At 49.5% G+C, this 144179-nt stretch overlaps 2 protein-coding genes across 3 annotated transcripts; one reads left to right on the top strand and one right to left on the bottom strand.

Moving 5' to 3' along the window:
• Positions 1-37762: 37762 nt before the first annotated feature.
• On the bottom strand, positions 37763-115689 carry LOC135057011 (oocyte zinc finger protein XlCOF6.1-like). The gene is made up of 4 exons (XM_063962871.1): positions 115599-115689; positions 112738-112864; positions 112060-112327; positions 37763-44016 (listed from the first exon to the last, which is right to left on the bottom strand). The coding sequence occupies exons 2-4, from the start codon at positions 112813-112815 to the stop codon at positions 43124-43126; spliced, it is 1239 nt and encodes a 412-aa protein (XP_063818941.1). The 5' UTR covers positions 112816-112864; positions 115599-115689; the 3' UTR covers positions 37763-43123.
• Positions 115690-116055: 366 nt separating this feature from the next.
• Positions 116056-140200, top strand: LOC135056983 (zinc finger protein ZFP2-like). 2 transcript variants are annotated; one of them, XM_063962808.1, is made up of 7 exons: positions 116056-116190; positions 117318-117466; positions 117887-118078; positions 119454-119532; positions 119651-119748; positions 119872-120364; positions 136844-140200. In XM_063962808.1, exons 2-7 carry the CDS (start codon positions 117353-117355, stop codon positions 137920-137922), a joined length of 2055 nt encoding a protein of 684 aa, XP_063818878.1. In that variant the 5' UTR covers positions 116056-116190; positions 117318-117352; the 3' UTR covers positions 137923-140200. The 2 variants fall into 2 exon arrangements, with proteins under 2 accessions (XP_063818878.1, XP_063818877.1); XM_063962807.1 differs by having other exon boundaries at positions 136841-140200.
• Positions 140201-144179: the final 3979 nt, after the last annotated feature.

Genomic DNA, 144179 nt, shown 5'->3' with positions numbered 1-144179 from the left:
GCTGAAACGCAAGCTGATTATGTCGTTCATCTTTCTCATCACCGGAAGTGCCTATTCTCCGTGATCTCTTTTCCGGTCATTGAGCCGCATTGCGGAAGTGCTGTTGTCGTCCCAATGAGACGCACAAACATTTTTATTTTCCATGGGTATAAAATGTTACCGGAAAATACAAAAAGAAACTATCAGTGGTGATGTTAATAATTATACCTTTTAAATAGACGCAAACCATAAACCAATTATCAAATTGTATTTGGACTCATAATTCCAGCGTTTTCTTCACAGGTTAAGATTTTATATAAAGTGCAAGGTGAGTTTGTGAAAAAAACGCAAGTCCTACTATATTGTTATACATTACAAATATACACTACTGATACTTGGTTGAGGGATATATAGTAGGACTTGCGTTTTTTTCACAAACTCACCTTGCACTTTATATAAAATCTTAACCTGTGAAGAAAACGCTGGAATTATGAGTCCAAATACAATTTGATAATTGGTTTATGGTTTGCGTCTATTTAAAAGGTATAATTATTAACATCACCACTGATAGTTTCTTTTTGTATTTTCCGGTAACATTTTATACCCATGGAAAAGAAAATGTTTGTGCGTCTCATTGGGACGACAACAGCACTTCCGCAATGCGGCTCAATGACCGGAAAAGAGATCACGGAGAATAGGCACTTCCGGTGATGAGAAAGATGAACGACATAATCAGCTTGCGTTTCAGCAGGACGGCAGTGGACTTCCACATTGCGGCCCAAACACCGGAAGAGGGACTGAACAGATGACAACTCCTTCCGGTTATCATGTATCGTGAACAGCAGGGATTGAATACGTGCCGTAACCATGGAAATAAATGTACACAACATTGCCGATGTCTTGTGGGCGGAAGTCTGTACAACATGTGACTAAAGTAATGTGAGCAATTTGTGGACACGAACACCCGGGATTAGAGTGTTCTCTTCCTATACAGGACTATTCCGGGGATCCGGTCCAGGCTTTACTATTTACCAATTAGTTATTTTGGGACTTTATATGGTCTTATATGGAGTTCTTTTTTATATTGACAGCAAAATATGGTGATTTTTATTGGTGTATACGTTTTAAGATATGTGTATAGACTATATTGTGAGATTATATGTATGTTTTACAATACTGTATTCCGATTGGCCAATGTGAACATGTGACTTGGACAGTTAGGTATAAATGTGACCAGGGGGTCACTTCTATTGCATACCCTGAGGAAGGATTTTATCCGAAACGCGTTGGTGTTTCACAGGAGGACCCTGGGCTTTACTTCTCTACGGTGGTTGGCATTATTCAGTGGGTAATTTATTGCTCTCTTTTATAAATCCCTTGGAATTGGGAGTATATACCCTGTCCTTCCTACCGGTACCATTAGAAGTGGCCCCTACTTTATTTAGGGTACCTTTTGTGATATTTTACATTGTTTTTGATTTTTGTTTTTTAATTGTCTTTGATTTTAAATCCCACACTGTTGGTGGGCCTGTTGGAATAAAGACATTTTTTCACCATTTGCTGTCCTTTTGGAAACAACTTGATTGAAGATAACCACATTCCCAGTACGAATAAGATCTGGAAAAGAAACCTTTGAGTGCATATAGGGCTTATCATAAAGGTAAGCCTGGTGTAGATAAGCCGTGGGCTGTCGTGTATATGAAATATGAAAGAAACCTTTATGTGAATGCATCATATTTAATACAGGTCAGTCACTGAGAATAGTGACGTCAGAAACTCTGTGGAAACTTTCATTACCAGCTAACGAATATTATGTTCTGTGTTTGAAGACTAGGAACATTTACGGATCTGGAGTCTGTATATAGCATCGCTGGGAGATCACCTCTTTCTGTTTCTGTTGTATTTAAAGAGGAGTGGTGCTCCTTTTGGAGATCTGCCGAGCTGAAGCTAGGGCGCAAGTTACTTTTTTAAATCTTTGTTTTAATTTAATCTTGGATATTGATTGAAGTCTTGTCCGGATGGGTGTATCTTTGCTGAAAGTGTTAATCAAAGTCTTTTCTGGATGGATGTATTGTTCATCAAAAGTCTTTTCCGAATGGATGTATTGTTCATCAAAGTCTTTTCCGAATGGATGTATTGTTCATCAAATTCTTTTCCGAATGGATGTATTGTTCATCAAAGTCTTTTCCGAATGGATGTATTGTTCATCAAAGTCTTTTTCCGAATGGATGTATTTTTGCTTGAGGGAAAACAAAGGAGAAACGGGTGAAAGAAACGGACCGTGGAATCACGTCTTATCACAACATTGTCTCTATTGATGGGTCATAACTTAAAATGTTGTAACAATGCCCCCGCTCCTCAAACTCATCACTTTGGTACTGCGCTTGCGCCGCGTTAAAACTCGAACACACCTAAATATCAAGCTAATCATTATGACAACTCCCAGGATACAAAGGAGAAACTTTCCTACACTCACGATAACATTTTGAGCCCATTCTCCTAAACCTGAGAACCAATTACGTGGGTTCAACCAAGAGACCCAGTCAGTCAGTTCATTACTCACAGCAGTAAGGGTAAGGTAGTGTCTCCTTCGGAACTCCCATTTTAATTGCAAGATATCATCCATCTTTTGATCTATGACCTCGGTTGGGTCATCAGTGCTATTTGTGATGTACGTGCAGCACTTCACACCATACTGCGTTGCCAAGGTGACACAGTACCCGCCTGTCACCGCTGTGATATAATTTAGAACCATCCTGTGCTGGATCAGTTCCGTTTTGTAAGCTTGCAACTCCCTCCCTGTATACATGAAGGTGTCATCATACATCTCGGTGATACTATCTATTAGATTCGCTAGCGCGTGGATATACCTATAATTTATAATTCCTCTGGCGGTACGGGTGATATCTAACGCGAGTAGGAATTGAATCCCAGTGCATTTGTGGATCAAATCAGAGGCTGCGTGCTCTGTCCTATCTATAAGGTGTCTCTTAACGATGTGTTCATAGTGAGTATGAGTGTAAGGAGCTTGAGCATTGCGGTGAACGTCTTTCATCTTATTATGGGTTATGGTCATAACTTCTGGCAACACTCTTCCAATGTAACACAATCCCTCTGAGTTTGGGGCAAGCCACTTATACGCCTTCCTCCCCCATATGAAATATGCATCATCGGGGAGAACATGTGGGACAGAATATGACATCACCATATTACAAACCTTCCAGGTGAAAAATCCTATCCCTAACTCTCTCATTTGTTCAGTACACGTATCAGGCTGTATGATATGCGCACAGTACCCTGGTGATACTTCTCCAACCCGCATGGTCCTACTTCCTAGAGTATACCTGTACCGAAAATACCTTCCACCATTGGCTATTTGGCGTATAAGTTCAGTGTCTATGGGTATTCTGTCAGCTCTGTGTGAAAATGCCATGGTTTGGTTATTCCATGTCACTTCCCAATTTCCCGGCTTTCGGGAATTGGAAATGTTGAAACATACTAAGGATCTATCCACATGATATTGGTGGAGCTTCAAACTAGGGGGCCTAGAAATATTACATTTCTTGTCCACCGGTCTCCCACCCCGTAATTCAAGTACCTCATCTATTGTTAACGAATACGGTACTAGTCCTGACTTGCTCTGACCTTGAGGTACTTGTGAGCACACCCAGCATTCTGTTTGGTTTAAAACCTTACCCGCTAATGAGTGATAGTCACTCAATGGATGACGGTTCATGTTGATATTAAGGCTGGACTGACATCTTTGGATGCACCTGTCATCAACTATGTTTTCACAATTTCTACAGATATAATTTTCCTCCGCCAATAACCCTTCACAGTGCCTCCTAGTTTCGTGACTACCAGATAGTTTTCTGATACTTTCCTTTGCTCGGTGGATGTGTTGCTCTTGGAATTCTACAAATCCGTCCTTGCCATCAGAACCCATTCCAGATCCTTTCTCGACCTCTCTGGTACTCTCACCGAAACAGACTGCTCTGGTCAACAACAGGGTCACAGGAAAACCCGGAATGCAGTCTCTTGGGGTAAGTCCATCTTGTTAAGGGGAGAGAAAAAGGAGCAAGGAAGGTGGGGAAAGGAGGGTAATGGGAGATGGAGAAAATAATAAAAAGAAAAAAGAAATTTGGTGCAACAACCACCTCTGGTCTTGTAGTTCTCTGTGCTCAGGTGCCGTGACAACAGTCCTGCCTCTCAACCTTCCCGGAACAGGCACTCCAGTGATACGATTTCCTCTACACTCTGCTCTTTGTCACGGGCTCTCTCTGGGTCAGCGACCTTCTTACAGTGGGACGAGTGGACCCAAGTCTCTCTCTTGGCAACCTTTAATTCTGTCGTGCTGGTCAGTAAGACTTGGTACGGTCCTTCCCACCGGTCAATAAGGCAACCTGAGCGTAGAAAATTTTGAATCATTACATAATCCCCAGGTTCAATGTCATGACAATTACTGTTTGGCAGATCAGGAATCACCAGCTTTAGATTTTTGTTTTGATTCACTGTTGGCTCATCTTAACAAAATATTTTACAGTCACTTCGTTATTGCATTTCAAATCATCCTGGGGGTCAATCATTACATGGGGTTGTTGATCAAAAAGAATCTCAAAGGGTGACAGGTTAAGTGGGGACCTGGGGTTCTGATGCTGTACAATACAAGTGGCAAAGCTTCTGGCCACAACAATCCAGTTTCAGCCATCACTTTCCTCAGCTTATTCTTAATAGTGCTGTTCACTCTCTCCACCTTCGCACTCGCCTGTGGGCGGTACGGAGTGTGCCGCTTGCTAATAATTCCCATCAGTTTGCACATAACCTGAAAGACTTCACCTGTAAAATGGGTACCCCTATCGCTTTCAATTATCCTAGCAATACCATATCTGCACACAAATTCCTGCACAATTTTCTTTGCAGTGAACGTAGCAGTATTTGTGGCAGCCAGGAATGCTTCTACACAATTTGAAAACACGTCAATACAAACTAACACATATTTTACATTTCTGCAGGGTGGTAACTGTATGAAATCAATTTATATTACCTGAAAAGGGCCGTTTGTCGGCGGGATATGGGATGGTTCCGTTGGTATTGACTTTCCAATATTCTTCCTCAAGCAGATAAGACACGTCATTGCTCTCTTACCCGCATGAGAAGAGAATCCTGGCACACACCAGTAGGCTCTCACCAGCTTACACATACCCTCTTTGCCCAGATGAGTCAGACCATGTGCCGCCTCAGCTAAACTTGGAAGATATGCTCTGGGGGCTACTGGCTTACCTTGTCCATCTGTCCAGAGTCCTGAGGACTCCTGGCCATATCCTTTTGACCTCCACACTGCCTTTTCCTGTGGAGAACACAAATTTTGCATTTCACTTAATTTTTATGTGTTGACGGTATTGAATACCATCAGTTGTGTGATATCTGTCTGTATGGGAGTGCTGGATGCTGATTTAGCAGCTTCGTCTGCCCGGCTGTTACCAAGTGACACTGGGTCTTGGCTGTACGTGTGGGCTTTACACTTGATAACAGCCACTCTGTCAGGTTCCTGTATCACTGTTAGAAGCCTTTTTATATGGGATGCATGCGCTACGTGTCACGATCCGGGTATCTGGACGCCATTTCTTACCCATCAGATGCCTCCTAAGGCTGGCTCAGCGCTCCAGGACCGGATCCCATCTGTTATCCTGATGTGTACATTCCTGTATCCTCTCCTGTCACTCTGGGACGCTGTCACAGTAAACGCCATATTACACCTGGCATGGCGTCTCCCGCGGCCTCCGCCGCCGTCCCTGAACTTCTGCATGCAGAGTGTCTGAGTGGCGATTACGTCAGCCGCGGCCTCCGCTGTGTCTGCGTGGTTGGATGTGCATCTGTCAGGCTGGCGCCTCCTGTCTCCGGTGGCCGGCGCCGCCATTACTGTTTTCATTACCACATGGATTACAAACCAAACTTCCCTCCAAGTGTCTGCATGGGCGCAGCCATCTTGGATTCTGTCAGCTGATCATTTCCACCAATCTGTTCTCAGTATTGATAATCTGCATAATTGCCTAGCCAATCCCTTCCTTGCTGCAGGTATAAATACACTGTGCCTGAGCAAGGAAGGCGTCAGTGCTTTGGTTGTCAAACCTAGTTCCTGTTTGTCTCTCTCCTGTGATTGTCTTCCAGGTTCCAGCTCCTGTCTCAAGACTTCCACCATAGAGACCCGCACCAGCATTCCACCTGCGGTGTAGCCTGACTCTCCAATCCATTGTGGATTCATCTGTTTCCAGCTACAACATTACCTGCTTCCAGCTCAGCTTCCAGCAGAGTACAGCTTCTCTTAAAGGGCCGGTGTCCTTTCTACACTTTACCACTCTCCACCGGTATTATTATTTCTCCGCTCTCAAGTTCTACATTTCAGTTCATATTTCATCGCTCCCAAGTTCATTTATTATTTAACTGGTTCCAGCCAGTATCCACTCCGTGCTAACAACAGTCTGGTTCCAGCCAGTATCCACAGCAGCCGTTTTATCTTCAGCAACCCAGCTTTTCCTGGAACACCAGCTGGCACAATCCTGGGTTATCTCCATTGCTACAGTCGGGCCTGGTAAGGACTTTCCATCTAGAAGATTATAAGAACTATCTCACACTACCAGTGCCCTGTGGCTCCTGCCATCCTGTAGTACCCAGGAACTGTATTTATTCTTTGCTGACTTTTACGTTTTCTTTTACTGCTGCTGTGTTGCGGAGTTGTCATAATAAACATCATTGACTTTTATCCAAGTTGTCGTGGTCACGCCTTCGGGCAGTTATTATTCATGTTACTTACATGTCCAGGGGTCTGATACAACCTCCCAGGTTCCGGTACATCTCGGCCCCTACAACTGAGGCTGCCTCCCGTCAGCTCAGGCCCTCAGTTGTGACAGTAAGCACTGACCTAATGAATCCAGCCGGAGACCAGGATCAAGCGGCCAGGCCGATGCAAGAACTGGCAGCCCGACTAGAACATCAGGAGGCTGCACAGGGCCACATCATCCGCTGTCTCCAGGATCTCTCTACTCGGCTGGATGGGATTCAGACAACTCTCCGTGGATCAGGCGCGTCTGGTGCGTCAACCACAGTGACTCCAGCTATAACCCCACCCACCTTACCCATTTCTGCTCCACGTCTTCATCTTCCAACGCCAGCAAAATTTGACGGATCTCCAAGATTCTGCAGGGGATTTCTCAACCAGTGTGAGATTCAGTTTGAGCTACAACCTGGCAATTTTCCCAGTGACCGTACAAAAATTGCCTACATTATTTCTCTTCTCAGTGGCTCAGCCCTTGATTGGGCATCACCGTTATGGGAGAGGTCCGACACCCTGCTATCTTCCTACACTGCCTTCGTGTCAACATTCAGGCGCATCTTCGACGAGCCAGGCCGGGTAACCTCAGCTTCATCCGAGATTCTCCGTTTACGCCAGGGGTCACGTACTGTAGGACAATATCTGATACAGTTCCAGATCCTGGCATCCGAACTGGCATGGAACGACGAGGCCCTGTATGCTGCATTCTGGCATGGCTTATCTGAGCGTATTAAAGATGAGTTAGCTACCAGAGACTTACCTTCTAAGTTAGATGAGCTAATCTCACTCTGCACGAAAGTTGATTTACGTTTCAGAGAGAGAGCAACTGAGCGTGGAAGATCATCTGCTCCAAAATCTTCTGCTCCTCCTCCTTTGCAACTGTCACCATCTAAAGATGAGCCCATGCAACTTGGCCGTTCCCGTTTAACTCCTGCTGAGCGCCGAAGACGTCTCTCCGAGTCTCTCTGTCTCTATTGTGCAGCTCCGTCTCACACCATTAATGCCTGTCCCAAACGTCCGGGAAACTCCAAATCCTAGCTCGCCAAGGAGAGGGCCGGCTAGGAGTAATGATCTCCTCTCCATCTCCTCAAGATTGTAATCTCCCAGTCTCGCTTCAAGTTGCTCAACGTTATCGGAACGTCATTGCCCTCCTTGATTCCGGAGCAGCTGGGAACTTTATTACCGAAGCCTATGTTAAACGGTGGTCCCTACCCACCGAGAGACTTCCTTCGTCCATTTCTTTAACTGCCGTGGATGGCAGCAAAATTTTTGATGCAGTTATTTCTTTAAGGACTCTACCAGTTCGTCTGAGAGTGGGAGTTCTTCATTCCGAACTTATTTCTTTTTTAGTGATTCCAAGAGCCACACATCCTGTGGTCCTGGGCCTTCCATGGCTCCGTCTTCACAATCCTACAATTGATTGGACGACTACGCAAATCCTGGCATGGGGTTCCTCCTGTGCTGAGACATGTTTGTTTAAAGTATTGCCTGACTGTTCTTCCTCCCCCAGGTCGTCTGATGTTCCACCTCCTCCATATCAAGATTTCACGGATGTGTTCAGTAAAGCTCTGCTGATATCCTTCCTCCTCATAGAGAATGGGACTGCCCGATTGATCTCGTTCCAGGGAAGGTTCCACCTCGAGGCCGAACTTATCCGTTGTCTCTGCCTGAGACGCATTCTATGGAGGAATATATTAAAGAGAACCTAGCAAAGGGGTTCATTCGACCTTCTTCTTCTCCAGCCGGCGCAGGCTTCTTTTTTGTAAAAAAGAAAGATGGTGGTCTGCGGCCGTGCATCGACTACAGAGGTTTGAACGACATTACCATCAAGAACCGTTATCCTTTACCCCTGATTACTGAGCTCTTTGACAGAGTTAGCGGAGCTACCATCTTTACAAAACTGGACTTGAGAGGTGCATACAATCTCATCCGGATCCGTGAGGGTGACGAGTGGAAGACCGCCTTTAACACCCGTGACGGACATTATGAGTACCTCGTCATGCCCTTCGGATTGAGCAATGCTCCAGCTGTCTTCCAGCATTTTGTCAATGAGATCTTCAGAGATATTCTATACCGTCATGTCGTGGTCTATCTAGACGATATCCTCATTTTTGCCAACGATTTAGAGGAACATCGTTTTTGGGTTAAAGAGGTTCTGTCCCGTCTCCGTGTCAATCATCTCTATTGCAAATTAGAAAAATGCGTCTTTGAAGTCAAGTCCATTCCGTTTCTAGGGTACATTGTGTCCGGTTCCGGACTAGAGATGGATCCTGAGAAACTACAAGCAATCCAAAATTGGCCGGTACCCTTAACCCTCAAAGGGGTCCAGAGGTTCTTAGGGTTCGCCAACTATTACCGAAAGTTTATACGAGACTTTTCCACCATTGTGGCGCCTATTACTGCTTTCACTAAGAAGGGTGCTAACCCGTCCAAGTGGTCTGAAGAAGCCATGCAAGCATTTCATCTTTTAAAACAAAGGTTCATCTGTGCGCCTGTTCTGAAACAGCCTGACATCGACTCTCCTTTCATCTTAGAGGTGGATGCCTCCTCCGTTGGAGTAGGAGCGGTGTTATCTCAGAGGGCTAAAGATGGCCATTTACACCCTTGCAGTTTCTTCTCCCGGAAGTTCTCCCCAGCTGAGCGCAACTATGCCATTGGCGACCAGGAGTTGCTAGCCATCAAGCTCGCTCTAGAAGAGTGGAGGTATCTGTTGGAGGGAGCTTCTCATTCAATCACCATACTTACAGACCACAAGAACCTTTTATATCTGAAAGGCGCACAATGTCTCAACCCTCGTCAGGCCAGATGGGCACTTTTCTTTTCCAGGTTCGACTTTAAACTCCAGTTCTGTCCGGGCTCTCAGAATCGCAAGGCCGATGCCCTTTCCCGCTCATGGGAGCAAGAAAATGAGTCAGAGTCTTCAGACAAGCATCCTATTATAAATCCGTTGGCATTCTCCACGGTAGGGATGGACTCTACGCCCCCATCAGGGAAAAGTTTTGTGAAACCGATGCTAAGGAAGAAGCTCATGCATTGGGCCCATGCTTCCCGTTTTGCCGGACATACAGGTATCCAAAAAACCCTGAAGTTTATCTCTAGGTCCTATTGGTGGCCAACTCTGAAAAAGGACGTCTTGGAGTTTATTGCATCTTGCCCAAAGTGTGCTCAACATAAGGTATCCCGCCAGTCGCCTGCGGGGCAACTGGTTCCACTATTTGTTCCCCGTCGACCTTGGACCCATTTGTCGATGGATTTTATTACAGATTTACCCATGTGCAACAAGTTCAATACCATCTGGGTGGTAGTTGACCGGTTCACCAAGATGGCACACTTCATTCCTCTCACCGGTCTTCCATCAGCTTCCAAGTTGGCTCAAGTATTCATACAAGAGATCTTCCGACTCCACGGTCTTCCTGAAGAAATTATCTCAGATCGAGGAGTTCAATTCACAGCCAAATTCTGGCGAAGTTTATGTCAAGTCCTCCAAGTCAAGCTAAAGTTTTCCACGGCTTACCATCCTCAGACCAATGGTCAAACCGAGAGGGTGAATCAGGACTTGGAGGCCTTCCTCCGCATCTATGTGTCCTCCTCTCAAGATGACTGGGTTCAATTACTTCCCTGGGCCGAGTTCTGTCATAACAACCAGTATCATTCTTCATCTGCTTCAACACCATTCTTCACTAACTTTGGATTCCACCCTAAAGTCCCTGAGTTCCAACCGCTTCCAGCAACTTCTGTTCCCGCAGTGGATATCACCTTGCATCAGTTTGCCAATATCTGGAAGAGCGTACGATCAGCTCTGCTCAAGGCATCGTTCAGGTACAAGAAGTTTGCGGATAAGAAGCGTCGAGCAGTTCCTGCTCTCAAGGTGGGTGATCGGGTATGGTTATCCACGATGAATTTGAGGTTAAGAGTTCCCAGTATGAAGTTTGCACCTCGCTATATCGGTCCTTTCAAGATTGAACAAGTCATCAATCCTGTTGCTTACAGACTCCAGTTGCCTCCCTTCTTAAAAATACCCAGGACATTCCATGTTTCCCTGTTGAAACCGCTGATCTTGAATCGGTTTCATTCCTCACTTCCTCCAACTCCGAAAGTCCAAACTCAACGAGGCGTTGAGTATGAAGTGGCCAAGATCCTGGACTCACGTCACCGTTACGGTCAACTACAATATCTTATTGACTGGAAGGGTTATGGTCCTGAGGAACGTTCATGGACCAATGCTTCTGATGTCCATGCTCCTGCCTTGGTCCGGAGATTCCATTCCAAGTTTCCTCAAAAGCCAAAGAAGTGTCCTGGGGCCACTCCTAAAGGGGGGGGTGCTGTCACGATCCGGGTATCTGGACGCCATTTCTTACCCATCAGATGCCTCCTAAGGCTGGCTCAGCGCTCCAGGACCGGATCCCATCTGTTATCCTGATGTGTACATTCCTGTATCCTCTCCTGTCACTCTGGGACGCTGTCACAGTAAACGCCATATTACACCTGGCATGGCGTCTCCCGCGGCCTCCGCCGCCGTCCCTGAACTTCAGCATGCAGAGTGTCTGAGTGGCGATTACGTCAGCCGCGGCCTCCGCTGTGTCCGCGTGGTTGGATGTGCATCTGTCAGCCTGGCGCCTCCTGTCTCCGGTGGCCGGCGCCGCCATTACTGTTTTCATTACCACATGGATTACAAACCAAACTTCCCTCCAAGTGTCTGCATGGGCGCAGCCATCTTGGATTCTGTCAGCTGATCATTTCCACCAATCTGTTCTCAGTATTGATAATCTGCATAATTGCCTAGCCAATCCCTTCCTTGCTGCAGGTATAAATACACTGTGCCTGAGCAAGGAAGGCGTCAGTGCTTTGGTTGTCAAACCTAGTTCCTGTTTGTCTCTCTCCTGTGATTGTCTTCCAGGTTCCAGCTCCTGTCTCAAGACTTCCACCATAGAGACCCGCACCAGCATTCCACCTGCGGTGTAGCCTGACTCTCCAATCCATTGTGGATTCATCTGTTTCCAGCTACAACATTACCTGCTTCCAGCTCAGCTTCCAGCAGAGTACAGCTTCTCTTAAAGGGCCGGTGTCCTTTCTACACTTTACCACTCTCCACCGGTATTATTATTTCTCCGCTCTCAAGTTCTACATTTCAGTTCATATTTCATCGCTCCCAAGTTCATTTATTATTTAACTGGTTCCAGCCAGTATCCACTCCGTGCTAACAACAGTCTGGTTCCAGCCAGTATCCACAGCAGCCGTTTTATCTTCAGCAACCCAGCTTTTCCTGGAACACCAGCTGGCACAATCCTGGGTTATCTCCATTGCTACAGTCGGGCCTGGTAAGGACTTTCCATCTAGAAGATTATAAGAACTATCTCACACTACCAGTGCCCTGTGGCTCCTGCCATCCTGTAGTACCCAGGAACTGTATTTATTCTTTGCTGACTTTTACGTTTTCTTTTACTGCTGCTGTGTTGCGGAGTTGTCATAATAAACATCATTGACTTTTATCCAAGTTGTCGTGGTCACGCCTTCGGGCAGTTATTATTCATGTTACTTACATGTCCAGGGGTCTGATACAACCTCCCAGGTTCCGGTACATCTCAGCCCCTACAACTGAGGCTGCCTCCCGTCAGCTCAGGCCCTCAGTTGTGACACTACGGGTGTGCCAGCTGCCGTCATGAAACTTCTGAGGCGCCATAGGACCTCGAAATCATGCACTACTCCAAAGGCATACCTAGAATCTGTATATATATTGGCTGACTTACCCTTAGCCAATTAACACGCTCTGGTTAGGGCGACCAGCTCAGCAACTTGTGCTGAGTGCGGTGGGCCCAGGGGTTCAGCTTCTATGATACCTCTGTCATGTACGACTGCGTATCCAGTACACAAGTCTCCCGAGTCCGTCTGTCTGTGGCAACTACCATCAGTGTAAATAGTAAAATCTACACCTTCCAGTGGGTTGTCACTAATGTCGGGTCTTGCAGTGAAAGTTTGGTTCAGATATTCCATACAATCATGTGTGTCAGTGTCTGTACTAAATCCTCCTTCACCATCATTCTCATCCTCCACCCTTTGTGCCTGTCCAGGCACACCTGGGAGATAAGTTGCAGGATTTAGTGCGCTGCATCTCTTTACGGTGATGTTTACAGGGGCCATTAGTGCTAATTCCCACCTTGTAAACCGTGCTGATGAGACATGTCTGGTTTGGGCAGAGTTCAGTAAGGCTGATACTGCATGAGGTGTATGGATGGTCAGGTTGTGTCCCAACACTACATCTTCACTTTTACTCACTAGCAAGGCTATCGCTGCAACACTTCGCAAGCATGTGGGGAGAGACCGTGCTACGGTGTCCAACTGTGCACTGTAGTAGGCTACCGGCCTGCTGGCATCGCCATGTCTCTGGGTTAGGACACCTGCCACACACCCAGCACTTTCCGTACCGTACAACTCAAAAGGTTTCCCATAATCTGGCATGCCTAATGCAGGTGCCTGTGATAGGCATTGTTTAAGTCTCTCAAATGCCAGTTCGGACTCATCTGTGTGAGAGATCCGATCTGGTTTGGTCTCATTCAGACCCCTCGGGACCAGTGTAACAAGACGGAAAATCCAATGGACTTCCAGTTGTAATAAACTTCTGTGTCTATCACCTCTCCGCAACGATAGAGGCACATGGTCAATAATCTTATATCGTACGGTGGCAACACCATGTTCCAAATGGCGTGCCACCGGTTGTTCACTGTGCCCAGATAGAAGTGCGGCTCTAATGGCCGCCCTATGTTGTGCCATCCTCTCTTTGAACCGATATACCGTCTTGCCTACATACTGAAGCCCGCAAGGGCAAAACAGCACATAGATAACAAATTTTGAAGAGCAAGTAAGAGGCCATCTAATTTTAAATCTTTTCCCAGACTGGGCGTGAGCAATGGTGTCACCGGTCTGGAGGTACCCACACGTGGTGCACCCCAGATATCGGTAGCAACCATTCTTTCTGGTAAAAAAAAATAGATTTTTTGGTTTGTCCAAACCCTGTAATATCCGTCCGGACAATGATGTCCTTAATGTTCCTACTCCTAGAGTCAGATGCCACTAAAGGCCACCATGATTTAACATATTTCTTTCTTTCTTCACTCTGCGTGTTGTATTCAGTGATCCACAGAACAGTATTCTGTAGTGATTTCCTATTTTGCTTTATACTAGTCTCAGATAAAAGTGTTTGTCGTGTATGGCCTAAAGCTTTAACCTTAGCTCTTTCTAACTCTCGAATAGGATAACCCTTATACAAAAATTTTTTTGTCATAAGCTCCAACTGTCTTACTGTATCCTCTGGATCACTGGTGGTCCTACACACCCTCAAATATTGAGAGTATGGAAGGCCCCTGACAGTGGAACGTGGATGAAAACTGTTGTGTCTGAGGAGGCTGTTTCTATCAGTGGGCTTCATATACAATGTTGTCTGTATTTGTTGTTGGACAATCAGAATTTTGATGTCTAAATAGCTGATTTCGGTAGAACTAACAGTATATGAAAGTTTGATCGGACTAGGTGACACATTATGATTATCAACATGTGTCAACAGCACTTGCAAATAACCATCCCAGAATACTAGGAGATCATCTATGTACCTATAATACACAAACATCCCCTCCACTATACTGGCATTCTCAAAGAATAATTCACGTTCCACCTCCCACATGTATGAGTTGGCTAGTGACGGAGCCACTGCCGACCCCATAGCACATCCAGTTTTCTGGCGGTAAAAACGTCCGTCAAACAAAAAATAATCCATATATGTTATATATAATCCCTCCATATCCCAGAGTACCTCAGTGTTTTTTACTGAACCAAACAGGAGTTATAGAGAGGTTGACAATGGAGAATTACATATAACATAACGGACAACAATAAAGTTGACAGATAACGTTACTGACAACTAAACAGTTGACACCATAACCAATAGAACTTGGTAATTTGAACCAGTTGGTGAGTGTGTGTTACCATAAGATCCCCTGAACTTACCACAAACCAGGAAAACTGCTCTGGGTGGACGTCCAGTGCCCCCTATGGATTCAAAGAAAAGGATTTACCTGGTAAGTACCAAAATCCTATTTTCTTTCATCCACTAGGGGTCACTGGAGTACTCGGGACGTACCAAAGCTTCCCCCGTTGGCGGGAGAGCTGTTTGGCACCTGTAACACTAGCCGGCCAAAGCTAGATGCTGATGCCGCAAACGTATCAAACTAGTAAAAGCGCACAAACGTGTGCACTGAAGACCATGTAGCCGCACGGCAAAGCTGCATCATAGAAGCTCCACGATCAGCTGCCCATGAAGTTCCCACAGAATGTGTGGAATGAGATGTTACTGATGTAGGCGGCTGTAACCTAGCATGAAGGTAAGCCCTACGTATGGTCAGTTTATCCATCTGGATAAAGTCTGCTTAGAAACTTGCCAACCCATCTTGGCAGCATCATAGAGAAGAAACAACGAACTGTAGACGTTCGGAATACATAAACGCATAGTGCGCGTACCACATCTAAAGTTCCAGAATCTCCTGTTAACACAGGAACTACTATTGGTTGATTGATGTGAAAAGATGACACTACCTTTGGTAAGAAAGCGGGATTCGTCCGAAGTTCCACTCTGTCATCATGAAACACCAAATACGGTGGCTTGCATGACAAGGCACCCAAATCTGAAACACACCTTGCCGAAGCTAAGGCTAGGAGAAAAATTGTTTTCCAAGTGAGAAACTTAATATCCACTTGTTGTAAGGGTTCAAAATATGAGGACTGTAAGAAATCTAAAACCAGATTCAAGTCCCATGGCGCTGTAGGTGGAATGAATCGAGGTTGTACTCTGAGGACACCCTGCAGAAAAGTGTGTACCGACGGCAATAGAGCCAATCGTCTTTGAAAGTAAATTGACAACGCAGATACCTGCACCTTTAGTGTAGATAAACGCAGTCCTCCATCTAACCCCGTCTGTAGAAATAACAAAAGATGGGATACCTTGAAAGATGATATCAGAAACTTCCGAGCTTCACACCAACCTATATAGGCACACCAAATTCTGTAATAATGAGCTGCCGTAACCAGCTTCCTAGCTCGTAACATGGTTGGTATAACCGATTCTGGAATGCCCTCTCTTCTTAAGAGGGCGGTCTCAACAGCCACCCCGTCAAACACAGCCGCGCTAAATCGGGGTAAAGGAACGGACCCTGTTGTAACAGGTCCGGACGCAGTGGGAGTTGCCAAGGATCGTCTGTGAGTAGTCAGCGGAGATCCGAGAACCAAGCTCTCCGAGGCCAATGAGACGCCACTAGTATGACTGTGACGGACTCTCTTTTGATCCGTTTTAGCAACAGAGGGAGCAGCGGAAACGGTGGAAACAGATACACGAGGCTGTACGGCCACGCGATTGTGAGAGCATCCACCACAACTGCCTTTGGATATCTCGTTCTGGACACATACTGGAGCGTTTGGTGATTGTGGCCAGATGCCATCAGGTCCACTTGAGGGTAACCCCACCTCTGGACCAACACGTGAAACACTTCTGGATTTAATGCCCATTCTCCTGGATGAAAATCCCGACGGCTGAGATAATCCGCCTCCCAGTTGTCCACTCCCAGAATGAACACTGCCGACAATATCACTTGGTGATGTTCGGCCCAATTGAGGATTCAAACTAATTCCCGCATTGCCATGCGGCTTTTTGTTCCTCCTTGTTTGTTGATGTACGCGACTGCCGTCGCGTTGTCTGACTGCACATGTACAGTCTGAGACCGAAGCATGTGTACTGCTTGTCGTAATGCATTGTAAATTGCCCGGAGTTCCAGGACATTTATAGACAGCAATCTGTCGTGATCCGCCCAGAGACCCTGGAGCTGACAATTTTGAACTACAGCTCCCCAACCTCTGAGACTCGCATCCATTGTTAGAATTATCCAATTCCAGGAGCCGAACCGTTTCCCTGCGGTTAGATTGTGTACTTTGAGCCACCAGAGTAGAGATACCCTTGCCCGTGGCGACAACCTCACCCTGTGGTGAATCTGCAGATGCGAGCCCGACCACTGTGCGAGCACATCCAGTTGAAATGGACGTGAGTGAAATCTTCCGAACTAAAGCGCTTCGAAAGCCGCCACCATTGTGCCTAAGAGGCGAATGCACAAATGTACCGAGACTGTGCGTGGCTTGAGCACTAATTGTACCAGATGACGAATAATCTGTACTTTCTGTTCTGGTAGGTAAATTCTTTGATTTACCGTATCGAGAATCATACCTAGGAATTGAAGTCGTTGAGACGGAATTAGATGTGATTTCTTGAAGTTGACAATCCAATAGAGATGAGCGCCTGAAATTTTTCGGGTTTTGTGTTTTGGTTTTGGGTTCGGTTCCGCGGCCGTGTTTTGGGTTCGAACGCGTTTTGGCAAAACCTCACCGAATTTTTTTTGTCGGATTCGGGTGTGTTTTGGATTCGGGTGTTTTTTTCAAAAAACACTAAAAAACAGCTTAAATCATAGAATTTGGGGGTCATTTTGATCCCAAAGTATTATTAACCTCAAAAACCATAATTTACACTCATTTTCAGTCTATTCTGAATACCTCACACCTCACAATATTATTTTTAGTCCTAAAATTTGCACCGAGGTCGCTGTGTGAGTAAGATAAGCGACCCTAGTGGCCGACACAAACACCGGGCCCATCTAGGAGTGGCACTGCAGTGTCACGCAGGATGTCCCTTCCAAAAAACCCTCCCCAAACAGCACATGATGCAAAGAAAAAAAGAGGCGCAATGAGGTAGCTGTGTGAGTAAGATTAGCGACCCTAGTGGCCGACACAAACACCGGGCCCATCTAGGAGTGGCACTGCAGTGTCACGCAGGATGTCCCTTCCAAAAAACCCTCCCCAAACAGCACATGACGCAAAGAAAAAAAGAGGCGCAATGAGGTAGCTGTGTGAGTAAGATTAGCGACCCTAGTGGCCGACACAAACACCGGGCCCATCTAGGAGTGGCACTGCAGTGTCACGCAGGATGTCCCTTCCAAAAAACCCTCCCCAATCAGCACATGATGCAAAGAAAAAGAAAAGAAAAAAGAGGTGCAAGATGGAATTGTCCTTGGGCCCTCCCACCCACCCTTATGTTGTATAAACAAAACAGGACATGCACACTTTAACCAACCCATCATTTCAGTGACAGGGTCTGCCACACGACTGTGACTGATATGACGGGTTGGTTTGGACCCCCCCCAAAAAAGAAGCAATTAATCTCCCCTTGCACAAACTGGCTCTACAGAGGCAAGATGTCCACCTCATCATCACCCTCCGATATATCACCGTGTACATCCCCCTCCTCACAGATTATCAATTCGTCCCCACTGGAATCCACCATCTCAGCTCCCTGTGTACTTTGTGGAGGCAATTGCTGCTGGTCAATGTCTCCGCGGAGGAATTGATTATAATTCATTTTAATGAACATCATCTTCTCCACATTTTCTGGATGTAACCTCGTACGCCGATTGCTGACAAGGTGAGCGGCGGCACTAAACACTCTTTCGGAGTACACACTTGTGGGAGGGCAACTTAGGTAGAATAAAGCCAGTTTGTGCAAGGGCCTCCAAATTGCCTCTTTTTCCTGCCAGTATAAGTACGGACTGTGTGACGTGCCTACTTGGATGCGGTCACTCATATAATCCTCCACCATTCTATCAATGTTGAGAGAATCATATGCAGTGACAGTAGACGACATGTACGTAATCGTTGTCAGGTCCTTCAGTCCGGACCAGATGTCAGCATCAGCAGTCGCTCCAGACTGCCCTGCATCACCGCCAGCGGGTGGGCTCGGAATTCTGAGCCTTTTCCTCGCACCCCCAGTTGCGGGAGAATGTGAAGGAGGAGATGTTGACAGGTCGCGTTCCGCTTGACTTGACAATTTTGTCACCAGCAGGTCTTTCAACCCCAGCAGACTTGTGTCTGCCGGAAAGAGAGATCCAAGGTAGGCTTTAAATCTAGGATCGAGCACGGTGGCCAAAATGTAGTGCTCTGATTTCAACAGATTGACCACCCGTGAATCCTTGTTAAGCGAATTAAGGGCTCCATCCACAAGTCCCACATGCCTAGCGGAATCGCTCCGTGTTAGCTCCTCCTTCAATGTCTCCAGCTTCTTCTGCAAAAGCCTGATGAGGGGAATGACCTGACTCAGGCTGGCAGTGTCTGAACTGACTTCACGTGTGGCAAGTTCAAAGGGCATCAGAACCTTGCACAACGTTGAAATCATTCTCCACTGCGCTTGAGACAGGTGCATTCCACCTACTATATCGTGCTCAATTGTATAGGCTTGAATGGCCTTTTGCTGCTCCTCCAACCTCTGAAGCATATAGAGGGTTGAATTCCACCTCGTTACCACTTCTTGCTTCAGATGATGGCAGGGCAGGTTCAGTAGTTTTTGGTGGTGCTCCAGTCTTCTGTACGTGGTGCCTGTACGCCGAAAGTGTCCCGCAATTCTTCTGGCCACCGACAGCATCTCTTGCACGCCCCTGTCGTTTTTTAAAAAATTCTGCACCACCAAATTCAAGGTATGTGCAAAACATGGGACGTGCTGGAATTTGCCCATATTTAATGCACACACAATATTGCTGGCGTTGTCCGATGCCACAAATCCACAGGAGAGTCCAATTGGGGTAAGCCATTCCGCGATGATCTTCCTCAGTTGCCGTAAGAGGTTTTCAGCTGTGTGCGTATTCTGGAAAGCGGTGATACAAAGCGTAGCCTGCCTAGGAAAGAGTTGGCGTTTGCGAGATGCTGCTACTGGTGCCGCCGCTGCTGTTCTTGCGGCGGGAGTCCATACATCTACCCAGTGGGCTGTCACAGTCATATAGTCCTGACCCTGCCCTGCTCCACATGTCCGTGGTTAAGTGGACATTGGGTACAACTGCATTTTTTAGGACACTGGTGAGTCTTTTTCTGACGTCCGTGTACATTCTCGGTATCGCCTGCCTAGAGAAGTGGAACCTAGATGGTATTTGGTAACGGGGGCACACTGCCTCAATAAATTGTCTAGTTCCCTGTGAACTAACGGCGGATACCGGACGCACGTCTAACACCAACATAGTTGTCAAGGCCTCAGTTATCCGCTTTGCAGCAGGATGACTGCTGTGATATTTCATCTTCCTCGCAAAGGACTGTTGGACAGTCAGTTGCTTACTGGAAGTAGTACAAGTGGGCTTACGACTTCCCCTCTGGGATGACCATCGACTCCCAGCAGCAACAACAGCAGCGCCAGCAGCAGTAGGCGTTACACGCAAGGATGCATCGGAGGAATCCCAGGCAGGAGAGGACTCGTCAGAATTGCCAGTGACATGGCCTGCAGGACTATTGGCATTCCTGGGGAAGGAGGAAATTGACACTGAGGGAGTTGGTGGGGTGGTTTGCGTGAGCTTGGTTACAAGAGGAAGGGATTTACTGGTCAGTGGACTGCTTCCACTGTCGCCCAAAGTTTTTGAACTTGTCACTGACTAATTATGAATGCGCTGCAGGTGACGTATAAGGGAGGATGTTCCGAGGTGGTTAACGTCCTTACCCCTACTTATTACAGCTTGACAAAGGCAACACACGGCTTGACACCTGTTGTCCGCTTTTCTGTTGAAATACCTCCACACTGAAGAGCTGATTTTTTTGGTATTTTCACCAGGCATGTCAACGGCCATATTCCTCCCACGGACAACAGGTGTCTCCCCGGGTGCCTGACTTAAACAAACCACCTCACCATCAGAATCCTCCTGGTCAATTTCCTCCCCAGCGCCAGCAACACCCATATCCTCCTCATCCTGGTGTACTTCAACATCTTCATCTTCAATCTGACTATCAGGAACTGGACTGCGGGTGCTCCTTCCAGCACTTGCAGAGGGCGTGCAAATGGTGGAAGGCGCATGCTCTTCACGTCCAGTGTTGGGAAGGTCAGGCATCGCAACCGACACAATTGGACTCTCCTTGTGGATTTGGGATTTCGAAGAACGCACAGTTCTTTGCGGTGCTTTTGCCAGCTTGAGTCTTTTCAGTTTTCTAGCGAGAGGCTGAGTGCTTCCATCCTCATGTGAAGCTGAACCACTAGCCATGAACATAGGCCAGGGCCTCAGCCGTTCCTTGCCACTCCGTGTGGTAAATGGCATATTGGCAAGTTTACGCTTCTCCTCCGACAATTTTATTTTAGGTTTTGGAGTCCTTTTTTTACTGATATTTGGTGTTTTGGATTTGACATGCTCTGTACTATGACATTGGGCATCGGCCTTGGCAGACGACGTTGCTGGCATTTCATCGTCTCGGCCATGACTAGTGGCAGCAGCTTCAGCACGAGGTGGAAGTGGATCTTGATCTTTCCCTAATTTTGGAACCTCAACATTTTTGTTCTCCATATTTTAATAGGCACAACTAAAAGGCACCTCAGGTAAACAATGGAGATGGATACTAGTATACAATTATGGACTGCCTGCCGAGTGCAGACACAGAGGTAGCCACAGCCGTGAACTACCGTACTGTACTGTGTCTGCTGCTAATATAGACTGGTTGATAAAGAGATGTCTATGTAACTATGTATGTATAAAGAAGAAAGAAAAAAAAACCACGGTTAGGTGGTATACAATTATGGACGGACTGCCTGCCGAGTGCAGACACAGAGGTAGCCACAGCCGTGAACTACCGTACTGTACTGTGTCTGCTGCTAATAATATAGACTGGTTGATAAAGAGATGTCGTAGTAGTATGTATGTATAAAGAAGAAAGAAAAAAAAACCACGGTTAGGTGGTATACAATTATGGACGGACTGCCTGCCGAGTGCAGACACAGAGGTAGCCACAGCCGTGAACTACCGTACTGTACTGTGTCTGCTGCTAATATAGACTGGTTGATAAAGAGATGTCTATGTAACTATGTATGTATAAAGAAGAAAGAAAAAAAAACCACGGTTAGGTGGTATACAATTATGGACGGACTGCCTGCCGAGTGCAGACACAGAGGTAGCCACAGCCGTGAACTACCGTACTGCACTGTGTCTGCTGCTAATATAGACTGGTTGATAAAGAGATGTCTATGTAACTATGTATGTATAAAGAAGAAAGAAAAAAAAAACCACGGTTAGGTGGTATACAATTATGGACGGACTGCCTGCCGAGTGCAGACACAGAGGTAGCCACAGCCGTGAACTACCGTACTGTACTGTGTCTGCTGCTAATATAGACTGGTTGATAAAGAGATGTCTATGTAACTATGTATGTATAAAGAAGAAAGAAAAAAAAACCACGGTTAGGTGGTATACAATTATGGACGGACTGCCTGCCGAGTGCAGACACAGAGGTAGCCACAGCCGTGAACTACCGTACTGTACTGTGTCTGCTGCTAATATAGACTGGTTGATAAAGAGATGTCGTAGTAGTATGTATGTATAAAGAAGAAAAAAAACCACGGTTAGGTGGTATACAATTATGGACGGACTGCCTGCCGAGTGCAGACACAGAGGTAGCCACAGCCGTGAACTACCGTACTGTGTCTGCTGCGACTGGATGATAAATGATATAAAAAATATATATATATCACTACTGCAGCCGGACAGGTATATATTATATATTATATAATGACGGACCTGCTGGACACTGTCTGTCAGCAGAATGAGTTTTATTTTTATAGAATAAAAAAAACAACAACACACAAGTGAAGTCACACGACGAGTGTTTAACTTTTTCAGGCAATCACAATATAAGTATACTACTAACTATACTGGTGGTCAGTGTGGTCAGGTCACTGGTCAGTCACACTGGCAGTGGCACTCCTGCAGCAAAAGTGTGCACTGTTTAATTTTAATATAATATTATGTACTCCTGGCTCCTGCTATAACCTATAACTGGCACTGCAGTGCTCCCCAGTCTCCCCCACAATTATAAGCTGTGTGAGCTGAGCAGTCAGACAGATATATAATATATATAGATGATGCAGCACACTGGGCTGAGCCTGAGCAGTGCACACAGATATGGTATGTGACTGAGTCACTGTGTGTATCGCTTTTTTCAGGCAGAGAACGGATATATTAAATAAACTGCACTGTCTGGTGGTCACTCACTATATAATATTATGTACTCCTGGCTCCTGCTATAACCTATAACTGGCACTGCAGTGCTCCCCAGTCTCCCCCACAATTATAAGCTGTGTGAGCTGAGCAGTCAGACAGATATATAATATATATAGATGATGCAGCACACTGGGCTGAGCCTGAGCAGTGCACACAGATATGGTATGTGACTGAGTCACTGTGTGTATCGCTTTTTTCAGGCAGAGAACGGATATATTAAATAAACTGCACTGTCTGGTGGTCACTCACTAGTAAACTCTCTGCACTCTCTACACTTCTACAGTACTCCTCCTAGTCCTAAGCTCCAGTAAATCTCTCTCTCTTATAATCTAAATGGAGAGGACGCCAGCCACGTCCTCTCCCTATCAATCTCAATGCACGTGTGAAAATGGCGGCGACGCGCGGCTCCTTATATAGAATCCGAGTCTCGCGAGAATCCGACAGCGTCATGATGACGTTCGGGCGCGCTCGGGTTAACCGAGCAAGGCGGGAGGATCCGAGTCTGCTCGGACCCGTGAAAAAAACCATGAAGTTCGGGCGGGTTCGGATTCAGAGAAACCGAACCCGCTCATCTCTACAATCCAACCGTGGTGAACCAGTACATTGTACGTTAGCAACACATGTTGGAGGAGCATCTGTTGAGACGAAGCTTTGATGAGCAGATCGTCTAAGTACGGAACTATTGTCACTCCCAGGGATCTGAGATGAGCTATCATCACAGACATCACTTTGGTGAATACCCGAGGCGCTGACGAGAGGCCAAACGGTAGAGCCTGAAACTGGTAATGGTTCTGCCGTATTGCAAAACACAAGAACCTCTGATGAGGTGGCCAAATCGGAATGTGTAAGCACGCATCCTTGAGATCTAGCGCAATCATGAATTTGTATGGCTCTAAACCTGCAATTACTGACCGCAGAGATTCCATCTTTAATCTGTAGTAAGTGACATACTGATATTAAGTTCAATATTGGCCTGACGGAGCCATCCGGCTTCGGTACCACAAACAGACTGGAATAATAACCCTGACCTTGTTGTACCGGGACCTGTATCAAAACTGCTGAATCCAGCAGGGACTGAATGGCAATTTGCAGAACCGCCCTCTTGTCGTCCGAGAGAGGCAGTCCTGTCTTGAAAAACCGCAGTGGCGGAAGACAGTCAAACTCTATTTTGTAACCTTTTAACACTAAATTGCGGATCCACCCATCTGTGGATCTCTGGAACCACGTCAAATGGAACGTCTCAAGGCGTGCTCCCACAATTGGAGATCCGAGATGGTCTGGGAGCCCGTCATGCCACTGGCTTGTCGGTGGCCTTAGCGTCCTGACGACTGGTGTTAGTTTGTTGGAAACCACGTCCTCGACCTCGTCTACCAGGCGTGGCTGTTCCTCTGCCACGCCTGCAAAGGGCTGAGGTCTGAAGGATATGAACGCAGGTCCAGAGTATCTCTGTCTTGGTACCGTTGGAGGCAATGGTAAGAAAAATAAGATTTTACTCACCGGTAAATCTATTTCTCGTAGTCTGTAGTGGATGCTGGGGACTCCGTAAGGACCATGCTGGGGACTCCGTAAGGACCATGGGGAATAGACGGGCTCCGCAGGAGATAGGGCACTCTAGAAAAGAATTAGGTCTACTGGTGTGCACTGGCTCCTCCCTCTATGACCCTCCTCCAGACCTCAGTTAAGGAAACTGTGCCCGGACGAGCTAACATTACAAGGAAAGGATTTTGGAATCCAGGGTTAGACTCATACCAGCCACACCAATCACACCGTATAACTTGTGATAACCAAACCCAGTTAACAGTATGAACAATTACAAAACATCAGACAACCTGATGTAACATAACATAACCCTTTGTTAAGCAATAACTATATACAAGTATTGCAGAAGAAGTCCGCACTTGGGACGGGCGCCCAGCATCCACTACGGACTACGAGAAATAGATTTACCGGTGAGTAAAATCTTATTTTCTCTAACGTCCTAAGTGGATGCTGGGGACTCCGTAAGGACCATGGGGATTATACCAAAGCACCCCAACGGGCGGGAGAGTGCGGATGACTCTGCAGCACCAAATGATCTAACTCAAGGTCCTCCTCAGCTAGGGTATCAAACCTGTATAACTTTGCAAATTTGTTTGAACCCGACCAAGTAGCTGCTCGGCAAAGTTGCAATGCCGAGACCCTTTGGGCAGCTGCCCAAGAAGAGCCCACCTTCCTTGTGGAATGAGTCTTTACTTATTTTGGATACGGCAACCCAGCCGCAGAATGAGCCTGCTGAATCGTGTCACAGATCCAGCGAGCAATAGTTTGCTTTGAAGCAGGAGCACCCTGCTTGTTGGATGCATACAGGATAAACAGCTACTCCGTTTCCTGACCTTAGCCGTTCTGGCCACATAACTCTTCAAAGCCCGCACTACATCTAGTAACTCGGAATTCTCCCAGCCACTGGTAGCTACAGTCACCACAATAGGTTGTTTCATATGAAAAGATGACACTACCTTCGGCAGAAATTGCTGACGAATCCGCAATTCTGCCCTGTCCATATGAAAAACCAGATAGGGGCTTTATATGTGACAAAGCCGCCCATTCCGACACACGCCTAGCTAAAGCTAAGGCTAAAAGCATGACCACCTTCTACGTGAGATATTTTAACTCTACTGATTTTAGTGGTTCAAACCAATGTGATTTCAAGAAAATCAACACCACGTTCAGATCCCAAGGTGCCACTAGAGGCACAACTGGGGCTGTATATGCAGCACTCCCTTACAAAGGTCTGAACTGCAGGAAAAGAAGTCAGTTCTTTTTTAAATAAATTACTAAGCCTGATATCTGGACCTTAATGGATCCTATTCTTAGGCCCAAAGACACTCCTGATTGTAGGAAATGAAAGAAAACGGCCCAGCTGGAATTCCTCAGTAGGAACAATCCTGGCCTCACACCGAGCAACATTTTTCTTTTTTTTTTTTGCCATATACGGTGATAATGTTCAACCGTCACATTGAACACTGTACATTATAGTAGTCTACACTGGAGTCAAACGCCGTGTCTATCTCAGCGTCCCTTATTTTGGATAGTGAACCTTGAGAGACTCTAACGATCTCTGCGACATAAGCACAGACATGGGTAGATTTCCTGTCCGTTCTCCAAACTCAGGTGCAATAAATTTACCTTAGCACATATCCAAACAGGTGTCGGCGTCGTCGACACCCACTAACACACATATTTGCTCCATCTTCTTGGAACATACAGGGCCCCTGTTGCAACCAAGCCTGTCTTAGAGGCCGAGGCCATGGGTCCTCTGTGAGCATCTCTTGCAGATCTGGATACCAAGTTCTTCTTGGCCAATCCGGAACAATGAGTATTGTTCTCACCCCACTCTTCCTTATGATTCTCAGTACCTTGGGTATGAGATGACGAGGGGAAAATACATACACCGACTGTAACACCCACGGTGTCATTTGCGTATCCACAGTTATCGCCTGAGGGTCTCTTGACCTGGCGCCATACCGCCGTAGCTTATTGTTGAGGCGAGATGCCATCATGTCTACTTGTGGCAGTTCCCACCGACTCGCCATCAGCGTGAAAACTTCTTGATGAAGTCCCTACTCTCCCGGGTGTAGGCCGTGCCTGCTAAGGAAGTCTGCTTCCCAGTTGCCCGGAATGACAGTGCGCTTACGTGATTCTCCGCCCAGCGAAGAAATTTGGTGGCTTCCATCCTCGCCACCCTGCTCCTTGTACCGCCTTGGCGGTTTACATGAGCCACTGCGGTGATGTTGTCTGAGTGAATCAGAACCGGTTGGTCGCGAAGCAGGGTCTCCGCTTGACTTAGGGCATTGTATATGGCCCTTAGTTCCAGGATGTTAATGTGAAGGCAAGTCTCCTGACTTGACCACAGACCTTGGAAATTTCTTCTATGTGTTACTGCTTCCCCACCCTCGGAGGCTTGCATCCGTGGCCACCAGGACCCAGTCCCGAATGCTGAATCAGCGGCCCTCGCGAAGGTGAGAACTCTGCAGCCACCACATGAGAGACACCCTGGCCCTGGGGGATAGGGTGATTAACCGATGCTTCTGAAGCTGTGATCTGGACCACTTGTACAGTAAGTCCCACTGAAAATTCCTCGCATGGAACCTGCCGACGGGAATGGCCTCTTATGATGCCACCATCTTTCCCAGGACTCGAGTGCAGTGATGCACTAACACCTTCTTTATGTATATAGATTTCTGACCAGTGTCACGAGCTCCTGAGCTCTCTCTATTGGGAGATAGATCCCTTTCTGGCCTGTGTCTAGGATCATGCCTAGGATGGGTAGATGAGCTGTCGGAACCAACTGCGACTTTGGAATATATAGAATTCAGTCGCGTTACCGTTACACTTCCTGAGAAAGTGATACGCTGTTCAGCAACTGCTCTTTTGATCTCGCTTCTATGTAGAGATCTTCTAAATACGTGACAATAGTGACACCTTGCTTCCACAGGATCACCCTCACTTCCGCCATTACCCTGGTCTAAACTGGTAATGACAATCCCATACCGCAATACTGAGGTACGCCTGATGAGGTGGGTAAATGGGGACCTTACGGTATTCATCCTTATGTCCCGAACCCCCTTTCAGGCTTACAATGACAGCTTTAAGCGATGCCATCTAGAACTTGCCCCTTTTCAGGTATATGTTCAGGGATTTTAATTCAATATGGGTCTGACCAAACCTTTTGGTTTTGGGACCACAACATGGTCAAATAAAAATAATCCCCTTCTTGTTGAATGAGGGGAACCTTGACCACCACCTATTGAATATACAATTTGTGAAATGCAGTTCACACTGTTTCCCTCTTGTGAGGGGAAGCCGTCAGGGCCGTCGGTGAGGGGGCATTTTTTCTTGTATCCCTGAGACACAATATCTAACAGGTAGTGAACCCACTTGCGGCTGCACTTCCGAAAGCGTGCCCCCACCGGGCCTAGCTCCGCCTATGGAGCCCCAGCGCCATACGGTGGATTATGTAGAGGCCGGGGAGGACTTTTCTCTGCCCCCGGCTCTGGCAAGAAAGGACGCATCTCGGACTTTCTTGTTTCTTTATTCGAAAAGCTAAATTTGATAATGTCATGCTTTCCTAGGCCGTGCAGGGATATAAGGCCAAATATCAGAATTACCAGATATAGCCGTGGAGACCCGATCCGATAAACAATCTCCACCCAATCCTTATCCTTCCATATGCCTCTTAAGGCTGCATCGTCTGTCCATTGTACAGGACACGTCAAGCAGAAATCGACATAGCTTTGTCACTAGGACCCAGTATACTCATGTCTCTATGGGCATGTTTATATATATATATATATATATATATACACACACACACACATCTCTTAAGAAAGCATCATTAATATAAATATATATATATATATCCCTACACAAATATATATATATATACATACCAGGGTCTATATCTGTGCTGATAAGGTACCTGTCCACGCTGCCACAGCGCTATAAACCCATGCCGACCCAATCGCCGGTCTGAGTAGTGTACCATAATGTGCACCCTATCTGCAGGATCCCTGAGACTAGCTGTAGCATCAGGGCTGCCTTTTGTGACACCCTAGGGGAAGATTTCCATATTATCCTGGCCCTAGTGGGTAAAGGATACTGTCTGAGAAATCTTTGTGGGAAGCTGCAGTCTTGTCTGGAGTTTCCCGCTCTTTTTCCTCATGAGAGGAGGGAAAGTTACCTCAGCTTTCTTTCCCTTACACCTGTGTACCCTCATGTCAGGGACAGATGAGTCATCAGTGATATATACATTTTATTACAATAAACATATAATGAATACTGTACTGCCAAACTGACTGTAATTCTGCATTATCATAGTCGACACTGGAGTCAAACTCTGTGTCGATATCAGTGTCTATTATCTTGGATAGTGAACATTGAGAGACTCTGACGGACTCTGCGACATAGGGACAGACCTGGGTAGATATCCTGTATGTTTCCCAACCTTCTTTGTGCAATAACTTTATCTCAGCACTAATTTACACATATCCACACAAGTGTCGGCGTTGTCGACGGCGACACCTTCTTACACACATATTATCTCCATCTCCTCCTTATGGGAGCCTTCTACATCAGACATGTCGACACACGCGTACCGACACACCATACACACAGGGGAAGCTCTTTTTGAAGACAGCTCCCCCACAAGGCCCTTTGGAGAGACAGAGAGAGAGTTTGCCAGCACACACCCCAGCGCTATATGACCCAGGAAAAAACACAGTAACTCAGTGTTTACCCAGTAGCTGCTGTATTATATGATTTGCGCCTAAATGTATGTGCCCCCCCCCTCTCTTTTTTTCACCTCTCAATCGTGATTCTGCAGTGGAGAGTCTGGGGAGCTTCCTCCCAGCGGAGCTGTGAAGAGAAAATGGCGCTGGTGAGTGCTGAGGAAGAAGCCCCGCCCCCTACATGGCGGCTTTCTGTCCCGCGATTTTGTGTGAATAATGGCGGGGGCTCATGCAGACATACAGTGCCTACCTGTATGTCTGCTTACTTTTGCCAAAAGGTACCTTATTGCTGCCCAGGGCATTCCCCCCTGCGCCCTGCACCCTACAGTGACCGGAGTGTGTGGTGTGCTGTGGGAGCAATGGCGCACAGCTGCAGTGCTGTGCGCTACCTTATATGAAGACAGAAGTCTTCTGCCGCCGATTTCACTTCACGCCATGCTTCTTGCTTCTGGCTCTGCGAGGGGGACGGCGGCGAGGCTCTGGGATCGGACCGCCAATGGTTAGTACCTGTGTTCGATCGCTCTGGAGCTAATGGTGTCCAGTAACCTAAGGAGCGCAACCTATCCCGCAGTTGGTAAGGTTTGCTCCTCTCCCCTCAGTCCCACGTAGCAGAGAGTCTGTTGCCAGCAGAAGCTCTCTGAAAATAAAAAACCTAATCAAAATACTTTTCTCTCAGCAAGCTCTGTAGAGCTCACTAAGGTGCACCCTTCTCGTTCGGGCACAGATTCTTAACTGAGATCTGGAGGAGGGGCATAGAGGGAGGAGCCAGTGCACACCAGTAGACCTAATTCTTTTCTAGAGTGCCCTATCTCCTGCGGAGCCCGTCTATTCCCCATGGTCCTTACGGAGTCCCCAGCATGGTCCTTACGGAGTCCCCATCATCCACTTAGGACGTTAGAGAAACAGACTTTCCTCCCATGGCCTCAGAAATCCATTTCTCCAATTCAGGACCAAACAACTTCTCGCTACCGAAAGGTAACGCCTCTATACCTCTTTTGACCTCTGCCTCCACTTGCCAAGAACGCAGCCAGAGTGCTCGTCGTACTGGAACCAGTGACGATGAAATGCGAGAAGTGAGCTGACAGACATCAGTAGAACCTGTACATAGATACTCCGCAGCCTCACAGATTTGATCAGCAAGAAGTATAAGGTGATCGTCTTGTAGGGTAGACTTGAGTTCTGTTATCCATACTATGAGCGCCTTAGTGACCCAAATGCTAACCAACCCAGGTCTCAGCAGCACTCCTGCTGCTATATACATGGACTTTAGCATAGTTTCTATTTTGCGGTCTGAAGGGTCTTTAAGCGTAGTAGCAGTTGGCACTGGTATGGTTAATTTATTTGTAAATTTTGACACAGACGAATCAACCATTGGTGGATTCTCCCATGTACATGTCACAGAGTCTGGAAACGGGTAACTAGACTTAAATCTGCGAGGTATAGAAAACCGTTTATCTGGATTCTTTCGTGTTTCTACTAACATCTTATTAAGAGACTCCGAAACAGGAAAACACATTGGAGATCTCCTTCGTTTAGTAAATACGACCTCAACATTTGTCAGAGGCTCCTCAGTTTCTGTAAACTTCAGAGACTGACACACCGCTCTGATGAGATTATCAATGCCTGGGCTGTTAAAATCATCACTATCTGACTGCTGGTCTACTTCGCCCTCCTCACCCTCCTCCGCAGTGAGGTCTGGCATGGAATCGTCAGAATGCAACATAGCAGAAACTGGTAAATCATAAGACATATGAAATTTATCCCGTCTACCCAAAATGGATTTGGACTTTTGGCAAGGCTATGACGCCTCCGGTAGTTCTGGCGGTCTCACCCTAGACTAAGATCTTGCCGCTTCCCGCTCTTGTCGAGAGGCGGACAATTCTGATTGCAACATACATCTCCCATGGAGGGTCCGGGGAAGAAACTGGCTTTAAAACCGGAGCAGCAATTGCATTCATAGCTGAATTCACAAAACATACTGTACATGTGGTAGATCCATGCGGTAACACACTGTTACAGACATTGCAGTGAAACTGCTTTTTCCTTTTTGCTGGTGCCTTACTAATTATGCAGACAGACAATACTATATACAAAAACAGACAACTTGCACAACTCCGTAAAATAGCACTAAGGTGTGTGTGAGATATATGTCTGGTCAAGTGCAGTACACGTGGCCTATGAAATGTGATCCCAAATTCCCAATAACACCTCTGCTCCTCCGGTGGAGTAAAGATGTAGGACAGGAATGTTCTGGAATCACAACAGGAAGAACAGGAAGCATGGTTAAAATGGCCCCCAAGCCATGCTTACAGTATAATCACAGTACAGGTTATAATCTTTTGAAACAGATATATAACCTGGGATAGTGGTAACAAAAGACTAATAGCCTATGCTTTTCCTATATCTATGCAGCCTAGCATACTGCTGCTGCTTCCCCCCCCCCCCCCCCCGTGCAGATGCGTGTGCTAAGGTACTCTGGGATATGGAGGGGTGGAGTGTTCTAAATTTAAATATTCAGTGGCCTGTTCCTGCGGAAGCCGTCCATATCCCCAAGAGTACTCCAGTGACCCCTAGTGGATGAAAAAGAAATAAGTATAATTAAACAGAAAAGTCTCCCTATAATTTTACCACTTTGATTTTAATACCTCCCATCTGTCCAGAGGCTCAGTTTGGACCATGCCTAGGTAAAAATACAGGCTCTCTGGACCCTGCCTTCGGATAGAGATCAAAGGGAGAGAAAGGTTTTTAAATATTGTTGTTTGGAATACAGAAGGTAGTGGTCCTTCTAGATCAATCCTGACGTATTCCTGGTATATACATACCATTACAATATACACAGAGATATAGATCATATAAATATAGATAAATAACTAAATACACAGGAGATATGTAGAAATCTATGTATTAATAAAGTACACAGGTAGGCTGAAAAAGATAATTTTTTGCCTATTTAGGGGCCCCATTTAAATTAAAGTTTACCCCTAAGATGTTATTATTCTGGTATAGATACACTGTTGATATCTTTCTTATCAATCGAATGTCTATACACATTATTTTGCTAAGTATATAATTATATATCACCCTAATCACCAATATACACAAAAACCATGATATGTTAATTGAGCTCTTATAATAATTTCCCCAGTAGAAATATATTTTCTCTCAGCTGGACCCCCAAAAGATATCTATAAGGACCCACATAAGGATTCTCCTGGCACTAATATTTGACATGGACAATAGTGTAATATATGGATGACCTGCCGCCATGTATTGCCCCTCCCCCTTGCTTCTCTCACCGCCCCGATGACCCCCCCCTGATGTTTCCCTTGATTGTTTCTTCCTCAGTAACTGGGTTGCCATGGGTGACGTCCCTGGATTATCTGGAGGAAACCAGAAAGCTTTGATGTTACTGATGAATGAAGTGTTGGTAGATTGTCCCAAATGGACACCCAACAGTGACATTTTCTTCAATCATCTAGGGACGTGTAGAGTGCCTCATTCAATACATTTGGTACAAGTGTCTCTAGTTTGAACATCCAGGATGACTCACCAATACATAATTGCCTAAATCTATTTCCACCTCTCTTGGTATTGGTGAATCTTTCTACTGCTACAATGGACAGGCCTTTGGGATCACCTCCATGATGTTTTGCGAAATGACGAGAGACACTATGTGTTACTTTTCTATTCAAGATGTTGCATCTATGTTCCCTAAATCTACTTTTGATACTTCTTGTAGTTCTGCCTACATATTGTAGGGAACAAGGACATATACACAATAGCTGGACTCACAATTCATGAATTACTTGATGTCAAAGGTATCCCCATTGAAGCTAGATGTTATGCTGATAGTTTTATTCAGTATAAATTTGCAAGTCAAACAGATGGATTTATTGCATCTGTATCAACCAACAGTTTTAGTGTTTAACCAATTGGTGGATTCTTCCTTTTCTGTTTCTTTTAGAGTTTTTAACATGCTTGGAACTAACATGTTACCCAAATTGGTATTCTTCTTAAATACTACTGCTGGGTTTTTTCCTATTGCGTTTTTTAAAATTGGATCCTGTTTCAATATTGCAAAGTTATCACATATAATCTTCTTTATTTCCCTTGATTTATTAAATTTAGATAAAAAGATTATATGTTTGGGCTCCTCATTCTTTTGACTCATAGAGCTGCTGCCCTCCATACTTGTTATTAATGTTTCCTGTCTTGAGTTGAATGATACTCCTATTTTTGTTTTAGTTGCATTATCTTTAGTTAATAAATCTTTCCTACATAATTTCTTTGCATACTCTCTCGCATTATTCAAAAGTCTAGCTGGGTTTCCCCTTCTCTCAAAGTGCACCAACATAATTTCCATTTGGGAATGAAAATCCTCATCCCCCTGCACAATTTCTCCTGTTTTTTTGGGATGTTCCTAATCCACGGTGTATGATGATTGCTCATATAATGCAGACAGTCAGATGCGCCCACAGGTTTCATGTAGCTAGATGGGATGATAATATTGTCCCTAGCAGAGAGCGCGATATCTAGAAAGACTAGTGTCAAAACTAAAAGTGTGAGTAAAGATTAAATTAAATTCATTAGTGGTTAAATACTTAAACTCAAGTGCTCGGTGGTGACCCCCTTTCCAAATAATACATAAATCATCAATAAAACAGACATAGAGGACCAGATAATCTCTATATGGGCCATCACAGATGTAACGCTCCTTGAGGCGGCCTATATAGAGATTCGCAAAACTAGGTGCAAATCTGGTCCCCATGGCCGTTCCCAGTGTCTGTAAATAATACGTGTTATTAAACAAAAAATAGTTATGTGTTAATATGAATAATTTAGATTCAGCCACAAAGTCACATCTCCCTTGTGTTTTATTCACATCTCCATTTAAATAATATTTTGTTGTTTCTATTCCCGCCTTATGCGGAATGTTGGTTTATAATGCTTGGACATCAAGTGTTATGAATGCCCACCCTTCTGTCCAGCAAATCTCAGAAACTTTCTGTAGAAAGTGTTTTGTGTCCTTAATATGAGAGTTCAATTTATTGACGCGACTCTGTAAGTGAGCATCTACAAATTGTGATAAATTAGAAGTGAGGGATTTGTGAATTTTGGGTAAATGATAAAAAATAGGAGTGATAGGATAGGGACACACCAAAAATGTATATTCGTCTTCTGTAATCACGCCCTTTGTTCGAGCTTTAACCAACATGTCTCCATATTCCATCTGATAAAGGGGGATGGGGTCCCCAGATAAACATTTATAATGTTCCTCGTTGCATAACGGTCTGTTTCTGAAATATAATCTGAGCGATGTTGTATAATAATCCCAACCCCCTTATCATCTGGTTTTAGAACCAAGGAGTTAATATCTTTCAGCTCCTTAAGTGCCTTCCTCTCTGGTCTAGTTAAACTATTTTTAAACGACATAGGACAATGCTTCTTTTTGTTCTTATTCCTGCTCTTCTCCCCATCTTACACACCGATTTAAAATCCGTTAGTGTTTTATTGTAAAATAATGTGATTGCTGTGCTCTTCTGATTAATAAGAAAGAATTGTGACTTCTTAAATTTGGGTGTTTTTTTTCTGTAGACTGATTGATAGTTTGGTCAAATATAAGAACTTCATCTGTATTTTCTCTTAGTAATTGTTTGAGTGTTTGTAGTCCTTCCTGGTCAGTTTCATCTAGGATAATGGGAACACCCTCTTAATTTTGCCTTTCCAGACATTTGTAGACAAAATATCTCTTTCTGCATAAATCTCGTTATTTTATTGAGAGTCAAAAATAGTTCAAATTTGGTTCTATGCTAGGGGCAAAATTAAGGCCCTTTTGAAGGAGTTTAATCTGATCATTAGTGAACGTGTGCGAAAATAAATTGTGTATGCCTGTGTTTACTTGTGCCTGGTCCACCTTGGTATTTTTGCCTCTCCCTCTTCTACCTCTCCTTCTCTTGGTCTCTTTGGGGTGTGATTGGTTAGTGTTTCGCATGGATTCTGGTGAAAATATTTCTCCCTCTGAGGAAAATCCCTCAGGTGCAAGTTGATCCCCCTTGGGCTATGTTTGCACAAACATTATCCAGTATAGCTGACCGGATAATTCCTGTAGCAGTGATCAGTTACACGATTAACACTTACATGCAGCTTCAAACCTGCAGTTTATCACTTCCAGCAGCAGTCTCTCAAAAGAAACAGGTTGATAAGTCAGTGGTAAGTAAATCTTCATCCTCACAGGCTACACGTTTCAGATGAGGATTCATCGTAGGATGAAAACTGAGGATATAGCCGAGGTAATTAAGGCAATGAAAGGAATCTGCAGAGCCTGTGTTAAAAACCATGGGACCAGTGTTTAAATGTCCCAAAACAGTTAAGACTGAGTCTCCTGGGTCAGATCAGCTGTCGAAAATCATGGAAGAGACTTCGGCTACACCCAGTAAGTTCAGAATTCCATTTATCCTTTTCCAGCTGGGGATTGTTTAAAAAGGGAGGTGGCTCCCAAAGCAGATACGCATGTGTGATTCGATTAGTGTGAAAATCTACATTACCTCTTCCTTCAACTTCATTAAATGATGTCACTGGTAGGAGAGTGGATGGTTTTCTAAAAAACATTTTTTTTCCCTGTCTGGGGCAGTCATAAGACCAGCCATGGCTTCAGCTTGAATGGCAAAGGCAGTAGCTGCCTGGGCGGATACACTGGAAGGGGATCTTTCACTGGCATCTAGAGAGCAAAAATCCCATATAGCACATATAAAACAGGCTGCGAGGTTCTTGGAAGAAGCAGCATTGGATATGGGTACAATTGCCTCCAGGGCATAAGCTACAATAGCTGCTCGCAGAGCAGTTTGGCTACTTACATGGAAAGCCAATTCAGAATCACTCCAACCTGTTTCTAGTTCAGAAGCCAAATGGGTCATTCCGCCCCATTCTTAAGGTACTGAACAAATACATTTGGGTACCTCAGTTTCATATGGAGACTTTACGTTCCATCATTTTGGCCATGGAGCCATCCAGGATGCTTACGTACATGTTCCTATAGCTCGGTCCAATCAATGCTATCTCAGGTTCATTATCCCCCAACACCATTTTTAGTTCCAGGCCCTACATTTTGGGTTAGCCACAGCCTCCAGAGTATTTACTGGTGGTAATGGCAATTTATCTTCGCCAGCCGGGTATAAGAATTTTGCCATACCTCGACGATCATTTAATCCTGGCAGTCTCAGGAAATGCTCCTGTATCATCTGCAACAGACAATAACTTGTCTGCAGAAGCATGGGTGGCTTATAAATTGGGCAAAATCGTATCTGGTTCCGTCACAGCAGATGACTCACTTGAGGGCTGTACTGGATTCAAGCCTTTAGGGCAGGGGTGGGGAACCTTTTTTCTACCAAGGGCCATTTGGATACTTATAAAATCCTTCAGGGGCCATAAAAAAATTAGCCTGCCCCAGTCAGTAGTTATGCCCCCAGTCACTTGTTATGCCCGATTAGATTTGCACCCAGTCAGTTGTTATGCCCCATTAGATATGCCCACTGTCAGTTGTTTTGGCCCATTAGATATGCCCCCATCAGTTATGCCCCCTGTAGTTATGCCCCATTAGATATGCCCCCTGTACTTATGCCCCATTAAAATATGTCCCCTAGTAGCGCCGCTTACACATACACACATTAAAAGAAAAAAAACCACACCACAATGCTCACCAGCCCTGCTCCTGCTTCCGGACCACTGCCCTCCCTCTCCTCGTAACTATGGGAGAGATGTCATGACGTCTCTCCCATAGCACAGCACAGCCACACATGTACACTGCCTGAGCCAGAAGCTGGAGCTCAGAAGTAAGCTTCTGCGTCCGGCTGCTGCTGAGGAGCGGGCGCCCGCTGGTGGTAAAATCTCAGCGGGCACACGGCATCTCCTCTCGTTTAGGTGAGCCTGGCCGGGCCAGATCAAGTGGCTTCTAGGGCCTTATACGGCCCTCGGGCCTGAGGTTCTCCACCCCTGCTTTAGAGAGTAATTTTACCTCTGAACAAGATATCCAAAGTTCAGTCAAGGATTCAGGAGCTGCTACACAGTGAAAAGGAATCCATTCACGCAGCAATGCGTGTGATGGGATTGATGGTGTCAACATCCGACATGGTGGAGTATGCACAGTTCCACTCGAGGCCTCTGCAGCATCTGATCCTTGCCAAATGGAATGGGTTGCATCAAATGATTAAAATGCATACTATGGTTCTTACAATGGAAGTAAGGAGGTAATTAGCCTGGTGGTTACAGACATCTTATCTGGACAAGGGGAGAGCCTTTTGGATATCATATTGGGAAATTCTGTCAACGGATGCCAGTCTCCAGGGCTGGGGAGCAGTGTCAGGAAGGTCCCCCCCCACCCCCCCACGGGCAATGGACCTAGGAAGAAGGTTGCCTGCCAATAAATATATTGAAACTTTGGGCCATATACATGGCACTGATTCAGGTAAAGGACATCTTTCAGGGGGAAACCAGTTCAGATCCACTCGGATAATGCAATGGCAGTAACTGTTATGACTACTAAGCTTCTGTGTGTACACATGCAGGAGGAACCTGAAATGAGGTCAGGTGAAGCCAGGTGAAAATTAAACAAGGTTTATTGCAGTGAAAGAACCAGAAAGATATCAGCATACAGAGAATGGATCCTTGATAAACATGGAACAGAATGCAATATTCCCAGATAATAGTAATGGCTTGATATTTAACAGGGAGTATGATTATGCTTGAATTTAGATACAGTCCAGATTAATTGTAGAGGTGAAAATGAACATGAAGAAATCCAGGTTTAAACAAAGCAGAGGGAAAATAACATACCAAAATAAAGTAACCAGGCTGGGGTGGAAACAGACTGCAAATAATAATTCAGGAATGCAGATATTGCTCCAGCAGGGCAAGAAGTTTCATAACAAGGCATAGGTGAAACCAGGCTCCAGGAAATGTCTGAGATGCAGGTATGGCAGAAGCAGGACAGGATAACTGGAGAGAGCCTAGTCACAATCCACATGGAACCACAATGATCTGCACTTGAATGCTGGCGAGCTGGAGCTAAATAGCAGCACAAGGTGTTGGCCACAGCTGCTCACAATCAGGTAATCAACCTGCAGGGACAGAGTGTGCAACTGCCATTCAGACCTAAGGCAGCAAGTGAGAGCCCTAGAGTCAGGAATGAGATAATGCAAGGCAACACAAACACACAGACATTCCTAACAGTAACGTGCCTCAACCATCAAGGAGGAACTCGCAGCCAAAAATCTATGAAGGAGGTAAGTCACACACTAAGGTGGGCAGAACTTCATCATCCAACCTTGTCCGCAGTGTTCATTCTGGGAGTCCTAAATTGGGAAGTGGATTTTCTCAGTTGACATGCTATTCAGGCAAGCAAATGGGCTCTACACCCAGAGGTCTTCCAGACCTTAGTCAATAGGTGGGGGATGCCAGAGATAGATCTCATGGAATCCCGTCAGAACAAAGTTCTCACGAACGGGTCAACAACAAAGGATCCCAGAGCGAACTTTGTGGATGCCCTGTTGGTGAGATGGGACTTTCAGCTGGCCTATGTGTTTCATCCAATCACCTTATTACCCACGATGGTGAGAAAGATAAAGCAAGGAAGGGGCACCGTGATACTAATAGCTCCGGCTTGGCCCAGAAGACATTGGTACACAGATCTGCAGGGGATGTCGATGGATGCTCCATTCGTACTTCCTCAATGTCCAGATCTAATGATGCAGGGTCCTTGTTATATCACAGACATCTTTATCGACTGTCTTTGACGGCGTGGCTCTTGAGACCTTTATACTGAAGTCAAGAGGATTCTCACAACAGGTAATTCAAACGATGCTCAGAGCAGGAAAACCCTCCTCAGCTCGAATTTATCACCGAAATATGGCAAGCCTATATTCAATGGTGCAGTGAACGGAAAGTTGACCCTAGGTCTTTCAGAGTTGCCAGGGTCTTAACATTCCTTCAGGCAGGAATGGATAAAGGTTTAAATGTGGCTTCCTTGAGAGTGCAAGTGTCAGCATTGACTGTATGGTTCCAAAAGAAAATTGCCAACATACAGGATGTGTGCACTTTTTTCCAGGGAATGCTGCGCATTCAACCTCCTTGTGTTCCTTCTACAGTGCCTTGGGACTTAAGTTTAGTCCTAAAGTCCCTTCAAGTTGTCCCATTTGAACCACTTAATAGAGTGGATCTTAAATGGTTGACAGCTAAAGTTCTCTTTCTACTGACTATGGCATCAGCTAGAAGACTGTCAGATTTAGGAACATTGTTATGTCGTCCCCCATTTCTGATTTTTTTATCCAGATAGAGCGGTTCTCAGAACTAAATCTGGGTATCTTTCTAAGGTGGTATCTAAATTCCACCTTAATAAAGAAATTGTAGTCCCAACTTTCCTGCAACTGGGCCTTTCTGCGGGAGATGCATCACTGGATGTGGCCCATGCCTTAAGGATCTATGTTGCTTGTACCAGAGCCACCAGAAAGACAGATTCTCTCTTCGTTCTCTACGGATTTCACGAGAGGATGGCCTGCTGATAAGCACACACTGGCAAGGTGGCTTCGGATGACTATTTCAGAAGCATACTCTCGTGCTCATCTCCCTGTTCCGGCTAATGTCTCTGCTCACTCTACACGTAAGGTAGGTTCTTCATGGGGAGCACAACATCGTGCTTCAGCAGAACAGATATGTAAGGCAGCCACATGGTCTTCCATTAACACATTCATTAGACATTATGCCATGGATACCTTTGCCTCTCCAGACGCTGAATTCGGGTGAAGGATTCTCCTGTTCAATCAGGAGCATCCCCACCACTAAATTGCTTTGGGAAATCCCAATGTTATCTTGTGAATAACCTATGGACCCTGCCGGAGAAATATACGTTATGGTATGAACTTATCGTTGATGACGGTATTTCTCCTAAGTCCACAGGGATCCCACCCTGATTTGAGGATCCTTTTACTCACTAACCTCTTCCTTCTTGTACGGAAGGGTGTGCATGTGTGTTCTTCTCACCTGATTAGGGCTATGATGCTCCTGCCTTGAGCTTTGGTAAAACAACTTATTTGCCCGAGCAAGGAAGCGGGGATATATGGACGGGCCCGTTGCATGCTGGGAGGCTGAAAAGCTTTGACCGATTGGTGCAAATCCGCTGTTGCTTCATCATATCCCATTGTATCCTGTGGAACCTATGGACTTAGGAGAAATACTGCTATCAAGGGTAAGTTCTTACCATAACGTTGTCACGATCCGGGTATCTGGATGCCATTACTTGCCTTTTAGATGTCTCCTGAGGCTGGCTCAGCGTTCCAGGGCCGGATCTCATCTGTGTTACTGATGTCCACACTCTGCATCTCCCTCCTGTCACTCTGAGACGCTGTCACAGCGGAACCATGTTTGATCTCTGAATGGCGTCTTTCACCCTCCGCGGACTCCGCCGCCGTTCTTGTGTTTCCATATACAGGTTTGTCATCCTGCCTCAGCCTCCGCTGTCATCCATATGTTCCAGTGTACAAGTTCAGTCTGGTGTTTCCTGTCCTCCGCGGCCGGCGCCGCCATTACTGCTGAATCTCCACATGGTTTTCCAAACTAACTTTCCCTCCAAGTGCTAACATGGGTGTAGCCATGTTGGTTTCAGTCACATGCCTCAGTCTCCACCAATCCGCTGCGCTGTTGAATCTGCATAATTGTTTAGCCAATGCCTGCCTTGCTGCAGGTATAAGTATCCTGTGTCTGAACCAGGAAATCGTCAGTGCTTTGGTTGTCACACCTAGTTCCAGTCTCTCTCTCCTGTGGTTGTTTCTCCAGGTTTGTAGCTCCTGTCTCCAGCCTCCACTAAGAGACCCGCACCTGCTTCCCATCTTGCGGTGCAGCCTGACTCTGCAGTCCTCCGTGATTGTTCCAGTTTCCAGCTACAAAACCATCTGCTTCCAGCGGTCAGCTTTCAGCAGTATCCAGTCTTCTTAAAGTGCCGGTGTTGTTCCAGCGGATTCCTACCTACCAGCGGTATCCACAAACCATCGGTATCCACCTTTCATCTCTTCTTATATCCACGCTCCCTAGCATCATTCCACTACCTGGCTGATTCCATTCAGCATCCACTCCGTGTTTCCACCATCTGGCTGGTTCCATCCAGCATCCACAGCAGTCTGCTCAAACTACAGTGTTACCAGCTCCACCTGTTACACCTGCTGGCGTGTTCCTCGGCTACCCTCACTACTACAGACAGGCCTGGTAAGGACATTTCATCACTGGGACTTTAACACCTGTTCCTCATCCTACCAGTGCTCTGTGGCTCCTGCCAAGTTCTTAGTGATCCAGGAACTGTACCATTTCTTCACTGCTTATTCTCATCATTTACTGCTGTGTTAATACGGAGTTTTGTTAATAAACTTTTATTTGACTTTTTAACCTTGGTTGTCATGGTCACACCTTCGGGTAATCCTTCTACACAACAACACTTACATGTCCAGGGGTCTGATTAAACCTCCCAGGGTCAACTTTATCTCAGCCCCTACAACTGAGGCTTCCTCCTGTCAGCCTAGACCCTCAGTCGTGACAAACGTATATTTCTTCTGGCAATTGCTTCAGCTATAAGAGTATCCAATTTAGGGGCACTGTCGTGTCATCACCCATTTCTGGTATTCCATCCAGATCGGTTCTCCGAACCAAGTCTGGATATCTTCCTATGGTGGTCTCAAAGTTCCACCTTATTGAAGAAATAGTAGTTCCTGCCTTTCAATCACCGGATATCTCTGTGGATGATGCATCATTAGACGTAGTTCGTGCACAAGGGATCAACGTGGATCAGTGCTATCAGAAGAACAGACTCTCTCTTTGTTCTATACGGTTTTCACAATAGGGGATGGCCTGCCAATAAGCAAACATTGGCTAGATGGCTTCAGATGACTATCTCAGAAGCATAGTTTCAAGCTGATCTCCCTATCCCGCTTGTCTCTGCCCAATTGGTACATTCAGGAAGTCCTTCATGGGCAGCCCACCATGGTGCCTCAGCTGAGCATCTCTGTAAGGCAGCCACATGGTCTTCCATAAACACATTTATTAGGCATTATGCCTTTGATACCTTTGCCTCTCAGGAAGCTGCGTTTGGATGTCAGAATAGCGTGAACAAACAGAAAGATACACAGCGCTTAAACATATATATGAATTGTCACATAATTCGAAATTTAATATCACAAAAACACACAATTTTAAAATTCATAAATGAATACAGAAGCAGTCTCTATAAAATAGACCAGTTGTGCAGGCCAGTATATAGAGTCTCGAAAGTATCACCATGAGATGAATTACCAACTGGACCGTTAATATGCACTTGAATCAAGCAATTTGTCTAAAAAGTAATCCAGCAGTTCCGTGTTCCAATATTCGGAATCCAGATGGGTATCCGCTCGTATGGCAACGGCAACTGATGTTAATGGAATCCTGGTCCATAGATAGTGAGCTGGAGTGTATGACATTAAAGTTGTCCTTCAGGTGTTGGGTGGAATAAATCTGGCCCAAGTCAGTTCTATACACTGGCAGGATCTTAAGGCTGACGCATTTCGCTGTTCCTGGCAGGTATATCAAGCTTTGGTCCCTCTGCTTCCTGGTTCCCTTCACCCCCAATGCCTGCTGTGCTGCCGATCAATGCTTATTGGTAAGCCCGGTAGTACTCTCCACCAAGGCTGATGACATTAGTAGAAATGTGCAAAAAGAGCCTCTGCCTTCTCTGTGGACCCCTAGATGCTGCAGAAAGTAGGCACCAAAAACTGAAGTTGAGATGGTCGCGATGTTCCGACCATTGATGTTAATACAGATGTTCCATATTTTTTTTTTTTTTTATAAAATCGTATTGGATCTATCGTAAGTAGGTGTTCTTAAGCTAATTTAGTCATAAAAACAACAATTTGAATGTTTTTTTGGAAAAAAATATTTGTCAGTTAAGGGGTTAATGGCTTCTCACCTGTGTGAATTCTCCTATGTCTTACAAGATTTGATTTCTGTGTAAAACATTTCCCACACTCAGTACACAGAAATGGTTTTTCCCCGGTATGACTTCTCTGATGTGTAACAAGATCTAATTTCTGTGTAAAACATTTCCCACACTCAGAACATAGAAATGGTTTCTCACCTGTGTGAATTCTCTGATGTCTAAAAAGATCTGATTTCTGTGTAAAACATTTCCCACACTCAGAACATGGCAATGATCTCTCACCTGTGTGACTTCTCTGATGTGTAACAAGATGTGATTTGTCTGTAAAACATTTCCCACACTCAGAGCATGCAAATGGTTTCTCACCTGTGTGATGTTTCTTATGTCTAACAAGATGTGAGTTATATGTAAACATTTTTCCACACTCAGAGCATGGATATGGCCTCTCACCTGTGTGAAGTTGCTTGTGTCTAAAAAGATGTGATATGCGTATAAAACACTTTCCGCATTCAGAACATGGAAATGGTTTCTCACCTGTGTGAGTTCTCTGATGTCTAACAAGATGTGATTTACGTGTAAAACATTTCCCACACTCAGAGCATGAAAATGGCTTCTCATCTGTCACAGCTGTGGTCTGTGTAAAACATTTGGAATCTACAGAATCTGGAAATATTTTATCTACTGTAAGAGCTATAATAGATGGGCCAATATCAGCATTATCAGGAGAACATTGGTCATGGTTAGAGGAATCAGGTGACGTATCCACACTGTGATCTACTGGATAAAGAATTGAGGTGAACGGGTTTTCTCCTGGAGAATCTTGTGTGATGTCATTATCTTCTATTTCACAGTCTGGAGATAAAATAAGATGATCCTCTGCGACATTCCTGTTACATCCATCTGATGGGAATAAATAGGATTTTAATAAGCTACCGGTAAATCCTTTTCTCATAGTCCGTAGAGGATGCTGGGGTCCAATTTAGTACCATGGGGTATAGACGTATCCACTAGGAGCCATGGGCACTTTAAGAGTTTAAGAGTGTGGGCTGGCTCCTCCCTCTATGCCCCACCTACCAGACTCAGTCTAGAAACTGTGCCCGAGGAGACAGACATACTTCGAGAGAAGGAAATACACAGATCGTGATAAAGGAAGGCCAAGCTAACCAACTTGGAACGATTCAGCAATGGCTGAACCAACAAACTGAACCAAGTAACAATGCAAGAATACGAAGCACTGGGCGGGCGCCCAGTATCCTCTACGGACTGTTGCCAGCAGCCTTCCTGTAGCCCAATTATTCTATTCAAACAAAAAAAAAACGAAGGAGACTCCTCAGGAGCTCCCCTAGCTGTGACCGGCTCCTTCGGCACATTTTCTAAACCGAGACTGGTAGGAGGGGCATAGAGGGAGGAGCCAGCCCACACTATCAAACTCTTAAAGTGCCAATGGCTCCTAGTGGACTCATCTATACCTCATGGTATTAAGTGGATCCCAGCATCCTCTAGCACGTAAGAGAAATATAAATATGGAAATATGAATACTTGCATTTTTTAATAGACACAACAGTGGGCAGGTCTGCAAAGTAAGAGCACGGCATTGTATACACAGGGCAGGATATCACACAGGTTTAATGAGGCATAACTATAAGGAAGGACGAGGCTGAGGCGTCTATACATCGTATAAATGAAAGTCTGTCTGTTTGTCTGATTGAGGTAAACTCAGAAATCACTGAACAAATTGTGATGCGGTTTTCAGCACTGTGCAGGTACTTTCCCCAGACTGGTGTTCGGCTATGTATTATCAAGATCAGTCATAAATGGGCTGTGGGCGGAAACTACATATAAAGGTGTGTTATAATAACAGAAACCCTCTAACATGATTGGACACAAAAGATCACGAGGACACAGGCATCAGTAACGTGACATCAGCGTGCAGGACAGGACAGGGCTGAGGGGTACAATATATACTGCACACAGGTACCCGGGTACAGGCATCAGTAACGTGACATCAGCGTGCAGGACAGGACAGGGCTGAGGGGTACAATATATACTGCACACAGGTACCCGGGTACAGGCATCAGTAACGTGACATCAGCGTGCAGAACAGGACAGGGCTGAGGGTACTATATATACTGCACACAGATACCCGGGTACAGGCATCAGTAACGTGACATCAGCGTGCAGGACAGGGCTGAGGTGTACTATATATACTGCACACAGGTACCCGGGTACAGACATCAGTAACGCGACATCAGCGTGCAGAACAGGACAGGGCTAAGGGTACTATATATACTGCACACAGGTACCCGGGTACAGGCATCAGTAACGTGACATCAGCGTGCAGGACAGGACAGGGCTGAGGGGTACAATATATACTGCACACAGGTACCCGGGTACAGGCATCAGTAACGTGACATCAGCGTGCAGAACAGGACAGGGCTGAGGGTACTATATATACTGCACACAGATACCCTGGTACAGGCATCAGTAACGTGACATCAGCGTGCAGGACAGGGCTGAGGTGTACTATATATACTGCACACAGGTACCCGGGTACAGACATCAGTAACGCGACATCAGCGTGCAGAACAGGACAGGGCTAAGGGTACTATATATACTGCACACAGGTACCCGGGTACAGGCATCAGTAACGTGACATCAGCGTGCAGGACAGGGCTGAGGTGTACTATATATACTGCACACAGGTACCCGGGTACAGACATCAGTAACGTGACATCAGCGTGCAGGACAGGACAGGGCTGAGGGGTACTATATATACTGCACACAGGTACCCGGGTACAGGCATCAGTAACGCGACATCAGCGTGCAGGACAGGACAGGACTGAGGGGTACTATATATACTGCACACAGGTACCCGGGTACAGGCATCAGTAACGTGACATCAGCGTGCAGGACAGGACAGGGCTGAGGGGTACTATATATACTGCACACAGGTACCCGGGTACAGGCATCAGTAACGTGACATCAGCGTGCAGGACAGGACAGGGCTGAGGGGTACTATATATACTACACACAGGTACCCGGGTACAGGCATCAGTAACGTGACATCAGCGTGCAGGACAGGACAGGGCTGAGGGGTACTATATATACTGCACACAGGTACCCGGGTACAGACATCAGTAACGTGACATCAGCGTGCAGGACAGGACAGGGCTGAGGGGTACTATATATACTGCACACAGGTACCCGGGTACAGGCATCAGTAACGTGACATCAGCGTGCAGGGCAGGACAGGGCTGAGGGGTACTATATATACTGCACACAGGTACCCGGGTACAGGCATCAGTAACGTGACATCAGCATGCAGGACAGGACAGGGCTGAGGGGTACTATATATACTGCACACACGTACCCGGGTACAGGCATCAGTAACGTGATATCAGCGTGCAGGACAGGGCTGAGGGGTACTATATATACTGCACACAGGTACCCGGGTACAGGCATCAGCAACGTGACATCAGCGTGCAGGACAGGACAGGACTGAGGGTACTATATATACTGCACACAGGTACCCGGGTACAGGCATCAGTAACGTGACATCAGCGTGCAGGACAGGACAGGGCTGAGGGGTACTATATATACTACACACAGGTACCCGGGTACAGGCATCAGCAACGTGATATCAGCGTGCAGGACAGGGATGAGGGTACTATATATACTGCACACAGGTACCCGGATACAGGCAGCAGTAACGTGACATCAGCGTGCAGGACAGGACTGAGGGGTACTAGATATACTGCACACAGGTACCCGGGTACAGACATCAGTAATGTGACATCAGCGTGCAGGACAGGGCTGAGGGGTACTATATATACTGCACACAGGTACCCGGGTACAGGCATCAGCAACGTGACATCAGCGTGCAGGACAGGACAGGACTGAGGGTACTATATATACTGCACACAGGTACCCGGGTACAGGCATCAGCAACGTGACATCAGCGTGCAGGACAGGACAGGGCTGAGGGGTACTATATATACTACACACAGGTACCCGGGTACAGGCATCAGTAACGTGACATCAGCGTGCAGGACAGGACAGGGCTGAGGGGTATTATATATACTGCACACAGGTACCCGGGTACAGGTATCAGTAACGTGACATCAGCGTGCAGGACAGGACAGGGCTGAGGGGTACTATATATACTGCACACAGGTACCCGGGTACAGGCATCAGTAACGTGACATCAGCGTGCAGGACAGGACAGGGCTGAGGGGTACTATATATACTACACACAGGTACCCGGGTACAGGCATCAGTAACGTGACATCAGCGTGCAGGACAGGACAGGACTGAGGGGTACTATATATACTACACACAGGTACCCGGGTACAGGCATCAGTAACGTGACATCAGCGTGCAGGACAGGACAGGACTGAGGGGTACTATATATACTGCACACAGGTACCCGGGTACAGGCATCAGTAACGTGACATCAGCGTGCAGGACAGGACAGGACTGAGGGGTACTATATATACTACACACAGGTACCCGGGTACAGGCATCAGTAACGTGACATCAGCGTGCAGGACAGGGCTGAGGGGTACTATATATACTGCACACAGGTACCCGGGTACAGGCATCAGTAACGTGACATCAGCGTGCAGGACAGGGCTGAGGGGTACTATATATACTGCACACAGGTACCCGGGAACAGGCATCAGTAACGTGACATCAGCGTGCAGGACAGGACAGGGCTGAGGGGTACTATATATACTGCACACAGGTACCCGGGTACAGGCATCAGTAACGTGACATCAGCGTGCAGGACAGGGCTGAGGGGTACTATATATACTGCACACAGGTACCCGGGTACAGACATCAGTAACGTGACATCAGCGTGCAGGACAGGGCGGGGATGAGGGGTACTATATATACTGCACACAGGTACCCGGGTACAGGCATCAGTAACGTGACATCAGCGTGCAGGACAGGGCTGAGGGGTACTATATATACTGCACACAGGTACAGGCATCAGTAACGTGACATCAGCGTGCAGGACAGGACAGGGCTGAGGGGTACTATATATACTGCACACAGGTACCCGGGTACAGACATCAGTAACGTGACATCAGCGTGCAGGACAGGGCGGGGATGGGGGGTACTATATATACTGCACAAAGGTACCCAGGTACAGGTATCAGTAACGTGACATCAGCGTGCAGGACAGGGCTGAGGGGTACTATATATACTGCCCACAGATACCCGGGTACAGGTATCAGTAATGTGACATCAGCGTGCAGGACAGGGCTGAGGGGTACTATATATACTGCACACAGGTACCCGGGTACAGGCATCAGCAACGTGACATCAGCGTGCAGGACAGGACAGGACTGAGGGGTACTATATATACTGCACACAGGTACCCAGGTACAGGCATCAGTAACGTGACATCAGCGTGCAGGACAGGGCGGGGATGAGGGGTACTATATATACTGCACACAGGTACCCGGGTACAGGCATCAGTAACGTGACATCAGCGTGCAGGACAGGGCTGAGGGGTACTATATATACTGCACACAGGTACCCGGGTACAGGCATCAGTAACGTGACATCGGCGTGCAGGACAGGACAGGGCTGAGGGGTACTATATATACTGCACACAGGTACCCGGGTACAGGCATCAGTAACGTGACATCAGCGTGCAGGACAGGACAGGACTGAGGGGTACTATATATACTGCACACAGGTACCCGGGTACAGGCATCAGTAACGTGACATCAGCGTGCAGGACAGGGCGGGGATGAGGGGTACTATATATACTGCACACAGGTACCCGGGTACAGGCATCAGTAACGTGACATCAGCGTGCAGGACAGGGCTGGGGGGTACTATATATACTGCACACAGGTACCCGGGTACAGGCATCAGTAACGTGACATCAGCGTGCAGGACAGGACAGGGCTGAGGGGTACTATATATACTGCACACAGGTACCCGGGTACAGACATCAGTAACGTGACATCAGCGTGCAGGACAGGGCTGAGGGGTACTATATATACTGCACACAGGTACCCGGGTACAGGCATCAGCAACGTGACATCAGCGTGCAGGACAGGACAGGACTGAGGGGTACTATATATACTGCACACAGGTACCCGGGTACAGGCATCAGTAACGTGACATCAGCGTGCAGGACAGGGCTGAGGGGTACTATATATACTGCACACAGGTACCCGGGTACAGGCATCAGCAACGTGACATCAGCGTACAGGACAGGACAGGGCTGAGGGGTACTATATATACTGCACACAGGTACCCGGGTACAGGCATCAGCAACGTGACATCAGCGTGCAGGACAGGACAGGGCTGAGGGGTACTATATATATACTGCACACAGGTACCCGGGTACAGACATCAGTAACGTGACATCAGCGTGCAGGATAGGGCGGGGATGAGGGGTACTACATATACTGCACACAGGTACCCGGGTACAGGCATCAGTAACGTGACATCAGCGTGCAGGACAGGGCTGAGGGGTACTATATATACTGCACACAGGTACCTGGGTACAGGCATCAGTAACGTGACATCAGCGTGCAGGACAGGACAGGGCTGAGGGGTACTATATATACTGCACACAGGTACCCGGGTACAGGCATCAGCAACGTGACATCAGCGTGCAGGACAGGGCTGAGGGGTACTATATATACTGCACACAGGTACCCGGGTACAGGCATCAGCAACGTGACATCAGCATGCAGGACAGGGCTGAGGGGTACTATATATACTGCACACAGGTACCCGGGTACAGGCATCAGTAACGTGACATCAGCGTGCAGGACAGGACAGGGCTGAGGGGTACTATATATACTGCACACAGGTACCCGGGTACAGGCATCAGCAACGTGACATCAGCGTGCAGGACAGGGCTGAGGGGTACTATATATACTACACACAGGTACCCGGGTACAGGCATCAGCAACGTGACATCAGCGTACAGGACAGGACAGGGCTGAGGGGTACTATATATACTGCACACAGGTACCCGGGTACAGACATCAGTAACGTGACATCAGCGTGCAGGACAGGACAGGGATGAGGGGTACTATATATACTGTACACAGGCACCCGGGTACAGGCATCAGTAACGTGACATCAGCGTGCAGGACAGGACAGGGCTGAGGGGTACTATATATACTGCACACAGGTACCCGGGTACAGGCATCAGTAACGTGACATCAGCGTGCAGGACAGGACAGGGCTGAGGGGTACTATATATACTTCACACAGGTACCCGGGTACAGGCATCAGCAACGTGACATCAGCGTGCAGGACAGGGCTGAGGGGTACTATATATACTACACACAGGTACCCGGGTACAGGCATCAGCAGCGTGACATCAGCGTGCAGGACAGGACAGGGCTGAGGGGCACTATATATACTGCACACAGGTACCCGGGTACAGGCATCAGTAACGTGACATCAGCGTGCAGGACAGGGCTGAGGGGTACTAAGGCATCAGCAACGTGACATCAGCATGCAGGACAGGGCTGAGGGGTACTATATATACTGCACACAGGTACCCGGGTACAGGTATCAGTAACGTGACATCAGCGTGCAGGACAGGACAGAGCTGAGGGGTACTATATATACCGCACACAGGCACCCGGGTACAGACATCAGTAACGTGACATCAGCGTGCAGGACAGGACAGGGCTGAGGGGTACTATATATACTGCACACAGGTACCCGGGTACAGGCATCAGTAACGTGATATCAGTGTGCAGGATAGGGCTGAGGGGTACTAAATATACTGCACACTGGTACCCGGGTACAGACATCAGTAACGTGACATCAGCGTGCAGGACAGGGCTGAGGGATACTATATATACTGCACACAGGTACCCGGGTACAGGCATCAGTAACGTGATATCAGCGTGCAGGATAGGGCTGAGGGGTACTATATATACTGCACACAGGTACCCGGGTACAGGCATCAGCAACGTGACATCAGCATGCAGGACAGGGCTGAGGGGTACTATATATACTGTACACAGGCACCCGGGTACAGGCATCAGTAACGTGACATCAGCGTGCAGGACAGGACAGGGCTGAAGGGTACTATATATACTGCACACAGGTACCCGGGTACAGACATCAGTAAAGTGACATCAGCGTGCAGGACAGGACAGGGCTGAGGGGTACTATATATACTGCACACAGGTACCCGGGTACAGGCATCAGTAACGTGACATCAGCGTGCAGGACAGGACAGGGCTGAGGGGTACTATATATACTGCACACAGGTACCCGGGTACAGGCATCAGTAACGTGACATCAGCGTGCAGGACAGGGCTGAGGGGTACTATATATACTGCACACAGGTACCCGGGTACAGGTATCAGTAACGTGACATCAGCGTGCAGGACAAGACAGGGCTGAGGGATACTATATATACTGCACACAGGTACCTGGGTACAGGCATCAGTAACGTGACATCAGCGTGCAGGACAGGACAGGGCTGAGGGGTACTATATATACTGCACACAGGTACCCGGGTACAGGCATCAGCAACGTGACATCAACGTGCAGGACAGGGCTGAGGGGTACTATATATACTACACACAGGTACCCGGGTACAGGCATCAGCAGCGTGACATCAGCGTGCAGGACAGGACAGGGCTGAGGGGCACTATATATACTGCACACATGTACCCGGGTACAGGCATCAGTAACGTGACATCAGCGTGCAGGACAGGGCTGAGGGGTACTATATATACTGCACACAGGTACCCGGGTACAGGCATCAGTAACGTGACATCAGCGTGCAGGACAGGACAGGGCTGAGGGGTACTATATATACTTCACACAGGTACCCGGGTACAGGCATCAGCAACGTGACATCAGCGTGCAGGACAGGGCTGAGGGGTACTATATATACTACACACAGGTACCCGGGTACAGGCATCAGCAGCGTGACATCAGCGTGCAGGACAGGACAGGGCTGAGGGGTACTATATATACTGCACACAGGTACCCGGGTACAGGCATCAGTAACGTGACATCAGCGTGCAGGACAGGACAGGGCTGAGGGGTACTATATATACTGCACACAGGTACCCGGGTACAGGCATCAGTAACGTGACATCAGCGTGCAGGACAGGACAGGGCTGAGGGGTACTATATATACTGCACACAGGTACCCGGGTACAGGCATCAGCAACGTGACATCAGCGTGCAGGACAGGGCTGAGGGGTACTATATATACTACACACAGGTACCCGGGTACAGGCATCAGCAACGTGACATCAGCGTACAGGACAGGACAGGGCTGAGGGGTACTATATATACTGCACACAGGTACCCGGGTACAGACATCAGTAACGTGACATCAGCGTGCAGGACAGGACAGGGATGAGGGGTACTATATATACTGTACACAGGCACCCGGGTACAGGCATCAGTAACGTGACATCAGCGTGCAGGACAGGACAGGGCTGAGGGGTACTATATATACTGCACACAGGTACCCGGGTACAGGCATCAGTAACGTGACATCAGCGTGCAGGACAGGACAGGGCTGAGGGGTACTATATATACTTCACACAGGTACCCGGGTACAGGCATCAGCAACGTGACATCAGCGTGCAGGACAGGGCTGAGGGGTACTATATATACTACACACAGGTACCCGGGTACAGGCATCAGCAGCGTGACATCAGCGTGCAGGACAGGACAGGGCTGAGGGGCACTATATATACTGCACACAGGTACCCGGGTACAGGCATCAGTAACGTGACATCAGCGTGCAGGACAGGGCTGAGGGGTACTAAGGCATCAGCAACGTGACATCAGCATGCAGGACAGGGCTGAGGGGTACTATATATACTGCACACAGGTACCCGGGTACAGGTATCAGTAACGTGACATCAGCGTGCAGGACAGGACAGAGCTGAGGGGTACTATATATACCGCACACAGGCACCCGGGTACAGACATCAGTAACGTGACATCAGCGTGCAGGACAGGACAGGGCTGAGGGGTACTATATATACTGCACACAGGTACCCGGGTACAGGCATCAGTAACGTGATATCAGCGTGCAGGATAGGGCTGAGGGGTACTATATATACTGCACACAGGTACCCGGGTACAGGCATCAGCAACGTGACATCAGCATGCAGGACAGGGCTGAGGGGTACTATATATACTGTACACAGGCACCCGGGTACAGGCATCAGTAACGTGACATCAGCGTGCAGGACAGGACAGGGCTGAAGGGTACTATATATACTGCACACAGGTACCCGGGTACAGACATCAGTAACGTGACATCAGCGTGCAGGACAGGACAGGGCTGAGGGGTACTATATATACTGCACACAGGTACCCGGGTACAGGCATCAGTAACGTGACATCAGCGTGCAGGACAGGACAGGGCTGAGGGGTACTATATATACTGCACACAGGTACCCGGGTACAGGCATCAGTAACGTGACATCAGCGTGCAGGACAGGGCTGAGGGGTACTATATATACTGCACACAGGTACCCGGGTACAGGTATCAGTAACGTGACATCAGCGTGCAGGACAAGACAGGGCTGAGGGATACTATATATACTGCACACAGGTACCTGGGTACAGGCATCAGTAACGTGACATCAGCGTGCAGGACAGGACAGGGCTGAGGGGTACTATATATACTGCACACAGGTACCCGGGTACAGGCATCAGCAACGTGACATCAACGTGCAGGACAGGGCTGAGGGGTACTATATATACTACACACAGGTACCCGGGTACAGGCATCAGCAGCGTGACATCAGCGTGCAGGACAGGACAGGGCTGAGGGGCACTATATATACTGCACACAGGTACCCGGGTACAGGCATCAGTAACGTGACATCAGCGTGCAGGACAGGGCTGAGGGGTACTATATATACTGCACACAGGTACCCGGGTACAGGCATCAGTAACGTGACATCAGCGTGCAGGACAGGACAGGGCTGAGGGGTACTATATATACTGCACACAGGTACCCGGGTACAGGCATCAGTAACCTGACATCAGCGTGCAGGACAGGACAGGGCTGAGGGGTACTATATATACTGCACACAGGTACCCGGGTACAGGCATCAGTAACGTGACATCAGCGTGCAGGACAGGACAGGGCTGAGGGGTACTATATATACTGCACACAGGTACCCGGGTACAGACATCAGTAACGTGACATCAGCGTGCAGGACAGGGCGGGGATGAGGGGTACTATATATACTGCACACAGGTACCCGGGTACAGGTATCAGTAACGTGACATCAGCGTGCAGGTCAGGGCTGAGGGGTACTATATATACTGCACACAGGTACCTGGGTACAGGCATCAGCAACGTGACATCAGCATGCAGGACAGGGCTGAGGGGTACTATATATACTGCACACAGGTACCCGGGTACAGGTATCAGTAACGTGACATCAGCGTGCAGGACAGGACAGAGCTGAGGGGTACTATATATACCGCACACAGGCACCCGGGTACAGGCATCAGTAACGTGACATCAGCGTGCAGGACAGGACAGGGCTGAGGGGTACTATATATACTGCATACAGGTACCCGGGTACAGACATCAGTAACGTGACATCAGCGTGCAGGACAGGGCGGGGATGAGGGGTACTATATATACTGCACACAGGTACCCGGGCACAGGCATCAGTAACGTGACATCAGCGTGCAGGACAGGGCTGAGGGGTACTATATATACTGCACACAGGTACCCGGGTACAGGCATCAGTAACGTGACATCAGCGTGCAGGACAGGGCTGAGCGGTACTATATATACTGCACACAGGTACCCGGGTACAGGCATCAGCAACGTGACATCAGCGTGCAGGACAGGACAGGACTGAGGGGTACTATATATACTGCACACAGGTACCCGGGTACAGGCATCAGTAACGTGACATCAGCGTGCAGGACAGGGCTGATGGGTACTATATATACTGCACACAGGTACCCGGGAACAGACATCAGTAACGTGACATCAGCGTGCAGGACAGGACAGGGCTGAGGGGTACTATATATACTGCACACAGGTACCCGGGTACAGGCATCAGCAACGTGACATCAGCGTACAGGACAGGGCTGAGGGGTACTATATATACTGCACACAGGTACCCGGGTACAGACATCAGTAACGTGACATCAGCGTGCAGGACAGGGCGGGGATGAGGGGTACTATATATACTGCACACAGGTACCCGGGTACAGGCATCAGTAACGTGACATCAGCGTGCAGGACAGGGCTGAGGGGTACTATATATACTGCACACAGGTACCCGGGTACAGGCATCAGTAACGTGACATCAGCGTGCAGGACAGGACAGGGCTGAGGGGTACTATATATACTGCACACAGGTACCCGGGTACAGGCATCAGTAACATGACATCAGCGTGCAGGACAGGACAGGGATGAGGGTACTATATATACTGCACACAGGTACCCGGGTACAGGTATCAGTAACGTGACATCAGCGTGCAGGACAGGACAGGGCTGAGGGGTACTATATATACTGCACACAGGTACCCGGGTACAGGCATCAGCAACGTGACATCAGCATGCAGGACAGGGCTGAGGGGTACTATATATACTACACACAGGTACCCGGGTACAGGCATCAGCAGCGTGACATCAGCGTGCAGGACAGGACAGGGCTGAGGGGCACTATATATACTGCACACAGGTACCCGGGTACAGGCATCAGTAACGTGACATCAGCGTGCAGGACAGGACAGGGCTGAGGGGTACTATATATACTGCACACAGGTACCCGGGTACAGGCATCAGTAACGTGACATCAGCGTGCAGGACAGGGCTGAGGGGTACTATATATACTGCACACAGGTACCCGGGTACAGGCATCAGTAACGTGACATCAGCGTGCAGGACAGGACAGGGCTGAGGGGTACTATATATACTGCACACAGGTACCCGGGTACAGGCATCAGTAACCTGACATCAGCGTGCAGGACAGGGCTGAGGGGTACTATATATACTGCACACAGGTACCCGGGTACAGGCATCAGTAACGTGACATCAGCGTGCAGGACAGGACAGGGCTGAGGGGTACTATATATACTGCACACAGGTACCCGGGTACAGGTATCAGTAACGTGACATCAGCGTGCAGGACAGGACAGGGCTGAGGGGTACTATATATACTGCACACAGGTACCCGGGTACAGACATCAGTAACGTGACATCAGCGTGCAGGACAGGACTGAGGGGTACTATATATACTGCACACAGGTACCCGTACAGGCATTAGTAACGTGACATCAGCGTGCAGGACAGGGCTGAGGGGTACTATATATACTGCACACAGGTACCCGGGTACAGGCATCAGCAATGTGACATCAGCGTGCAGGACAGGGCTGAGGGGTACTATATATACTGCACACAGGTACCCGGGTACAGACATCAGTAACGTGACATCAGCGTGCAGGACAGGGATGAGGGGTACTATATATACTGCACACAGGTACCCGGGTACAGGCATCAGTAACGTGACATCAGCGCGCAGGACAGGACAGGGCTGAGGGGTACTATATATACTGCACACAGGTACCCGGGTACAGGCATCAGTAACGTGACATCAGCGTGCAGGACAGGACAGGGCTGAGGGGTACTATATATACTGCACACAGGTACCCGGGTACAGGCATCAGTAACGTGACATCAGCGTGCAGGACAGGACAGAGGGGTACTATATATACTGCACACAGGTACCCGGGTACAGGCATCAGCAATGTGACATCAGCGTGCAGGACAGGGCTGAGGGGTACTATATATACTGCACACAGGTACCCGGGTACAGGCATCAGCAACGTGACATCAGCGTGCAGGACAGGACAGGGCTGAGGGGTACTATATATACTGCACACAGGTACCCGGGTACAGGCATCAGTAACGTGACATCAGCGTGCAGGACAGGACAGGGCTGAGGGGTACTATATATACTACACACAGGTACCCGGGTACAGGCATCAGTAATGTGATATCAGCGTGCAGGACAGGGCTGAGGGGTACTATATATACTACACACAGGTACCCGGGTACAGGCATCAGTAACGTGACATCAGCGTGCAGGACAGGACAGGGCTGAGGGGTACTATATATACTGCACACAGGTACCCGGGTACAGGCATCAGCAACGTGACATCAGCGTGCAGGACAGGACAGGGCTGAGGGGTACTATATATACTGCACACAGGTACCCGGGTACAGGCATCAGTAACGTGACATCAGCGTGCAGGACAGGACAGGGCTGAGGGGTACTATATATACTACACACAGGTACCCGGGTACAGGCATCAGTAACGTGACATCAGCGTGCAGTACAGGGCTGAGGGGTACTATATATACTGCACACAGGTACCCGGGTACAGGCATCAGCAACGTGACATCAGCGTGCAGGACAGGACAGGGCTTAGGGGTACTATATATACTGCACACAGGTACCCGGGTACAGGCATCAGTAACGTGACATCAGCGTGCAGGACAGGACAGGGCTGAGGGGTACTATATATACTACACACAGGTACCCGGGTACAGACATCAGTAACGTGACATCAGCGTGCAGGACAGGACAGGACTGAGGGGTACTATATATACTGCACACAGGTACCCGGGTACAGGCATCAGTAACCTGACATCAGCGTGCAGGACAGGGCTGAGGGGTACTATATATACTGCACACAGGTACCCGGGTACAGGCATCAGTAACGTGACATCAGCGTGCAGGACAGGACAGGGCTGAGGGGTACTATATATACTGCACACAGGTACCCGGGTACAGGTATCAGTAACGTGACATCAGCGTGCAGGACAGGACAGGGCAGAGGGGTACTATATATACTGCACACAGGTACCCGGGTACAGACATCAGTAACGTGACATCAGCGTGCAGGACAGGACTGAGGGGTACTATATATACTGCACACAGGTACCCGTACAGGCATCAGTAACGTGACATCAGCGTGCAGGACAGGACAGGGCTGAGGGGTACTATATATACTGCACACAGGTACCCGGGTAGACATCAGTAACGTGACATCAGCGTGCAGGACAGGGATGAGGGGTACTATATATACTGCACACAGGTACCCGGGTACAGGCATCAGTAACATGACATCAGCGCGCAGGACAGGACAGGGCTGAGGGGTACTATATATACTGCACACAGGTACCCGGGTACAGGCATCAGTAACGTGACATCAGCGTGCAGGACAGGACAGGGCTGAGGGGTACTATATATACTACACACAGGTACCCGGGTAAAGGCATCAGTAATGTGATATCAGCGTGCAGGACAGGTCTGAGGGGTACTATATATACTACACACAGGTACCCGGGTACAGGCATCAGTAACGTGACATCAGCATGCAGGACAGGGCTGAGGGGTACTATATATACTGTACACAGGCACCCGGGTACAGGCATCAGTAACGTGACATCAGCGTGCAGGACAGGACAGGGCTGAAGGGTACTATATATACTGCACACAGGTACCCGGGTACAGACATCAGTAACGTGACATCAGCGTGCAGGACAGGACAGGGCTGAGGGGTACTATATATACTGCACACAGGTACCCGGGTACAGGCATCAGCAACGTGACATCAACGTGCAGGACAGGGCTGAGGGGTACTATATATACTACACACAGGTACCCGGGTACAGGCATCAGCAGCGTGACATCAGCGTGCAGGACAGGACAGGGCTGAGGGGCACTATATATACTGCACACATGTACCCGGGTACAGGCATCAGTAACGTGACATCAGCGTGCAGGACAGGGCTGAGGGGTACTATATATACTGCACACAGGTACCCGGGTACAGGCATCAGTAACGTGACATCAGCGTGCAGGACAGGACAGGGCTGAGGGGTACTATATATACTGCACACAGGTACCCGGGTACAGGCATCAGTAACGTGACATCAGCGTGCAGGACAGGACAGGGCTGAGGGGTACTATATATACTGCACACAGGTACCCGGGTACAGGCATCAGTAACGTGACATCAGCGTGCAGGACAGGACAGGGCTGAGGGGTACTATATATACTGCACACAGGTACCCGGGTACAGGCATCAGCAACGTGACATCAGCGTGCAGGACAGGGCTGAGGGGTACTATATATACTACACACAGGTACCCGGGTACAGGCATCAGCAACGTGACATCAGCGTACAGGACAGGACAGGGCTGAGGGGTACTATATATACTGCACACAGGTACCCGGGTACAGACATCAGTAACGTGACATCAGCGTGCAGGACAGGACAGGGATGAGGGGTACTATATATACTGTACACAGGCACCCGGGTACAGGCATCAGTAACGTGACATCAGCGTGCAGGACAGGACAGGGCTGAGGGGTACTATATATACTGCACACAGGTACCCGGGTACAGGCATCAGTAACGTGACATCAGCGTGCAGGACAGGACAGGGCTGAGGGGTACTATATATACTTCACACAGGTACCCGGGTACAGGCATCAGCAACGTGACATCAGCGTGCAGGACAGGGCTGAGGGGTACTATATATACTACACACAGGTACCCGGGTACAGGCATCAGCAGCGTGACATCAGCGTGCAGGACAGGACAGGGCTGAGGGGCACTATATATACTGCACACAGGTACCCGGGTACAGGCATCAGTAACGTGACATCAGCGTGCAGGACAGGGCTGAGGGGTACTAAGGCATCAGCAACGTGACATCAGCATGCAGGACAGGGCTGAGGGGTACTATATATACTGCACACAGGTACCCGGGTACAGGTATCAGTAACGTGACATCAGCGTGCAGGACAGGACAGAGCTGAGGGGTACTATATATACCGCACACAGGCACCCGGGTACAGACATCAGTAACGTGACATCAGCGTGCAGGACAGGACAGGGCTGAGGGGTACTATATATACTGCACACAGGTACCCGGGTACAGGCATCAGTAACGTGATATCAGCGTGCAGGATAGGGCTGAGGGGTACTATATATACTGCACACAGGTACCCGGGTACAGGCATCAGCAACGTGACATCAGCATGCAGGACAGGGCTGAGGGGTACTATATATACTGTACACAGGCACCCGGGTACAGGCATCAGTAACGTGACATCAGCGTGCAGGACAGGACAGGGCTGAAGGGTACTATATATACTGCACACAGGTACCCGGGTACAGACATCAGTAACGTGACATCAGCGTGCAGGACAGGACAGGGCTGAGGGGTACTATATATACTGCACACAGGTACCCGGGTACAGGCATCAGTAACGTGACATCAGCGTGCAGGACAGGGCTGAGGGGTACTATATATACTGCACACAGGTACCCGGGTACAGGTATCAGTAACGTGACATCAGCGTGCAGGACAAGACAGGGCTGAGGGATACTATATATACTGCACACAGGTACCTGGGTACAGGCATCAGTAACGTGACATCAGCGTGCAGGACAGGACAGGGCTGAGGGGTACTATATATACTGCACACAGGTACCCGGGTACAGGCATCAGCAACGTGACATCAACGTGCAGGACAGGGCTGAGGGGTACTATATATACTACACACAGGTACCCGGGTACAGGCATCAGCAGCGTGACATCAGCGTGCAGGACAGGACAGGGCTGAGGGGCACTATATATACTGCACACAGGTACCCGGGTACAGGCATCAGTAACGTGACATCAGCGTGCAGGACAGGGCTGAGGGGTACTATATATACTGCACACAGGTACCCGGGTACAGGCATCAGTAACGTGACATCAGCGTGCAGGACAGGACAGGGCTGAGGGGTACTATATATACTGCACACAGGTACCCGGGTACAGGCATCAGTAACCTGACATCAGCGTGCAGGACAGGACAGGGCTGAGGGGTACTATATATACTGCACACAGGTACCCGGGTACAGGCATCAGTAACGTGACATCAGCGTGCAGGACAGGACAGGGCTGAGGGGTACTATATATACTGCACACAGGTACCCGGGTACAGACATCAGTAACGTGACATCAGCGTGCAGGACAGGGCGGGGATGAGGGGTACTATATATACTGCACACAGGTACCCGGGTACAGGTATCAGTAACGTGACATCAGCGTGCAGGTCAGGGCTGAGGGGTACTATATATACTGCACACAGGTACCTGGGTACAGGCATCAGCAACGTGACATCAGCATGCAGGACAGGGCTGAGGGGTACTATATATACTGCACACAGGTACCCGGGTACAGGTATCAGTAACGTGACATCAGCGTGCAGGACAGGACAGAGCTGAGGGGTACTATATATACCGCACACAGGCACCCGGGTACAGGCATCAGTAACGTGACATCAGCGTGCAGGACAGGACAGGGCTGAGGGGTACTATATATACTGCATACAGGTACCCGGGTACAGACATCAGTAACGTGACATCAGCGTGCAGGACAGGGCGGGGATGAGGGGTACTATATATACTGCACACAGGTACCCGGGTACAGGCATCAGTAACGTGACATCAGCGTGCAGGACAGGGCTGAGGGGTACTATATATACTGCACACAGGTACCCGGGTACAGGCATCAGTAACGTGACATCAGCGTGCAGGACAGGACAGGGCTGAGGGGTACTATATATACTGCACACAGGTACCCGGGTACAGACATCAGTAACGTGACATCAGCGTGCAGGACAGGGCTGAGCGGTACTATATATACTGCACACAGGTACCCGGGTACAGGCATCAGCAACGTGACATCAGCGTGCAGGACAGGACAGGACTGAGGGGTACTATATATACTGCACACAGGTACCCGGGTACAGGCATCAGTAACGTGACATCAGCGTGCAGGACAGGGCTGATGGGTACTATATATACTGCACACAGGTACCCGGGAACAGACATCAGTAACGTGACATCAGCGTGCAGGACAGGACAGGGCTGAGGGGTACTATATATACTGCACACAGGTACCCGGGTACAGGCATCAGCAACGTGACATCAGCGTACAGGACAGGGCTGAGGGGTACTATATATACTGCACACAGGTACCCGGGTACAGACATCAGTAACGTGACATCAGCGTGCAGGACAGGGCGGGGATGAGGGGTACTATATATACTGCACACAGGTACCCGGGTACAGGCATCAGTAACGTGACATCAGCGTGCAGGACAGGGCTGAGGGGTACTATATATACTGCACACAGGTACCCGGGTACAGGCATCAGTAACGTGACATCAGCGTGCAGGACAGGACAGGGCTGAGGGGTACTATATATACTGCACACAGGTACCCGGGTACAGGCATCAGTAACATGACATCAGCGTGCAGGACAGGACAGGGATGAGGGTACTATATATACTGCACACAGGTACCCGGGTACAGGTATCAGTAACGTGACATCAGCGTGCAGGACAGGACAGGGCTGAGGGGTACTATATATACTGCACACAGGTACCCGGGTACAGGCATCAGCAACGTGACATCAGCATGCAGGACAGGGCTGAGGGGTACTATATATACTACACACAGGTACCCGGGTACAGGCATCAGCAGCGTGACATCAGCGTGCAGGACAGGACAGGGCTGAGGGGCACTATATATACTGCACACAGGTACCCGGGTACAGGCATCAGTAACGTGACATCAGCGTGCAGGACAGGACAGGGCTGAGGGGTACTATATATACTGCACACAGGTACCCGGGTACAGGCATCAGTAACGTGACATCAGCGTGCAGGACAGGGCTGAGGGGTACTATATATACTGCACACAGGTACCCGGGTACAGGCATCAGTAACGTGACATCAGCGTGCAGGACAGGACAGGGCTGAGGGGTACTATATATACTGCACACAGGTACCCGGGTACAGGCATCAGTAACGTGACATCAGCGTGCAGGACAGGACAGGGCTGAGGGGTACTATATATACTGCACACAGGTACCCGGGTACAGGTATCAGTAACGTGACATCAGCGTGCAGGACAGGACAGGGCTGAGGGGTACTATATATACTGCACACAGGTACCCGGGTACAGACATCAGTAACGTGACATCAGCGTGCAGGACAGGACTGAGGGGTACTATATATACTGCACACAGGTACCCGTACAGGCATTAGTAACGTGACATCAGCGTGCAGGACAGGGCTGAGGGGTACTATATATACTGCACACAGGTACCCGGGTACAGGCATCAGCAATGTGACATCAGCGTGCAGGACAGGGCTGAGGGGTACTATATATACTGCACACAGGTACCCGGGTACAGGTATCAGTAACGTGACATCAGCGTGCAGGTCAGGGCTGAGGGGTACTATATATACTGCACACAGGTACCTGGGTACAGGCATCAGCAACGTGACATCAGCATGCAGGACAGGGCTGAGGGGTACTATATATACTGCACACAGGTACCCGGGTACAGGTATCAGTAACGTGACATCAGCGTGCAGGACAGGACAGAGCTGAGGGGTACTATATATACCGCACACAGGCACCCGGGTACAGGCATCAGTAACGTGACATCAGCGTGCAGGACAGGACAGGGCTGAGGGGTACTATATATACTGCATACAGGTACCCGGGTACAGACATCAGTAACGTGACATCAGCGTGCAGGACAGGGCGGGGATGAGGGGTACTATATATACTGCACACAGGTACCCGGGTACAGGCATCAGTAACGTGACATCAGCGTGCAGGACAGGGCTGAGGGGTACTATATATACTGCACACAGGTACCCGGGTACAGGCATCAGTAACGTGACATCAGCGTGCAGGACAGGACAGGGCTGAGGGGTACTATATATACTGCACACAGGTACCCGGGTACAGACATCAGTAACGTGACATCAGCGTGCAGGACAGGGCTGAGCGGTACTATATATACTGCACACAGGTACCCGGGTACAGGCATCAGCAACGTGACATCAGCGTGCAGGACAGGACAGGACTGAGGGGTACTATATATACTGCACACAGGTACCCGGGTACAGGCATCAGTAACGTGACATCAGCGTGCAGGACAGGGCTGATGGGTACTATATATACTGCACACAGGTACCCGGGAACAGACATCAGTAACGTGACATCAGCGTGCAGGACAGGACAGGGCTGAGGGGTACTATATATACTGCACACAGGTACCCGGGTACAGGCATCAGCAACGTGACATCAGCGTACAGGACAGGGCTGAGGGGTACTATATATACTGCACACAGGTACCCGGGTACAGACATCAGTAACGTGACATCAGCGTGCAGGACAGGGCGGGGATGAGGGGTACTATATATACTGCACACAGGTACCCGGGTACAGGCATCAGTAACGTGACATCAGCGTGCAGGACAGGGCTGAGGGGTACTATATATACTGCACACAGGTACCCGGGTACAGGCATCAGTAACGTGACATCAGCGTGCAGGACAGGACAGGGCTGAGGGGTACTATATATACTGCACACAGGTACCCGGGTACAGGCATCAGTAACATGACATCAGCGTGCAGGACAGGACAGGGATGAGGGTACTATATATACTGCACACAGGTACCCGGGTACAGGTATCAGTAACGTGACATCAGCATGCAGGACAGGGCTGAGGGGTACTATATATACTACACACAGGTACCCGGGTACAGGCATCAGCAGCGTGACATCAGCGTGCAGGACAGGACAGGGCTGAGGGGCACTATATATACTGCACACAGGTACCCGGGTACAGGCATCAGTAACGTGACATCAGCGTGCAGGACAGGACAGGGCTGAGGGGTACTATATATACTGCACACAGGTACCCGGGTACAGGCATCAGTAACGTGACATCAGCGTGCAGGACAGGGCTGAGGGGTACTATATATACTGCACACAGGTACCCGGGTACAGGCATCAGTAACGTGACATCAGCGTGCAGGACAGGACAGGGCTGAGGGGTACTATATATACTGCACACAGGTACCCGGGTACAGGCATCAGTAACCTGACATCAGCGTGCAGGACAGGGCTGAGGGGTACTATATATACTGCACACAGGTACCCGGGTACAGGCATCAGTAACGTGACATCAGCGTGCAGGACAGGACAGGGCTGAGGGGTACTATATATACTGCACACAGGTACCCGGGTAGGTATCAGTAACGTGACATCAGCGTGCAGGACAGGACAGGGCTGAGGGGTACTATATATACTGCACACAGGTACCCGGGTACAGACATCAGTAACGTGACATCAGCGTGCAGGACAGGACTGAGGGGTACTATATATACTGCACACAGGTACCCGTACAGGCATTAGTAACGTGACATCAGCGTGCAGGACAGGGCTGAGGGGTACTATATATACTGCACACAGGTACCCGGGTACAGGCATCAGCAATGTGACATCAGCGTGCAGGACAGGGATGAGGGGTACTATATATACTGCACACAGGTACCCGGGTACAGGCATCAGTAACGTGACATCAGCGCGCAGGACAGGGCTGAGGGGTACTATATATACTGCACACAGGTACCCGGGTACAGGCATCAGTAACGTGACATCAGCGTGCAGGACAGGACAGGGCTGAGGGGTACTATATATACTGCACACAGGTACCCGGGTACAGGCATCAGTAACGTGACATCAGCGTGCAGGACAGGACAGAGGGGTACTATATATACTGCACACAGGTACCCGGGTACAGGCATCAGCAATGTGACATCAGCGTGCAGGACAGGGCTGAGGGGTACTATATATACTGCACACAGGTACCCGGGTACAGGCATCAGCAACGTGACATCAGCGTGCAGGACAGGACAGGGCTGAGGGGTACTATATATACTGCACACAGGTACCCGGGTACAGGCATCAGTAACGTGACATCAGCGTGCAGGACAGGACAGGGCTGAGGGGTACTATATATACTACACACAGGTACCCGGGTACAGGCATCAGTAATGTGATATCAGCGTGCAGGACAGGGCTGAGGGGTACTATATATACTACACACAGGTACCCGGGTACAGGCATCAGTAACGTGACATCAGCGTGCAGGACAGGACAGGGCTGAGGGGTACTATATATACTGCACACAGGTACCCGGGTACAGGCATCAGCAACGTGACATCAGCGTGCAGGACAGGACAGGGCTGAGGGGTACTATATATACTGCACACAGGTACCCGGGTACAGGCATCAGTAACGTGACATCAGCGTGCAGGACAGGACAGGGCTGAGGGGTACTATATATACTACACACAGGTACCCGGGTACAGGCATCAGTAACGTGACATCAGCGTGCAGTACAGGGCTGAGGGGTACTATATATACTGCACACAGGTACCCGGGTACAGGCATCAGCAACGTGACATCAGCGTGCAGGACAGGACAGGGCTTAGGGGTACTATATATACTGCACACAGGTACCCGGGTACAGGCATCAGTAACGTGACATCAGCGTGCAGGACAGGACAGGGCTGAGGGGTACTATATATACTACACACAGGTACCCGGGTACAGACATCAGTAACGTGACATCAGCGTGCAGGACAGGACAGGACTGAGGGGTACTATATATACTGCACACAGGTACCCGGGTACAGGCATCAGTAACCTGACATCAGCGTGCAGGACAGGGCTGAGGGGTACTATATATACTGCACACAGGTACCCGGGTACAGGCATCAGTAACGTGACATCAGCGTGCAGGACAGGACAGGGCTGAGGGGTACTATATATACTGCACACAGGTACCCGGGTACAGGTATCAGTAACGTGACATCAGCGTGCAGGACAGGACAGGGCAGAGGGGTACTATATATACTGCACACAGGTACCCGGGTACAGACATCAGTAACGTGACATCAGCGTGCAGGACAGGACTGAGGGGTACTATATATACTGCACACAGGTACCCGTACAGGCATCAGTAACGTGACATCAGCGTGCAGGACAGGACAGGGCTGAGGGGTACTATATATACTGCACACAGGTACCCGGGTAGACATCAGTAACGTGACATCAGCGTGCAGGACAGGGATGAGGGGTACTATATATACTGCACACAGGTACCCGGGTACAGGCATCAGTAACGTGACATCAGCGCGCAGGACAGGACAGGGCTGAGGGGTACTATATATACTGCACACAGGTACCCGGGTACAGGCATCAGTAACGTGACATCAGCGTGCAGGACAGGACAGGGCTGAGGGGTACTATATATACTACACACAGGTACCCGGGTAAAGGCATCAGTAATGTGATATCAGCGTGCAGGACAGGTCTGAGGGGTACTATATATACTACACACAGGTACCCGGGTACAGGCATCAGTAACGTGACATCAGCGTGCAGGACAGGACAGGGCTGAGGGGTACTATATATACTGCACACAGGTACCCGGGTACAGGCATCAGCAACGTGACATCAGCGTGCAGGACAGGACAGGGCTGAGGGGTACTATATATACTGCACACAGGTACCCGGGTACAGGCATCAGCAACGTGACATCAGCGTGCAGGACAGGACAGGGCTGAGGGGTACTATATATACTGCACACAGGTACCCGGGTACAGACATCAGTAACGTGACATCAGCGTGCAGGACAGGACAGGGCTGAGGGGTACTATATATACTGCACACAGGTACCCGGGTACAGGCATCAGCAACGTGACATCAGCGTACAGGACAGGACAGGGCTGAGGGGTACTATATATACTGCACACAGGTACCCGGGTACAGGCATCAGTAACGTGACATCAGCGTGCAGGACAGGACAGGGCTGAGGGGTACTATATATACTGCACACAGGTACCCGGGTACAGGCATCAGCAACGTGACATCAGCGTGCAGGACAGGACAGGGCTGAGGGGTACTATATATACTGCACACAGGTACCCGGGTACAGGCATCAGCAACGTGACATCAGCGTGCAGGACAGGGCTGAGGGGTACTATATATACTGCACACAGGTACCCGGGTACAGGCATCAGCAACGTGACATCAGCATGCAGGACAGGGCTGAGGGGTACTATATATACTGCACACAGGTACCCGGGTACAGGCATCAGTAACGTGACATCAGCGTGCAGGACAGGACAGGGCTGAGGGGTACTATATATACTGCACACAGGTACCCGGGTACAGGCATCAGCAACGTGACATCAGCGTGCAGGACAGGGCTGAGGGGTACAATATATACTACACACAGGTACCCGGGTACAGGCATCAGCAACGTGACATCAGCGTACAGGACAGGACAGGGCTGAGGGGTACTATATATACTGCACACAGGTACCCGGGTACAGACATCAGTAACGTGACATCAGCGTGCAGGACAGGACAGGGATGAGGGGTACTATATATACTGTACACAGGCACCCGGGTACAGGCATCAGTAACGTGACATCAGCGTGCAGGACAGGACAGGGCTGAGGGGTACTATATATACTGCACACAGGTACCCGGGTACAGGCATCAGTAACGTGACATCAGCGTGCAGGACAGGACAGGGCTGAGGGGTACTATATATACTTCACACAGGTACCCGGGTAGAGGCATCAGCAACGTGACATCAGCGTGCAGGACAGGGCTGAGGGGTACTATATATACTACACACAGGTACCCGGGTACAGGCATCAGCAGCGTGACATCAGCGTGCAGGACAGGACAGGGCTGAGGGGCACTATATATACTGCACACAGGTACCCGGGTACAGGCATCAGTAACGTGACATCAGCGTGCAGGACAGGGCTGAGGGGTACTAAGGCATCAGCAACGTGACATCAGCATGCAGGACAGGGCTGAGGGGTACTATATATACTGCACACAGGTACCCGGGTACAGGTATCAGTAACGTGACATCAGCGTGCAGGACAGGACAGAGCTGAGGGGTACTATATATACCGCACACAGGCACCCGGGTACAGACATCAGTAACGTGACATCAGCGTGCAGGACAGGACAGGGCTGAGGGATACTATATATACTGCACACAGGTACCCGGGTACAGGCATCAGTAACGTGATATCAGCGTGCAGGATAGGGCTGAGGGGTACTATATATACTGCACACAGGTTCCCGGGTACAGGCATCAGCAACGTGACATCAGCATGCAGGACAGGGCTGAGGGGTACTATATATACTGCACACAGGTACCCGGGTACAGGCATCAGTAACGTGACATCAGCGTGCAGGACAGGACAGGGCTGAGGGGTACTATATATACTGCACACAGGTACCCGGTTACAGGCATCAGCAACGTGACATCAGCGTGCAGGACAGGGCTGAGGGGTACTATATATACTGCACACAGGTACCCGGGTACAGGCATCAGCAACGTGACATCAGCATGCAGGACAGGGCTGAGGGGTACTATATATACTGTACACAGGCACCCGGGTACAGGCATCAGTAACGTGACATCAGCGTGCAGGACAGGACAGGGCTGAAGGGTACTATATATACTGCACACAGGTACCCGGGTACAGACATCAGTAACGTGACAACAGCGTGCAGGACAGGACAGGGCTGAGGGGTACTATATATACTGCACACAGGTACCCGGGTACAGGCATCAGTAACGTGACATCAGCGTGCAGGACAGGAGAGGGCTGAGGGGTACTATATATACTGCACACAGGTACCCGGGTACAGGCATCAGTAACGTGACATCAGCGTGCAGGACAGGGCTGAGGGGTACTATATATACTGCACACAGGTACCCGGGTACAGGTATCAGTAACGTGACATCAGCGTGCAGGACAGGACAGGGCTGAGGGATACTATATATACTGCACACAGGTACCTGGGTACAGGCATCAGTAACGTGACATCAGCGTGCAGGACAGGACAGGGCTGAGGGGTACTATATATACTGCACACAGGTACCCGGGTACAGGCATCAGCAACGTGACATCAGCATGCAGGACAGGGCTGAGGGGTACTATATATACTACACACAGGTACCCGGGTACAGGCATCAGTAACGTGACATCAGCGTGCAGGACAGGACAGGGCTGAGGGGTACTATATATACTGCACACAGGTACCCGGGTACAGGCATCAGTAACCTGACATCAGCGTGCAGGACAGGACAGGGCTGAGGGGTACTATATATACTGCACACAGGTACCCGGGTACAGGCATCAGTAACGTGACATCAGCGTGCAGGACAGGACAGGGCTGAGGGGTACTATATATACTGCACACAGGTACCCGGGTACAGACATCAGTAACGTGACATCAGCGTGCAGGACAGGGCGGGGATGAGGGGTACTATATATACTGCACACAGGTACCCGGGTACAGGTATCAGTAACGTGACATCAGCGTGCAGGTCAGGGCTGAGGGGTACTATATATACTGCACACAGGTACCTGGGTACAGGCATCAGCAACGTGACATCAGCATGCAGGACAGGGCTGAGGGGTACTATATATACTGCACACAGGTACCCGGGTACAGGTATCAGTAACGTGACATCAGCGTGCAGGACAGGACAGAGCTGAGGGGTACTATATATACCGCACACAGGCACCCGGGTACAGGCATCAGTAACGTGACATCAGCGTGCAGGACAGGACAGGGCTGAGGGGTACTATATATACTGCACGCAGGTACCCGGGTACAGACATCAGTAACGTGACATCAGCGTGCAGGACAGGACAGGGCTGAGGGGTACTATATATACTGCACACAGGTACCCGGGTACAGGCATCAGTAACGTGACATCAGCGTGCAGGACAGGACAGGGCTGAGGGGTACTATATATACTGCACACAGGTACCCGGGTACAGACATCAGTAACGTGACATCAGCGTGCAGGACAGGGCTGAGGGGTACTATATATACTGCACACAGGTACCCGGGTACAGGCATCAGCAACGTGACATCAGCGTGCAGGACAGGACAGGACTGAGGGGTACTATATATACTGCACACAGGTACCCGGGTACAGGCATCAGTAACGTGACATCAGCGTGCAGGACAGGGCTGATGGGTACTATATATACTGCACACAGGTACCCGGGTACAGGCATCAGTAACGTGACATCAGCGTGCAGGACAGGACAGGGCTGAGGGGTACTATATATACTGCACACAGGTACCCGGGTACAGGCATCAGCAACGTGACATCAGCGTACAGGACAGGGTTGAGGGGTACTATACATACTGCACACAGGTACCCGGGTACAGGCATCAGTAACGTGACATCAGCGTGCAGGACAGGACAGGGCTGAGGGGTACTATATATACTGCACACAGGTACCCGGGTACAGACATCAGTAACGTGACATCAGCGTGCAGGACAGGGCGGGGCTGAGGGGTACTATATATACTGCACACAGGTACCCGGGTACAGGCATCAGTAACGTGACATCAGCGTGCAGGACAGGGCAGAGGGGTACTATATATACTGCACACAGGTACCTGGGTACAGGCATCAGTAACGTGACATCAGCGTGCAGGACAGGACAGGGCTGAGGGGTACTATATATACTGCACACAGGTACCCGGGTACAGGCATCAGCAACGTGACATCAGCGTGCAGGACAGGGCTGAGGGGTACTATATATACTACACACAGGTACCCGGGTACAGGCATCAGTAACGTGACATCAGCGTGCAGGACAGGACAGGGCTGAGGGGTACTATATATACTGCACACAGGTACCCGGGTACAGGCATCAGTAACCTGACATCAGCGTGCAGGACAGGACAGGGCTGAGGGGTACTATATATACTGCACACAGGTACCCGGGTACAGGCATCAGTAACGTGACATCAGCGTGCAGGACAGGACAGGGCTGAGGGGTACTATATATACTGCACACAGGTACCCGGGTACAGACATCAGTAACGTGACATCAGCGTGCAGGACAGGGCGGGGATGAGGGGTACTATATATACTGCACACAGGTACCCGGGTACAGGTATCAGTAACGTGACATCAGCGTGCAGGTCAGGGCTGAGGGGTACTATATATACTGCACACAGGTACCTGGGTACAGGCATCAGCAACGTGACATCAGCATGCAGGACAGGGCTGAGGGGTACTATATATACTACACACAGGTACCCGGGTACAGGCATCAGTAACGTGACATCAGCGTGCAGGACAGGGCGGGGATGAGGGGTACTATATATACTGCACACAGGTACCCGGGTACAGGTATCAGTAACGTGACATCAGCGTGCAGGTCAGGGCTGAGGGGTACTATATATACTGCACACAGGTACCTGGGTACAGGCATCAGCAACGTGACATCAGCATGCAGGACAGGGCTGAGGGGTACTATATATACTGCACACAGGTACCCGGGTACAGGTATCAGTAACGTGACATCAGCGTGCAGGTCAGGGCTGAGGGGTACTATATATACTGCACACAGGTACCTGGGTACAGGCATCAGCAACGTGACATCAGCATGCAGGACAGGGATGAGGGGTACTATATATACTGCACACAGGTACCCGGGTACAGGCATCAGTAACGTGACATCAGCGCGCAGGACAGGACAGGGCTGAGGGGTACTATATATACTGCACACAGGTACCCGGGTACAGGCATCAGTAACGTGACATCAGCGTGCAGGACAGGACAGAGCTGAGGGGTACTATATATACCGCACACAGGCACCCGGGTACAGGCATCAGTAACGTGACATCAGCGTGCAGGACAGGACAGGGCTGAGGGGTACTATATATACTGCACGCAGGTACCCGGGTACAGACATCAGTAACGTGACATCAGCGTGCAGGACAGGACAGGGCTGAGGGGTACTATATATACTGCACACAGGTACCCGGGTACAGACATCAGTAACGTGACATCAGCGTGCAGGACAGGGCGGGGATGAGGGGTACTATATATACTGCACACAGGTACCCGGGTACAGGCATCAGTAACGTGACATCAGCGTGCAGGACAGGGCTGAGGGGTACTATATATACTGCACACAGGTACCCGGGTACAGGCATCAGTAACGTGACATCAGCGTGCAGGACAGGACAGGGCTGAGGGGTACTATATATACTGCACACAGGTACCCGGGTACAGACATCAGTAACGTGACATCAGCGTGCAGGACAGGGCTGAGGGGTACTATATATACTGCACACAGGTACCCGGGTACAGGCATCAGCAACGTGACATCAGCGTGCAGGACAGGACAGGACTGAGGGGTACTATATATACTGCACACAGGTACCCGGGTACAGGCATCAGTAACGTGACATCAGCGTGCAGGACAGGGCTGATGGGTACTATATATACTGCACACAGGTACCCGGGTACAGGCATCAGTAACGTGACATCAGCGTGCAGGACAGGACAGGGCTGAGGGGTACTATATATACTGCACACAGGTACCCGGGTACAGGCATCAGCAACGTGACATCAGCGTACAGGACAGGGCTGAGGGGTACTATATATACTGCACACAGGTACCCGGGTACAGGCATCAGTAACGTGACATCAGCGTGCAGGACAGGACAGGGCTGAGGGGTACTATATATACTGCACACAGGTACCCGGGTACAGACATCAGTAACGTGACATCAGCGTGCAGGACAGGGCGGGGCTGAGGGGTACTATATATACTGCACACAGGTACCCGGGTACAGGCATCAGTAACGTGACATCAGCGTGCAGGACAGGACAGGGCAGAGGGGTACTATATATACTGCACACAGGTACCCGGGTACAGACATCAGTAACGTGACATCAGCGTGCAGGACAGGACTGAGGGGTACTATATATACTGCACACAGGTACCCGTACAGGCATCAGTAACGTGACATCAGCGTGCAGGACAGGACAGGGCTGAGGGGTACTATATATACTGCACACAGGTACCCGGGTAGACATCAGTAACGTGACATCAGCGTGCAGGACAGGGATGAGGGGTACTATATATACTGCACACAGGTACCCGGGTACAGGCATCAGTAACGTGACATCAGCGCGCAGGACAGGACAGGGCTGAGGGGTACTATATATACTGCACACAGGTACCCGGGTACAGGCATCAGTAACGTGACATCAGCGTGCAGGACAGGACAGGGCTGAGGGGTACTATATATACTTCACACAGGTACCCGGGTAGAGGCATCAGCAACGTGACATCAGCGTGCAGGACAGGGCTGAGGGGTACTATATATACTACACACAGGTACCCGGGTACAGGCATCAGCAGCGTGACATCAGCGTGCAGGACAGGACAGGGCTGAGGGGCACTATATATACTGCACACAGGTACCCGGGTACAGGCATCAGTAACGTGACATCAGCGTGCAGGACAGGGCTGAGGGGTACTAAGGCATCAGCAACGTGACATCAGCATGCAGGACAGGGCTGAGGGGTACTATATATACTGCACACAGGTACCCGGGTACAGGTATCAGTAACGTGACATCAGCGTGCAGGACAGGACAGAGCTGAGGGGTACTATATATACCGCACACAGGCACCCGGGTACAGACATCAGTAACGTGACATCAGCGTGCAGGACAGGACAGGGCTGAGGGATACTATATATACTGCACACAGGTACCCGGGTACAGGCATCAGTAACGTGATATCAGCGTGCAGGATAGGGCTGAGGGGTACTATATATACTGCACACAGGTTCCCGGGTACAGGCATCAGCAACGTGACATCAGCATGCAGGACAGGGCTGAGGGGTACTATATATACTGCACACAGGTACCCGGGTACAGGCATCAGTAACGTGACATCAGCGTGCAGGACAGGACAGGGCTGAGGGGTACTATATATACTGCACACAGGTACCCGGTTACAGGCATCAGCAACGTGACATCAGCGTGCAGGACAGGGCTGAGGGGTACTATATATACTGCACACAGGTACCCGGGTACAGGCATCAGCAACGTGACATCAGCATGCAGGACAGGGCTGAGGGGTACTATATATACTGTACACAGGCACCCGGGTACAGGCATCAGTAACGTGACATCAGCGTGCAGGACAGGACAGGGCTGAAGGGTACTATATATACTGCACACAGGTACCCGGGTACAGACATCAGTAACGTGACAACAGCGTGCAGGACAGGACAGGGCTGAGGGGTACTATATATACTGCACACAGGTACCCGGGTACAGGCATCAGTAACGTGACATCAGCGTGCAGGACAGGACAGGGCTGAGGGGTACTATATATACTGCACACAGGTACCCGGGTACAGGCATCAGTAACGTGACATCAGCGTGCAGGACAGGGCTGAGGGGTACTATATATACTGCACACAGGTACCCGGGTACAGGTATCAGTAACGTGACATCAGCGTGCAGGACAGGACAGGGCTGAGGGATACTATATATACTGCACACAGGTACCTGGGTACAGGCATCAGTAACGTGACATCAGCGTGCAGGACAGGACAGGGCTGAGGGGTACTATATATACTGCACACAGGTACCCGGGTACAGGCATCAGCAACGTGACATCAGCATGCAGGACAGGGCTGAGGGGTACTATATATACTACACACAGGTACCCGGGTACAGGCATCAGTAACGTGACATCAGCGTGCAGGACAGGACAGGGCTGAGGGGTACTATATATACTGCACACAGGTACCCGGGTACAGGCATCAGTAACCTGACATCAGCGTGCAGGACAGGACAGGGCTGAGGGGTACTATATATACTGCACACAGGTACCCGGGTACAGGCATCAGTAACGTGACATCAGCGTGCAGGACAGGACAGGGCTGAGGGGTACTATATATACTGCACACAGGTACCCGGGTACAGACATCAGTAACGTGACATCAGCGTGCAGGACAGGGCGGGGATGAGGGGTACTATATATACTGCACACAGGTACCCGGGTACAGGTATCAGTAACGTGACATCAGCGTGCAGGTCAGGGCTGAGGGGTACTATATATACTGCACACAGGTACCTGGGTACAGGCATCAGCAACGTGACATCAGCATGCAGGACAGGGCTGAGGGGTACTATATATACTGCACACAGGTACCCGGGTACAGGTATCAGTAACGTGACATCAGCGTGCAGGACAGGACAGAGCTGAGGGGTACTATATATACCGCACACAGGCACCCGGGTACAGGCATCAGTAACGTGACATCAGCGTGCAGGACAGGACAGGGCTGAGGGGTACTATATATACTGCACGCAGGTACCCGGGTACAGACATCAGTAACGTGACATCAGCGTGCAGGACAGGACAGGGCTGAGGGGTACTATATATACTGCACACAGGTACCCGGGTACAGGCATCAGTAACGTGACATCAGCGTGCAGGACAGGACAGGGCTGAGGGGTACTATATATACTGCACACAGGTACCCGGGTACAGACATCAGTAACGTGACATCAGCGTGCAGGACAGGGCTGAGGGGTACTATATATACTGCACACAGGTACCCGGGTACAGGCATCAGCAACGTGACATCAGCGTGCAGGACAGGACAGGACTGAGGGGTACTATATATACTGCACACAGGTACCCGGGTACAGGCATCAGTAACGTGACATCAGCGTGCAGGACAGGGCTGATGGGTACTATATATACTGCACACAGGTACCCGGGTACAGGCATCAGTAACGTGACATCAGCGTGCAGGACAGGACAGGGCTGAGGGGTACTATATATACTGCACACAGGTACCCGGGTACAGGCATCAGCAACGTGACATCAGCGTACAGGACAGGGCTGAGGGGTACTATACATACTGCACACAGGTACCCGGGTACAGGCATCAGTAACGTGACATCAGCGTGCAGGACAGGACAGGGCTGAGGGGTACTATATATACTGCACACAGGTACCCGGGTACAGACATCAGTAACGTGACATCAGCGTGCAGGACAGGGCGGGGCTGAGGGGTACTATATATACTGCACACAGGTACCCGGGTACAGGCATCAGTAACGTGACATCAGCGTGCAGGACAGGGCAGAGGGGTACTATATATACTGCACACAGGTACCTGGGTACAGGCATCAGTAACGTGACATCAGCGTGCAGGACAGGACAGGGCTGAGGGGTACTATATATACTGCACACAGGTACCCGGGTACAGGCATCAGCAACGTGACATCAGCGTGCAGGACAGGGCTGAGGGGTACTATATATACTACACACAGGTACCCGGGTACAGGCATCAGTAACGTGACATCAGCGTGCAGGACAGGACAGGGCTGAGGGGTACTATATATACTGCACACAGGTACCCGGGTACAGGCATCAGTAACCTGACATCAGCGTGCAGGACAGGACAGGGCTGAGGGGTACTATATATACTGCACACAGGTACCCGGGTACAGGCATCAGTAACGTGACATCAGCGTGCAGGACAGGACAGGGCTGAGGGGTACTATATATACTGCACACAGGTACCCGGGTACAGACATCAGTAACGTGACATCAGCGTGCAGGACAGGGCGGGGATGAGGGGTACTATATATACTGCACACAGGTACCCGGGTACAGGTATCAGTAACGTGACATCAGCGTGCAGGTCAGGGCTGAGGGGTACTATATATACTGCACACAGGTACCTGGGTACAGGCATCAGCAACGTGACATCAGCATGCAGGACAGGGCTGAGGGGTACTATATATACTGCACACAGGTACCCGGGTACAGGTATCAGTAACGTGACATCAGCGTGCAGGACAGGACAGAGCTGAGGGGTACTATATATACCGCACACAGGCACCCGGGTACAGGCATCAGTAACGTGACATCAGCGTGCAGGACAGGACAGGGCTGAGGGGTACTATATATACTGCACGCAGGTACCCGGGTACAGACATCAGTAACGTGACATCAGCGTGCAGGACAGGACAGGGCTGAGGGGTACTATATATACTGCACACAGGTACCCGGGTACAGACATCAGTAACGTGACATCAGCGTGCAGGACAGGGCGGGGATGAGGGGTACTATATATACTGCACACAGGTACCCGGGTACAGGCATCAGTAACGTGACATCAGCGTGCAGGACAGGGCTGAGGGGTACTATATATACTGCACACAGGTACCCGGGTACAGGCATCAGTAACGTGACATCAGCGTGCAGGACAGGACAGGGCTGAGGGGTACTATATATACTGCACACAGGTACCCGGGTACAGACATCAGTAACGTGACATCAGCGTGCAGGACAGGGCTGAGGGGTACTATATATACTGCACACAGGTACCCGGGTACAGGCATCAGCAACGTGACATCAGCGTGCAGGACAGGACAGGACTGAGGGGTACTATATATACTGCACACAGGTACCCGGGTACAGGCATCAGTAACGTGACATCAGCGTGCAGGACAGGGCTGATGGGTACTATATATACTGCACACAGGTACCCGGGTACAGGCATCAGTAACGTGACATCAGCGTGCAGGACAGGACAGGGCTGAGGGGTACTATATATACTGCACACAGGTACCCGGGTACAGGCATCAGCAACGTGACATCAGCGTACAGGACAGGGCTGAGGGGTACTATATATACTGCACACAGGTACCCGGGTACAGGCATCAGTAACGTGACATCAGCGTGCAGGACAGGACAGGGCTGAGGGGTACTATATATACTGCACACAGGTACCCGGGTACAGACATCAGTAACGTGACATCAGCGTGCAGGACAGGGCGGGGCTGAGGGGTACTATATATACTGCACACAGGTACCCGGGTACAGGCATCAGTAACGTGACATCAGCGTGCAGGACAGGACAGGGCAGAGGGGTACTATATATACTGCACACAGGTACCCGGGTACAGACATCAGTAACGTGACATCAGCGTGCAGGACAGGACTGAGGGGTACTATATATACTGCACACAGGTACCCGTACAGGCATCAGTAACGTGACATCAGCGTGCAGGACAGGACAGGGCTGAGGGGTACTATATATACTGCACACAGGTACCCGGGTAGACATCAGTAACGTGACATCAGCGTGCAGGACAGGGATGAGGGGTACTATATATACTGCACACAGGTACCCGGGTACAGGCATCAGTAACGTGACATCAGCGCGCAGGACAGGACAGGGCTGAGGGGTACTATATATACTGCACACAGGTACCCGGGTACAGGCATCAGTAACGTGACATCAGCGTGCAGGACAGGACAGGGCTGAGGGGTACTATATATACTACACACAGGTACCCGGGTAAAGGCATCAGTAATGTGATATCAGCGTGCAGGACAGGTCTGAGGGGTACTATATATACTACACACAGGTACCCGGGTACAGGCATCAGTAACGTGACATCAGCGTGCAGGACAGGACAGGGCTGAGGGGTACTATATATACTGCACACAGGTACCCGGGTACAGGCATCAGCAACGTGACATCAGCGTGCAGGACAGGACAGGGCTGAGGGGTACTATATATACTGCACACAGGTACCCGGGTACAGGCATCAGCAACGTGACATCAGCGTGCAGGACAGGACAGGGCTGAGGGGTACTATATATACTGCACACAGGTACCCGGGTACAGACATCAGTAACGTGACATCAGCGTGCAGGACAGGACAGGGCTGAGGGGTACTATATATACTGCACACAGGTACCCGGGTACAGGCATCAGCAACGTGACATCAGCGTGCAGGACAGGACAGGGCTGAGGGGTACTATATATACTGCACACAGGTACCCGGGTACAGGCATCAGCAACGTGACATCAGCGTGCAGGACAGGGCTGAGGGGTACTATATATACTGCACACAGGTACCCGGGTACAGGCATCAGCAACGTGACATCAGCATGCAGGACAGGGCTGAGGGGTACTATATATACTGCACACAGGTACCCGGGTACAGGCATCAGTAACGTGACATCAGCGTGCAGGACAGGACAGGGCTGAGGGGTACTATATATACTGCACACAGGTACCCGGGTACAGGCATCAGCAACGTGACATCAGCGTGCAGGACAGGGCTGAGGGGTACAATATATACTACACACAGGTACCCGGGTACAGGCATCAGCAACGTGACATCAGCGTACAGGACAGGACAGGGCTGAGGGGTACTATATATACTGCACACAGGTACCCGGGTACAGACATCAGTAACGTGACATCAGCGTGCAGGACAGGACAGGGATGAGGGGTACTATATATACTGTACACAGGCACCCGGGTACAGGCATCAGTAACGTGACATCAGCGTGCAGGACAGGACAGGGCTGAGGGGTACTATATATACTGCACACAGGTACCCGGGTACAGGCATCAGTAACGTGACATCAGCGTGCAGGACAGGACAGGGCTGAGGGGTACTATATATACTTCACACAGGTACCCGGGTAGAGGCATCAGCAACGTGACATCAGCGTGCAGGACAGGGCTGAGGGGTACTATATATACTACACACAGGTACCCGGGTACAGGCATCAGCAGCGTGACATCAGCGTGCAGGACAGGACAGGGCTGAGGGGCACTATATATACTGCACACAGGTACCCGGGTACAGGCATCAGTAACGTGACATCAGCGTGCAGGACAGGGCTGAGGGGTACTAAGGCATCAGCAACGTGACATCAGCATGCAGGACAGGGCTGAGGGGTACTATATATACTGCACACAGGTACCCGGGTACAGGTATCAGTAACGTGACATCAGCGTGCAGGACAGGACAGAGCTGAGGGGTACTATATATACCGCACACAGGCACCCGGGTACAGACATCAGTAACGTGACATCAGCGTGCAGGACAGGACAGGGCTGAGGGATACTATATATACTGCACACAGGTACCCGGGTACAGGCATCAGTAACGTGATATCAGCGTGCAGGATAGGGCTGAGGGGTACTATATATACTGCACACAGGTTCTCGGGTACAGGCATCAGCAACGTGACATCAGCATGCAGGACAGGGCTGAGGGGTACTATATATACTGCACACAGGTACCCGGGTACAGGCATCAGTAACGTGACATCAGCGTGCAGGACAGGACAGGGCTGAGGGATACTATATATACTGCACACAGGTACCCGGTTACAGGCATCAGCAACGTGACATCAGCGTGCAGGACAGGGCTGAGGGGTACTATATATACTGCACACAGGTACCCGGGTACAGGCATCAGCAACGTGACATCAGCATGCAGGACAGGGCTGAGGGGTACTATATATACTGTACACAGGCACCCGGGTACAGGCATCAGTAACGTGACATCAGCGTGCAGGACAGGACAGGGCTGAAGGGTACTATATATACTGCACACAGGTACCCGGGTACAGACATCAGTAACGTGACATCAGCGTGCAGGACAGGACAGGGCTGAGGGGTACTATATATACTGCACACAGGTACCCGGGTACAGGCATCAGTAACGTGACATCAGCGTGCAGGACAGGACAGGGCTGAGGGGTACTATATATACTGCACACAGGTACCCGGGTACAGGCATCAGTAACGTGACATCAGCGTGCAGGACAGGGCTGAGGGGTACTATATATACTGCACACAGGTACCCGGGTACAGGTATCAGTAACGTGACATCAGCGTGCAGGACAGGACAGGGCTGAGGGATACTATATATACTGCACACAGGTACCTGGGTACAGGCATCAGTAACGTGACATCAGCGTGCAGGACAGGACAGGGCTGAGGGGTACTATATATACTGCACACAGGTACCCGGGTACAGGCATCAGCAACGTGACATCAGCGTGCAGGACAGGGCTGAGGGGTACTATATATACTACACACAGGTACCCGGGTACAGGCATCAGCAGCGTGACATCAGCGTGCAGGACAGGACAGGGCTGAGGGGCACTATATATACTGCACACAGGTACCCGGGTACAGGCATCAGCAACGTGACATCAGCGTGCAGGACAGGGCTGAGGGGTACTATATATACTGCACACAGGTACCCGGGTACAGGCATCAGTAACGTGACATCAGCGTGCAGGACAGGACAGGGCTGAGGGGTACTATATATACTGCACACAGGTACCCGGGTACAGGCATCAGTAACCTGACATCAGCGTGCAGGACAGGACAGGGCTGAGGGGTACTATATATACTGCACACAGGTACCCGGGTACAGGCATCAGTAACGTGACATCAGCGTGCAGGACAGGACAGGGCTGAGGGGTACTATATATACTGCACACAGGTACCCGGGTACAGACATCAGTAACGTGACATCAGCGTGCAGGACAGGGCGGGGATGAGGGGTACTATATATACTGCACACAGGTACCCGGGTACAGGTATCAGTAACGTGACATCAGCGTGCAGGTCAGGGCTGAGGGGTACTATATATACTGCACACAGGTACCTGGGTACAGGCATCAGCAACGTGACATCAGCATGCAGGACAGGGCTGAGGGGTACTATATATACTGCACACAGGTACCCGGGTACAGGTATCAGTAACGTGACATCAGCGTGCAGGACAGGACAGAGCTGAGGGGTACTATATATACCGCACACAGGCACCCGGGTACAGGCATCAGTAACGTGACATCAGCGTGCAGGACAGGACAGGGCTGAGGGGTACTATATATACTGCACGCAGGTACCCGGGTACAGACATCAGTAACGTGACATCAGCGTGCAGGACAGGACAGGGCTGAGGGGTACTATATATACTGCACACAGGTACCCGGGTACAGACATCAGTAACGTGACATCAGCGTGCAGGACAGGGCGGGGATGAGGGGTACTATATATACTGCACACAGGTACCCGGGTACAGGCATCAGTAACGTGACATCAGCGTGCAGGACAGGGCTGAGGGGTACTATATATACTGCACACAGGTACCCGGGTACAGGCATCAGTAACGTGACATCAGCGTGCAGGACAGGACAGGGCTGAGGGGTACTATATATACTGCACACAGGTACCCGGGTACAGACATCAGTAACGTGACATCAGCGTGCAGGACAGGGCTGAGGGGTACTATATATACTGCACACAGGTACCCGGGTACAGGCATCAGCAACGTGACATCAGCGTGCAGGACAGGACAGGACTGAGGGGTACTATATATACTGCACACAGGTACCCGGGTACAGGCATCAGTAACGTGACATCAGCGTGCAGGACAGGGCTGATGGGTACTATATATACTGCACACAGGTACCCGGGTACAGGCATCAGTAACGTGACATCAGCGTGCAGGACAGGACAGGGCTGAGGGGTACTATATATACTGCACACAGGTACCCGGGTACAGGCATCAGCAACGTGACATCAGCGTACAGGACAGGGCTGAGGGGTACTATATATACTGCACACAGGTACCCGGGTACAGGCATCAGTAACGTGACATCAGCGTGCAGGACAGGACAGGGCTGAGGGGTACTATATATACTGCACACAGGTACCCGGGTACAGACATCAGTAACGTGACATCAGCGTGCAGGACAGGGCGGGGCTGAGGGGTACTATATATACTGCACACAGGTACCCGGGTACAGGCATCAGTAACGTGACATCAGCATGCAGGACAGGGCTGAGGGGTACTATATATACTGCACACAGGTACCTGGGTACAGGCATCAGTAACGTGACATCAGCGTGCAGGACAGGACAGGGCTGAGGGGTACTATATATACTGCACACAGGTACCCGGGTACAGGCATCAGCAACGTGACATCAGCGTGCAGGACAGGGCTGAGGGGTACTATATATACTGCACACAGGTACCCGGGTACAGACATCAGTAACGTGACATCAGCGTGTAGGACAGGACAAGGCTGAGGGGTACTATATATACTGCACACAGGTACCCGGGTACAGACATCAGTAACGTGACATCAGCGTGTAGGACAGGACAGGGCTGAGGGGTACTATATATACTGCACACAGGTACCCGGGTACAGGCATCAGTAACGCAACATCAGCGTGCAGGACAGGGCTGAGGGGTACAATATATACTGCACACAGGTACCCGGGTACAGGCATCAGTAACGTGACATCAGCGTGCAGGACAGGACAGGGCTGAGGGGTACTATATATACTGCACACAGGTACCCGGGTACAGGCATCAGTAACGTGACATCAGCGTGCAGGACAGGACAGGGCTGAGGGGTACTATATATACTGCACACAGGTACCCGGGTACAGGCATCAGTAACATGACATCAGCGTGCAGGACAGGACAGGGATGAGGGTACTATATATACTGCACACAGGTACCCGGGTACAGGTATCAGTAACGTGACATCAGCGTGCAGGACAGGACAGGGCTGAGGGGTACTATATATACTGCACACAGGTACCCGGGTACAGGCATCAGCAACGTGATATCAGCATGCAGGACAGGGCTGAGGGGTACTATATATACTACACACAGGTACCCGGGTACAGGCATCAGCAGCGTGACATCAGCGTGCAGGACAGGACAGGGCTGAGGGGCACTATATATACTGCACACAGGTACCCGGGTACAGGCATCAGTAACGTGACATCAGCGTGCAGGACAGGACAGGGCTGAGGGGTACTATATATACTGCACACAGGTACCCGGGTACAGGCATCAGTAACGTGACATCAGCGTGCAGGACAGGGCTGAGGGGTACTATATATACTGCACACAGGTACCCGGGTACAGGCATCAGTAACGTGACATCAGCGTGCAGGACAGGACAGGGCTGAGGGGTACTATATATACTGCACACAGGTACCCGGGTACAGGCATCAGTAACCTGACATCAGCGTGCAGGACAGGGCTGAGGGGTACTATATATACTGCACACAGGTACCCGGGTACAGGCATCAGTAACGTGACATCAGCGTGCAGGACAGGGCTGAGGGGTACTATATATACTGCACACAGGTACCCGGGTACAGGTATCAGTAACGTGACATCAGCGTGCAGGACAGGACAGGGCTGAGGGGTACTATATATACTGCACACAGGTACCCGGGTACAGACATCAGTAACGTGACATCAGCGTGCAGGACAGGACTGAGGGGTACTATATATACTGCACACAGGTACCCGTACAGGCATTAGTAACGTGACATCAGCGTGCAGGACAGGACAGGGCTGAGGGGTACTATATATACTGCACACAGGTACCCGGGTACAGGCATCAGCAATGTGACATCAGCGTGCAGGACAGGGCTGAGGGGTACTATATATACTGCACACAGGTACCCGGGTACAGACATCAGTAACGTGACATCAGCGTGCAGGACAGGGATGAGGGGTACTATATATACTGCACACAGGTACCCGGGTACAGGCATCAGTAACGTGACGTCAGCGCGCAGGACAGGACAGGGCTGAGGGGTACTATATATACTGCACACAGGTACCCGGGTACAGGCATCAGTAACGTGACATCAGCGTGCAGGACAGGACAGGGCTGAGGGGTACTATATATACTGCACACAGGTACCCGGGTACAGGCATCAGTAACGTGACATCAGCGTGCAGGACAGGACAGAGGGGTACTATATATACTGCACACAGGTACCCGGGTACAGGCATCAGCAATGTGACATCAGCGTGCAGGACAGGGCTGAGGGGTACTATATATACTGCACACAGGTACCCGGGTACAGGCATCAGCAACGTGACATCAGCGTGCAGGACAGGACAGGGCTGAGGGGTACTATATATACTGCACACAGGTACCCGGGTACAGGCATCAGTAACGTGACATCAGCGTGCAGGACAGGACAGGGCTGAGGGGTACTATATATACTACACACAGGTACCCGGGTACAGGCATCAGTAATGTGATATCAGCGTGCAGGACAGGGCTGAGGGGTACTATATATACTACACACAGGTACCCGGGTACAGGCATCAGTAACGTGACATCAGCGTGCAGGACAGGACAGGGCTGAGGGGTACTATATATACTGCACACAGGTACCCGGGTACAGGCATCAGCAACGTGACATCAGCGTGCAGGACAGGACAGGGCTGAGGGGTACTATATATACTGCACACAGGTACCCGGGTACAGGCATCAGTAACGTGACATCAGCGTGCAGGACAGGACAGGGCTGAGGGGTACTATATATACTACACACAGGTACCCGGGTACAGGCATCAGTAACGTGACATCAGCGTGCAGTACAGGGCTGAGGGGTACTATATATACTGCACACAGGTACCCGGGTACAGGCATCAGCAACGTGACATCAGCGTGCAGGACAGGACAGGGCTTAGGGGTACTATATATACTGCACACAGGTACCCGGGTACAGGCATCAGTAACGTGACATCAGCGTGCAGGACAGGACAGGGCTGAGGGGTACTATATATACTACACACAGGTACCCGGGTACAGACATCAGTAACGTGACATCAGCGTGCAGGACAGGACAGGACTGAGGGGTACTATATATACTGCACACAGGTACCCGGGTACAGGCATCAGTAACCTGACATCAGCGTGCAGGACAGGACAGGGCTGAGGGGTACTATATATACTGCACACAGGTACCCGGGTACAGGCATCAGTAACGTGACATCAGCGTGCAGGACAGGACAGGGCTGAGGGGTACTATATATACTGCACACAGGTACCCGGGTACAGGTATCAGTAACGTGACATCAGCGTGCAGGACAGGACTGAGGGGTACTATATATACTGCACACAGGTACCCGTACAGGCATCAGTAACGTGACATCAGCGTGCAGGACAGGACAGGGCTGAGGGGTACTATATATACTGCACACAGGTACCCGGGTACAGACATCAGTAACGTGACATCAGCGTGCAGGACAGGGATGAGGGGTACTATATATACTGCACACAGGTACCCGGGTACAGGCATCAGTAACGTGACATCAGCGCGCAGGACAGGACAGGGCTGAGGGGTACTATATATACTGCACACAGGTACCCGGGTACAGGCATCAGTAACGTGACATCAGCGTGCAGGACAGGGCTGAGGGGTACTATATATACTACACACAGGTACCCGGGTAAAGGCATCAGTAATGTGATATCAGCGTGCAGGACAGGGCTGAGGGGTACTATATATACTACACACAGGTACCCGGGTACAGGCATCAGTAACGTGACATCAGCGTGCAGGACAGGACAGGGCTGAGGGGTACTATATATACTGCACACAGGTACCCGGGTACAGGCATCAGCAACGTGACATCAGCGTGCAGGACAGGACAGGGCTGAGGGGTACTATATATACTGCACACAGGTACCCGGGTACAGGCATCAGTAACGTGACATCAGCGTGCAGGACAGGACAGGGCTGAGGGGTACTATATATACTACACACAGGTACCCGGGTACAGACATCAGTAACGTGACATCAGCGTGCAGGACAGGACAGGACTGAGGGGTACTATATATACTGCACACAGGTACCCGGGTACAGGCATCAGCAGCGTGACATCAGAGTGCAGGACAGAACAGGGCTGAGGGGTACTATATATACTGCACACAGGTACCCGGGTACAGGCATCAGTAACGTGACATCAGCGTGCAGGATACAGGACAGGGCTGAGGGGTACTATATATACTGCACACAGGTACACGGGTACAGGCATCAGCAACGTGACATCAGTGTGCAGGACAGGACAGGGCTGAGGGGTACAAGATATACTGCACACAGGTACCCGGGTACAGGCATCAGTAACGTGACATCAGCGTGCAGGACAGGACTGAGGGGTACTATATATACTGCACACAGGTACCCGGGTACAGGCATCAGTAACGTGACATCAGCGTGCAGGACAGGGCTGAGGGGTACTAGATATACTGCACACAGGTACCCGGGTACAGGCATCAGTAACGTGACATCAGCGTGCAGGACAGGACTGAGGGGTACTATATATACTGCACACAGGTACCCGGGTACAGGCATCAGTAACGTGACATCAGCGTGCAGGACAGGACTGAGGGGTACTATATATACTGCACACAGGTACCCGGGTACAGGCATCAGTAACGTGACATCAGCGTGCAGGACAGGACAGGGCTGAGGGGTACTATATATTCTGCACACAGGTACACGGGTACAGGCATCAGCAACGTGACATCAGTGTGCAGGACAGGACAGGGCTGAGGGGTACTATATATACTGCACACAGGTACCCGGGTACAGGCATCAGTAACGTGACATCAGCGCGCAGGACAGGACAGGGCTGAGGGGTACTATATATACTGCACACAGGTACAGGCATCAGCAACGTGACATCAGCGTGCAGGACAGGACAGGGCTGAGGGGTACTATATATACTGCACACAGGTACCCGGGTACAGGCATCAGTAACGTGACATCAGCGCGCAGGACAGGGCTGAGGGGTACTATATATACTGCACACAGGTACCCGGGTACAGGCATCAGCAACGTGACATCAGCGCGCAGGACAGGACAGGGATGAGGGGTACTATATATACTAAACACAGGTACCCGGGTACAGGCATCAGTAACGTGACATCAGCGCGCAGGACAAGGCTGAGGGGTACTATATATACTGCACACAGGTACCCGGGTACAGGCATCAGCAACGTGACATCAGCGCGCAGGACAGGACAGGGCTGAGGGGTACTATATATACTGCACACAGGTACCCGGGTACAGGCATCAGTAACGTGACATCAGCGTGCAGGACAGGGCTGAGGGGTACTATATATACTGCACACAGGTACCCGGGTACAGGCATCAGTAACGTGACATCAGCGTGCAGGACAGGACTGAGGGGTACTATATATACTGCACACAGGTACCCGGGTACAGGCATCAGTAACGTGACATCAGCGTGCAGAACAGGACAGGGCTGAGGGGTACTATATATACTGCACACAGGTACCCGGGTACAGGCATCAGCAGCGTGACATCAGCGTGCAGGACAGGACAGGGCTGAGGGGTACTATATATACTGCACACAGGTACCCGGGTACAGGCATCAGTAACATGACATCAGCGCGCAGAACAGGACAGGGCTGAGGGATACTATATATACTGCACACAGGTACCCGGGTACAGGCATCAGTAACGTGACATCAGCGTGCAGGACAGGACAGGGCTGAGGGGTACTATATATACTGCACACAGGTACCCGGGTACAGGCATCAGTAACGTGACACCAGCGTGCAGGACAGGACAGGGCTGAGGGGTACTATATATACTGCACACAGGTACCCGGGTACAGGCATCAGTAACGTGACATCAGCGTGCAGGACAGGACAGGGCTGAGGGGTACTATATATACTACACACAGGTACCCGGGTACAGACATCAGTAACGTGACATCAGCGTGCAGGACAGGACAGGACTGAGGGGTACTATATATACTGCACACAGGTACCCGGGTACAGGCATCAGCAGCGTGACATCAGAGTGCAGGACAGAACAGGGCTGAGGGGTACTATACTGCACACAGGTACCCGGGTACAGGCATCAGTAACGTGACATCAGCGTGCAGGATACAGGACAGGGCTGAGGGGTACTATATATACTGCACACAGGTACACGGGTACAGGCATCAGCAACGTGACATCAGTGTGCAGGACAGGACAGGGCTGAGGGGTACAAGATATACTGCACACAGGTACCCGGGTACAGGCATCAGTAACGTGACATCAGCGTGCAGGACAGGACTGAGGGGTACTATATATACTGCACACAGGTACCCGGGTACAGGCATCAGTAACGTGACATCAGCGTGCAGGACAGGGCTGAGGGGTACTAGATATACTGCACACAGGTACAGGCATCAGTAACGTGACATCAGCGTGCAGGACAGGACTGAGGGGTACTATATATACTGCACACAGGTACCCGGGTACAGGCATCAGTAACGTGACATCAGCGTGCAGGACAGGACTGAGGGGTACTATATATACTGCACACAGGTACCCGGGTACAGGCATCAGTAACGTGACATCAGCGTGCAGGACAGGACAGGGCTGAGGGGTACTATATATTCTGCACACAGGTACACGGGTACAGGCATCAGCAACGTGACATCAGTGTGCAGGACAGGACAGGGCTGAGGGGTACTATATATACTGCACACAGGTACCCGGGTACAGGCATCAGTAACGTGACATCAGCGCGCAGGACAGGGCTGAGGGGTACTATATATACTGCACACAGGTACAGGCATCAGCAACGTGACATCAGCGTGCAGGACAGGACAGGGCTGAGGGGTACTATATATACTGCACACAGGTACAGGCATCAGTAACGTGACATCAGCGCGCAGGACAGGGCTGAGGGGTACTATATATACTGCACACAGGTACCCGGGTACAGGCATCAGCAACGTGACATCAGCGCGCAGGACAGGACAGGGATGAGGGGTACTATATATACTAAACACAGGTACCCGGGTACAGGCATCAGTAACGTGACATCAGCGCGCAGGACAAGGCTGAGGGGTACTATATATACTGCACACAGGTACCCGGGTACAGGCATCAGCAACGTGACATCAGCGCGCAGGACAGGACAGGGCTGAGGGGTACTATATATACTGCACACAGGTACCCGGGTACAGACATCAGTAACGTGACATCAGCGTGCAGGACAGGGCTGAGGGGTACTATATATACTGCACACAGGTACCCGGGTACAGGCATCAGTAACGTGACATCAGCGTGCAGGACAGGGCTGAGGGGTACTATATATACTGCACACAGGTACCCGGGTACAGGCATCAGTAACGTGACATCAGCGTGCAGAACAGGACAGGGCTGAGGGGTACTATATATACTGCACACAGGTACCCGGGTACAGGCATCAGCAGCGTGACATCAGCGTGCAGGACAGGACAGGGCTGAGGGGTACTATATATACTGCACACAGGTACCCGGGTACAGGCATCAGTAACATGACATCAGCGTGCAGAACAGGACAGGGCTGAGGGATACTATATATACTGCACACAGGTACCCGGGTACAGGCATCAGTAACGTGACATCAGCGTGCAGGACAGGACAGGGCTGAGGGGTACTATATATACTGCACACAGGTACCCGGGTACAGGCATCAGTAACGTGACATCAGCATGCAGGACAGGGCTGAGGGGTACTATATATACTGCACACAGGTACCCGGGTACAGGCATCAGTAACGTGACACCAGCGTGCAGGACAGGACAGGGCTGAGGGGTACTATATATACTGCACACAGGTACCCGGGTACAGGCATCAGTAACGTGACATCAGCGTGCAGGACAGGACAGAGCTGAGGGGTACTATATATACTACACACAGGTACCCGGATACAGGCATCAGTAACGTGACATCAGCGTGCAGGACAGGACAGGGCTGAGGGGTACTATATATACTGCACACAGGTACCCGGGTACAGGCATCAGTAACGTGACATCAGCGTGCAGGACAGGACAGGGCTGAGGGGTACTATATATACTGCACACAGGTACCCGGGTACAGGCATCAGTAACGTGACATCAGCGTGCAGGACAGGGCTGAGGGGTACTATATATACTGCACACAGGTACCCGGATACAGGCATCAGTAACGTGACATCAGCGTGCAGGACAGGACAGGGCTGAGGGGTACTATATATACTACACACAGGTACCCGGGTACAGGCATCAGTAACGTGACATCAGCGTGCAGGACAGGACAGGGCTGAGGGGTACTATATATACTGCACACAGGTACCCGGGTACAGGCATCAGTAACGTGACATGAGCGTGCAGGACAGGGCTGAGGGGTACTATATATACTGCACACAGGCACCCGGGTACAGGCATCAGCAACGTGACATCAGCGTGTGAATAACGGACCTTAGTACATAGGTAAGAAAATCCTCAGCAGTATAGGGGTCAATAAGAAGGGTCCAAGCCAGGGATGGCCAACCAGTCAGTGACAAAGAGTCAAAAAACCTTGTTAGGTACGTCAAAGAGCCGACATCGAGCAGATGGTGCGCATGCAAAAATGGAATGTGGCCTTGTGCCTACTAGACCACACCCCTGGTATAAAATATATTGAAAATGCCAGAACGACATAAAATACATTTTTAAAGCCAGATCCATTGAAAAAGCCACTTTCACAAAAAATAATTGAAAAAGCCAGATTCACATAATAAACTTCAGCTCCCCCATGTGTCACTCCTGCTAACAACCTCCTATGTCACTTCAGCCAACTCCCCCGTGGCACTCCAGCCAGCTCTCCCATGTGTAACTACTGCCAAGACCCTGCTGTGTCACTCCAGCCAGCTCCCTCATGTGTCATTACTGCCAAGACCCTGCTGTGTCACTCCAGCCAGCTCCCCCATGTGTCACTCCAGCCAACACCCTCCAGTCACTCCAGCCAGCTCTTCCATGTATTACTCCTGCTAGGACCCTCCTATGTCACTTCAGTCAGCTTCCCCATGTGTCACTCCAGCCAGCTCCCCCATGTGTCACTCCAGCCAACACCCTCCAGTCACTCCAGCCAGCTCTTCCATGTATTACTCCTGCTAGGACCCTCCTATGTCACTTCAGTCAGCTCCCCCGTGTCACTCCAGCCAGCTCCCCCATGTGTCACTCCAGCCAACACCCTCCAGTCACTCCAGCCAACACTTCCATGTATTACTCCTGCTAGGACCCTCCTATGTCACTTCAGTCAGCTCCCCCGTGTCACTCCAGCCAGCTCCCCCATGTGTCACTCCAGCCAACACCCTCCAGTCACTCCAGCCAGCTCTTCCATGTATTACTCCTGCTAGAACCCTCCTATGTCACTTCAGTCAGCTCCCCCGTGTCACTCCAGCCAGCTCTCCCACGTGTCAGTACTGCCAAAACCCTGCTGTGTCACTCCAGCCAGCTCCCCTGTATCACTCCTGCTAGCTCTCCCACGTGTCACTCTAGCCAGCTCTTCCATGTGTCAATCCTACTTAGTGATGAGCGGGTTCGGTTCGTCTATGTTCAGGGGGCTGCAAATATCTGTGCTCAGTGTGCTGCAAATAATAAGAATTTACTTACCGATAATTCTATTTCTCGGAGTCCGTAGTGGATGCTGGGGTTCCTGAAAGGACCATGGGGAATAGCGGCTCCGCAGGAGACAGGGCACAAAAAAGTAAAGCTTTTACCAGATCAGGTGGTGTGCACTGGCTCCTCCCCCTATGACCCTCCTCCAGACTCCAGTTAGGTACTGTGCCCGGACGAGCGTACACAATAAGGGAGGCAATTTGAATCCCGGGTAAGACTCATACCAGCCACACCAATCACACCGTACAACTTGTGATCTAAACCCAGTTAACAGTATGATAACAGAAAGAGCCTCTTAAAGATGGCTCCTTAACAATATAACCCGAATTTGTTAACAATAACTATGTACAGTATTGCAGATAATCCGCACTTGGGATGGGCGCCCAGCATCCACTACGGACTCCGAGAAATAGAATTATCGGTAAGTAAATTCTTATTTTCTCTATCGTCCTAAGTGGATGCTGGGGTTCCTGAAAGGACCATGGGGATTATACCAAAGCTCCCAAACGGGCGGGAGAGTGCGGATGACTCTGCAGCACCGAATGAGAGAATTCCAAGTCCTCTTTTGCCAGGGTATCAAATTTGTAGAATTTTACAAACGTGTTTTCCCCCGACCACGTAGCTGCTCGGCAGAATTGTAATGCCGAGACCCCTCGGGCAGCCGCCCAAGATGAGCCCACCTTCCTTGTGGAATGGGCCTTAACAGATTTAGGCTGTGGCAGGCCTGCCACAGAATGAGCAAGTTGAATTATGTTACAAATCCAACGAGCAATCGTCTGCTTAGAAGCAGGGGCACCCAACTTGTTGGGTGCATATAGTATCAACAGCGAGTCAGATTTTCTGACTTCAGCCGTCCTTGAAATGTATATTTTTAAGGCTCTGACAACGTCCAACAACTTGGAGTCCTCCAAGTCGCCAGTGGCCGCAGGCACCACAATAGGTTGGTTCAGGTGAAACGCTGATACCACCTTAGGGAGAAAATGCGGACGAGTCCTCAGTTCTGCCCTATCCGAATGGAAGATTAGATAAGGGCTTTTATAAGATAAAGCCGCCAATTTAGATACTCTCCTGGCGGAAGCCAGGGCCAGTAACATAGTCACTTTCCATGTGAGATATTTAAAATCCACCTTTTTCAATGGTTCAAACCAATGGGATTTGAGGAAATCTAAAACTACATTTAGATCCCACGGTGCCACCGGAGGCACCACAGGAGGCTGTATATGCAGTACTCCTTTAACAAAAGTCTGTACCTCAGGAACTGAGGCCAATTCTTTTTGGAAGAATATTGACAGGGCCGAAATTTGAACCTTAATAGATCTCAATTTGAGACCCATAGACAATCCTGATTGTAGGAAATGTAGGAAACGACCCAGTTGAAATTCCTCCGTCGGAACACTCCGATCCTCGCACCACGCGACATATTTTCGCCAAATGCGGTGATAATGTTTCGCGGTGACTTCCTTCCTTGCCTTAATCAAGGTAGGAATGACTTCTTCTGGAATGCCTTTCCCTTTTAGGATCTGGCGTTCAACCGCCATGCCGTCAAACGCAGCCGCGGTAAGTCTTGAAAGAGACAGGGACCCTGTTGTAGCAGGTCCCTTCTCAGAAGTAGAGGGCACGGTTCGTCCGTGACCAACTCTTGAAGTTCCGGGTACCAAGTCCTTCTTGGCCAATCCGGAGCCACTAGTATTGTTCTTACTCCTCCTTACCGTATAATCTTCAATACCTTTGGTATGAGAGGCAGAGGAGGAAACACATATACTGATTTGTACACCCAAGGTGTTACCAGTGCGTCCACAGCTATTGCCTGTGGATCTCTTGACCTGGCGCAATACTTGTCCAGTTTCTTGTTGAGGCGAGACGCCATCATGTCTACCATTGGTCTTTCCCAACAGTTTATTAGCATGTGGAAGACTTCTGGATGAAGACCCCCCTCTCCCGGGTGAATATCGTGTCTGCTGAGGAAGTCTGCTTCCCAGTTGTCCACGCCCGGGAAGAACACTGCTGACAGTGCTATTACGTGATTCTCCGCCCAGCGAAGAATCTTGGCAGCTTCTGCCATTGCACTCCTGCTTCTTGTGCCACCCTGTCTGTTTACATGGGCGACCGCCGTGATGTTGTCCGACTGAATCAACACCGGTTTTCCTTGCAGGAGTGGTTCCGCCTGGCTTAGAGCATTTTAGATTGCTCTTAGTACCAGAATGTTTATGTGAAGAGACTTTTCCAGGTTCGTCCATACCCCCTGGAAGTTTCTTCCTTGTGTGACTGCTCCCCAACCTCTCAGGCTGGCGTCCGTGGTCACCAGGATCAAATCCTGTATGCCGAATCTGCGGCCCTCCAATAGATGAGCCTTTTGCAACCACCACAGAAGATATACCCTTGTCCTTGGCGACAGGGTTATTCGCAGGTGCATCTGAGGATGCGACCCTGACCATTTGTCCAACAGATCCCTTTGGAAAATTCTTGCATGGAATCTGCCGAATGGAATTGCTTCGTAAAAAGCCACCATTTTTCCCAGGACTCTTGTGCATTGATGTACAGACACCTTTCCTGGTTTTAGGAGGTTCCTGACAGGTCGGATAACTCCTTGGCTTTTTCCTCGGGAAGAAAAACCTTTTTCTGAACCGTGTCCAGAATCATCCCTAGGAACAGCAGACGTATCGTCGGAAAACAGCTGCGATTCTTGGAAAATTTAGAATCCAGTCGTGCCGTCGAAGAACTACTTTAGATAGTGCTCTTCCGACCTCCAACTGTTCTCTGGAACTTGCCCTTTTTAGGTCGTGCAAGTAAGGGATAATTTAGATGCCTTTTTTCTTTGAAGAAACATCTTTTCGGCCATTACCTTGGTAAAAAGGCCCGGGGTGCCGTGGATAATTCAAACGGCATCGTCTGAAACTGATATTGACAGTTCTGTACCACGAACCAGAGGTACCCTTGATGAGAAGGACAAAATTTGGACATGGAGGTAATCCTTGATGTCCAGGGACACCATATAGTCCCCTTTTTTCCGGTTCGCTATCACTGCTCTGAGTGACTTTATCTCGATTTGAACCTTTTATGTAAGTGTTCAAAACATTTTAGATTTAGACTATGTGTCACCAAGCCGTCTGGCTTCAGTACCACAATATAGTGTGGAAAAATAATACCCTTTTCCTTGTCGTAGGAGGGGTACTTTGATTATCACCTGCTGGATATACAGCTTGTGAATTGTTTCCAATGCTGCCTCCCTGTCGGAGGGAGCCGTTGGTAAAGCAGACTTCAGGAACCTGCGAGGAGAAGATGTCTCGACTCTCCAATCTTTACCCCTGGGATAATACTCGTACGATCTAGGGGTCAACTTGCGAGTGATCCCACTGCGCCCTGAGACTCTTGAGACTACCCCCCCACCTTGAGTCCGCTTGCACGGCCCCAGCGTCATGCTGAGGACTTGGCAGACGCGGTGGAGGGCTTCTTTTCCTGGGAAAGGGCTGCCTGCTGCAGTCTACTTCCCTTACCTCTATGTCTGGGCAGATATGACTGGCCTTTTGCCTGCATGCCCTCATGGGAAAGGAAAGATTGAGGCTGAAAAGACGGTGTCTTTTTTAGCTGAGATGTAACTTGGGGTAAAAAAGGTTGGATTTCCCAGCTGTTGCTGTGGTCCCCAGGTCCGATGGACCGACCCCCAAATAACTCCTTCCCTTTATACAGCAATACTTCCATCTGCCGTATGGGATCTGTATCACCTGACCACTGTCGTGTCCCTGACATCTTCTGGGAGATATGGACAACGCACTTATCTTGATGCCAGAGAGCAAATATCCCTCTGTGCATCTCACATACATATATATAGAATGCATCCTATTAAATGCTCTACATGAATAAAATATTTTCAGTCAGGGAATCCGACCAAGCCAACCCAGCACTGCATCTCCAGGCTGATGGCGATCGCTGGTCGCAGTATAACCACCGTATGTGTGTATATACTTTGTAGGATATTTTTCCAGCTTCCTATCAGCTGGCTCCTTGAGGGCGGCCGTATCTGGAGACGGTAACGCCACTTGATAAGCGTGTGAGCGCCTTATCACCCTAAGGGGTGTTTCTCAACGTACCCTAATTTCTGGCGGGAAAGGGTATAACGCCAATATTTGCTATCGGGATAACCCTACGCATCATCACACACTTCATTTTATTTTATCTGATTCAGGAAAAACTACAGGTAGTTTTTTCACTCCCACATAATACCCTTTCTTGTGGTACTTGTAGTATCAGAAACACGTAACACCTCCTTCATTGCCCTTAACGTGTGGCCCTAATGAGAAATACGTTTGTTTATTCACCGTCGACACTGTATTCAGTGTCCGTGTCTGTGTCTGTGTCGACCGACTGAGGTAAATGGGCGTTTTTTAAAAACCCCTGACGGTGTTTCTGAGACGCCTGGACCGGTCCTAATAGATTGTCGGCCGTCTCATGTCGTCAACCGACCTTGCAGCGTGTTGACATTCTCACGTAATTCTCTAAATAAGCCATCCATTCCGGTGTCGACTCCCTAGAGAGTGACATCACCATTACAGGCAATTTCTCCGCCTCCTCACCAACATCGTCCTCATACATGTCGACACACACGTACCGACACACAGCACACACACCGGGAATGCTCTGACAGAGGACAGGACCCACTAGCCCTTTGGGGAGACAGAGGGAGAGTCTGCCAGCACACACCAAAAACGCTATAATTATATAGGGACAACCTTATATAAGTGTTTCTCCCTTATAGCATCTTTTATATATATACAATATCGCCAAAATCCGTGCCCCCCCTCTCTGTTTTAACCCTGTTTCTGTAGTGCAGTGCAGGGGAGAGCCTGGGAGCCTTCTCTCCAGCTTTTCTGTGAGAGAAAATGGCGCTGTGTGCTGAGGAGATAGGCCCCGCCCCTTTTCCGGCGGGCTCGTCTCCCGCTATTTTTGAAGTTAGGCAGGGGTTAAATATCTCCATATAGCCTCTGTGGGCTATATGTGAGGTATTTTTTGCCTCTAATAAGGTTTTTATTTGCCTCTCAGAGCGCCCCCCCCAGCGCTCTGCACCCTCAGTGACTGTTGTGTGAAGTGTGCTGAGAGGAAAATGGCGCACAGCTGCAGTGCTGTGCGCTACCTTTATGAAGACTCAGGAGTCTTCAGCCGCCGATTTTGGACCTCTTCTCTCTTCAGCGTCTGCAAGGGGGCCGGCGGCGCGGCTCCGGTGACCATCCAGGCTGTACCTGTGATCGTCCCTCTGGAGCTAGTGTCCAGTAGCCAAGCAGCAAATCCACTCTGCACGCAGGTGAGTTCACTACTTCTCCCCTAAGTCCCTCGTTGCAGTGATCCTGTTGCCAGCAGGACTCACTGTAAAGTAAAAAACCTAAGCTAAACTTTCTCTAAGCAGCTCTTTAGGAGAGCCACCTAGATTGCACCCTTCTCGTTCGGGCACAAAATCTAACTGGAGTCTGGAGGAGGGTCATAGGGGGAGGAGCCAGTGCACACCACCTGATCTGGTAAAAGCTTTACTTTTTTGTGCCCTGTCTCCTGCGGAGCCGCTATTCCCCATGGTCCTTTCAGGAACCCCAGCATCCACTTAGGACGATAGAGAAATCTACGTTCTCTGCCTGAAAAACGCTCCATATCTGTGCTCAGGGTGCTGCAAATATCTGTGCTCACACTGCTTTATTGTGGGGACTGGGGACCAGCAGTATTATATAGGAGGAGTACAGTGCAGAGTTTTGCTGACCAGTGACCACCAGTATTATACGTTCTCTGCCTTAAAACCGCTCCATATCAGTGCTGCATTGTTATATATATAGTAGGAGTACAGTGCATAATTTTGCTGACCACCAGTATATAATATATAGCAGTATGGTACAGTAGGCCACTGCTCTACCTACCTCTGTGTCGTCAAGTATACTATCCATCCATACCTGTGGTGCATTTCAGTTTTGCACAGCTTGCTGACCACCAGTATATAATATATAGCAGTATGGTACAGTAGGCCACTACTCTACCTACCTCTGTGTCGTCAAGTATTCTATCCATTCATACCTGTGGTGCATTTCAGTTTTGCACAGTTTGCCATCATGTGTAACACTGCAGTGCAACTTCTAGATGGGCCAGGTGTTTGCGTCGGCCACTTGTGTCGCTTAGCTTAGCCATCCAGCGACCTTGGTGCACCTCCTTTTTTCTTTGCATCATGTGCTGTTTGGGGACTATTTTTTGGAAGTGCCATCCTGTCTGACACTGCAGTGCCACTCCTAGATGGGCCAGGTGTTTGTGTCGGCCACTTGTGTCGCTTAGCTTAGTCATCCAGCGACCTCGGTGCAAATATTAGGACTAAAAACAATATTGTGAGGTGTTCAGAATAGACTGAAAATGAGTGGAAAATAAGAATTTACTTACCGATAATTCTATTTCTCGTAGTCCGTAGTGGATGCTGGGACTCCGTAAGGACGATGGGGAATAGCGGCTCCGCAGGAGACAGGGCACAAAAAGTAAAAGCTTTAGGACTAGCTGGTGTGCACTGGCTCCTCCCCCTATGACCCTCCTCCAAGCCTCAGTTAGGATACTGTGCCCGGATGAGCGTACACAATAAGGAAGGATTTTGAATCCCGGGTAAGACTCATACCAGCCACACCAATCACACTGTACAACCTGTGATCTGAACCCAGTTAACAGCATGATAACAGAGGAGCCTCTGCAAAGATGGCTCTCAACAATAAAAACCCGATTTTTGTAACAATAACTATGTACAAGTATTGCAGACAATCCGCACTTGGGATGGGCGCCCAGCATCCACTACGGACTACGAGAAATAGAATTATCGGTAAGTAAATTCTTATTTTCTCTGACGTCCTAAGTGGATGCTGGGACTCCGTAAGGACCATGGGGATTATACCAAAGCTCCCAAACGGGCGGGAGAGTGCGGATGACTCTGCAGCACCGAATGAGAGAACTCCAGGTCCTCCTCAGCCAGGGTATCAAATTTGTAGAATTTTGCAAACGTGTTTGCCCCTGACCAAGTAGCTGCTCAGCAAAGTTGTAAAGCCTAGACCCCTCGGGCAGCCGCCCAAGATGAGCCCACCTTCCTTGTGGAGTGGGCATTTACAGATTTTGGCTGTGGCAGGCCTGCCACAGAATGTGCAAGCTGAATTGTACTACAAATCCAACGAGCAATCGTCTGCTTAGAAGCAGGAGCACCCAGCTTGTTGGGTGCATACAGTATAAACAGCGAGTCAGACTTTCTGACTCCAGCCGTCCTTGAAATATATATTTTTAGGGCTCTGACAACGTCTAGCAACTTGGAGTCCTCCAAGTCCCTAGTAGCCGCAGGCACCACAATAGGTTGGTTCAGGTGAAACGCTGACACCACCTTAGGGAGAAACTGGGGACGGGTCCGCAGTTCTGCCCTGTCCGAATGGAAAATCAGATATGGGCTTTTGTAAGATAAAGCCGCCAATTCTGACACTCGCCTGGCCGAGGCCAGGGCCAGCAGCATGGTCACTTTCCATGTGAGATATTTCAAATCCACAGATTTGAGCGGTTCAAACCAATGTGATTTGAGGAATCCCAGAACTACATTGAGATCCCACGGTGCCACTGGAGGCACAAAAGGGGGCTGTATATGCAGTACTCCCTTGACAAACGTCTGGACTTCAGGAACTGAAGCCAATTCTTTCTGGAAGAAAATCGACAGGGCCGAAATTTGAACCTTAATGGACCCCAATTTGAGGCCCATAGACACTCCTGTTTGCAGGAAATGCAGGAATCGACCCAGTTGAAATTCCTCCGTCGGGGCCCTCCTGGCCTCACACCACGCAACATATTTTCGCCAAATACGGTGATAATGTTGTGCGGTCACCTCCTTCCTGGCTTTGATCAGGGTAGGGATGACTTCCTCCGGAATGCATTTTTCCTTCAGGATCCGGCGTTCAACCGCCATGCCGTCAAACGCAGCCGCGGTAAGTCTTGGAACAGACAGGGTCCTTGCTGAAGCAGGTCCCTTCTTAGCGGCAGAGGCCACGGGTCCTCTGTGAGCATCTCTTGAAGTTCCGGGTACCAAGTCCTTCTTGGCCAATCCGGAGCCACGAGTATAGTTCTTACTCCTCTCCGTCTTATAATTCTCAGTACCTTGGGTATGAGAGGCAGAGGAGGGAACACATACACTGACTGTAACACCCAAGGTGTTACCAGAGCGTCCACAGCTATTGCCTGAGGGTCCCTTGACCTGGCGCAATACCTGTCTAGTTTTTTGTTGAGGCGGGACGCCATCATGTCCACCTTTGGTTTTTCCCAATGGTTCACAATCATGTGGAAGACTTCCGGATGAAGTCCCCACTCTCCCGGGTGGAGGTCGTGCCTGCTGAGGAAGTCTGCTTCCCAGTTGTCCACTCCCGGAATGAACACTGCTGACAGTGCTATCACATGATTTTCCGCCCAGCGAAGAATCCTTGCAGCTTCCGCCATTGCCCTCCTGCTTCTTGTGCCGCCCTGTCTGTTTATGTGGGCGACTGCAGTGATGTTGTCCGACTGGATCAACACCGGCTGACCTTGAAGCAGAGGTCTTGCTAGGCTTAGAGCATTGTAAATTGCCCTTAGCTCCAGTATATTTATGTGAAGTGAAGTCTCCAGGCTTGACCACACTCCCTGGAAATTTCTTCCCTGTGTGACTGCTCCCCAGCCTCGAAGGCTGGCATCCATGGTCACCGGGACCCAGTCCTGAATGCCGAATCTGCGGCCCTCTAGAAGATGAGCACTCTGCAACCACCACAGAAGAGACACCCTTGTCCTCGGAGACAGGGTTATCCGCTGATGCATCTGAAGATGCGATCCGGACCATTTGTCCAGCAGATCCCACTGAAAAGTTCTTGCGTGGAATCTGCCGAATGGAATCGCTTCGTAAGAAGCCACCATTTTTCCCAGGACCCTTGTGCATTGATGCACTGACACTTGGCCTGGTTTTAGGAGGTTCCTGACTAGCTCGGATAACTCCCTGGCTTTCTCCTCCGGGAGAAACACCTTTTTCTGGACTGTGTCCAGAATCATCCCTAGGAACAGCAGACGTGTCGTCGGACTCAGCTGCGATTTTGGAATATTTAGAATCCACCCGTGCTGTCGTAGTACTACTTGAGATAGTGCTACTCCGACCTCCAACTGTTCTCTGGACCTTGCCCTTATCAGGAGATCGTCCAAGTAAGGGATAATTAAGACGCCTTTTCTTCGAAGAAGAATCATCATTTCGGCCATTACCTTGGTAAAGACCCGGGGTGCCGTGGACAATCCAAACGGCAGCATTTGAAACTGATAGTGACAGTTCTGTACCACGAACCTGAGGTACCCTTGGTGAGAAGGGCAAATTGGGACATGGAGGTAAGCATCCTTGATGTCCAGAGACACCATATAGTCCCCTTCTTCCAGGTTCGCTATCACTGCTCTGAGTGACTCCATTTTGATTTTGAACCTTTGTATGTAAGTGTTCAAGGACTTCAGATTTAGAATAGGTCTCACCGAGCCGTCCGGCTTCGGTACCACAAACAGTGTGGAATAATACCCCTTTCCCTGTTGTAGGAGGGGTACTTTGATTATCACCTGCTGGGAATACAGCTTGTGAATGGCTTCCAATACCGCCTCCCTGTCGGAGGGAGACGTTGGTAAAGCAGACTTCAGGAACCGGCGAGGGGGAGATGTCTCGAATTCCAATCTGTACCCCTGAGATACTACCTGCAGGATCCAGGGGTCCACTTGCGAGTGAGCCCACTGCGCGCTGAAACTCTTGAGACGACCCCCCACCGTACCTGAGTCCGCTTGTAAGGCCCCAGCGTCATGCTGAGGACTTGGCAGAAGCGGGGGAGGGCTTCTGTTCCTGGGAAGAGGCTGCCTGCTGCAGTCTTTTCCCCCTTCCTCTACCGCGTGGCAGATATGAGTGGCCTTTTGCCCGCTTGCCCTTATGGGGACGAAAGGACTGAGGTTGAAAAGACGGTGTCTTTTTCTGCTGAGAGGTGACCTGGGGTAAAAAGGTGGATTTCCCAGCTGTTGCCGTGGCCACCAGGTCCGATAGACCGACCCCAAATAACTCCTCTCCTTTATACGGCAATACTTCCATGTGCAGTTTGGAATCCGCATCACCTGACCACTGTCGTGTCCATAAACAACTTCTGGCAGAAATGGACAGCGCACTTACTCTTGATGCCAGAGTGCAAATATCCCTCTGTGCATCTCGCATATATAGAAATGCATCTTTTAAATGCTCTATAGTCAATAATATACTGTCCCTGTCCAGGGTATCAATATTTTCAGTCAGGGACTCCGACCAAGCTACCCCCGCACTGCACATCCAGGCTGAGGCGATTGCTGGTCGCAGTATAACACCAGTATGTGTGTATATACTTTTCAGGATATTTTCCAGCTTCCTATCAGCTGGTTCCTTGAGGGCGGCCGTATCAGGAGACGGTAACGCCACTTGTTTTGATAAGCGTGTGAGCGCTTTATCTACCCTAGGGGGTGTTTCCCAGCGCGCCCTAACCTCTGGCGGGAAAGGGTATAATGGCAATAATTTTTTAGAAATTAGCAGTTTTTTATCGGGGGAAACCCACGCTTCATCACACACCTCATTTAATTCATCTGATTCAGGAAAAACTACAGGTAGTTTTTTCACACCCCACATAATACCCCTTTTTGTGGTACTTGTAGTGTCAGAAATATGCAAAACCTCCTTCATTGCCGTGATCATGTAACGTGTGGCCCTACTGGAAAATACGTTTGTTTCTTCACCGTCGACACTGGAGTCAGTGTCCGTGTCGACCGACTGAGGTAAAGGGCGCTTTAGAGCCCCTGACGGTGTTTGAGACGCCTGAACAGGCACTAATTGATTTGCCGGCTGTCTCATGTCATCAACAGTCTTTTGCAAAGTGCTGACGCTATCACGTAATTCCTTAAAGACCATCCAGTCAGGTGTCGACTCCCTAAGGGGTGACATCACTATTACCGGCAATTGCTCTGCCTCCACACCATTTTCCTCCTCATACATGTCGACACACACGTACCGACACACAGCACACACACAGGGAATGCTCTGATAGAGGACAGGACCCCACTAGCCCTTTGGGGAGACAGAGGGAGAGTTTGTCAGCACACACCAGAGCGCTATAATATGTATAGGGACAACCTTATATAAGTGTTTCTCCCTTATAGCTGCTATGTAGTTTATATATGCCAAATTAGTGCCCCCCCTCTCTTTTTTACCCTGTTTCTGTAGTGCAGGACTGCAGGGGAGAGTCAGGGAGTCGTCCTTCCAGCGGAGCTGTGAGGGAAAATTGCGCTTGTGTGCTGAGGAGATAGGCTCCGCCCCCTTCTCGGCGGCCTTTTCTCCCGCTTTTTACAGAAAAACTGGCAGGAGTTAAATACATCCATATAGCCCAGGAGCTATATGTGATGTATATTTTGCCAAAAAAAGTGTTTATATTGCGTCTCAGGGCGCCCCCCCCCAGCGCCCTGCACCCTCAGTGACCGGAGTGTGAAGTGTGCTGAGAGCAATGGCGCACAGCTGCAGTGCTGTGCGCTGCCTTTACTGAAGACAGGACGTCTTCTGCCGCCGATTTCTGGACCTCTTCTGTCTTCTGGCTCTGTAAGGGGGCCGGCGGCGCGGCTCCGGGACCCATCCATGGCTGGGCCTGTGATCGATCCCTCTGGAGCTAATGTCCAGTAGCCTAAGAAGCCCAATCCACTCTGCACGCAGGTGAGTTCGCTTCTTCTCCCCTTAGTCCCTCGATGCAGTGAGCCTGTTGCCAGCAGGACTCACTGAAAATAAAAAAACCTAAGTCTAAACTTTTACTCTAAGCAGCTCAGGAGAGCCACCTAGATTGCACCCTTCTCGGCCGGGCACAAAAATCTAACTGAGGCTTGGAGGAGGGTCATAGGGGGAGGAGCCAGTGCACACCAGCTAGTCCTAAAGCTTTTACTTTTTGTGCCCTGTCTCCTGCGGAGCCGCTATTCCCCATGGTCCTTACGGAGTCCCAGCATCCACTTAGGACGTCAGAGAAATTATGGTTATTGAGGTTAATACTATGGGATCAAAATGACCCCCAAATTCTATGATTTAAGCTGTTTTTGAGGGTTTTTTGTAAAAAAAAAACCCTGAATCCGACCAAAAATTTACAGGGAGGTTTTGCCAAAACGCGTCCGAATCCAAAACACGGCCGCGGAACCGAATCCAAAACCAAAACCCGAAAAATTTCCGGTGCACATCACTACTCCTACTAGCACCCTCCTATGTCACTCCAGCCAGCTCTCCCATGTGTCACTCCTGCTACCACCCTCCTATGTCACTCCAGCCATATCTCCCATGTGTCACTCCTGCTACCAGCCTCCTATGTCACTCCAGCCAGCTCTCCCATGTGTCACTCCTGCTACCACCCTCCTATGTCACTCCAGCCATATCTCCCATGTGTCACTCCTACTACCACCCTCCTATGTCACTCCAGCCATATCTTCCATGTGTCACTCCTGCTACCACCCTCTTATATCACTCCAGCCAGCTCCCCCATTTGTCACTCCAGCCATATCTCCCATGTGTCACTCCTGCTACCACCCTCTTATGTCACTCCAGCCATATCTCCCATGTGTCACTCCTGCTACCACCCTCCTATGTCACTCCAGCCAGCTTCCCCATGTGTCACTCCTGCTACTACCCTCCTATGTCACTCCAGCCAGCTCTCCCATGTGTCACTCCTGCTGCTACCACCCTCTTATATCACTCCAGCCAGCTCTCCCATGTGTCACTCCTGCTACCACCCTCCTATGTCACTCCAGCCATATCTCCCATGTGTCACTCCTGCTACCACCCTCCTATGTCACTCCAGCCATATCTTCCATGTGTCACTCCTGCTACCACCCTCTTATATCACTCCAGCCAGCTCCCCCATTTGTCACTCCTGCTACCACCCTCCTATGTCACTCCAGCCATATCTCCCATGTGTCACTCCTGCTACCACCCTCTTATGTCACTCCAGCCAGCTCCCCCATGTGTCACTCCTGCTACCACCCTCCTATGTCACTCCAGCCAGCTCTCCCATGTGTCACTCCTGCTACCACCCTCCTGTCACTCCAGCCATATCTCCCATGTTTCACTGCTGCTACCACCCTCTTATATCACTCCAGCCATATCTCCCATGTGTCACTCCTGCTACCACCCTCCTATGTCACTCCAGCCATATCTCCCATGTGTCACTCCTGATACCACCCTCTTATATCACTCCAGCCATATCTCCCATGTGTCACTCCTGCTACCACCCTCCTATGTCACTCCAGCCAGCTCTCCTATGTGTCACTCCTGCTATCACCCTCTTATATCACTCCAGCCATATCTCCCATGTGTCACTCCTGCTACCACCCTCCTATGTCACTCCAGCCATATCTCCCATGTGTCACTCCTGATACCACCCTCTTATATCACTCCAGCCAGCTCCCCCATGTGTCACTCCTGCTACCACCCTCCTATGTCACTCCAGCCAGCTCTCCCATGTGTCACTCCTGCTACTACCCTCCTATGTCACTCCAGCCAGCTCACCCATGTGTCACTTCTGCTACCACCCTCCTATGTCACTCCAGCCAGCTCACCCATGTGTCACTTCTGCTACCACCCTCTTATATCACTCCAGCCATATCTCCCATGTGTCACTCCATGTGTCTCCCATGTGTCACTCCTGATACCACCCTCTTATATCACTCCAGCCAGCTCTCCCATGTGTCACTCCTGCTACCACCCTCTTATATCACTCCAGCCAGCTCTCCCATGTGTCACTCCTGCTACCACCCTCCTATGTCACTCCAGCCATATCTCCCATGTGTCACTCCTGCTACCACCCTCCACACTCCAGCCATATCTTCCATGTGTCACTCCTGCTACCACCCTCTTATATCACTCCAGCCAGCTCCCCCATTTGTCACTCCTGCTACCACCCTCCTATGTCACTCCAGCCATATCTTCCATGTGTCACTCCTGCTACCACCCTCTTATGTCACTACAGCCAGCTCCCCCATGTGTCACTCCTGCTACCACCCTCCTATGTCACTCCAGCCAGCTCTCCCATGTGTCACTCCTGCTACCACCCTCCTGTCACTCCAGCCATATCTCCCATGTTTCACTGCTGCTACCACCCTCTTATATCACTCCAGCCATATCTCCCATGTGTTACTCCTGCTACCACCCTCTTATATCACTCCAGCGATATCTCCCATGTGTCACTCCTGCTACCACCCTCCTATGTCACTCCAGCCATATCTCCCATGTGTCACTCCTGATACCACCCTCTTATATCACTCCAGCCATATCTCCCATGTGTCACTCCTGCTACCACCCTCCTATGTCACTCCAGCCAGCTCCCCCATGTGTCACTCCTGCTACCACCCTCCTATGTCACTCCAGCCAGCTCTCCCATGTGTCACTCCTGCTACCACCCTCTTATATCACTCCAGCCATATCTCCCATGTGTCACTCCTGCTACCACCCTCCTATGTCACTCCAGCCAGCTCTCCTATGTGTCACTCCTGCTATCACCCTCTTATATCACTCCAGCCATATCTCCCATGTGTCACTCCTGCTACCACCCTCCTATGTCACTCCAGCCATATCTCCCATGTGTCACTCCTGATACCACCCTCTTATATCACTCCAGCCATATCTCCCATGTGTCACTCCTGCTACCACCCTCCTATGTCACTCCAGCCATATCTCCCATGTGTCACTCCTGCTACCACCCTCTTATATCACTCCAGCGATATCTCCCATGTGTCACTCCTGCTACCACCCTCCTATGTCACTCCAGCCATATCTCCCATGTGTCACTCCTGATACCACCCTCTTATATCACTCCAGCCATATCTCCCATGTGTCACTCCTGCTACCACCCTCCTATGTCACTCCAGCCAGCTCCCCCATGTGTCACTCCTGCTACCACCCTCCTATGTCACTCCAGCCAGCTCTCCCATGTGTCACTCCTGCTACCACCCTCTTATATCACTCCAGCCATATCTCCCATGTGTCACTCCTGCTACCACCCTCCTATGTCACTCCAGCCAGCTCTCCCATGTGTCACTCCTGCTACCACCCTCTTATATCACTCCAGCCATATCTCCCATGTGTCACTCCTGCTACCACCCTCCTATGTCACTCCAGCCATATCTCCCATGTGTCACTCCTGATACCACCCTCTTATATCACTCCAGCCATATCTCCCATGTGTCACTCCTGCTACCACCCTCCTATGTCACTCCAGCCAGCTCCCCCATGTGTCACTCCTGCTACTACCCTCTTATATCACTCCAGCCATATCTCCCATGTGTCACTCCTGCTACCACCCTCCTATGTCACTCCAGCCAGCTCTCCCATGTGTCACTCCTGCTACCACCCTCTTATATCACTCCAGCCATATCTCCCATGTGTCACTCCTGCTACCACCCTCCTATGTCACTCCAGCCAGCTCTCCCATGTGTCACTCCTGCTACCAGCCTCCTATGTCACTCCAGCCATATCTCCCATGTGTCACTCCTGATACCACCCTCTTATATCACTCCAGCCATATCTCCCATGTGTCACTCCTGCTACCACCCTCCTATGTCACTCCAGCCATATCTCCCATGTCACTCCTGCTACCACCCTCCTATGTCACTCCAGCCATATCTCCCATGTGTCACTCCTGCTACCACCCTCCTATGTCACTCCAGCCATATCTCCCATGTGTCACTCCTGCTACCACCCTCCTATGTCACTCCAGCCAGCTCTCCTATGTGTCACTCCTGCTACCACCCTCTTATATCACTCCAGCCATATCTCCCATGTGTCACTCCTGCTACCACCCTCCTATGTCACTCCAGCCATATCTCCCATGTGTCACTCCTGCTACCACCCTCCTATGTCACTACAGCCATATCTCCCATGTGTCACTCCTACTACCACCCTCCTATGTCACTCCAGCCATATCTCCCATGTGTCACTCCTGATACCACCCTCTTATATCACTCCAGCCAGCTCCCCCCTGTGTCACTCCTGCTACCAGCCTCCTATGTCACTCCAGCCAGCTCCCCCATGTGTCACTCCTGCTACTACCCTCCTATGTCACTCCAGCCAGCTCTCCCATGTGTCACTCCTGCTACCACCCTCCTATGTCACTCCAGCCAGCTCTCCCATGTGTCACTCCTGCTACCACCCTCCTATGTCACTCCAGCCATATCTCCCATGTGTCACTCCTGCTACCAGCCTCCTATGTCACTCCAGCCAGCTCTCCCATGTCACTCCAGCCATATCTCCCATGTGTCACTCCTGCTACCACCCTCCTATGTCACTCCAGCCATATCTCCCATGTGTCACTCCTGCTACCACCCTCCTATGTCACTCCAGCCATATCTCCCATGTGTCACTCCTGCTACCACCCTCCTATGTCACTCCAGCCATATCTCCCATGTGTCACTCCTGATACCACCCTCCTATGTCACTCCAGCCAGGTCTCCAATGTGTCACTCCAGCCAGGACCCTCCTGTGTCTCTCCAGCCAGCTCTGCCATGTGTCACTCTAGCCCACCCTCATGTATCACTACAGCTCCCCCATCATCTCATGCCATTGCAGCAGTCCCTAATGTGTCCTATGTTTGCTTGTGGGCGTCTCACCTTTAGTATCTGACTCCTTCAGTTTTCAGTCCCTGTAGTGCTGCTGCGTGTCTGGCTGGAGTGCAGCGGTTTCTGTATCTGTTGTGGTCACATGATTTAGAGTGTTGGGAGCCACGTTTGAATAAAGAAAGATTCACATGCGGCTCATGAGCCACAGGTTGGCCACCATACAGACTTGTCCCCCAGCACATGTGATCTCACCATACAGACGTGTTCCCCCAGCACATGTGATCTCACCATACAGACTTGTCCCCAGCACACGTGATCTCACCATACAGACGTGTTCCCCCAGCACATGTGATCTCACCATACAGACTTGTCCCCAGCACACGTGATCTCACCATACAGACGTGTCCCCCAGCACACGTGATCTCACCATACAGACTTGTCCCCCAGCACATGTGATCTCACCATACAGACTTGTCCCCAGCACATGTGATCTCACCATACAGACTTGTCCCCAGCACATGTGATCTCACCATACAGACTTGTCCCCCAGCACATGTGATCTCACCATACTGACGTGTTCCCCAGCATGTGATCTCACCATACAGACTTGTCCCCCAGCACGTGATCTCACCATACAGACGTGTTCCCCACAGCACATGTGATCTCACCATACTGACGTGTTCCCCCAGCACATGTGATCTCACCATACAGACTTGTCCCCTAGCACATGTGATCTCACCATACAGACGTGTTCCCCCAGCACATGTGATCTCACCATACTGACGTGTTCCCCACAGCACATGTGATCTCACCATACAGACGTGTTCCCCCAGCACATGTGATCTCACCATACAGACGTGTTCCCCCAGCACATGTGATCTCACCATACAGACTTGTCCCCTAGCACATGTGATCTCACCATACAGACGTGTTCCCCCAGCACATGTGATCTCACCATACTGACGTGTTCCCCCAGCACATGTGATCTCACCATACTGACGTGTTCCCCAGCACATGTGATCTCACCATACAGACGTGTTCCCCCAGCACATGTGATCTCACCATACAGACGTGTTCCCCCAGAACATGTGATCTCACCATACAGACTTGTCCCCAGCACATGTGATCTCACCATACAGACTTGTCCCCAGCACATGTGATCTCACCATACAGACTTGTCCCCAGCACGTGATCTCACCATACAGACGTGTTCCCCAGCACATGTGATCTCACCATACAGACTTGTCCCCAGCACATGTGATCTCACCATGCTGCAGAAATGTCTCCTGTGCTCATTATTTAAGGCACAAAGGAAGCAACTATATAAGCCAGGCAGTAGCCGCACTTACCTGTGTCACCATCTATATACTGTACAGTGGGGGTGATTCGGGTCCCGAGGAACCAGAGTCGCACAGGGCAGAGTACCGAACATCGATGTTTGGTCATTTACACATGCGCTGGGACATACTGTACATGTGCAGTACAGGTCTGCGTATCACCAACACTGTGGGGGAGGGAAGAGGTCAGGATCCTACAGGGGACAGAGCTTTCTATGCCTCTTGGTAGGACTTGCGGAGGCTGGCTTGTACAATCACATGGGTCATGCAGCCGGCCGATGGTGCCAGGGAAGATCCGATACTGTGTCCTAGGATGCAGCTGGGACCAGTAAAGCAGCAGGAGCATTACATTCTATGTAGGTGATAGCAACTCCAACCACACCTGACTCACCCCCAGTCTCTGCTGTTTAGCTTCATGGGTGCAGACATTTTGAATTACATCGTATGATCCACTCTGATAAACCAGGCTCCAGCAAATCCAGTGACGTGATTCAGTCAGCTGGTCGCATATTGCCAGAAACCTCTTTGTACTGGGAATGGTCTCCTGGCTCAGCTCCTAAATGCAGTATGTCTAGCCTGCATTGCAGAGTGCCTCAGTTCCCACTTCCCTATTCTCCCAGAAGAGTAGGCTGCTCTACCACATCCTACCAGCTTCCTATGTGATGCAGGTAGGACTGGAGGACTACGGGAATCACAGTGATGTATATAGGGGTCGGGGCTTAAGATACACCAAAGAGAGTGTGTGGAGGAGACTGGTCAGATCTCTGGGCTGGTAACACACAGTGTCATGATGTGAGGGGAAGAGCAGGAGTATAATAGGGGCTGATGACTCCTGATGTATGAGATACACCAGAGAGTGTGAGGAGGAGACTGGTCAGATCTCTGGGCTGGTAACACACAGTAACATGATGTGAGGGGGAGAGCAGGAGTATAATATTGGCTGATGGCTTCTGACTCCTCCGCTAGGTAGATACGTTTCCCTCATTAGTTTGTACTGACAGAGAAGGGTGAAGGATAAGAGACTGCTGTAGTTTCTGAGCAAGTAGAATATACAACGCCCAAATTCTGTAACAAGTGCTTATTACTCACCTGTGCTGATATCTGTAGGGATTTCATCCTCCTTACACTGCTGATCACTGTACAATGTCCCATTCCCAGCAGTCCCCTCTCCAGTCAGCAGCTGAATGATCTTGTTGGTGAGATCCAGGATCTTCAGGTCATTGTGCCGCTCATGTATCAGTGAGTGAGGTGGAGGCACCGTGACGAGGCTTTGGGTCCTGCTCAGTCCTCCTGACACACACAGATGGCTGATGGATGTTTCACACTCAATGGATGTCTTCTTCACTACTGTGTAACCCTGTGGATTGTAAAGTACACTATCATTGTATACATTTCACAATCCCCTCACCTCCCCAGTCATGTCCCTGCATTATTACTATAGATATGTGATGTCACTGTGACATTGCCAGATCCACTCACCTACCCAGTCATGTCCCTATATTATTACTATAGTTATAAGTGATGCCACTGTGGTGCGCCCAGACCTCCTCACCTCCCCAGTCATATCCCTTTGTTATTATAGTTATAAGTGATGTCACTGTGACGCTCCCAGATCCCCTCACCTCCCCAGTCATGTCCTGTATTATTGCTAAAGATATAAGTCATGTCACTGTGACGCTCCCAGACCCTCTCACCTCCCCAGTCATGTCCCTGTATTATTACTATAAATATAAGTGATGATAATGTGACACTCCCAGATCTCCTCACCTCCCCAGTCAGCAGGTAGATTATTTCCAGTGTGAGATTTATTATCCTATCAGTCTGGTCATTCTTGTCATTTTCCATTCTGAGTGCTCCTTGTAATAACACCTCTCGCTCCTCACAGCTGGATTGTCTAGGAATAAAAATAATACACATCACATAGAACACAAGTAACAGTCATATATGTAACACCGAGTGACCATTAAGTCTTCCATCCCCCCCTAAGCCGTAGAGTCCTGGTAAGTGTCTATTACAGGTCCCTATTGTCACAAAGCGAGTACCTAAACCGTCTCACCCCACCCAGCGTTGCTGATTCACTGGCTTGCACATAGCTGACCAATCACATCAGGATTTTCCTGTAGCTGCAATCCAGAACAGCAAGGGTGTCACCATCTTGCCTAAGGTCAGCTGAGCGCTCCCAGCCATCCACAGCATCCCTATGCTGCACATGACTCACACATCCAATCCACAGCTAGAGCTCCCAACCTAAACTGCTCATTGTCACCTGTACGTTGTCAGTAGAATAAGTCTCCTAGGACTCCTGGTCCCCTGTGGCAGAAGCAGATCCCGGCTAATGAGCTCCGACCTCTCCATTCATTTACCTGAGTGTTCTCATTCCTGTGGGCTCAGCCTGCATCAGTACTCATCATTCTGCTGCTAGAGTTACCACCTGCTCCTGCTGTAATCAGCGCTTCTATCCGCACCAGTGTGCTGTCTGCCTCCTCCAGCACGCATCCTCCTAACCCTGCACCACCTGAGTACTGAGCCGCTACTGACTGTCCTCGTTATTCTGCTGCTACCCAGATACACATGTAATAGTGTGATCACAGACTGATCCATCCAGTACTCATCATTCTGCTGCTAGAGTTACCACCTGCTCCTGCTGTAATCAGTGCTTCCATCAACACCAGTGTGCTGTCTGCCTCCTCCAGCACGCAGCCTCCTAACTATGCACCATCTGAGTACTGAGCCGCTACTGACTGTCCTCGTTATTCTGCTGCTACCCAGATACACATGTAATAGTGTGATCACAGACTGATCCATCCAGTACTCATCATTCTGCTGCTAGAGTTACCACCTGCTCCTGCTGTAATCAGTGCTTCCATCAACACCAGTGTGCTGTCTGCCTCCTCCAGCACGCAGCCTCCTAACTATGCACCATCTGAGTACTGAGCAGCTACTGACCGTCCTCGTTATTCTGCTGCTACCCAGATACACATGTAATAGTGTGATCACAGGCTGATCCATCCAGTACACACTGTAGCACTCATTGTACTAGGTTTACTCTCTCTCCTACTGTACGTTCCAAATTGGCCTAAATTAATGAGGAGAAGGACCATTCAACCTCCTTGTTGTGTTTCTAGTAATAGCCAGTCCTGCCCTGCGGCCCCAGCTCGGGGTAAATGACAAACTTAGAACCAGCCTCATTAGAATGCTCAGCATCATACATAGCGGCACTGTATAATGTTACACCAATGCTCCTCTCCTGTCCTCACAACTTGAGATTAGACCTCCAACCTCATCTCTCTTCACACTCCCTCCCGCCCTATGGTAGGCCAATGACTGTCGCCTCTCCTCTGCCCTGGTCACTGCTTTCCATGCTCGAGTTCACGTCTTTGCCCGTGCTGCACCCCTTCAGTGGAACGCACTCCCCCGCTCCATTAGACTCCCGACCTTGCAAAGCTTCAAACGAGCACTGAAAACCCACCTAATCATCAAAGCGTACCCCTCCAAAGAATAACCTAGTCCTTTGGCTGCTCCTCCATCCCCCTGCCTCATGCCTTGAACATCTCTGCTTTGCTAACATACTGTCATCAGGCTACCTCCTGCCTGCTTGCACCTCATGTCATCTGTCTGTCGCCCCTCCCCATTAGATTGTTAGCTCTTCAGAGCAGGGCCCTCTTTCCTCTTCTTGTCAAAGCCCTCTTCTCGACACATTTCACTCGCAGCTCTCTCCTACTCAGCGACCATCTTTACCCGCTTTTTCTCCTGCTGGTAAAGACTCATCTCTATCTATGGCCGCCAGCCCCAAGTAGCACGGTGATTACTCCCTCGCTACTTACATCTAAGCTGTATTAGGTTTTGAGAATTGTGGTGCTCTTTGCTACCCGTACTCTATTTTTCTTATTTATTTACTGTAATGCTAAGTTTTGTCTCCCTGTACTATCCTTTGTACGGCGCTGCGAAACACTTGTGGCGTATTATAAATAAAATTTAATATTATTATTAATAATAATAATAATAATAATAATATTATTAATAATAATACCACAGTTTTGCAACCTGCACACTTAGACATTGGCTACCACAGGAAAAAAAAATCCTGATTCATACCCCTTAAATTATTTTTAATTTTTCATCCTTATAGTAATGCCCCTTAGACATTATGCCACACACCGTAATGCCCCTTACATTATACCACTCACCATAATGCCCATTAGACAATATGCCCCACATTGTAATGCCCCTTAAACATAATGCCATATACACATAATGCGTCCAGTATAATGCCATATACACATAATGCCTCCAGTATAATGCCATATACATATAATTCCTCCAGTATGCCATATACACATAATTTTCCCCAGTATAATGCCAGATACACATAATGCCCCTAGTAGTGCCAGATACACAATTCCCCTAGTAGTGCCAGATACACATAATAAGTAATAATAAGTGTAATAAGCGACAGAGGACAGAGCGTGGTGTTTCCGGATAAGTGACTTTCTGTGTATAATACACACGAGATACTGAGACTGTCATTCCCCATTATTACTCGGAGTATAAATGTCACCATCACTCTCCTCCCTATACACATACATATTACACACATAGCTCCCATTCATACATACATATATACTCACAGAGGGGTGTGCTGCCCTATATCCTCACCCCTGCTACACAGCCCATAATGCAGCACCACAGGCTGCTCCAGCTGCACTATAACAAGGCACCAGAGGCTGCTCCTCCTGTAGTACAGCACCCTGACACCAGAGCTGCTCAGCCTATAGAATAATAATAATAATAATATCATTACCTGCTGCCAGACACAGCAATGGCTGCTCTCTGCTCCTGCTGCCTCGTGGGAATGATAGAAGGAAGGCGGAGCTCAGACCAGGGGGAAAATGGCCGCCGCTCCTGACGTCACTACACGGCCAGGAAACCTATTGATGCTGCATCTGCCGGACTGGTCTACAAGAAAATGGTCGCCGGCCTCCTGCACTGAGGACATGTGTGGTATAAGTCAATTCAGAGGGCGGTGCTGTGGGAGGGGTGTAGGAGGGGAGGGGCCAGTCACCAGAAAGCAGCCTGTGCCAATCATACACTACTTCCGTCCTGTGCGTTTTACCGCAGTTCCGGCCTGTGTGTTCCACCTTACTTCCGGTAACTGCGTTCCACACACAGGAAGTGAGTTTCCATCGACTGCTGCAGCCTCCCAGTGTTCGTCGTGATCAGGTAATACCGTCTTACTATACAGGAGGAGCAGCCTGTGTATTATACAGGGGGAGCAGCCTGTGATGTCCTGTAATTATTATTATTATACAGGGGGAGCAGCCTGTGGTGTCCTGTTATTAATATTAGACAAGGGGAGCAGCCTGTGGTGTCTTATTATTATTATTATACAGGGGGAGCAGCATGTTATGTCCTGTTATTGTTATTATACAGGGGGAGCAGCCTGTAGTATACTATTATTATTATTATACAGGAGGAGCAGCCTGTGGTGTCCTGTTCGTATTATACAGGAGGAGCAGCCTGTGGTGTCCTGTTAGTATTATTATACAGGGGGAGCGGACTGTGGTGTCCTGTTAGTATAGCAGCAGAGTAATAATAACAGTAATGAGTGGTCACCCTCCGCTGTACACCCAGATTTCCTACTTAGTTCCCCTCTCCCCACATCTACACCCCGTCTGCTCTCCTGTGTACTCTCCCCTGGTTATGAATCAAAGGATCGCCCTGCATAAGGTCGTCAGTCAATAGGTTGACCGCTATTGGTGGACATGTGGAAAAGGCAGACACAGTGAAAAAGGTTGTCATTCATTTTTAAAATGTGTTTGGTGTCATTTTCTCTGTAACATGACCAGGAACCCCAATTATTGCACCGCGTCCCCTTGTATGACTCGCTGCGCTTCCCAAGTTACTATTCCCAATCATAGTCCCCGTGGATCGTAAAGTATGAAAAAGATAAAAATAAACTATAAAAATGTGAAGTCGAACTTTTCCTGTGTCAACATTTTTTCCCATTTCCCAATAGTGGTCGCCCTATTGACTGCCACCCTACCATCCGAATCCCCTCTCCCCTCACCTCCCCCCTATCTGTGTGACCTGGGTACAGTCACAAATCCTGTCTGTAACTGATTCCTGTGCAGCAAGTACGTGTCTGGGAGGAATGAGACCCCGGCCATGGGAGGAGCATTGGGGTAACATTATACAGTACAGCATTATGGAGCTGGGTCACAGGAACCTCTGAGAGATGCTGGGCTAGGGATCTATAGCTGGAGGGAAAGGGGAGACTTACTGGGCATGCAGTGTCATGTGTCTGTGTTACATGTGTTCTCTGTGATATGTGTTATATTTACTCCTAGACATTCCAGCTGTGAGGACCCAGAGACTTTATTACATGTCACATGTTCTGTATTCTCATCCATCACTAAGCATGGACACGGCCAGGAGTCACAGGACTGAGGTGATAATAAATATCACCCTGGAGATCATCTACCTGTTGACTGGAGAGGTGAGGGGATCTTAGAGCATCACAGTGACATCACTTATATCTATAGTAATAATACAGGGACATGACTGGGGAGGTGAGGTGATCTGGGAGCGTCACAGTGACGTCACTTATACCTATAGTAATAATACAGGGACATGACTGGGGAGGTGAGGTGATCTGGGAGCCTCACAGTGACATAATTTATACCTATAGTAATAATACAGGGACATGACTGGGGAGGTGAGGTGATCTGGGAGCCTCACAGTGACATCATTTATACCTATAGTAATAATACAGGGACATCTCTGGGGAGGTGAGGGGATCTGGGAGTGTCACAGTGACGTCACTTATATCTATTATAATAATACATGGACATGACTGGGACAGTGAGGAGATCTTGGAGTATATGTATTCATAGTTGGTGTCTTCCCCAATACACAGGATTACACAGTAGTGAGGAAGACATCCAGTGAGTATGAGACACCCAGCAGCCATCTCCGCGTGTCAGGAGGACTGAGCAGGACCCAGAGCCCCATCATGGTGCCTCAACCTCACTCACTGATACATGAGAGCCACAATGACCAGAAAATCCTGGAACTCACCAACAAGATCATTCAGCTGCTGACTGGAGAGGTGACTGCTGGAAATGGGACATTATACAGTAACACCAGGGGACGTGTCTGGGTTATGGCTGGAGAGGTGACTGCTGGAAATGGGACATTATACAGTAACACCAGGGGACGTGTCTGGGTGATGACTGGAGAGGTGACTGCTGGGAATGGGACATTATACAGTAACACCAGGGGATGTGTCCGGGTGATGACTGGAGAGGTGACTGCAGGGAATGGGGCATTATACAATAACACCAGAGGACATGTCTGGGTGGTGACTGGAGAGGTGACTGCTGGGAATGGGACATTATACAGTAACACCAGGGGATGTGTCTGGGTGATGACTGGAGAGGTGACTGCTGGGAATGGGACATTATACAGTAACACCAGGGGATGTGTCTGGGTGATGACTGGGGAGGTGACTGCTGGGAATGGGGCATTATACAGTAACACCAGGGGATGTGTCTGGGTGATGACTGGAGAGGTGATTGCTGGGAATGGGACATTATACAGTAACACCAGGGGACGTGTCTGGGTGATGACTGGAGAGGTGACTGCTGGGAATGGGACATTATACAGTAACACCAGGGGACGTGTCTGGGTGATGACTGGAGAGGTGACTGCTGGGAATGGGACATTATACAGTAACACCAGGGGATGTGTCTGGGTGATGACTGGAGAGGTGACTGCTGGGAATGGAACATTATACGGTAACACCAGGGGACGTGTCTGGGTGATGACTGGAGAGGTGACTGCTGGGAATGGGGCATTATACGGTAACACCAGGGGACGTGTCTGGGTGATGACTGGAGAGGTGACTGCTGGGAATGGGGCATTATACGGTAACACCAGGGGACGTGTCTGGGTGATGACTGGAGAGGTGACTGCTGGGAATGGGGCATTATACGGTAACACCAGGGGACGTGTCTGGGTGATGACTGGAGAGGTGACTGCTGGGAATGGGGCATTATACGGTAACACCAGGGGACGTGTCTGGGTGATGACTGGAGAGGTGACTGCTGGGAATGGGGCATTATACAGTAACACCAGGGGACGTGCCTGGGTGATGACTGGAGAGGTGACTGCTGGGAATGGGACATTATACAGTAACACCAGGGGACGTGTCTGGGTGATGACTGGAGAGGTGACTGCTGGGAATGGGACATTATACAGTAACACCAGGGGGGTGTCTGGGTGATGACTGGAGAGGTGACTGCTGGGAATGGGACATTATACAGTAACACCAGGGGATGTGTCTGGGTGATGACTGGAGAAGTGACTGCTGGGAATGGGGCATTATACAGTAACACCAGAGGACGTGTCTGGGTGATAACTGTATTACTGTGTGTCAGGTTTATGTAAGGTGTCAGGATGTCACTGTCTATGTCTCCATGCAGGAGCGGGAGTATATGGAGGAACACAGGGGTCTGTACAAGGACGTGATGATGGAGAATCACCGTCCCCTCACATCACTGGGTAAGAGGAGACTGTCATGTATTGTACAGGGGAGAGCAGCTATGGGGGCCCCTATATACACACATCAACTGATAATCACATATATACACTGTACTCAGTCACTGTGTGTCTCCTACAGATGGGCCCAGTAACAGAGATACCCCAGAGAGATGTCCCCGTCCTCTATATTCCCAGGATTGTACAGAGGAGAATCACAGGACCCCACAGGAGGATCAGGTAGGTGGGAGGAATACGTACGATTTACATGCACCCTCTATAAGGTGTTGTGGTATTATACTGTTTCACCTAAATTTAATCTGACTGTATGCAAATGTCATTATAGTGGGGGTTTCTTTTTAGTTAGAACACCTGTCTGATATTAAAACAGAAGATATAGAGGAAGAAGAAGAGACGTATGTGACTGATATGAACGCAGAAGATACCGAGGGAGAAGAAGAGACGTATGTGACTGATATGAAGGCAGAAGATATAGAGGGAGAAGAAGAGACGTATGTGACTGATATGAAGGCAGAAGATATAGAGGAAGAAGAGACGTATGTGACTGATATGAACGCAGAAGATACCGAGGGAGAAGAAGAGACGTATGTGACTGATATGAAGGCAGAAGATATAGAGGGAGAAGAAGAGACGTATGTGACTGATATGATGGCAGAAGATACAGAGGGAGAAGAAGAGACGTATGTGACTGATATGAATGCAGAAGATATAGAGGGAGAAGAAGAGACGTATGTGACTGATAGGAAGGCAGAAGATACAGAGGGAGAAGAAGAGATGTATGTGAGGGGTGATCAGCAGTGTAAGGAGGAGGAAATCCCTACAGATATCAGCACAGGTGAGTAATAAACACTTACTAGAGAAAAGAGTCACATATTCTCCTTCCTCAGTCACTACAGCAATCTCTTATCCTACACCCTCCTCTGTCCGTACAAACTAATGAGGGAATTATATTTCTGCTGCGGGGTACACTGGGCTCCACATGGAATGGACAATGGGGTCTAGAGAAGGATCTTGATCCGAGGCACCAACAGGATTAAATCTTTGACTGTTCCCAGAATGCATAGCGCCGCCTCCTATATCGCCCCGCCTCCCTGCAGAAGATCTCAGTTTTGTAGTTGGTGCTGCAGTAGCAGGCACTTAACAGAGGAAAAAATAGATGAAGGCGCACAGATATATAGAAAAACCGACTGCTGTTTTGATGCAAATTATAAATGTATTACTAATTAAAAATATGAAATCTTAAAATACACACAATAATAATAGATTTTGGTACATTTACCACAAGACCAACAGACAATAAGACTATTAATTCCGCACAATGTTAATAATTCCACACAGACTGATGGTTCAATTAGTATATTACTCCTTCAGGAGTTCACTTAACCACATGCACCTGATCTAAAAAATGGTGATTGTACTCCTCCAGCAAATAGAATCAAATTCCATGCACATATAGATTTAAATGATTTTTTAGTCCCAAGCAAAAAGCTGTTAGTTGTGCAGAAAAAGATGACACATACCGGCGTTTCCACCATCCCACAGCTGCCGTGGATACACACGACCTCGTGGTTAGCTACAAGCCCTCCATCCCCTTCATCAGATATCGGGACCCCGGCTACTGGGAACCAAGCAGGAGGAACAACTAGGAGGATACACGGGTCTTTAAAACACAGGAGCGCTTCTGAGACTCACATATGGGTGAAGTATCGGTTATAATTTCATATACCAGCTACACCTTTCTTTAAATGGTGCATGCATGCTCTGAACTCAGTCATTATTTCTCTGACGTCCTTGTGGATGCTGGGGACTCCGTAAGGACCATGGGGAATAGCCGCTCCGCAGGAGACTGGGCACAAAAGTAAAGCTTTAGGACTACCTGGTGTGCACTGGCTCCTCCCCCTATGACCCTCCTCCAAGCCTCAGTTAGATTTTTGTGCCCGGCCGAGAAGGGTGCACACTAGGGGCTCTCCTGAGCTTCTTAGTGAAAAGTTTAGTTTTAGGTTTTTTATTTTCAGTGAGACCTGCTGGCAACAGGCTCACTGCATCGAGGGACTAAGGGGAGAAGAAGTGAACTCACCTGCTTGCAGCCGGATTGGGCTTCTTAGGCTACTGGACACCATTAGCTCCAGAGGGATCGAACACAGGCCCAGCCTCGGAGTCCGGTCCCGGAGCCGCGCCGCCGGCCCCCTTACAGAGCCAGAAGCAAGAAGAGGTCCGGAAAATCGGCGGCAGAAGACATCCTGTCTTCACCAAGGTAGCGCACAGCACTGCAGCTGTGCGCCATTGCTCCTCAGCACACTTCAGGCTTCGGTCACTGAGGGTGCAGGGCGCTAGGGGGGGGCGCCCTGAGCAGCAATAAAAAACACCTTGGCTGGCAAAAATACATCACATATAGCCCCCAGGGCTATATGGATGAATTTTAACCCCTGACAGATTCTACATAAAAGCGGGAGAAAAGGCCGCCGAGAAGGGGGCGGAGCCTATCTCCTCAGCACACAGGCGCCATTTTCCCTCACAGCTCAGCTGGAAGGACGTCTCCCTGACTCTCCCCTGCAGTCCTGCACTACAGAAACAGGGTAAAAAAGAGAGGGGGGCACTAATTGGCGTAATATTAACATATAGCAGCTATAAAGGGGAAAAACACTTATATAAGGTTATCCCTGTATATTTATATAGCGCTCTGGTGTGTGCTGGCATACTCTCCCTCTGTCTCCCCAAAGGGCTAGTGGGGTCCTGTCCTCTGTCAGAGCATTCCCTGTGTGTGTGCTGTGTGTCGGTACGTTGTGTCGACATGTATGAGGAGGAAAATGATGTGGAGGCGGAGCAATTGCCTGTAATGGAGATGTCACCCCCTAGGGAGTCGACACCTGAGTGGATGAGATGCTGGAAGGATGACAGTGTCAGCTCTTTGCAAAAGACAGTTGACGACATGAGACAGCCGGCTACTCAGCTTGTGCCTGTCCAGGCGTCTCAAAAGCCATCAGCAGATGGTAGATACAGACGTCGACATGGATACTGACTCCAGTGTCGACGGGGAAGAGACGAACGTGACTTCCAGTAGGGCCACACGTTACATGATTGAGGCAATGAAAAATGTTTTACATATTTCTGATAATACCACTACCACTAAAAGGGGTATTATGTTCGGTGAGAAAAAACTACCTGTAGTTTTTCCTGAATCTGAGGAATTAAATGAGGTGTGTGATGAAGCGTGGGTTTCCCCCGATAAAAAACTGATAATTTCTAAAAAATTATTGGCATTATATCCTTTCCCGCCAGAGGTTAGGGCGCGTTGGGAAACACCCCCTAGGGTGGATAAAGCGCTCACACGCTTATCAAAACAGGTGGCTCTACCCTCTCCTGAGACGGCCGCCCTTAAGGATCCTGCTGATAGAAAGCAGGAGGGTATCCTAAAATGTATTTACACACATACTGGTGTTATACTGCGACCAGCAATCGCCTCAGCCTGGATGTGCAGTGCTGGGTTGGCTTGGTCGGATTCCCTGACTGAAAATATTGATACCCTAGACAGGGACAGTATACTATTGCCTATAGAGCATTTGAAAGATGCATTTCTATATATGCGTGATGCACAGCGGGATATTTGCTGAATGACATCAAGAGTAAGTGCGCTGTCCATTTCTGCCAGAAGAGGGTTATGGACGCGACAGTGGTCAGGTGATGCAGATTCCAAACGGCATCATCTTCCAAACTCCTCCCCTTATAAAGGGGAGGAGTTATTTGGGGTAGGTCTTTCAGACCTGGTGGCCACGGCAACGGCTGGAAAATCCACATTTTTACCCCAGGTCGCCTCTCAACATAAGAAGACGCCGTATTATCAGGCGCAGTCCTTTCGTCCCCATAAGGGCAAGCGAGCGAAAGGCTCCTCATTTCTGCCCCAGGGCAGAGAAAGGGGAAAAAGGCTGCAGCAAACAGCCAGTTCCCAGGAACAGAAGCCCTCTCCCGCTTCTGCCAAGTCCTCAGCATGACGCTGGGGCTTAACAAGCGGACTTAGGCACGGTGGGGGCACGTCTCAAGAATTTCAGCGCGCAGTGGGCTCACTCACAAGTAGACCCCTGGGTCCTTCAGGTGGTATCTCAGGGGTACAGATTGGAATTCGAGACATCTCCCCCTCGCCGTTTCCTAAAGTCTGCTTTACCGACGTCTCCCTCCGACAGGGAGGCGGTATTGGAAGCCATTCACAAGCTGTATTCTCAGCAGGTGATAATCAAGGTACCCCTCCTGCAACAGGGCAAGGGGTATTATTCAATACATACAAAGGTTCAAGTTCAAGATGGAGTCACTCAGAGCAGTGATCGCGAACCTGGAAGAAGGGGACTATATGGTGTCTCTGGACATCAAGGATGCTTACCTCCATGTCCCAATTTACCCTTCTCACCAAGGGTACCTCAGGTTTGTGGTACAGAACTGTCACTATCAGTTTCAGACGCTGCCATTTGGATTGTCCACGGCACCCCGGGTCTTTACCAAGGTAATGGCCGAAATGATGATACTTCTTCGAAGAAAAGGCGTCTTAATTATCCCTTACTTGGACGATCTCCTGATAAGGGCAAGATCCAAGGAACAGTTAGAAGTCGGAGTAGCACTATCTCAAGTAGTGCTACGGCAGCACGGGTGGATTCTAAATATCCCAAAATCGCAGCTGATTCCGATGACACGTCTGTTGTTCCTAGGGATGATTCTGGACACAGTCCAGAAGAAGGTGTTTCTCCCGGAGAAGAAAGCCAGGGAGTTATCCGAGCTAGTCAGAAACCTCCTGAAACCAGACCGGGTCTCAGTACATCAATGCACAAGGGTCCTGGGGAAAATGGTGGCTTCCTACGAAGCGATTCCATTCGGCAGATTCCACGCAAGAACATTTCAGTGGGATCTGCTGGACAAATGGTCCGGATCGCATCTTCACATGCATCAGCGGATAACCCTGTCACCAAGGACAAGGGTGTCTCTCCTGTGGTGGTTGCAGAGTGCTCATCTTCTAGAGGGCCGCAGATTCGGCATTCAGGACTGGGTCCTGGTGACCATGGATGCCAGCCTGAGAGGCTGGGGAGCAGTCACACAGGGAAGAAATTTCCAGGGGTTGTGGTCAAGCCTGGAAACGTCACTTCACATAAATATCCTGGAACTAAGGGCCATTTACAATGCTCTAAGCCAAGCAAGACCTCTGCTTCAGGATCAGCCGGTGTTGATCCAGTCAGACAACATCACGGCAGTCGCCCACGTAAACAGACAGGGCGGCACAAGAAGCAGGAGGGCAATGGCGGAAGCTGCAAGGATTCTTCGATGGGCGGAAAATCATGTGATAGCACTGTCAGCAGTGTTCATTCCGGGAGTGGACAACTGGGAAGCAGACTTCCTCAGCAGACACGACCTCCACCCGGGAGAGTGGGGACTTCATCCAGAAGTCTTCCACATGATTGTAAACCGTTGGGAAAGACCAAAGGTGGACATGATGGCGTCCCGCCTCAACAAAAAACTAGACAGGTATTGCGCCAGGTCAAGGGACCCTCAGGCAATAGCTGTGGACGCTCTGGTAACACCGTGGGTGTACCAGTCAGTGTATGTGTTCCCTCCTCTGCCCCTCATACCCAAGGTACTGAGAATTATAAGACGGAGAGGAGTAAGAACTATACTCGTGGCTCCGGATTGGCCAAGAAGAACTTGGTACCTGGAACTTCAAGAGATGCTCACGGAGGACCCGTGGCCTCTACCTCTAAGAAGGGACTTGCTCCAGCAGGGACCATGTCTGTTCCAAGACTTACCGCGGCTGCGTTTGACGGCATGGCGGTTGAACGCCGGATCCTGAAGGAAAAAGGCATTCCGGATGAAGTCATCCCTACCCTGATCAAAGCCAGGAAGGATGTAACCGCACAGCATTATCACCGTATTTGGCGTAAATATGTTGCGTGGTGCGAGGCCAGGAAGGCCCCTACAGAGGAATTTCAACTGGGTCGTTTCCTACATTTCCTGCAAACAGGACTGTCTATGGGCCTAAAATTAGGGTCCATTAAGGTTCAAATTTCGGCCCTGTCGATTTTCTTCCAGAAAGAACTGGCTTCAGTTCCTGAAGTTCAGACGTTTGTAAAGGGGGTACTGCATATACACCCTCCTTTTGTGCCTCCAGTGGCACCCTGGGATCTCAATGTGGTTTTGGGGTTCCTAAAATCACATTGGTTTGAACCACTTACCACTGTGGACTTAAAATATCTCACATGGAAAGTGGTGATGCTGTTGGCCCTGGCTTCAGCCAGGCGCGTGTCAGAATTGGCGGCTTTCTCCTATAAAAGCCCTTACCTGATTTTTATACGGATAGGGCAGAATTGAGAACTCGTCCTCAATTTCTCCCTAAGGTGGTTTCAGCATTTCACCTGAACCAGCCTATTGTGGTACCTGCGGCTAATAGGGACTTGGAGGACTCCAAGTTGCTGGACGTAGTCAGGGCCCTGAAAATATATGTTTCCAGGACGGCTGGAGTCAGAAAATCTGACTCGCTGTTTATACTGTATGCACCCAACAAGCTGGGTGCTCCTGCTTCTAAGCAGACTATTGCTCGTTGGATTTGTAGTACAATTCAGCAGGCACATTCTGTGGCAGGCCTGCCACAGCCAAAATCTGTAAAAGCCCATTCCACAAGGAAGGTGGGCTCATCTTAGGCGGCTGCCCGAGGGGTCTCGGCTTTACAACTTTGCGGAGCTGCTACTTGGTCAGGGGCAAACACGTTTGCAAAATTCTACAAATTTGATACCCTGGCTGAGGATGACCTGGAGTTCTCTCATTCGGTGCTGCAGAGCCATCCGCACTCTCCCGCCCGTTTGGGAGCTTTGGTATAATCCCCATGGTCCTTACGGAGTCCCCAGCATCCACAAGGACGTCAGAGAAAATAAGAATTTACTCACCGGTAATTCTATTTCTCGTAGTCCGTAGTGGATGCTGGGCGCCCATCCCAAGTGCGGATTATCTGCAATACTTGTACATAGTTATTGTTAACTAATCGGGTTCAGATCACAAGTTGTATGGTGTGATTGGTGTGGCTGGTATGAGTCTTACCCGGGATTCATAAATCCTTCCTTATTGTGTACGCTCGTCCGGGCACAATATCCTAACTGAGGCTTGGAGGAGGGTCATAGGGGGAGGAGCCAGTGCACACCAGGTAGTCCTAAAGCTTTACTTTTGTGCCCAGTCTCCTGCGGAGCCGCTATTCCCCATGGTCCTTACGGAGTCCCCAGCATCCACTACGGACTACGAGAAATAGAATTACCGGTGAGTAAATCCTTATTTTCAACATAAACCAATATTCAGCTGGCATTTGAATTCATGTTATGATCTCATGTGCGTATGAAATTAAAGCAATTTATTTGAAGGAGAACTATCTCATCTACATAAGGTGCATGCAACCAAGCCTTCTGGTTTATAATTTAATTTCTGCACTACTAACAGCTTTTTGCTTTGGACTAAAATATCAGCTGAAGGAGAAACTTGTTCATTAATTCTCTAATCATCCAAGGTGCATGTAATTAAGCTTCCCATCTTTTTCTGCACAACTAACAGCTTTTTGCTTGGGACTAAAAAATCATTTAAATCTATATGTGCATGGAATTTGATTCTATTTGCTGGAGGAGTACAATCACCATTTTTTAGATTAGGTGCATGTGGTTAAGTGAACTCCTGAAGGAGTAATATACTAATTGAACCATCAGTCTGTGTGGAATTATTAACATTGTGCGGAATTAATAGTCTTATTGGGGGTAATTCCAAGTTGATCGCAGCAGGAATTCTGTTAGCAATTGGGTAAAACCATGTGCACTGCAGGGGAGGCAGATATAACATGTGCAGAGAGAGTTAGATTTGGGTGTGGTGTGTTCAATCTGCAATCTAAATTGCAGTGTAAAAATAAAGCAGCCAGTATTTACATTGCACAGAAACAAAATAACCCACCCAAATCTAACTCTCTCTGCACATTTTATATCTGGCCCCCCTGCAGTGCACATGGTTTTGCCCAACTGCTGCGATCAGCTTGGAATTACCCCCATTGTCTGTTGGTCTTGTGGTAAATGTACCAAAATCTTTTATTATTGTGTGTATTTTAAGATTTCATATTTTTAATTAGTAATACATTTATAATTTGCATCAAATCAGCAGTCGGTTTTTCTATATATCTGTGCGCCTTCATCTATTTTTTCTTGGTTGCATATTGCATGTTGGGTGGATTTCCAGGTCCACATTGGGAAGGCAGCCGATTATAGGTTGTTCTCTCTTTTCTCTTAATTAAGAGAATAAGTACAAAATAATCTAGCGCCAGACACTTTGGTTTTTGTTGGTACTTAACAGAGGGGCTGCTCCAGGCAGCCCTAAGAAGAGCTTTTTTTCTGAGGAAAAAAGTGAAGACTTCAAGGGCAGCAGCAGTGTTACATGTCAGTGGATATTCACTGCTGCAGCTCCAGCTCTCCCCAGCGGCGCTGTACACTCCCGTGTCCTGGTTGTCGGGTAATTACAGCAGGAGGCTCCGGTTTTCTTCTTGTCAGGCACACACGACGGGGGCTCTCTGGGATTGCGTGGCCGCGCTACGGGAGGTGGTAAGTGGGACCCGGTCTTTATCGCGATCCGGCGCGGTCAGTGGGAGGCGGGCCACGCGCGCTGGCGGTGGACACTGTGACAGTACAGGCGATCCCACTAGATCACCAGGGCATGGGACAGGTCAGGGGCTTGGTGCGTCAGGTGTTATCTAATATAGGATTTTCACAAGATATACTCTAATACGTATTTTTCTCTGTGATTTAGTCACCATATCTCTCCTGTATCTCTGCTTGTGCTGACTACACTGCGCAGGGGTTTGGGCTAGAGGTATTGTGCTGCTGATAATTGTACTGTGTTACCTGATACTGCAAGTTATATCATGTCTGCTTCTGAGGGTAACGGTTCTGGGGCTGAACACACTGTCAGTGTTGCTGAAGCCACAGATCCCTATGAGGAGACTATAGCAGCTTTGGGCTCTGGTTCTGGGGGCTCCTTGACCCCCAGTGGGACGGTGGCAACGGAGGCACATACTGCCCCCCCGTGGGCATCTTTTTCCACGCTTCTGCATATGCTAGTTCATAAACTAACACCCCCAATGCCGGTGCAACCGTTTGTGGTCCCTGCGGCTAACCCGCCGTGGGCGGACGATTTATCTGCTCGAATAAAGAAGTTGAACCAGTCCCTGACTACTAAAAAGTCTGACCGTCGCTCGCCTACGTCCAAGGGGTACTCTAAGCGAGCGCTCGTCTCTTCACAATCCACTGCTGTCACTGACACCTCATCGGATGAAGACGGCACTTACACTGACCCCTCATGTTCTGATACGGCTGATGGGGACGGTGGTTCACATGTGGATGTTCCTGATCTTTTGGAGGCTATTAAATTAATTTTACAGATTACGGATGATCCCAAACCATCCGTTCCTAAGAAACCAGATAGGTTCAAGCGTCAGAACGTGATTAAACAAGTTTTACCTCACTCTGACCACTTAGTGGATATATGTCAGGAACCCTGGGAAAACCGGGTACGAAGTTTGTGCCTCAAAAGAAGATGCTGACTCGCTATCCCCTCGCGCCAGAGCTGTCTAAAAATTGGGAAACGCCTCCTCCAGTGGACTCGCATGTGGCTAGGATGGTGGTTTCCTCAGCTCTACCGGTCACCACCGTAACGTCTCTAAAAGAGCCTACGGATAAACGTGTGGAGGGTTGTCTGAAAGTGATTTACATCCTCACGGGTGCTGCACAAAGGCCCACTATTGTAGCTACTTGGGCTGCAGAGGCCATTGAAGCATGGGCCTTGGAGTTAGATGCTGAAATCTCCTCTGACCATGCTAGACAATGCTTGTCTTATATTGTCACAGCTTCTCGTTATATTAAAGAGGCGGCTTCTGATGCCAGTATCCTGGCAGCCAAGGCCTCTACTACGTCAGTCCTGGCTCGCCGGATATTGTGGTCTGTGGATCTGGACTCTAGAAAAACCCTGGAGGTACTCCCTTTTAAGGGAGATATTCTGTTTGAGGAGGATTTAAATAAGATTGTGGCTGACTTGGCTACTGCCAAAACTGCCTGTCTGCCAACTACTGCTCCTTCTGTGTCGAAGGCTAAAGGTACTTCCTTTCGTCCTTCAGGTATAGCAAACGGTCAGGCGTACAACCAGCAGGCCCGCACTTCCAAACCTGGTAAGCCTAAGCCCAAAAGAGCATGGGCGGCCCGTCAGCCAGCTTCCAAGACATAAGCCTGCCGCATGACGGGGCGGGCCTCCCTCTGGGGGATCCCAGGGAAGGGGGCTGGCTTCTAGGGTATACCCAGAAATTCCTCAGGAACTGAGGAAGCCACTGAGGTGCTATAAGGCGGAGAAATGCGTTTTTGAGTTGACTGAGTCAGGCTGCATCACCTCCATATATGTCGATTTGGAATCCAGTCTAAGATCCACGGCATAATCGTCGGTGTACCTGCAATTACAGCTAACTACCAGCAGAGGGAGCCGGAGCACTGTGGATGCATGTGAATAGAATTCATACTCCAGATAGTCTGCATCAAAACGGAATAAGCACCAGCAGAGGGAGTTGAATCATGGATCAATACAAAAGCTGAACTCATCTGGAGGTGATATAAATGTTAAACATGCATGACAACATCTAATTATATAAAGCAGTGTGTGCACACATTCCTAGGAAAGATCCCACGCAGTTTTGGGGACATATGAACACCTAGTGTTTGAAGATCAGCCCCTACCACTTCAGTTATACAATTCAGTGGACGTTAGTAGGAAATATCCACATATCAAGTTTTAATTGATTGATTATGACCCATAGTAATGATGGTCTGTAGATTGGGGGGAATATATAAGTTCATGAATTGATCTGTTGTTCATTTAATCATGGTTGTTTGACTGAATATTTTAATTTTTTTTGTGCTGCAGCATATATATGTAAGAATTGAGTTTAAAAAAAAAATCATATGGAATTTTTATTGATATATTTTTGTGGTCTCCATTGATTGGTGCAGACCGCTCCCCTCTTTATTTGCAAGGGGTTTTCTCCTATGCAAATTAGTGTGTGTTTTTTTTAATGCAATATAAGGAAAACAATTATCCTTATAATTGGGGCGGCAGCCTGCACAATCATTTAACTTCCATTTCTCGGTCAGTACCAGCGCTTGGGAGTGTGCACCCTTGTTCACGTAGTAGGTGGGGACAAGAGTGCATACATTTGGCACCACAATAGGTTGGTTGATATGAAAAGCTGATACAACCTTTGGAAGAAATTGCTGAGGCGTTCTGAGCTCAGCTCTATCCTCATGGAAAATCAAGTAGGGCTCTTGCATGACAATGCCTCCAATTCTGACACACGTTGAGCAGATGCCAATGCCAACAGTGTGACCGCCTTCCAAGTAAGAAACTTGACGTCCACCTCCTGTAAAGGCTCGAACCAATCCGATTGCAGGAAATGCAGCACCACATTAAGATCCCACGGTGCCGTAGGAGGCACAAAGGGTGGTTGGATGTGCAGAACCCCTTTTTAAGAAAGTCTGAACCTCAGAGAGGGCAGCCAATATTTTCAGGAAGAAAATGGACAAGGCCGAAATCTGGACCTTTATGGAGCCCAAGCGTACGCCCACATCCACACCTGTTTGCAGAAAGAGAAGAAAATGTCCCAGTTGAAACTCCACCGTAGGAAATTTCTTGGATTCACACCAAGACACATACTCTTTCCAAATCCGATGGTAATGTTTAGACGTTACTCCCTTCCTAGCCTGTACCGGGGTAGGAATTACTTTTTTCGGAATGCCCTTCCGAGCTAAGATCTGGCGTTCAACCTCCATGCTGTCAAACGTAGCCGCGGTAAGTCTTGATAGGCGAACGACCCCTGTAGCAGAAGGTCCTCGCGAAGAGGAAGAGGCCTCGGATTCTCCAGCAGTAATTCCAGAAGATCTGTGTACCAACACCGTCTTGGCCAGTCCGGAGCAATGAGGATTGCCTGAACTCTTGTTCTTTTTATTAGTTTAAGAATCCTTGGGATGAGTGGAAGTGGAGGGAACACATACACCGATTGGAACACCCACGGAGTTACCAGGGCATCCACCGCCACTGCTTGTGGGTATCTCGACCTGGAACAGTACCTCCGAAGCTTCTTGTTGAGGCGGGAGGCCATCATGGCTAACTGAGGTACACACTATCGACTTGTTACCTCTGCGAACACCTCTGGGTGGAGGCCCCATTCTCCTGGATGGAGATCATGTCTGCTGAGGAAGTACGCTACCCAGTTGTCCACTCCCAGTATGAAGATTGCTGACAGTGCCATTGCGTGCTTTTCTGCCCAGAGGAGGATTCTTGTAACCTCTGACATCGCTGCTCTGCTCTTCGTTCCTCCCTGTCGGTTTATGTAGGACACAGCCGTTACATTGTCCGACTGAACCTGAATGGCCCGATCTTGCAGAAGATGTGCCACTTGTAGAAGGCCGTTGTATATGGCCCTTAGTTCCAGAATGTTTATCGGAAGAATGGATTCCATACTTGACCACTTTCCTTGGAAAATCTCCCCTTGGGTGACTGTTCCCCAACCTCTGAGACTTGCATCTGTGGTTTGAAGGATCCAATTCTGAATCCCGAGCATGCGGCCCTCGAGTAGGTGAGAAGTTTGCAGCCACCAGAGGAGTGAAATTCTGGCTTTTGGTGACGGGTGTATCCGCTGGTGCATGTGAAGATGGGATCCCGACCATTTGTCTAGGATATCCAGTTGGAATGACCTTGCATGGAATCTTCCGTATTGTAGAGCCTCGTAGAAGGCTACCATCTTCCTCAGAAGGCGAATGCACTGAACGAAGCCTGCTAGACAGGCGAAACTAGTTGATGCTAGAGCAGCACGTCTGCCGGCGGACATCTGATGCTTTGCTCTCCTTACCACCTACGGATTTACAAGTAAGTTGCGGTGATCCCCAACTTTGAAGAACGAGTCAGGCTGTTATTTTATATGCTCTTGATTTAGATATGGACATTACCAGCCTGTTAGGATATTCCTAAGAAGGATACTGCTAACTATTCTGGACTTACCAGCTGATACACCAGAGAAGAGATAAAGTACCCATATCCTTCAAGTTGTTAGACTTTTTTACATTCATTTTTTTGGAGAATTTTATGTTTTATGTTGTATTGTCATATATGTAGTATACCGGTACTAGAACTCACTTTACAATAGATAGTAAATTAATTTGACTTTGTGTAGTTATATTTTAAATAAATATAGATTTTTTCCAAATGGATGTGTGATTACTTGTTAACACAAATATCTGATACCAGTGTGATTTAACAATTCAATTATAAGTGTTATCATCAGATTACATAGCGCTTGGGGGTTTTGTCTTTGTCTATACGGAATATTGGGAAAGGTGGATTCCCTTCACACTCCGACAGCAGCTTACCTATCTGATAGCGATAAGCGTAGTCCTTGATTGCTGTTTTTTTTCACTGATGAACCGATACCCAGGTTGGCTTCAGGACATCCCGTACCATTGATTTAATCACCAACGCTTTCTCCGCCAGTAGAAACACCCTCTGCTCTTCCATGTCGAGTATCATTCCCAGGAAGGGCAGTCTCCATGTCAGTTCCAAATGTGACTTTGGAAGGTTCAGGATCCACCCGTGATCCTGGAGTAGTCCAGTTGAGAGAGCTATACTCTGCAACAACCTCTCCCTGGAAGACACCTTTATCAGCAGATCGTCCAGATATGGAATTATGTTCACTCCCTGCTTGCGGAGGAGTGGCATCATCTCTGCCAAGACCTTGGTGAACACCCTCGGTGCTGTGGATAGGCCAAATGGTAGCACCTGGAACTGATGGTGACAATCCAGCAGCGCAAATCTGAGAAGCCTGGTGAGGCGGCCATATCGGAATGTGAAGGTACGCATCCTTGATATCCAGGGTTACTAAGAATTCCCCCTCCAGACCGGAGATCACCCCTCTCAAAAACTCCATCTTGAATTTTAATTCCCTCAAGTATGGGTTTAATGACTTTAGGTTTAATATCGGTCTTACCGAACCGTCCGGTTTCGGTACCACAAACAGGTTTGAGTAATAACCTTTGTGCATTAGGTGAGGTGGAACTGGAACAATAACATTTGTTTGACCCAATCTTTGAATGGCTTCCTGTAGGATAGCACTTTCTGTCAGCGAAGCTGGTAAGCCTGATTTGAAGAATCTGTGAGGTGGGAGGTCTTGAAATTCCAGTTTGTACCCCTGGGTAACAATATTTTTGACCCAGGGGTCTAGGCATGAGGATGCCCAGATATGACTGAAATCTTTTAGTCTTGCTCCCACCTGCCCGATCACCAGGCTGGGAGGTCCACCGTCATGCTGAAGACTTGAATGAAGCAGAACCTGGTTTCTGTTCCTGGGAACCTGTTGGTGCAGGTTTTCTAGATTTTCCCCGACTTCCTCTAAAGAAAATGGAAGGGGGTTTGGACGTTTTGACTTTCGCTGTCCGAATGGACTGCAATGTGGACGTAGGATAAGATTTCCTAGTCGGCAGTGTGGCTGAGGGAAGGAAGGTTGACTTACCCGCAGTTGCTGTGGAGATCCACGCATCCAATGCATCCCCAAACAGAGCCTGACCTGTGAATGGTGGGTTCTCCACACTTTTCTTGGATTCCGTATAGGCAGACCAATGGCACAGCCAGAGTCCCCTGCGCGCCGAGACTGCCATGGAAGAAGCCCTTGCTTTCAGCATACCCAGGTCCTTCATGGCCTCCAATGGCCTCCACCTTGAAACCTGCAGAATCCTGTATGTGATGTAAAAACAATTCAATGTCACTCCTGTCCATAGCATCTAATTCCTGTAGTTATGTGCCTGACCACTTTACTATGGCTTTAGAAATCCACACACAAGCAATGGTGGGCCTTAAAGCCACGTCTGTAGCTGTGTATAGTGATTTGAGTGTAGTCTCAATCTTGCGGTCAGCCGGTTCTTTTAAAGCGGTCGATCCAGGGACAGGTAAAACCACCCTTTTAGATAACCGAGATACAGAAGCGTCTACTATCGGTGGGTTTTCCCACTTTTTCCTATCCTCTTCAGGGAAAGGAAAAGCAACTAGAACTCTCTTTGGAATCTGGAATTTTTTCTCTGGGTTTTCCCAGAATTTTTCAAACAAGGAGTTTTACTCCTTTGAAGCAGGGAAGGCAAGGGAGGATTTGTTATTTTCAGTAAAGTAAGCCTCAGGTGCTTTCTCAGTAATATGCAAAATGTCCCTAATGGCCTCAATCATTAATTGCACTCCCTTAGCAAGGGATGCATCACCCCCCCCCCCCCCCGCGCGCATATCCCCATCACTGTCCCCTGTGTCAGTGTCCATGTCAGCTTGTATTATCTGGGCAAGATCACGCTTTTTTGGATATGTAGTAGGGGTCCCGGATGAGGTAGTGGGAGTTGACCACTGCAATACCTCTACAGAGTTCCTCAAAACCTGCGTTTGTTTCTCATTATATGACGTCCTAGATTAAAGCTGTGATATCATGCCCCTTATAGAATCCACCCATGGGGGTTCAGATTCAGAGGGCTGGGAAATTACATTGCAGTCCTGAAAACATGGGATAGACTCTCTTCAGGAGAAGATACACACTCTGCAGCACAAGATACAGAGTCCTTAGACATGTTAATGTGAGATATACAGACACACACACACAGGAAAATGTCAGACACAGTTTCCCACAGAGTACCTTCAGAGAGTCACAGAGTATAAGGAGCCAGCCACACAGCGCCCCAGTAGGCAGTTATTAATACAAACTGCTAGCGCTGACTGAGTAACAATAGGATAAACTGTACATATAAACACACTCCCCCCTTGTCTATAACACCCTGGTACCGCAGAGGATAGCTGGAGTTATGTGGCGGTCAGTGCTCCCTGTCAGCGTTCTGATGCTGTGATCTGCAGGGAGAAAATGGTGCTGGTGAGTGCTGGATCCACTCTGAGGAGAAGTCCCGCCCCCTGTAATGGCGCGTTCTCCCGCACTTAGCTATAAAATACCTCAGGCCAGTATATTCAACTAACATTGGGATTAGCCCCTGGTAGCTATAGTTGACCAGTGTAGGGTGATTGCGCTGGCCCAGGACACTGTGCCGCTGAGCCTTCCGGAGCGCAGTCTGTCAGAGCTGTGCTTCCACCCTTGTGCCGCCATTCCCGCCTGGCGACCCGCTTCCCGGGCCACCGGCGCTGTACTCCCCACTTTTCATTCTTCTGGCTCTGTTAGGGGGTGGCGGCCGTGCTGCCGAAGTGAGCAGTCGCCTCGTGGGCTTGTGATCAGCACCCTCAACTTCAAGAGTTGGTTCTTTTCCCCCACCTAAGTCCCACGAATTAGGGAGGCTGTTGCCAGCAGCCTTCCTGTAACCTAATCTCTTAAAAAACAATAAAACTAGAAAAACTCCTAGGAGCTCCCCTAGTTGTGACCGGCTCCTCCGGGTACATTTTCTAAACGGAGTCTGGTAGGAGAGGCATAGAGGGAGGAGCCAGACCACACTATTAAACTCTTAAAGTGCCCATGGCTCCCAAGGGACCCGTCTATACCCCATGGTGCTAAATGGAACTCCAGCATCCTCTAGGACGTAAGAGAAATAAGGGTGAGTAACATGTACAGACTTACCAGCGTATGAGCACACACATAAAGGAATGCTACCTTACCAATGCTTCCAAGAGTAACGTTAGGAGACATTTCTCTGATCCATCTAGAACATAGGTTCTCAAACTCGGTCCTCAGGACCCCACACAGTGCATGTTTTGCAGGTCTCCCCACAGAATTGCAATTTAAATAATTAACTCCACCTGCGGACCTTTTAAAATGTGTCTGTGAGTAATTAATACAGCTGTGCACCTGCTGGGTTACCTGCAAAACATGTACTGTGTGGGGTCCTAAAGACCGAGTTTGAGAACCTGTGATCTAGAATCTCCAATTCATACGGTATGTTCCCCATCCATTGTTTTACATTGGTGCTGACATAGGACTTGTAGAGTGACTACATCTCCATTTATACTTCATGGTTAGTTACCAGTACAAGAAAGAGCTATATATAAGTCTTATTATAATATTACATTTGTTATTGTGAGTGTTCTCAGGAGGGTGGACACAATGATAGTCTGAGACACAATATTATAAAGCCTTCATTCAAAGTTATGTTTTATTATACACACACATTTACAATTAAGTGTCCCAGAAAGTTGTATTCTCCTATTGTTTACAAGATGAATATTGTTACAGAAAATGTCACATTTCCATAATATATTTTATTACCAGCAGATGGACACACAAGCAGGAACATCTCAGAAGGACATCTACTGTTATCCCCGGATTGTGACATAAACGATAATGACAGTAGTCAGGATTCTCCAGGAGATAACCCCATTACCCCAATTATACATCCAGCTCTATCAGCTGGTCCCTCTGATACTGGGAAATGTTCTCCTGATCACTCTGATATTGGTGCATCTGTTACAGCTCTGACAGTAGATACAGTGTTTCCCTGTTCTATAGATGCCAAATGTTTTACACAGAACACACACCTTATTACCCATCAACCAGCTAAGGCAGATGAGAGGCCATTTCCATGTTCTGAGTGTGGGAAATGTTTTACACGGAAATCACATCTTGTTACACATCAGAGAAGTCACACAGGTGAGAAGCCATTTTTTTGCTCTGAGTGTGGGAAATGTTTTATACAGAAATCAGATCTTGTTAAACATCAGAGAATTCACACAGGTGAGAAGCCATTTTCTTGCTCTGAGTGTGGGAATTGTTTTAGACAGAAATCGGCTCTTGTTCCACATCAGAGAAGTCACACAGGTGAGAAGCCATTTTCTTGCTCTGAGTGCGGGAAATGTTTTACCCTGAAATCAAATCTTGTTACACATCAGAGGAGTCACACAGGTGAGAATCCATTTCTATGTTCTGAGTGTGGGAAATGTTTTCCATACAAATCAGATCTTGTTACACATCAGAGAAGTCACACAGGTGAGAAGCCATTTTCTTGCTCTGAGTGCGGGAAATGTTTTACCATGAAATCAAATCTTGTTACACATCAGAGAAGTCACACAGGTGAGAAACCATTTTCTTGCTCTGAGTGTGGGAAATGTTTTGCAGAAAAATCACATCTTGTTACACATCAGAGAAGTCACACAGGTGAGAAGCCATTTCCATGTTCTGAGTGTGGGAAATGTTTTACATACAAATCAGCTCTTGTTATACACCAGAGAAGTCACACAGGTGAGAAACCATTTTCTTGCTTTGAGTGTGGGAAATGTTTTACCCAGAAATCACAACTTGTTACACATCAGAGAAGTCACACAGGTGAGAGGCCATTTCCATGTTCTGAGAAATAAATCGGCTCTTGTCGCACACAATAGACATCACTCACGTGAGGAACCATTCTATTCTTCTGGAGTATACTTATCATTGCCATGTAACGTTCTTCAAGGTTCTTATCCTATCTCCAGTGCTTTTTGCAATATACATGCTACCACAGGATGAAACAATCCAACGTCATGTCCTCGTTTACCACTGCTATGCCAATGAACTGTCTTTTGGTCCGGGTACTGAGAACCCAATACCAATCCTAAATGTCTAGCTGAGCTCCAGGTGTGGGTGATGCCAGTTGGCTGTGACTCAGTCCTAGTGTAACAGTTCCATATGATAGAAGCTCACGACAAATGGCAGGGCTACAGCTCAGCTTTGCCTACCAACCAGACTTACACTTGGGGGTTCCGAGTTACAAAATGCTTATCCGGTGTGGAATCTTGGTGTCCTGGATGGTGGAGTGACACTTTGACATCAGGTATCAGCCACAATCAGATTCTCATCTGAGGAACATAGCCGGACTCCAGCACTTATTTCCCTCAGAACCCTCAGAAGACCTACAGTCATGCATGCATTTGTATCATCACACATAGAACACTGTAATGCCCTCTACCCGGGTCTCCCAGCAGAAGAATTGCACCACTTTGTAGTTTGTACAGAATGCAGCAGCCAGGATGTTACCTAACCAGCCCGTTCCTGCCACATACCACCCATTCTCTGCTCCCTCACCATCTACCTTTAAGATGGTGACTCTGGGCCTGATTCAGGTTGGTTCGCAGTGTGCGATCCAACCAGAATTATTGAGAAAACGTTGCGGGCGCATGCACAGCACCCGTCCTGCGCATGCGCCCTCATTTTCTATGGGGGGGCGCAGTAAATGCGATTGCCCCTGCCTGTCAATCAGGCTTAGGCGGTGGCCGGGGGCTGGGCAACGCTCCATTTCCAGGAAGTAGATGTGGCATTGTAGGACAAACAGGGGCGTGATCACGTCTGCTACGTGACATCACACGCAGCTGCCGAGATCGAGAAGAACGTGGCGTGCTTCCTGCGGTCGCAGCTAAGCTGAGCCAGTAGGAGGCTTCACTAATTTCTATGATGAAGCAGAAATTGTGAGGTGATCGCAATTTCTGCTTCATCAAGGTGGGAGGCGGCAGTCAGCATGCTAGGAAAAGGATTGCAAATGCTGCTAATTAGCAGCACCCTATTACAGAATCTTACTGACTCTCCGAGCCCTACATGACCAGGGTCCATGGTACCAGAAGCAGCTTCTGCCTCCTTACTGCCCTGGTTACATCCATCTGTTGATGAAGGACTTAGCAGTACAATAAATGCCCAAGAAGTGCTTAGATGTCAGGGGAAGACAGGATGGGTGGCAGTAGTGCAGTAGCGGGGCTGCTGGAGGCAGTGTGTAAGTGGATAATATTGTCCCCAATCAGCGCTGAGGTGGCAGACAGGACGAGTTGCAGTAGTGGGTGCTGCTGGAGGCAGTGTGTAAGTGGGTAATATTGTCCCCAATCAGTGCTGAGGTGGCAGACAGGACGAGTGGAAGTAGCGGGGCTGCTGGAGGCAGTGGGCAATATTGTCCCCAATCAGTGCTGAGGTGGCAGACAGGACGAGTGGCAGTAGTGGGGGCTGCTGGAGGCAGTGTGTAAGTGGGTAATATTGTCCCCAATCAGTGCTGAGGTGGCAGACAGGATGAGTGGCAGTAGCGGGGGCTGCTGGAGGCAATGTGTAAGTGGGTAATATTGTCCCCAATCAGAGCTGAGGTGGCAGACAGGATGAGTGACAGTAGTGGGGCTGCTGGAGGCAGTGTGTAAGTGGGTAATATTGTCCCCAATCAGCTCTGAGGTGGCAGACAGGATGAGTGACAGTAGTGGGGCTGCTGGAGGCGGTGTGTAAGTGGGTAATATTGTCCCCAATCAGTGCTGAGGTGGCAGACAGGACGAGTGGCAGTAGTGGGGGCTGCTGGAGGCGGTGTGTAAGTGGGTAATATTGTCCCCAATCAGTGCTGAGGTGGCAGACAGGACGAGTGGCAGTAGTGGGGGCTGCTGGAGGCAGTGTGTAAGTGGGTAATATTGTCTCCAATCAGTGCTGAGGTGGCAGACAGGACGAGTGGAAGTAGCGGGGCTGCTGGAGGCAGTGGGTAATGTTGTCCCCAAGCAGTGCTGAGGTGGCAGACAGGACGAGTGGCAGTAGTGGGGGCTGCTGGAGGCAGTGTGTAAGTGGATAATATTGTCCCCAATCAGCGCTGAGGTGGCAGACAGGACGAGTGGCAGTAGTGGGGGCTGCTGGAGGCAGTGTGTAAGTGGGTAATATTGTCCCCAATCAGCGCTGAGGTGGCAGACAGGACGAGTGGCAGTAGTGGGGGCTGCTGGAGGCAGTGTGTAAGTGGGTAATATTGTCCCCAATCAGCGCTGAGGTGGCAGACAGGACGAGTGGCAGTAGTGGGGCTGCTGGAGGCAGTGTGTAAGTGGGTAATATTGTCCCCAATCAGCGCTGAGGTGGCAGACAGGACGAGTGGCAGTAGTGGGGGCTGCTGGAGGCAGTGTGTAACTGGGTAATATTGTCCCCAATCAGCGCTGAGGTGGCAGACAGGATGAGTGGCAGTAGTGGGGGCTGCTGGAGGCAGTGTGTAAGTGGGTAATATTGTCCCCAATCAGAGCTGAGGTGGCAGACAGGACGAGTGGCAGTAGTGGGGGCTGCTGGAGGCAGTGTGTAAGTGGGTAATATTGTCCCCAATCAGTGCTGAGGTGGCAGACAGGACGAGTGGCAGTAGTGGGGCTGCTGGAGGCAGTGTGTAAGTGGGTAATATTGTCCCCAATCAGTGCTGAGGTGGCAGACAGGACGAGTGGCAGTAGTGGGGCTGCTGGAGGCAGTGTGTAAGTGGGTAATATTGTCCCCAATCAGTGCTGTGGTGGCAGACAGGACGAGTGGCAGTAGTGGGGGCTGCTGGAGGTAGTGTGTAAGTAGGTAATATTGTCCCCAATCAGTGCTGAGGTGGCAGACAGGACGAGTGGCAGTAGTGGGGGCTGCTGGAGGCAGTGTGTAAGTGGGTAATATTGTCCCCAATCAGTGCTGAGGTGGCAGACAGGACAAGTGGCAGTAGTGGGGGCTGCTGGAGGCAGTGTGTAAGTGGGTAATGTCCCCAATCAGCGCTGAGGTGGCAGACCGGACGAGTGGCAGTAGTGGGGGCAGCTGGAGGCAGTGTGTAAGTAGGTAATATTGTCCCCAATCAGTGCTGAGGTGGCAGACAGGACGAGTGGCAGTAGTGGGGGCTGCTGGAGGCAGTGTGTAAGTAGGTAATATTGTCCCCAATCAGTGCTGAGGTGGCAGACAGGACGAGTGGCAGTAGTGGGGGCAGCTGGAGGCAGTGTGTAAGTAGGTAATATTGTCCCCAATCAGTGCTGAGGTGGCAGACAGGACGAGTGGCAGTAGTGGGGGCTGCTGGAGGTAGTGTGTAAGTAGGTAATATTGTCCCCAATCAGTGCTGAGGTGGCAGACAGGACGAGTGGCAGTAGTGGGGGCTGCTGGAGGTAGTGTGTAAGTAGGTAATATTGTCCCCAATCAGCGCTGAGGTGGCAGACAGGATGAGTGACAGTAGTGGGGGCTGCTGGAGGCAGTGTGTAAGTGGGTAATATTGTCCCCAATCAGTGCTGAGGTGGCAGACAGGACGAGTGGCAGTATTGGGTGCTGCTGGAGGCAGTGTGTAAGTGGGTAATATTGTCCCCAATCAGCGCTGAGGTGGCAGACAGGATGAGTGGCAGTAGTGGGGCTGCTGGAGGCAGTGTGTAAGTGGGTAATATTGTCCCCAATCAGTGCTGAGGTGGCAGACAGGACGAGTGGCAGTAGTGGGGGCTGCTGGAGGTAGTGTGTAAGTAGGTAATATTGTCCCCAATCAGTGCTGAGGTGGCAGACAGGACGAGTGGAAGTAGCAGGGCTGCTGGAGGCAGTGTGTAAGTGGGTAATATTGTCCCCAATCAGTGCTGAGGTGGCAGACAGGATGAGTGGCAGTAGTGGGGGCAGCTGGAGGCAGTGTGTAAGTGGGTAATATTGTCCCCAATCAGTGCTGAGGTGGCAGACAGGACAAGTGGCAGTAGTGGGGGCTGCTGGAGGTAGTGTGTAAGTAGGTAATATTGTCCCCAATCAGCGCTGAGGTGGCAGACAGGATGAGTGACAGTAGTGGGGGCAGCTGGAGGCAGTGTGTAAGTGGGTAATATTGTCCCCAATCAGTGCTGAGGTGGCAGACAGGACAAGTGGCAGTAGTGGGGGCTGCTGGAGGCAGTGTGTAAGTGGGTAATGTCCCCAATCAGCGCTGAGGTGGCAGACAGGACGAGTGGCAGTAGTGGGGGCAGCTGGAGGCAGTGTGTAAGTAGGTAATATTGTCCCCAATCAGTGCTGAGGTGGCAGACAGGATGAGTGGCAGTAGTGGGGGCTGCTGGAGGCAGTGTGTAAGTAGGTAATATTGTCCCCAATCAGTGCTGAGGTGGCAGACAGGACGAGTGGCAGTAGTGGGGGCAGCTGGAGGCAGTGTGTAAGTGGGTAATATTGTCCCCAATCAGTGCTGAGGTGGCAGACAGGACAAGTGGCAGTAGTGGGGGCTGCTGGAGGCAGTGTGTAAGTGGGTAATGTCCCCAATCAGCGCTGAGGTGGCAGACAGGACGAGTGGCAGTAGTGGGGGCAGCTGGAGGCAGTGTGTAAGTGGGTAATGTAATGAGGTGGCAGACAGGATGAGTGGCAGTAGTGGGGGCAGCTGGAGGCAGTGTGTAAGTGGGTAATATTGTCCCCAATCAGTGCTGAGGTGGCAGACAGGACAAGTGGCAGTAGTGGGGGCTGCTGGAGGCAGTGTGTAAGTGGGTAATGTCCCCAATCAGCGCTGAGGTGGCAGACAGGACGAGTGGCAGTAGTGGGGGCAGCTGGAGGCAGTGTGTAAGTAGGTAATATTGTCCCCAATCAGTGCTGAGGTGGCAGACAGGACGAGTGGCAGTAGTGGGGGCTGCTGGAGGTAGTGTGTAAGTAGGTAATATTGTCCCCAATCAGCGCTGAGGTGGCAGACAGGATGAGTGACAGTAGTGGGGGCTGCTGGAGGCAGTGTGTAAGTGGGTAATATTGTCCCCAATCAGTGCTGAGGTGGCAGACAGGACGAGTGGCAGTAGTGGGGGCAGCTGGAGGCAGTGTGTAAGTAGGTAATATTGTCCCCAATCAGTGCTGAGGTGGCAGACAGGACGAGTGGCAGTAGTGGGGGCTGCTGGAGGTAGTGTGTAAGTAGGTAATATTGTCCCCAATCAGCGCTGAGGTGGCAGACAGGATGAGTGACAGTAGTGGGGGCTGCTGGAGGCAGTGTGTAAGTGGGTAATATTGTCCCCAATCAGTGCTGAGGTGGCATACAGGACGAGTGGCAGTATTGGGTGCTGCTGGAGGCAGTGTGTAAGTGGGTAATATTGTCCCCAATCAGCGATGAGGTGGCAGACAGGATGAGTGGCAGTAGTGGGGCTGCTGGAGGCAGTGTGTAAGTGGGTAATATTGTCCCCAATCAGTGCTGAGGTGGCAGACAGGACGAGTGACAGTAGTGGGGGCTGCTGGAGGTAGTGTGTAAGTAGGTAATATTGTCCCCAATCAGTGCTGAGGTGGCAGACAGGACGAGTGGAAGTAGCAGGGCTGCTGGAGGCAGTGTGTAAGTGGGTAATATTGTCCCCAATCAGTGCTGAGGTGGCAGACAGGATGAGTGGCAGTAGTGGGGGCAGCTGGAGGCAGTGTGTAAGTGGGTAATATTGTCCCCAATCAGTGCTGAGGTGGCAGACAGGACGAGTGGCAGTAGTGGGGGCTGCTGGAGGCAGTGTGTAAGTGGGTAATGTCCCCAATCAGTGCTGAGGTGGCAGACAGGATGAGTGGCAGTAGTGGGGGCAGCTGGAGGCAGTGTGTAAGTGGGTAATGTCCCCAATCAGTGCTGAGGTGGCAGACAGGACGAGTGGCAGTAGTGGGGGCTGCTGGAGGTAGTGTGTAAGTGGGTAATATTGTCCCCAATCAGTGCTGAGGTGGCAGACAGGACGAGTGGCAGTAGTGGGGGCTGCTGGAGGCAGTGGGTAATATTGTCCCCAATCAGTGCTGAGGTGGCAGACAGGACGAGTGGCAGTAGTGGGGGCTGCTGGAGGCAGTGTGTAAGTGGGTAAGATTTCCATTGAGCCTTTTTATTTGTCTGTGTATTATCTTATCAGATAATTGTCGCTATGGTGACAGAAACAATTTCCTGTTAATGTGTCATTGTATTGTTAATTTTGTGTCCACA

This window comes from Pseudophryne corroboree, chromosome 3 (assembly GCF_028390025.1).
Source record: "Pseudophryne corroboree isolate aPseCor3 chromosome 3, aPseCor3.hap2, whole genome shotgun sequence".
NCBI classification, from domain to species: domain Eukaryota; kingdom Metazoa; phylum Chordata; class Amphibia; order Anura; family Myobatrachidae; genus Pseudophryne; species Pseudophryne corroboree.
Note: the sequence above shows the minus strand (reverse complement) of the source record. Positions and strands in the feature narration are given on the sequence as shown.

What these genes read in the sequence shown, in the direction of transcription:
- LOC135057011 (XM_063962871.1), bottom strand. Translation starts at nt 112,815, where the DNA reads ATGGAAAATGACAAGAATGACCAGACTGATAGGATAATAAATCTCACA. An exon ending in TCTACCTGCTGACTGGGGAG is followed by an intron (nt 112,328 to 112,737) that starts GTGAGGAGATCT and finishes TACAATCCACAG; the next exon opens with GGTTACACAGTAGTGAAGAA. An exon ending in CCCTACAGATATCAGCACAG is followed by an intron (nt 44,017 to 112,059) that starts GTGAGTAATAAG and finishes TATTCCCATCAG; the next exon opens with ATGGATGTAACAGGAATGTC.
- LOC135056983 (XM_063962807.1), top strand. Translation starts at nt 117,353, where the DNA reads ATGTCACATGTTCTGTATTCTCATCCATCACTAAGCATGGACACGGCC. An exon ending in CCGTCCCCTCACATCACTGG is followed by an intron (nt 119,533 to 119,650) that starts GTAAGAGGAGAC and finishes TGTCTCCTACAG; the next exon opens with ATGGGCCCAGTAACAGAGAT. An exon ending in CCCTACAGATATCAGCACAG is followed by an intron (nt 120,365 to 136,840) that starts GTGAGTAATAAA and finishes TTTTATTACCAG; the next exon opens with CAGATGGACACACAAGCAGG.